Source organism: Fusarium falciforme, chromosome 9 (assembly GCF_026873545.1).
Source record: "Fusarium falciforme chromosome 9, complete sequence".
In the NCBI taxonomy this organism is placed as follows: domain Eukaryota; kingdom Fungi; phylum Ascomycota; class Sordariomycetes; order Hypocreales; family Nectriaceae; genus Fusarium; species Fusarium falciforme.
In genome coordinates this window covers 47746-189192 of record NC_070552.1, presented here as the reverse complement: position 1 = coordinate 189192, position 141447 = coordinate 47746, and the positions used below count along the sequence as shown (strand labels likewise).

General features: G+C 38.3%; 30 protein-coding genes across 30 annotated transcripts; 16 read left to right on the top strand and 14 right to left on the bottom strand.

Annotated features, from left to right (window-relative positions):
- Window positions 1–8594: 8594 nt before the first annotated feature.
- On the bottom strand, window positions 8595–10715 carry NCS54_01097700 (HET domain-containing protein; the record flags this gene model as incomplete). The annotated part of the gene is made up of 1 exon (XM_053156265.1): window positions 8595–10715. The coding sequence occupies one exon, from the start codon at window positions 10713–10715 to the stop codon at window positions 8595–8597; it is 2121 nt and encodes a 706-aa protein (XP_053012240.1).
- Window positions 10716–14024: 3309 nt separating this feature from the next.
- Window positions 14025–16100, bottom strand: NCS54_01097600 (HET domain-containing protein; the record flags this gene model as incomplete). The annotated part of the gene is made up of 1 exon (XM_053156264.1): window positions 14025–16100. One exon carries the CDS (start codon window positions 16098–16100, stop codon window positions 14025–14027), a length of 2076 nt encoding a protein of 691 aa, XP_053012239.1.
- A 23148-nt stretch (window positions 16101–39248) lies between these two features.
- On the bottom strand, window positions 39249–40193 carry NCS54_01097500 (Hypothetical protein; the record flags this gene model as incomplete). The annotated part of the gene is made up of 2 exons (XM_053156263.1): window positions 39249–39528; window positions 39580–40193. The coding sequence occupies 2 exons, from the start codon at window positions 40191–40193 to the stop codon at window positions 39249–39251; spliced, it is 894 nt and encodes a 297-aa protein (XP_053012238.1).
- A 438-nt stretch (window positions 40194–40631) lies between these two features.
- NCS54_01097400 (Hypothetical protein) lies at window positions 40632–41804 on the top strand (the record flags this gene model as incomplete). Its single annotated transcript, XM_053156262.1, has 4 exons — window positions 40632–40858; window positions 40920–41012; window positions 41074–41260; window positions 41331–41804. The coding sequence occupies 4 exons, from the start codon at window positions 40632–40634 to the stop codon at window positions 41802–41804; spliced, it is 981 nt and encodes a 326-aa protein (XP_053012237.1).
- A 7081-nt stretch (window positions 41805–48885) lies between these two features.
- NCS54_01097300 (PKS-ER domain-containing protein) lies at window positions 48886–49699 on the top strand (the record flags this gene model as incomplete). The annotated part of the gene is made up of 2 exons (XM_053156261.1): window positions 48886–49189; window positions 49266–49699. The coding sequence occupies 2 exons, from the start codon at window positions 48886–48888 to the stop codon at window positions 49697–49699; spliced, it is 738 nt and encodes a 245-aa protein (XP_053012236.1).
- Window positions 49700–53070: 3371 nt separating this feature from the next.
- Window positions 53071–53993, top strand: NCS54_01097200 (Hypothetical protein; the record flags this gene model as incomplete). Its single annotated transcript, XM_053156260.1, has 2 exons — window positions 53071–53607; window positions 53679–53993. The coding sequence occupies 2 exons, from the start codon at window positions 53071–53073 to the stop codon at window positions 53991–53993; spliced, it is 852 nt and encodes a 283-aa protein (XP_053012235.1).
- Window positions 53994–54772: 779 nt separating this feature from the next.
- NCS54_01097100 (Zn(2)-C6 fungal-type domain-containing protein) lies at window positions 54773–56704 on the top strand (the record flags this gene model as incomplete). Its single annotated transcript, XM_053156259.1, has 5 exons — window positions 54773–54797; window positions 54876–55940; window positions 56044–56315; window positions 56373–56583; window positions 56640–56704. The coding sequence occupies 5 exons, from the start codon at window positions 54773–54775 to the stop codon at window positions 56702–56704; spliced, it is 1638 nt and encodes a 545-aa protein (XP_053012234.1).
- Window positions 56705–57436: 732 nt separating this feature from the next.
- Window positions 57437–59487, bottom strand: NCS54_01097000 (Choline transport protein; the record flags this gene model as incomplete). The annotated part of the gene is made up of 9 exons (XM_053156258.1): window positions 57437–57655; window positions 57712–57845; window positions 57901–57971; window positions 58032–58115; window positions 58176–58346; window positions 58398–58628; window positions 58697–58841; window positions 58929–59218; window positions 59279–59487. 9 exons carry the CDS (start codon window positions 59485–59487, stop codon window positions 57437–57439), a joined length of 1554 nt encoding a protein of 517 aa, XP_053012233.1.
- A 510-nt stretch (window positions 59488–59997) lies between these two features.
- NCS54_01096900 (Hypothetical protein) lies at window positions 59998–60594 on the top strand (the record flags this gene model as incomplete). The annotated part of the gene is made up of 1 exon (XM_053156257.1): window positions 59998–60594. One exon carries the CDS (start codon window positions 59998–60000, stop codon window positions 60592–60594), a length of 597 nt encoding a protein of 198 aa, XP_053012232.1.
- A 3175-nt stretch (window positions 60595–63769) lies between these two features.
- NCS54_01096800 (ZZ-type domain-containing protein) lies at window positions 63770–64862 on the bottom strand (the record flags this gene model as incomplete). The annotated part of the gene is made up of 2 exons (XM_053156256.1): window positions 63770–63842; window positions 63889–64862. 2 exons carry the CDS (start codon window positions 64860–64862, stop codon window positions 63770–63772), a joined length of 1047 nt encoding a protein of 348 aa, XP_053012231.1.
- A 645-nt stretch (window positions 64863–65507) lies between these two features.
- NCS54_01096700 (Zn(2)-C6 fungal-type domain-containing protein) lies at window positions 65508–67596 on the top strand (the record flags this gene model as incomplete). The annotated part of the gene is made up of 4 exons (XM_053156255.1): window positions 65508–66430; window positions 66477–66563; window positions 66610–67338; window positions 67392–67596. The coding sequence occupies 4 exons, from the start codon at window positions 65508–65510 to the stop codon at window positions 67594–67596; spliced, it is 1944 nt and encodes a 647-aa protein (XP_053012230.1).
- A 243-nt stretch (window positions 67597–67839) lies between these two features.
- NCS54_01096600 (MFS domain-containing protein) lies at window positions 67840–69807 on the bottom strand (the record flags this gene model as incomplete). The annotated part of the gene is made up of 6 exons (XM_053156254.1): window positions 67840–68061; window positions 68115–68518; window positions 68564–68683; window positions 68732–69012; window positions 69059–69424; window positions 69590–69807. 6 exons carry the CDS (start codon window positions 69805–69807, stop codon window positions 67840–67842), a joined length of 1611 nt encoding a protein of 536 aa, XP_053012229.1.
- Window positions 69808–70783: 976 nt separating this feature from the next.
- On the top strand, window positions 70784–72540 carry NCS54_01096500 (Cellulase domain-containing protein; the record flags this gene model as incomplete). Its single annotated transcript, XM_053156253.1, has 5 exons — window positions 70784–70858; window positions 70904–71191; window positions 71242–71746; window positions 71791–71907; window positions 71954–72540. 5 exons carry the CDS (start codon window positions 70784–70786, stop codon window positions 72538–72540), a joined length of 1572 nt encoding a protein of 523 aa, XP_053012228.1.
- A 666-nt stretch (window positions 72541–73206) lies between these two features.
- On the top strand, window positions 73207–73715 carry NCS54_01096400 (Hypothetical protein; the record flags this gene model as incomplete). Its single annotated transcript, XM_053156252.1, has 2 exons — window positions 73207–73570; window positions 73618–73715. 2 exons carry the CDS (start codon window positions 73207–73209, stop codon window positions 73713–73715), a joined length of 462 nt encoding a protein of 153 aa, XP_053012227.1.
- A 484-nt stretch (window positions 73716–74199) lies between these two features.
- On the top strand, window positions 74200–76233 carry NCS54_01096300 (Lysophospholipase; the record flags this gene model as incomplete). The annotated part of the gene is made up of 4 exons (XM_053156251.1): window positions 74200–74254; window positions 74306–74845; window positions 74900–75049; window positions 75095–76233. The coding sequence occupies 4 exons, from the start codon at window positions 74200–74202 to the stop codon at window positions 76231–76233; spliced, it is 1884 nt and encodes a 627-aa protein (XP_053012226.1).
- Window positions 76234–77201: 968 nt separating this feature from the next.
- NCS54_01096200 (Hypothetical protein) lies at window positions 77202–78283 on the bottom strand (the record flags this gene model as incomplete). The annotated part of the gene is made up of 3 exons (XM_053156250.1): window positions 77202–77609; window positions 77687–77994; window positions 78052–78283. 3 exons carry the CDS (start codon window positions 78281–78283, stop codon window positions 77202–77204), a joined length of 948 nt encoding a protein of 315 aa, XP_053012225.1.
- A 1151-nt stretch (window positions 78284–79434) lies between these two features.
- NCS54_01096100 (Hypothetical protein) lies at window positions 79435–80517 on the bottom strand (the record flags this gene model as incomplete). Its single annotated transcript, XM_053156249.1, has 3 exons — window positions 79435–79881; window positions 79941–80164; window positions 80223–80517. The coding sequence occupies 3 exons, from the start codon at window positions 80515–80517 to the stop codon at window positions 79435–79437; spliced, it is 966 nt and encodes a 321-aa protein (XP_053012224.1).
- Window positions 80518–82164: 1647 nt separating this feature from the next.
- On the bottom strand, window positions 82165–84052 carry NCS54_01096000 (Hypothetical protein; the record flags this gene model as incomplete). The annotated part of the gene is made up of 6 exons (XM_053156248.1): window positions 83946–84052; window positions 83827–83892; window positions 83614–83760; window positions 83235–83551; window positions 82288–83180; window positions 82165–82239 (listed from the first exon to the last, which is right to left on the bottom strand). Exons 1-6 carry the CDS (start codon window positions 83978–83980, stop codon window positions 82165–82167), a joined length of 1533 nt encoding a protein of 510 aa, XP_053012223.1. The 5' UTR covers window positions 83981–84052.
- A 482-nt stretch (window positions 84053–84534) lies between these two features.
- On the top strand, window positions 84535–86000 carry NCS54_01095900 (Hypothetical protein; the record flags this gene model as incomplete). The annotated part of the gene is made up of 6 exons (XM_053156247.1): window positions 84535–84616; window positions 84667–84721; window positions 84778–84924; window positions 84976–85537; window positions 85591–85760; window positions 85892–86000. 6 exons carry the CDS (start codon window positions 84535–84537, stop codon window positions 85998–86000), a joined length of 1125 nt encoding a protein of 374 aa, XP_053012222.1.
- A 574-nt stretch (window positions 86001–86574) lies between these two features.
- NCS54_01095800 (EHN domain-containing protein) lies at window positions 86575–87895 on the bottom strand (the record flags this gene model as incomplete). Its single annotated transcript, XM_053156246.1, has 3 exons — window positions 86575–87263; window positions 87315–87387; window positions 87440–87895. The coding sequence occupies 3 exons, from the start codon at window positions 87893–87895 to the stop codon at window positions 86575–86577; spliced, it is 1218 nt and encodes a 405-aa protein (XP_053012221.1).
- Window positions 87896–89731: 1836 nt separating this feature from the next.
- Window positions 89732–91216, bottom strand: NCS54_01095700 (Actin, gamma; the record flags this gene model as incomplete). Its single annotated transcript, XM_053156245.1, has 6 exons — window positions 89732–89962; window positions 90023–90794; window positions 90915–90945; window positions 91003–91058; window positions 91119–91157; window positions 91206–91216. 6 exons carry the CDS (start codon window positions 91214–91216, stop codon window positions 89732–89734), a joined length of 1140 nt encoding a protein of 379 aa, XP_053012220.1.
- Window positions 91217–91777: 561 nt separating this feature from the next.
- On the bottom strand, window positions 91778–94189 carry NCS54_01095600 (Zn(2)-C6 fungal-type domain-containing protein; the record flags this gene model as incomplete). The annotated part of the gene is made up of 8 exons (XM_053156244.1): window positions 91778–92183; window positions 92237–92481; window positions 92543–92977; window positions 93034–93329; window positions 93426–93838; window positions 93889–94001; window positions 94056–94079; window positions 94130–94189. 8 exons carry the CDS (start codon window positions 94187–94189, stop codon window positions 91778–91780), a joined length of 1992 nt encoding a protein of 663 aa, XP_053012219.1.
- A 636-nt stretch (window positions 94190–94825) lies between these two features.
- On the top strand, window positions 94826–95488 carry NCS54_01095500 (Cofilin; the record flags this gene model as incomplete). Its single annotated transcript, XM_053156243.1, has 4 exons — window positions 94826–94831; window positions 94901–95208; window positions 95254–95302; window positions 95354–95488. The coding sequence occupies 4 exons, from the start codon at window positions 94826–94828 to the stop codon at window positions 95486–95488; spliced, it is 498 nt and encodes a 165-aa protein (XP_053012218.1).
- Window positions 95489–97565: 2077 nt separating this feature from the next.
- On the top strand, window positions 97566–99008 carry NCS54_01095400 (FMN hydroxy acid dehydrogenase domain-containing protein; the record flags this gene model as incomplete). The annotated part of the gene is made up of 6 exons (XM_053156242.1): window positions 97566–97651; window positions 97711–97953; window positions 98009–98138; window positions 98192–98243; window positions 98318–98922; window positions 98976–99008. The coding sequence occupies 6 exons, from the start codon at window positions 97566–97568 to the stop codon at window positions 99006–99008; spliced, it is 1149 nt and encodes a 382-aa protein (XP_053012217.1).
- Window positions 99009–99333: 325 nt separating this feature from the next.
- On the bottom strand, window positions 99334–100065 carry NCS54_01095300 (PKS-ER domain-containing protein; the record flags this gene model as incomplete). Its single annotated transcript, XM_053156241.1, has 1 exon — window positions 99334–100065. One exon carries the CDS (start codon window positions 100063–100065, stop codon window positions 99334–99336), a length of 732 nt encoding a protein of 243 aa, XP_053012216.1.
- A 1394-nt stretch (window positions 100066–101459) lies between these two features.
- NCS54_01095200 (Hypothetical protein) lies at window positions 101460–102994 on the top strand (the record flags this gene model as incomplete). The annotated part of the gene is made up of 6 exons (XM_053156240.1): window positions 101460–101647; window positions 101735–101748; window positions 101805–102054; window positions 102105–102173; window positions 102225–102526; window positions 102624–102994. The coding sequence occupies 6 exons, from the start codon at window positions 101460–101462 to the stop codon at window positions 102992–102994; spliced, it is 1194 nt and encodes a 397-aa protein (XP_053012215.1).
- A 3589-nt stretch (window positions 102995–106583) lies between these two features.
- On the top strand, window positions 106584–107258 carry NCS54_01095100 (N-acetyltransferase domain-containing protein; the record flags this gene model as incomplete). Its single annotated transcript, XM_053156239.1, has 1 exon — window positions 106584–107258. The coding sequence occupies one exon, from the start codon at window positions 106584–106586 to the stop codon at window positions 107256–107258; it is 675 nt and encodes a 224-aa protein (XP_053012214.1).
- Window positions 107259–108117: 859 nt separating this feature from the next.
- Window positions 108118–109276, top strand: NCS54_01095000 (Beta-lactamase domain-containing protein; the record flags this gene model as incomplete). Its single annotated transcript, XM_053156238.1, has 3 exons — window positions 108118–108204; window positions 108259–108606; window positions 108704–109276. The coding sequence occupies 3 exons, from the start codon at window positions 108118–108120 to the stop codon at window positions 109274–109276; spliced, it is 1008 nt and encodes a 335-aa protein (XP_053012213.1).
- A 674-nt stretch (window positions 109277–109950) lies between these two features.
- On the bottom strand, window positions 109951–112666 carry NCS54_01094900 (Hypothetical protein; the record flags this gene model as incomplete). The annotated part of the gene is made up of 8 exons (XM_053156237.1): window positions 109951–110026; window positions 110077–110415; window positions 110463–110912; window positions 110972–111026; window positions 111084–111109; window positions 111166–111228; window positions 111742–112389; window positions 112446–112666. 8 exons carry the CDS (start codon window positions 112664–112666, stop codon window positions 109951–109953), a joined length of 1878 nt encoding a protein of 625 aa, XP_053012212.1.
- A 970-nt stretch (window positions 112667–113636) lies between these two features.
- On the top strand, window positions 113637–114922 carry NCS54_01094800 (Hypothetical protein; the record flags this gene model as incomplete). The annotated part of the gene is made up of 2 exons (XM_053156236.1): window positions 113637–113939; window positions 114002–114922. The coding sequence occupies 2 exons, from the start codon at window positions 113637–113639 to the stop codon at window positions 114920–114922; spliced, it is 1224 nt and encodes a 407-aa protein (XP_053012211.1).
- Window positions 114923–141447: the final 26525 nt, after the last annotated feature.

Genomic DNA, 141447 nt, shown 5'->3' with positions numbered 1-141447 from the left:
TCTATATTTATTTATCTATTACCTTATACTAAATAGGGTATCTAGTTTTTTAATATTATATAGTTATAATAATTAAATTTATACTTACTATCTATATAGGCTTTATAGTTATAATTATTTACTTAGCTATTAATTTATTTTAAATAACTTTATTTTATAGCCTTACTATTATTATAAGTATAATCTAATTATTAAGTTTCTAAGTAGACCTTATTAAGGTCTCTATATTAGATATAATTAGTAAATTCTTATAAGACCTTATTTATAGGTCTATAATCTTTTCTAAGGTATAATTAAATACCTTTATACTATTCCTTATTAATAGTATTTTCTTAATATATTAGGAAATTAAATCCTTTCTTTACTATATATTCTATTTATTTATAAGTAACTAAGACTTATTATTTATATTATAGGTATATTTCTTTATAATATAATATAGCTTCTATATTAAGGTAGCTTTTATTAAGTAATTCCTCTTACCTCATTATAGCTTACTATATCGCAATAATAATCTATTATTTTAAGCTAATAGTTCCCTCCTTAGTAAGATAAAACTATAATATAATAATATTAAGTCCTTTATATTATTTCTTTACCTTATATTAAAAGGTCTTATAGGCTAAGTAAGGCTTAATATTAAGTTAAGATAATTAGATTAGAAAATAGTTATTTAATTATTTATCTATAATATATATATTATAATAATAATCCCTATATAATACCTAAGAGACTTCCTTATATTATAAGTATATAGATATTATATATAGGTTATCCCATAGGTCATAATAAAGTTTAGGCTATCTTAGGTTTATAGCCTCTTCCTTATAGTATACTTATATATAAATATCCTCTATATTATCTATATTCTACTATTCCCTAGCTAATTAGATATATCAGGTAGCTATACTAAGCTAATAATATTTACTAATCCCCTCGCGGATTAATATCTTATAGTTATCTTCCTAGAGTACTATATATTAGCTATGTTATTATTAATAAATTTATATAGCGTCTTATTCCCGCTGCGCCTATGCTCCCGCGGAGTATTAGCTATAATAAATAAGCTTATAATATCTATTTAGCCAAATAATAGTAATTATTTATTATTTATTAATATAGTTTTCCCTTCTATTATTTAGTTCTAGTAGAGGTTTTTATATATCTAGGTTAATAAGGTATAACTAGTAGACCTTTAGGGGTTTAATTAGTTTATAGAGTTATTCCTTGATAATATTATTAATTATATAGTTACTAGTAGCCTATTTCTCTATTAGGTAGGCAGCTTAGTAGGGCATAATAATTTCTCCTCGCTATGCGCTAGTATTATTATATCTTATTTATATTATTCCTAGTATCTTAGCGGTATAGATAATTATCTAGGGGTTATTATCTTAGTTAATTATATTTAGGTATTTTTTACCTTCTAGGAGGTTTTATTATAACTTAGGTTAATAATACCCTTCCTTAATATCTTATTATTTCTTTTAATATTTATTAGCCTTATAGCCTTTCTTATAATAATAATAATATTTAATATCCTTATTATCTTTTTAGGCTACTCTAAGTTTTATAAATCTTATATAGGTTTTATAAGATATATTACTCTTAGTTTATTTCCTTTTCTAGGACTAATTAGTATTATTCTTATTGCCCTAAATTTATTCTTTATTAGATTTCTTTATATATTATTTAAACTATTAATTATTAATTTTAATAGCTATATTAATATAATCTTAGAGGTTATTAAGTTTTTTTATTTTATAGAGTTTATTTTTAATCTTATCCTTAAGTCTTTTATAAAATATAATTTAAAAGGCGCTTATTTCTTAATTAAGAAATAAAGTAATTTATATAAACTTAGCTATATAGGTTAAGGTAGCTTTTATTTATGATAAGTTCTTAAGTTTCTATATAGCTTATTATTTTTTATTAATAATTCTAAAGTTCTATTTAATTACTTCTTTAAAATTTTTATGTTTTATAAAAAAGAATTAGGTTTCCTTAATAGGCTTATTTCTAAGAAAATCATATAGCTTAGGCTTAAACTAAGTAAGTATACTACCTATAAGATACCTACTAATATATAAGACCTTACTTTTAGTATTAGCTATTTAGGTAAGAAAGTATTATTAATATGCCCTAAGAGATATAAGAAATATTCTAATATAAATAGCTTATTTATTAAATAGCTCTAAGTCCTTAGGCTTAATAATCTTACTAATATCTTTATAGGTTATATTAGCGGTATTATACTTAAATATTAAGTTACTAAGGTTATAGACTTATTATTATGCTAGATTATTTTATTTTACTTAGAGTATAATAAGTTAATTAATTTAGTCTTATTATTTATTAATAGTTTACTAATATTATTATTACTATTATTTTATAACTTAATAGAAATATTTTTATATATTATTTATAAATACTTCTATACTTATAAGTTATTCCTAAGTAATCTTAGTATTATTTTATATATTATCTAAGAGATTATTATACTAAGTAATTAAGTAATTATATTTATTCCTAAGTTTATAGATTTTATCCTTATATAAGGCTAGGATAATATATTCCTTATTATTATTATCTATATCTATTAGGATATTAGGTTCTTCTAGCTTAGTCGCAGGTTATTTTTATTAAGAGGTAATAAGCAGCTTATTATAAGAGGTAAAGGGTAATCTAATATTAGGTGCTATAATAATAATATTACTTAGAGTATATAATATATTACTAAATAAAAGCTATTAATATATAATAATTATATATTTCCTAAGGGATAAACTAATTATACTAAGTATATATTAATAAAAAGTACTAGGCATAGTCTAAGTAATATAAGGTATAAATTATATCTAGTAATATACTTAAAGGTATTAAGTATAACTAAGTTATATTAATAGCTAAGGTAGCTACTATATAAGAAAATATAATAAGTATATCTTATAACATACTTAATAAGCAAGCGCTATAGTCAAGCAAGTGCCGTATTTTTTTTAACCCCCTTTAGAGTTATCGCGATAAAAATACTATAAACTATTTAATTAGTTAAAACTACTTACTATACTCTTCCTTAGACGTCTTAATTACTACCTAATATATCCTTGCATTATAGCTAGGCTTACCGCAGATACCATAACGCTAAATACCTAGTCGCGCCGACCTTCATTGACTACTACTCCTCGACGATTTACCTATTACCTATATATCTATATCCATTTAATTAATTGCTTACCTTCCTTCTTTTACTATTATTACCCCTTTTTTCTATAGTCTAGTCCTTTTTGCCCTTTGGCGCCAGCTTAATATCTTATTTGCCTCTTAAAGGTCTCTAACCTTAGCTATTAATAAGATAACCTAATACATAATAGCCTTTATCCCCTTTATAAGAGACTATAGAGCCTCTAAGATTAACTCTGGCGAGCTACTTTAATGCCTTTTAATCCGCCTTTTAAGGTATTTAGACTAAAATCTAGCCTTAATTACGGTCTTTGGGGTCCTTAAAGCCCAAGGGGTCGACGGTTTAGTTACCTCCTTAACCGGCGTTGGCGTCTATAGCTAAATATTAAGCTTTGAGACCATAGTTTCTAGGTTAAGAGGAATAAGGCTAGCTCCTTTAAAAGCCCCCTTGATATTTCTTTCTATCATAGTGGCCTCGTATGCGGCGTAGAAGGCTAGAAAGAACTCGGTCTTTGAAACGTGGGTTATAGAGTATCTAATTAGACGCTCTATTTCTTAACTATAAGCCTTCTTTAGCACGCTAAAGCACCTAACATTAAGGGGCTAGAGCAAATAGGAGGAATAAGGCGGTATATAAAGCTAGATAATCTTCTTTTCCTCGCAATATCTCTTAAATTTAATAAAGTAGTGACTTTTATGGCTATTAAGGATTAAGAGATAATAGCGATTATTTAATCGCTTGGCTATATACCGGTTAAAGTGCTTTAGCCACTCTAGACTAGTCTTATTATTAGTCTAGCCATTTTAGGTTATTATAATAACCTAATTGCCCGGGAGGTTGCTTTCTTGGTACTAGTTAGCGAGGTGATATTGGCCCGCGCCAATAATAAATAGCTAGATCGCCTAGCCTTCCGCATTAATCGCTTAAATAACTATAATTTATTCCTGGTTTCCAGGCTATACTAATTTTAGCTTTAAATGCCTTTCTAAACCTATAATAATTATTTTACTTATAATTATACCTATAAGAAAGCTAGTCTCGTTAAAGTTATAGAGATTATCTAATTAGATACTATATTTTGCGATTATATTCCCTATGAGCCTAAACTAATTATAGATAATTATTAGGTCTTTATATTTAGCTCTCTAGTAATTATATTTATAAAATGTAAAAGTCCTTATTATAAAGGTCTTTTATAAATATAATTCTAGAAAAATAGGCTTATAAGATATAAGCCTAGCATTCTATTACCCTATAGTATAGCTTTTGCGCTATCTTACAGCTTGCTTACCTAAGCTTTATATGCTTAGATAAGCAAGATATTAAGGAGTTACAATAATGCCCCTTTTAGGCAATATTACCCTTTTAGGAAGGGTCACGTGACTTCGGACTTAGGGCTCTTATAGAGCCCGATAAAGCCGGTAAAACCGTGCTTCTCTATAGGGTATTTCCTATCTGGTTTTAAATCTCTTAGTTTAAAACCTTTAAGGGTTTCAGCTTCTTCTAACTATAGCTCGGCTTCTAGTTATCCGTTTCTAGCAAAACTAATAGGGTTTTAAAGCCCGGAATTAGAGCTATCCGACGGTATAACTTTTATCCGAATCGGGCTAATAGATTCCGATCAATTAGCTATATAAGCTATAAACCCTCTCTTAGAAATAGCTTCTTTAATCTTTAACCAATTCAACCAATGAGACTACCTATAAGAAGCTGGCCTTCTCCTTTATAACCTTATCTATTATTTTCCCCACTCTTATTACTCTATGATACCTTATCTAGCCAATCAGCTATTTATAAGGACTGATTCCACTGCCTATTCTCCTCCTATTTTAGTTACCTACCCTATACTATTTTCAGACTTTATAGTCTCTATTTTTCAGTCTTTTACATAAAAGAAATACGTCTTAAGGTCTAGGTGCCGCTTAATGAAGTTATAAGCCTAATGCGTGCTAATTAGTAATGCGTCGTAGTCGGCAAGTAATTAATTAGCTATTTCTTTTATATTATAAAGCCTAGGGGGGAATCCTTGCGAATCTAGATTAAGAATAAAATAAATAAGGATCTCTTTCTCTAGATTAAATAGCTTATGTGATTTCTAGATAATATCGCGTTAAGATTAGATGCCTTGCTAGCGGCGACATAGTTGTTACTTATCGACTATATAGGTGCTTATAGCGCGTTGGATGCTTAGTTTTAGGTTATTTTAAAGGGCCTAAAGGGCAAGAAGGGTTCTAGCTTTAATAGTAGTAGCTAACATATTGGGTTATTAAGAATTAATTGATTAAATAAAAGGTTAGGTATAAGGTAGAAAAGTGCGGCGCTTGCTTGACTGCGGCGCTTGCTTATTAAGTACGTTATACTTTATATAATAAGATAGATTATAATAGATTATAACTTATAGGGCCTAAGCTATTATAATCCTATTTGCCAGATTAGAGGGGATTATAGCCTATAAGATATAATCTATCTTAATCTATTTCTAATTAGTATGATAATATAAGCCCTTTTGGTTACGTGGTTTAGAGGTTTCTTAGGCTATAATATATATACTTAGTTATAAGTTATTATACAAGCTTAAAATAACTAAGATTAATTTCTTAAGTTTTTAAAAAGCTTTTTTTAAGCTTAATATAATATTAAATAATTTTATTTCTTTTTTTAATTATTACTTATAATATTAAAAGCCTAGAAATAAAAATAAAAAAAAATATAAAGAGCTTAAAGATAAGCTAGGAGTTATTAGAAGATATATTAAGTATAATAAAAAAATATTATAATATTATTAAATTTATTATTCTTAATTAAATAATCTAAGATTAAAATAATATTAAGGGCTTTTTTTTGATTTTTTTTATAAAGCTTTATAATATTATAATTAAATAAATAACTTTTAATTAAAAACAAAGCCTTCTTTAAGTTATTAAAACTATTATATAAAGCCTTATAGCGAATTAATTATTATAAATTTACTTAAAGAAATAGCCTTTAAATAAGCTCTAAGGTAAGGTAATAAAAGGTATAAATTAAAAGCTATTTTATTATTATAATATTATAATCTTAGATAGCTTTTTTAGATTTATAATTAAAAAGCATTTTTATTAATTATAAGATATTTTACTAATTAATTTAAAAGAAAATATTTAAAAAGAATCTTTATTAAAAATTATAAGACTTATAGCTTTTTAAATAAGGTTCTTAAAGCTTATATAAAAAAAATCAATTTAAAGGTTTTTTTTTATAACTTTTTAATTAAAATATAATTAAAAGAAAATACTTATTTTAAAAAATATTTTCTTTATTTAAATTATATATATATTTTATTAATCTTAGCCTTTAAAGCTAAGAGTAAAAAATAATAAAATTACTTAGTTATTTTATAATTTTAGCCTTTTTATTCTTAATAATTAAGACTTAAGTCTTAAAAATAATTTTAATTCTTTTTAAAAAAAAACATTTTAAAGTTATTATATTTTTATATAACCTTAGAAGATTTATTATAAGCCTTTTATTTAAAAAGTTTTTAAGAAGTTATATTAATTTATAAATATCTTTTTATAATTATATAAGGTTATAAAATTATTATCTTAAAAGGCTAGACTTTTTTAAATTTTTAATTAAAGCTTATATAAGACTTATAAATACTTTTTTTTTTAATATAACTAAGAGCTAATATAAAAATAATTAAGCTTAAAAATATACTAAAAGCCTTATTATATAAGCTCTCTAAGTTAGAAAATAAAGAGTCTTAAAAAAATAAACTTAGGTAGTCTAATAAGGTCTTTTTTGTTTTAAAGAAAATTAAGCATAATAGCTTACTCTAAAATGAGTTTAATTTCTTTAAGAGAAGATTAATAAGACTATTAATAGAAATATAATTAAATTTAATTATAAAAAATTATTATTTTATATATCTTATAAAAATAAAAATAACATATATCTTAGTAATTTAATTAAGTTATTTCTTATATTTATTTAGTATATTTATTATTATTATATTTTAAAACTTTATTTAAAATTAAGGTAACAAATATTATATTAAATATTTATTTATAACCTTATCTTATTTAATAAAAAACTTATAAATTAAGCTTCTTACTTATTAACTTTTTATCTAATCCTAATTTATGAAATAAATAAGCTTTTATAATTATATTTCTTATTATTATAAAGTAATAAAAAATATTAATTCTTTATTATCTAAAAAGGATTTATTTTTAATATACCTATTAAGATTATCTAAAAGTTATTTTTAATAATTAATAAAATCATATTTATTAAATATAAATATAACTAAAAGCCTAAGTAAGTAATACTTAAAAAATATCAAATTACTTTTTTAAAAGTCTAATAATAGCTATAAGGCTATAAGGAGCTTTTTTAGCTTTAGTAATCTTATAAGGCTAATTTACTTAAAGTAATCTAAGTTAGCTTTAAGTTTTTACCTTAATATGGTTAATATATTAAGGAGGGAAAGTAATATTATTTTATATTAATTTATTTCTAGGCTTAAATGATTTAATAAGAAAATATACCTAGTAATTTATATCAGAGTTATTATTTTATATTATATTATTCCTAGTAATAGTAATTATTTATTATTAAAGTTAAAAGTAAGTTATTTTTACTAGTATTAACTAATAATATATTTTTAATAAAATAAGGTTTATTAAGATAAAGTATTAAGTATAATAGTATTTATAATATATATTTAATATTATGTTTTATATTAAAAGGTATTAAATATAATAGCTTAATTATATCTAAAACTATATTTCTTTTACTAGGTTATCTTAATTTACCTTAGCTATACTATATGGTTAAATTACTCTAATAAAAATAAAACATAAATATATATAAAATAATCTTTAATTATAAGGCTTATAAGTAATTAAGGTATAAATAAACTTAAAAATTAAAAATAAATAACTAAGAAGAGTGATAATTTTTATAAAAAAGTAACAAAATAAAAGTCAAAGCTTAGTAGCTAAGAAATTATTTTAGTTATAGCTAATATAATAATTATTATAACTAGGTAGCTAAGTTATAGTAGTAATTAGGAAGTTTTAGTAGTATCTTAGTTATATTAATAACTTTATTAAAATAAAATTTATTCTTAAATAATTCTAGGAAAATTAAGAATCAAGATATAAAAAATAAAACTTAATTTTTAAAATCTTTATAGCTTAAAAATATATATATCTTCTTTATAGGTCTTTAATATTATTAAAACCTTATTTTTTAAAAAAAAATATTAGCTAATTAAGAAAAAAACCATTAGCTACCCTATGGTTTATTAATATAAAAAATTTCCCCTATAGTAAAAAAACATTAATAGCTTAGCCGATGTTTTTCATAGGTAATAGGGACTTACCGGCGCAAGCCATAACAATCAGGGTGACCTAAGTTCATACTACATAATCTTAAAATCTTGCTTGACAACATGTTTGGAATATAGATCCCACAGTGGACCCTCTCGCTCACTCAATTTTTCGAGCATCTCCCACAGCAAGCCATCCACAAGTCCATGTATATAGGCGTCCCCAACCAGTTGCCACCCTTCCCTCGAAGGACGAAGTATTAAGGGTAGTTTTCCACCTCGACAGAGAGCAATAATATCACCTGGCTCAGTCTGTGCAGGCGCAAGACCGATCAGTCCCGGATCTGTGCGAATCACTCGCCTACGTGGCATGAGCGTCGCTAGCTTAGGAAAGGCTTGCAGCGCAGGAAACAGGCGATCCATGAGCTGTCCCAGGAACGGAACGAACCAGAAGACCGGTTGCATGAACCAAGTACTGGCAGCCACGCAGTAAAAAATGGTCTTCAAGACCCATACTTTGTTGAGCCGGAGACAATGAAGGATCTGGAATGGGACCAATGACGTCCTCCACAACCCGAACATGGCTGCCACGTTATTGTCTTCATCCTCAAAGAAACAGCCGCCAAGGAGGGTCGCTTTGTACGCAGCCCAACGAGGTTCACCAGTCACGTACGCTTGGGAGATGTGCAATCCGGCCACAACCTCCCAGGACATGTAGGTCTCTTGGGTATTTAGGATATCTGACAACCGTGCGGCGATGTCGTCGATGACCGCGTGATCATATCGAGGATTCATTACCGGACCGGTACACAGCACTTCATCCACCTTCCAGCCTTCGACCTTGAGAATGCGATCGCCATCCCTCCTGAATTCATCGTAACGAGAAGTTCCGGATGCTCGATAGTGCGCACGCTGCTCCTGCGGAAATTCAGGATGGATGTTCCGCCAGATGAAGGCTTCGCACGTGTCGCCTTCACTCCAGTCTGGAACCCAAGAAGGTAGCGGCCGGGAGTCTGGTGGTGGGATGTTCATACCAATACGGTGTACGCTGAGGATGTCCAAGGTTTGATAGTGCTTCAACATTTTGTTCGCCGTCCGAACATAGACCACGTCGTAATCCACTGGATATTTCGGCAATGTGAGGTTGAATTCAAAGCTCTCTGCATTGTGGTAGAAGCCATGGAAGGCGAATATATGGTCTTCGGCTTGTTTCGCATGTGCTCTTCGGTTCTGCACCAGCAGCTGGAGCGGGTCGATCGTCTGGCCCTTCTGGTAGCACCGTCTCAGATGGTCCAAGTTGTGTAGCTGGTTAAATGCTTGCAACCCGAGAGTACATCCGAGTTGAGCATCAGCGAGGTACTGGATTGCCTGAACAATATCGGACCAAGACAATTCCATGTCACCACAAAGAACGGTCGCGTGAGGAGAAACGGATACTTCCTGCACGATCCAAGCACGGTAGAACCAGTCCCTCTTGAGGACCGCGAAGAGATCATACCAGACCTGGGAATACGGAGCTGGCAATCCCCTCCTTTCCCCGCCCGTGGCAAGAAGGTCTGTCTGGACGCCTTCTCGCTCATCTCTTTCGCGTGCTCGCAACAGCTTTGGGATCAGACTAAGTGCCTCAGCACTGTTATCAGCGGCCGGACCTAACCAGATCACCGTCCTTGAAGCCTTCTGATAAATGTCACGCATCAGCATGACCTGGCTCATCTTTTCGTCACCATCTTTCTGGTTGATGCATATCTGGTCTGCCCAGATCACAACCTCTTCAGTCTCAGACCTAAGCTGCTTGAGAGCACGGAAGAGATTCTCACTGATGGACAGCTTGCGGCCATACATCGGTTCTTCGCAGTTAGACTCATGAAAGATCTCGATTGGATACTTGGGATCTTCCGGACCCCAGCAGTATGATAAGGCCTTAAAGCTGGGTAGTCGATTGTCCTGCGCATGAAGGTGGACATAAGTGAGCCGGCAGCGTAGCCAGCGGTTCTCTCCGTCCGGCAGGAGGGTAAAAAGCCGAATCTCGCCATTTCCCAGTCTTTTATACTGATAGTCTTCCACGCCTTGATTCAAGAGAGCGTCCATTCGACGTCCCATCTCAGTCAGAACCTGGTTGACAACAAGCTGAGACTGAGCGCTGTTCAACCTGTTCAATCGTGCGGCCAATTCAGCTGTGTCTTTGCTAGAACGAGCAAGCTTCGTAGTAGGCATTTTTAGATCGAAACAGTATTTCAAAAGCTGCGAAAGTGTTGGAGGAAGAATAGGACATGCAAGGAAGAGCCTGGAAGTCATCTATACAGCAGTCGATACTTATGGTCCGTGGCTGTTCAGCTGAGCGCCACAGCATATAATCCTGGAAGACATGACCAACGCCTATGCACAATACCGTATTATCTCTGCAAATTGGTAATCCGTCGGCAAAGAGGGGTAAGATGAGATTTCATGCACGTACTATGCCTAATACAATCAAATCGTCCGAGCTTCTGACCACCATTGACGCCGGCTGCAGCCGCACATCTCAACACATCCTTGAGGCAGTGGAAAATAATGGCGTCAGGTAGTCCGATAGCGGAGAAACCTATACCAAATATGGAAACAGGGACGGGTCCCCGTCCGCCTATTGACCGCCTAAGATTAAATGAATGGTGCACGGGCCACGGAAAATGGGATTGGGAACCTGTCTAACGCTGCAGCTGTGACTCGGAACTTCTTCCCGGAAACCCAGACCCACAGCTCTCTTCGTCAGCGCTTAAGCAAACCCACCCACACAACCGCTTTTTAGACAAGCGAGGCTAAGTTTCAAACGGAAAAGACTTAAAAAGAGAAGTGGGATTTTCTTTTGTGTAGAACGGATCAATGCGGAGAATCGTAAATGGCTTAGCGTATCTACTGGCCCTATGAGATTTATTCTTCCGGGCATAATACATTCTATCTATCTATGGACGAAGGGCCAGAAAGTTCTCACCAACCAGAACGTAGACGATATCACTAAGCAAGTAGCAGTACTGAGGGATACTAGAGGGGGGATACTCTTTTAGAGATAGATAAGTGCTAAGAGATAAGGATTAATAGCTATAATGCCTAGCGCTTTAGTAGTATTAGGGGGTATACATAGAGGATTTAGTATTCTAGCTAGAGGAATCTAGTACTGGTATATACCTCATGTGATGACTTATTAATTCGCTACCTTAAGTTGGGACAGAACTTTCTGGCCCTACCTCCGTACCAGGTGATTGTATGAGGGAGATGCACGGGCTATATAAACTGGTAATGGATGTCATTACCAGTGGTAATTAGTACAGTAGGGGCAGAATTTAGACATAACACAACATGAATACACGAATCTGTATCAATGGACCGAATACACGTAATGTCTGACACCATCACGGGGTATAGAATGACACTGGAGGGGTGTAACTGGCGCCAGGTCGCACATGCCTGCAATGCAGGGCGAAAGCTATTGGCATCTGTGGCTGCGGTGGCTTACTAGGCAGACACGACAAGGCTTACTACTACTGTACGAAGGACTGCGTGTAAGTTACTAAATTAGATAGTTTTTGTCCGTGCGCTAGCCCCCTGTCTCTATTATTGTTATAAAACTATATCCTTTTTATTTATGCATATTAGTTAGGGTTATGATAGGGTTAGCATTAACTATCTAAGCTATTTTACCTAAGTGCTTTCCTCTAACTAAAGATATAGCTTATAAAGAGATAATAATACTAATAAAAAGAGATTTTTTATAAGTATTCCCTTATAGATCCCTTTATATAGTCTGAGATAGACTAATTATTAAATAGTATTAAAAGAAAGTATATAAAAGTAACTTAAAAGGCTAATAAATATTATTATTAAAGATAATAGTTACTACCTATTGTTATAGGCTTAGTAAGCAACTTCTAGTTAATTCTGTATAGTATAGAAAAAAAAGATATATAAAGCTTGCTTTAAACCTTAGGTAGAAAGCAGGATATTATAGCATGTAATAATTATATATATTCCTAAGGGATAAACTAATTCTACTAGGTTTATATTAGTAAATAGATTAATCGCGCTATGCTTAAATAATAAGGGTTATTATATCTAATACTATACTTAAAGGTATTAAATATAACCAAGTTATATTAATAGCTAAGGTAATTACTATATAAGAAAGTATAATAAATATATTTTATATATTTAGGCTTTTCTAGGTAAAGCTAATTATAAGGAGGCGCGATATTATTCTAGGACCTATGCGGTCTAGGAATAATATTAGTCTTTAGTAATATTAGTCTTATTATAATTAATAGCTAAGAGCTAGGGTTTAATAGGGAATATATAATATAACCATAAGGGTTATAATATAATTAATATTAAAAAATAAAAAAGACTTAATAATAAAAAAAAAGAATTATAATATTAAAAAATAAAAAATAATTAATTAATTAAATAAATATTAATATATAAATAATAATTAAATTATTAAGATATAATAATTAAGAGAAATTAATATAATTAAGTATTTAATATTATAATACTTATAATAAGCCTAGTTATAATATAAGGATTTATTAAGTAATAATTAAGATATCTAAAAAAAAATAATTAATACTTTTAATTAATTAATTAATTTATTATACTTTTATTATTATATTAATATACAAGGTTAAGATTTCTATTATACTTAGTTAATTATTATATTTATTATATATATATATATTATATTAATATCTTAGAAATAAAATAAGCTATAAATATAAGGTAAGCTAGAATTAATTAATTATATACTATGTTATTTTATAAAAATTTTTTTTAAAAGGCTAAGAACTTAGTTTTTTTTAAAAATATATCTTAGGTAAGAAAAAAAATATATCTTTAGGGGTTAGCTATAAGCGCCGCTCTAAACGCCTATATAAAATAAATATAGCTTTACTAAGGCATATTTATAATGTATGGTAGGCTTTCTTAGGGCCACTTTCGACATTTTGGAAAGCTCATTCTGCGTAACCTTTGCATATTTCAGTCTTCCAGCGGCTGTGGGCGCCTTGTTCCGAGGCATGCGTGACGTGCGGTGGACGCTGAAGCTCCCCTTCGTCCTCGTGATTATGCCCCTCTGGTTTTGGATGGTTGCCGCGCCTGTCAGTCATGTAAATCAGCTTTCCATCGAGAATGCCTACGGCCCCACGTTGTTCTTTGAGCCCTATACTGTCATGTACTATATCGTGGATATGAGATTTTCATATTTCCTCATTTCAATCTGGTTTCTCGTGCTCCTCGTCGCTATGGCATTGGCATATTTCTTTACCTTCTTTTCCAGCAGCAAGTCGGCAATCCTTGACCGCAAGAGAGTCTCAGCAGGCAACATTGTATTCACCGTTGTCATACTTGTCGTATTTGTAAGGACTTATGACGAGACCATCATCAGTAAGCCTTGGTGGACAGAAATACTAGGCTAGTTTTGCATATAATCGATAGGAAGACAGTCAATTTCGATCCAAACCCCAGTCATGGTCATAGCAGAGGTTTGTTGACCCGAGACTATTGTATGTATACCTCTTTAGCTCCTTGCCACTGCGTCTCCTTTGTGAGTCGATCAACATAGCAGTGTCCAACAAGCTTGTAGCAGGCCTGCTCCCCTTTCCCATCGACTATTTGCGTCCCCACCGACCTCAGAATGAATGCGGTCTCGACGCCCTCGAAGGAGAAGACCTCATCCCCTACCTGTGCGTCCTTGGGCGCTATGCCAAGCATCTGGTCTCCCGCCCTGAATAGCCTCTTGTCGGTAAAGTTGACTAGCTCTAGCGTCTCGCTCATCTTGTCTAGCATCACGCTGTGTACCCGCGTCAAAAAGCGATCCGGGTCCCCAATCAAGGTGTAGAAGGTGACCAGCATCCTGAGGATGCAGAGGGCCTCTTGGTGGTATTGGGGCTGCCGCAGGTGCAGCGGGAAGGTGTCACAGACCAGTGTGCGGTAGAAGACCTCCTCGTCCGGCTCCATGCGCCGCAGGGCGCGACGGTGGTGCGCGACGAAAGCGAAGAGCTCTTGCACGTCGGGCATAAAGTCGTAGTCATCTGCGCACCGCTCCATGTCCTGCATGAGGCGCGCGTAGCTTCCGCTGTCCCCTGCTGCCTCGGTCTCGTCTGGCTGCTCGTCCTCGCGGGCGTGCCGGCGCAGAATACCCAGGAGAGACATCTCATTTTTCATGCCGGCGAACTCGCTCCAGCTGCTGAGCATGCCGGTGAATCTCTTGAAGTTCTCAATCGATATTGCTTGGCCGTAGCTCTTGTGAAGCGGAACTCCTGTGGTTGTCACCTCGGTGATCGTTCCTCTGGACAGGCCGCGCCCCAAGACCAGTGTGGAGCCAAGAATGGACGCGAGCTGACCACCTGGAGTCGGAGGCTGTTGCGTCTCGAGATACCAGAGGTAAGCATCGTATCCGCTACCCTTCTGTGACCAGTCAGGCACCCAGCTAGGCAAGCGTGCCATGACGCCAAGCTCGGATCGAATCCCTTGAGAAAGCAGCAGTGTCTTGGGGCCAGATTCACCCAGAACCATTCTCTTGGCGAAGTTACCGAACAGATTCTCCATGTCATTCGAATAGTCGGCCTGGATAGGGGACCAGCTCCCCCAGTCCTGGACCAGAGATAGGATGCCGAAGATCTTGTCTCGCGGGTCGGTACAGTCCCGATCTCTGACAGCAAGCATGACGTCGATGACGCCATTGGGCTTTGCATCTGCCAGCGCATCCGAGACAACCGGACTACTGCTAATGACAGCCTCGGGGGGGCGACGGTCCACCTGTAGCAGCCGGAAAACGCGGTCCCTCATCTCCAGCAGGTGTGCCCAAATGAAGGTGTTCTTCATGCTATCCATACAGTGACAGAGGTCGTCGGTGACGTGGGTGCCGAGGGTCCAGACGGAGCCGAGGTCGTGCTCGTCAACGAACTCGGCGGCCTTGGTCAGGGCGGAGAAGTCCATTTCGAGGGTGCCACAGATGACGGTGGACCGGGGCGCGAGCACCACCTCCTGGACGACCCAGATCCTCCTCCACCATCCCGCGTCGTTGAACTGCATGAGAGGAATCCGCGTGAAGCCGAGCATGAGGCCGATGGGCGGCGCGTCGGGCTGGTCACGGTGGTGCTTGGTCGCTAGGGCCGCGAGCAGCTGCGGCAGGTCCCCCCCGAACCGGTCGTCCGGGTTGTCAAACTCTCGGCTCGTCGAGCCGAGCCAGATCAGACACATGGTGCACTTACGGTAGATATCGGCCATGAGGGCGACCTGCGCGTTGCGCTCCGCGACATCGGATTGGTTGATGCATATCGCGTCCGCCCAGAGAATTCGTTCGCGATCGGCGAGTCGCAGCCTCTTTAGCGCGTGCTCAAGGCTCAGTGGGATAGTGACCTTGTGCCCATCTACAGACACATCAGTCGGAGCTCTGCCCCACTGGTAGGAGAGCGCTTCATATGCAGGGTCGGACTCCAGGGAGGCGACACTAAGATCGCACTCGATTGCATCGTCGCCAGTGCCAGGCTGCAGGTGCAACAGGCGAATCTCTTGGCCTTGAGACGACAGTGACGGATAGAATGGTCGAGGAGTAAACACAAAGTTCGCCATTGTTGTTGCATAAACCTTGTGGTGTTGCTGGCACGGAAATATGCAATGGGAGCGAACGGTAGAGCGCTGCCAAGCTTTGGCTTGGAAGAAGAGCGAAGAAGAGCGAAGAACTTTTGGAGAGTGCCTGGTTGAGGCGTCACGAGGACTTTTGAGCTGCTCATTGTGCTGCGATCTGGGCTTCCTCCAGCTCGGCTTGCTCAGCCTCTGCAAGTGCCGTAGGCTGCTTCAGCCGCACAAGACGAGGCAGAAAGTTATGTACTAAGCCCCACCACCTAGAAACCACCTATACCTAGAAACCGCCTATCATTACGAACATCACTTATTTAAAGCATTATAAATAATATTAATTTTATTAATATAATAATATTATAAGAGTATTAAATTTACTATTCCTATAATCTCTAATTACTACTTATAAAATAAATTTCTTTTTTATTTTTTAGCTTTAATCTTCTTAGTACCTAAGTTAGGTTATTAGCTAATAATATCTATTTTATTATTTTTTATTTCTTTAATATGAATAATAATATAATTAAATTCTAAGAGATATTTAATATATTTTTATTATTATTTACTAAGTTTTTAGGTTTTCATAAAGTAAATAATACTCTTATAATTTATATATACCTTAATTTAATAAGTACTTCTAAGGAGGTAATATTAAAATTCCTTAAAAGTATTAATACTTATAAGGAATTCTTTATTATAAACAAAGTAATTAAGGTTTGCTCTATATAGCTTATAGGAGTAAAATATAATTAAGTATAATAATCTTTTATTATCTTATTATCTAATTTAGATGCTTAATATACAGTCTAAGGTATTAGTTTTAAGCTTAATTAATTAAGATAAATTAAATATCTTAAATATAGGTTTATTAAAAATAAGTTCTTTAATATTATTAAAGGCTTTTTATGCCTTATTCCTAAATATAAATAGTTTATCTTTCTTTATAAGGTCTATTAATAATACTATAATATTTCTAAATTTCTTAAAAAACCTATAGTAATAATTAATAAATCTAAGAAAGGCTTATATTTTCTTAATATTAGTAAATTCTTTTTAATCCTTAATTACTAAGATCTTCTTAAGGTCTATATATATTTTATTATAAGAGATAATATATCTAAGAAATTCTACTTCTAAGATATAAAGCTTATTTTTTATAAGTTCTACTAGTAGGTTAATATCCTATAGTACTTATGATATCTTATAGATATATTTTAAATAATATATTTTACTTTAAAGTATTAATAATTATCTCTATATTTCTTAATATTTTCTTTTATTAATATTAGGCTTAATTACTTAGTTAAGGCTTTTATTAATAATAAGTATATAATAGAGATTATTAAATAAATAATAAGGTTATTTATTATATTAAATTAATAACCTAATTAGCTAATCTTTTTTATAATATAATAGGGCTTAATTTAATACTTTTTAGCTTAGGTTTCTTATTATGTAAAATATTATATTTCTTTTTTATTTAAAAAATACCGAATGAATTAGTTTAAAATATATAAAATAATATTTCATATTATAGTTTCTCTTTATTATAGCTTAAATAAAGATAATAATTAGCTATATATTATCTTAGAAGGTAATCTAATTAAATTAATTTATAACCTTGCCTAGGTATTTAAGGCTATTATTTATCTTCTAGCTTATAATAAGCTTACTTAATATTATTTAATTACTTTTATATATATATTATTTATAATAAATTACAATAATATTATTAATACTATTTATAGTATTATTAAGTTATTATTAATTTTATAATAAAAAGTAATCTTAATAAATTAGTTTGAATATTTAATTATATTATTTATTTAGAAATATTAAATTATAAATATTTAGAGCTTATTTCTTATAGTTATTTAGAGGGCTTATTAGAAATTACTAAGAAACTTTAAGTCTTAATTAAATATAATAGTTTAAGAAATACCTTAGTTATATTATAATAATTTATTTATTAAGAAGAGGGCTTATTATTTAGCTATAAACCTTAAGTACCTTAATATAATAAGAAATATCTAGCTAAATTTATAGGTAATTATTAAAAAGGCATTAAAAGTATAAAATCTATAGTTTAGCTATAATTAGCCCTTACTAAGGATATTTGTATTTTAATAATAAAGCTTATAGCTATTATATAGAAAGGGATTACTAAGGACTAAATAAGTATAAATTCCCTAGGCGGCTTTTATTTATTAATCTTACTTTTTTATAAGTATTATATTATTTCTTTATTTTTTTAATCCTTTATTTAAGGTAATTAATTATAAAAAGATTTCCTAAATTTTCCCTTAGAATATTCATTCTAAAATAAAACTTTTATTAATATACATCCTTAATAAGCTATATTATAACTTAATTTAATATATAAAAATAGCGCTATTTATTATACTTAATTAAGTAAACTAGGTTATATTAATAAATAAATCAAAGCATATTTTATTTATTTTAATCTTCTAATTACTTTAATATATCTTTTTATTATAATTCTTAGCTATATTATTTACTAATAGCTTCTTAAATAATAAGGCTTATTAAGGCTTTAATATAATAATATACTAAGTTATAATATTTTCTTATATTTATACTTTAATTCCTCTTTACCCTTAGTTAATAAGGGCTTAGCTCTTAATAGATATAACAAGGTATCTCTAATTAAGTTAATAATTCTAGGGATATATTAAATAATAATTAGGTATTAGCTAAGATACTAAGAGGCCTAGATAAGCTAATTATTAGCTTATAGGCTTAAAGAAAATACTATAAATTAGTTTATAATATTATAAATAACTATATAATTAATATAAATATAGATTTTCTTAAATTAATTAAAAACTAATATTATTTTAAGCTTTTAATATATTTAAATAAAATAAATTATTTTTAGCTTAATTAGCTATTATTACATTTCTATACTTTTAAGGGTATAACTTAAATATAATATTAGCCTAATTATTATTCTTTAGATATATTTCTTATTATTTTAAATATACAAAGGGTTTATATAAAATATTATTACTCTTATTTTATATTTAGATATATTAAATATAATAAATAATTCTTAATTAAAGTTAACATATTATAAGGCTTTAATAGATATTAATACTTTAATTATATTATTAAATACCTTTTTTTTTCTTAGATCTTTCTTAACTAATTAAATACATATAATTTCTATATTCTTAATTTAATTTTCAATTATATATTTTTTATTTTTTTTAATAATAGCTTTATTTTATATCTCTATAAAGGTTTAGTTTATTATAGGAATCTAAGAACTAAGCTATATAGCTACATTATTATATTAATCTAGCTCTTAAGGTCTATAAGGTTACTATAAAAGCTAATATTATACAGAGCTCAGACTCTTTTATTTATCTTAAATAACCTAAGGCTATTAACCTTAAACCTTAATAATTATATAAATAGGTAGGCTAAGAAGGATTTATTTATTAATATGGTAGTATTATAGTTTTAAAAAAGTATAAAAAGGGTTTAAAGGTATTATAAATAAACTTTTAATGTATTTAAAAAAAATAATATTATTATTAATAAATATAGCTATATAATTATAATATAGTCTAAGTATATTATTAATAAATCTTTATATATAAGCTAAGAAATTTTTAAATCTTAATAAAATCACTTTAAAGTATTTTAACTCTAAATAGCTAATAATACTAAAGTAATTTTAATACTTAATATAAATAAGAAATTAATAAAAAAAAGATTAAGTATTTATTATCTTAATATATTATTTTTCCTTAAGTTTAATAATTATATTATTTTATAAGGGCATTAAGTATATATTAATAATAATTATATAATTAAGGACTTAGAGGTTTGTTTTAATTTTTTATTTATTTATTATTTTTTAAACTATAAAAATTCAGCTAATATATAATAAAAGTTTTTATTAGAATTTAATATAATTTTAATTATTATTATATTACTTTATGCTACCTAAAATAGGGATTAAAGTATCTTAATTAATATCTTAATAGTTTTAATAATAAAGGCTCTATACCTAAAGCTAGAGGTCTTAATAGGCTTAAATTAATATGGTTTATCTATGTAATTATTAATAGCTTTAATAACGCGCTAAAGTTAGCTCTATTTATAATAAATAGCTTATATCTTAACTAACTAAAAAGGTTAAAATCCCCTTTATATAGTAGCTCTCCCTTTTAATATTAACCTTCTAATTATAATTCTTAACTACTTAAAGAGATTAAAATCGCTTCTATTATTCTCATAAGAGGAGGTTTAACTATAACTAATAATAACTACTATAACTAATTAGGTAACTAATTAATAACTAGTTAACTAATTAATAATATATTAAGGAGATTATAATAGCTTTTCATAGAGACTTTTAACTAAATAATTAAAGTAGCGCGGCTAATGCCTATTAATATGCCTTTTAATATAACTAAGATAACCTTACCGAGGAGGTCTATAAGCTTTATAAGGGCATAAAAAGTATATATAATAAGCTATAAGTAATAATATTAGATATTAGCCTTAAGAGTATTAAGATAAGTATATAATATAATAAATTAATACTAATTAAACTTATAATCTTTAGTTATAATATCTTTTTTTTACTTAGCCTTTTTTTACCTAATTATAATATTAATAAAAGGTTTGATTTTATTAGAAAAGAGCTTTTTTTATTAGGGGCTCTTAAAAAGAAGCTAGAGGAAGGGGAAGATCTTATCGGCGAAGATACTAAATTCCTTAAGGACTTATAAGATAATAAGCGGCATAGGGTATAGGTTATAACGCTCGTAATAACTATAAAGACCTTCTATACCGCTAAATAAGAGGATCAAAGAAGTCTTATAGCTAGCTAGGATCTGGCTATATAGCTGTAGGCGTAACTATATTGGGAAATAGGGGTTATCGGCGTCATAGGTTTTAGAGGGATTGGTTCCTAGAGTCGGCGTCGGAGTTTAAACCTAAAAAGAGTTAGCGCTAGGGCTTGGCGCTAGACTCAGCGGTAGATAAAAGTCTATAGGTTTAATTAATTAAATCTATCTCGTTAAATATATAATATGTATATCTTGGCTTATATAAATATGTAAATAATAGTAATTTTAATAGTAATTTTAATAATTAATAATTTTAATTATAAAGGGCTTTAAATATCTTATTTAAGAACTTCTTTATTTTAAGACTAAGAAAATAAAGATATAATCTTAGCTTTTATTAATATTAATCCTTAATTAATAAGTTATTTATATATTAATCTTTATTAATAATAATAAAAGTAATATTTTCTTATAAGCTTAAGAAGTTTATTATAAAATCTTAGATTTTATAATTAATTAGGCTTTCTTAGTTATAGATTTAAACTCTTAGGTTAATAATAATCTTAGATAGGTTTTATAATTAAGAGATTTTTAGTTTAAGTCTTAGATTTAGCTTTATATATTAAAGTTATTTATTTAAGATATTATTTTTTTAAGTGTATTAATTAATTATAAATAGGGGCTAATTTTATTATTTTTTATATTAAGTTATTATTACTTATATAGTTAGTTTTACTTATTTATATATATAGGTTTAATTTATTAAAAGCTTACCTTATTAATATACTTTTCCTATAAGTAATAAATAAGCATACTTATTAGTTTTTCTCTAGGGATTCTTTAGGGTCTATTAGGCATAAAATATTAAGTTTTTAGTCTTAGTAAATAATATATATATTAAAAGAGCTATTATAAAGAAGATTTCTTTAATAATCTAAGTTATAGCTAATATACCTTTAAATATAATTATTTTAAAAAAGAAATCTCTTTTCTTACTTACTTTATATATTAAGATATACGCGCTACTATAAGCTTAAATATAGGTTTTAGCCTAGGCTTTTACTTACTAAGTATTAATATTTATTAAGTATTTTAATATTATTAGTATTAATAGTTTTTTATTTAATTTAATTTACTTTTATTTTTTATTACTTAAGATATTTACTCTATATAGAATATTAAACTTTTACTTAAAAACAATATTAATATTTAGCTTATTTATAACCTAGGCACTAATATTTATTTTATTTATAATTAACTTTTTATTTTTTAATTCTAAAGAAATATATTATAAAATCTGTTTATATTATTATTTATAAATATCTTATATTATATAAGGTAATAATCTTAATAAGATCTAATTATATATTTAATAAAAATAATAAAAATAATAAAAATTCCTAAGGAATAATTAATTAATTAATATTAATATGAATAACAATTTGTTTTTATATTATTTTATTTAAATTATTTATTATTTTTATCTTAGTAAGTATATATATAGTAGGTTAATTAGGCCTAGGTATAATATACTTTAGGATATATTTTATTATAAGGATAATATAAGGTTCTAAGTAGATGTCTATAAATAAGTCTATCTTTTATTTAATAAGAATAAAATTAATAATTTCTAAGATATTAATGATTAAAAGAGCCTTTAAAGCTAAATAAATTATTTCTTTTTTAGGTTTATTTATAATATTATAATTAGATTTATCTTAGGCTAAGGTAATTAAGTAAATTAGCTTTTTTTCTTTTTTATTATAATATATAAAAAAGTTTATTATTTCTTATTAAAATATACTTCTTTTAAATATTCTCTTAATTAGCCTTAATAATAATAAATACTTATATTATTAATATTAATACTTAAACTAATTTATATTAATTATTACTTAAATTTATTATAATAATTTAAGTAATTCTATTATAAAATTAATATTAAGTAAGCTAGGCTAATTATCTAGAGAACTTAGAGGTATTAATTCTTAGATATAACTTTAATTCTTAGCCTTAGCTAAAACCTTTATTAATAATTATTATATTAAGAAATTAGAGAGTCTATATTAATTCTTAGGGTTTCTAATTAAGCTTATTTCTTTATTTACTTTAATCTCTTATTATTATATAGATATATATATTAAGGATTTCTTGTTTATAATCCTTAATCTAATAATTAAAAAAGTGTATTATTTAAGGCTAAAAAAAGCTTTTCTTAAGGTAATTATTAAATAAAATAGATACTAAGATTATTAATTATATTTCTAGGTATTTAGCTTTATTATTTATCCTTTTTAAAGAAATTACTTAGCTTTAAAAATCTTACTTATTTTAAATATCTTTATATAAAATATTTACTTAAAAATACTTAAAGAACAGCTTTAAATTAAGGCCTAAATTATTTTTATATATCCTTTTTTTATTTTAAAAAGCTTTATAAGTCTTAGAGCTTATACCTTTTTATAGTATTAATATTATTAATATATTACTATAAGGTAGCTCTTTATAGGAATATTAAGATAGTTAATATTAATATTTTATATATTTTAACCTCTATAAGTAATAATTATTTAATATATTAATAAATTATTTAATAGTTTAAAATATAATATAAATACCTTAAATTATAGCTTTATTATAGGTTTAATTATATCTATTAGTTAGCTTAAATTTCTTTATATCTTTTATATAAAAGTATACTTAAAGATAGTATAATTTTTAAATTATATGAAAAAAGTCCCTAAGTTAATTAAGTTTAATTAATATACATTATAAGCGAGTAGGCTATATAAGCGAGTGGGCTAAAAATCTTAACCTTTAAGATAGGATTCTAGATATAAATATAATAAAGCATTTAATTAACTAAAATTAATTACTATCCTCTTTCCTAGATATATAAATAATAATCTAATATGTTCTTTTATTATGACTGGCCTTGCCGTATATTCCATAGCGGCCTTCTTTTAGTCGCGATGACCCGCCTCGATTATTACTTCTCGATGATTTAGCCTATACCTATATATTAATATCTATTTAATTAATTGCTTCCCTTGCCTTATTTATAGTTATCTTCCCTCTATCTTATAGGCAGGTTCTTTTTGCTCTATGCCGCTTACTAAGGGCCTTATTTAACCGTCGAAGGTTCTAGACCTTAGACTTTATTAAGGTTATTTTATATATTATTGCCTTTATTCCCTTAGTTAATAACTTAAGAGCCTTAAGAATAGATTCCAGAGAGCTACTTTAATGCCTTTTGATTTATCTTTTAAGGTATTTAGACTAAGAGCTAGCCTTAAGGATTATCCTTAGGGTCTTTAAGACCTAAGGGTTAGGCTAGCTAGTTTCCTCCTTATAGGGCATTAGGGTCTATAACTGCATATTAAGCTTTAATATAATGCTTTTAGGGTCTAAAGGAATAAGCCTGGCTCCTTTAAAACCCCTTTTGATATTACTTATTGTTATAATAGCCTAGTAGGTAGCATAAAAGGCTAGGAAGAACTTAGCCTTTAAAATATAGGTGATAAAGTATCTAATTAAATGCTTAATCTCTTAACTATATGCCTTTTTAAGAGGCCTAAAGCACCTAATGTTAAGGGGCTAAAGTAGGTAAGATAAATAAGGCGGTATATAAAGCGTGATAATTTTATTATCCTTATAATATTTCTTAAAATTAACTAAATAGTGACTTTTATAGCTATTAAGGATTAGAAGATAATAATAACTATTTAATTAGTTAGTTATATGCTGATTAAAATGCTTTAGCTATTTAAGACCTATCTTATTATTAGTCTAGCTATTATGAGTCGTAGTGATAGCTAAATCGCCTAGGAGGTTACTTTCCTAGTACTAATTAGCGAGGTAATATTAGCTTATAACTATGATAAATGGCTAGATCGCCTAGCCTTCTATATTAATTGCCTAAATAACTATAACCCATTCCTGGTTTCTAGGCTAGATTAATTTTAGTCTTTTATGCCTTTCTATACCTATAATAACTATTCTGCTTATAATTATGCCCATTATAAAGCTAGTCTTATTAAAGTTATAGATATTAGCGAGGGTAATACTATATTTCGCGATTATATTTACTATAAGCGCAAACCAATTATAAATAATAATTAGGTCTTCGCATTTAGCCCTTTAATAGTTATACTTACGAAAGAAATACATCTTAAGATCTTAATGCTACTTAATGAAGTTAAAAGCTTAGTTCTTACTAATAGGTAGCGCGTCGTGGTCAGCGAGTAATTAGTTAGCTATTTCTTTAATACCACATAGTCGCGGGGGAAATCCTCGTAAATCTAGGTTAAGAATAAACTAAATAATAATCTATTCCTCTAGATTAGATAGCTTATGTAATTTAGGGATTATATTGCGTTAAGAAAGAGTGCCTTTTTGCCGGCGATATAAGGTATTATAATATATATTATAGCTCTATGCGGCGCTCTAGATACTTAATTTTAGGTTATTTTAAAGGGCTTAAAGAGTAAGAAGGATATTTGCTTTTTTATTTAATCGAGATATCTTTGGTGGTTGAGAATTAATTAATTAATTAAAAAGAAGAGAGATTAAGGGATTTTTAGCCCACTTGCTTATATAGCCTACTTGCTTATGATATATATTATATATAATATTAAGATAAGTTACTAAGAGGTATAAGTTTTATTATTTAAAATAAATTCTTATTTTGTTAAGGCTATTTAAGTAATATAAATTTTATATACTTATAACTATTTAGCTTATTAAGTTGGGGGAAATAGGTACTAAGCTATTTTAGGTTATTAGGTAATTTCTTATATATAGAAAAGGAGTTAAAGGCCTTTGACCTCTTATTATTATTATTTTTATAGGGGGTTAAAGAGAAAAAAAATAACTTTTAGGCTTTTTCTTAAATTAAATCTTTATTACTATTAATTAATTATTTACCCTTATTATTTTATATTATATTTACCTTACTAAGAAGTATATAAAGTCTCTTTTTAAAAGTCTTTAAGAAAGGTTATAACTCTTATAATCTAGCTATAATTAATATATTTTATTTCTCTAATAAATCCAATACCCCTATATAAGAATCTTTAATATTTTTACTTTTCTAATAATTAATATATATTATAATTAATTAAACTAATTAATTAAATAAAAAAGTATACTTTTATGCTATTAATTAATAAACTATAAATATAATTACCTTTATAAGATTAAGGAATATAAGATATTAAAAAATTATTATAAAAAAAATAAAATAAGTAATTAAGAAGACCTTAAAAATCGCCTAATTATTATTAAAATTAGCTATAGCTTAATTCTATTTTTACTTTAATTACTAAAAGATTAGAATTATTTAATTAAATTACCTTAGATAATTAAGGTTAATATAAACCTTTTCTATGCCCTATATAAAATAAATATTAGTTATAAAAAAACTTACTTTTTATAAATATAAAAAAAAAAGATATTATAAACCTATAACTAATATAAAAAAAACCCTTTTTTATTAAAACTAATAAGCTATTTTTACTTAAATTATTTATAAAGGTATTAATAATATAATAATAAAAGGTCCTAATTATTAGAATATTTATCTAATAGCTTATAAGAAGCGAAATTATTATTACTTTTATCCTAATCCTAATAGTATTTAAGGAAACCCCTATAATAAGATTTCTTTATTACCTTAAAGGTATAAATTAAAATAAAAGGTATTATAATAACTTATAATTATCTAATTAAATAATAATAGCTATAAATATTATATTAATAACTTAGAATAATAAAGGCCTTAACCCTATACTAAAGAATAATATTAGCTAAGGCATAAAAGCTAAGAATAATACTAAGGTAATAATTAATAAGGCCCTCCTTAACTTATTCTAAGAACTTATAACTAAAGGATTAAATAGTTTTTTATTTATAATACCGCTTTATTTATTTTTTACTTTTAAAGGGAAAAATATAATTAAGTATTTATAGAACTTTAATTAATAAGTAAAACTTATAAATATTTCTAAGGAAAAAAAGCTAGGGCTTTTTAAATTATATATTAACCTTAAGATTAAGAGAGAAGTCTAATAAGTTATAAAAGGATTTAATTAAAAGAAGGCCTAAGAAAAGCTAAAAGAATTGTTTATAAATACAGCTTTAATTAAATAGAGATAATTAAAAAGAAACTTAAAATACTTAATAAGGTTTAACTAAAGATTAATTTTTATATTATTATTAAATAATTAAATAAATATTAATATCTCTTTAAGTAAATTAATAAAAATTAAATAAACTCTTATATATAATCCTAAGCTATTTATAAAGTATTACTTAAGAAGGTTATTAATAAGATCTATAAAAGGTATAATAAAGCTATTAAGGAGCTTATTATTATAGGTTATTATAACCTTATAAATATAATTAAATAGTATTATAAGAATAAAATTAAAATTAAAAAGACCTATTATTTTAAAAGTAAAAATAATACATATAAGATTACTTAGGCCTTAACCCCTCTAAGGAGCTCTAATCTCTCTATAAAAAATAATAAAATACTTAGGATTCTAAGAAAAAAGCCTAATAAAATAATTAACTTAAAGATTAATAACTTTATTATATAATTAACTTAGCTCTTAATAAATCTAGCGAAAGAGTAAGAAATATAGCAATAGCTCACATAGATTATCTAAAGGGAAAATAATAAATAGGCTATTATAAGAATAAGCTAGCCCTTTAAAATAAATACTATATTATTTAATTAAACCTAGAACTATAAGAATTTCTATATATATATAGCCTATAAATTAAGGCGAGGTAGTTATTAAAATAATATAATATATTAGTATTATATAAGAAGAAATTACTTCCCTAATACTTATACTAACTTAGCCTATAATAAGAGTATTAATATTATAAGCTATAACCCTTAAGGTAAAGCTATCTTTTTTAGAAGGGGTAATATAATATTATTACTAAACCTTATATATTAATTTAAGAAATTTAAAATTTATAAGCTTATTTATAATTAATTAATAAAGTTCTTAGAATTAAATATATATCTATTAATAAAGTAGCTTAAATAATATAATAAAGCTAGGCTTAGACTTATATTAACTTAGCCTAAGAATAATATTATTAATAATTTTATTTATAAGAACCTTAAGGCCTTAGATCTCTATTAATTAAAATATAAATCCCTAGAAGGATTTAATTAATTACTTAAGGAGGTTATATATAGGAACTAAGATATCTTAAATAATTAAAACCTATTGCCTAAGACCTCTATTAATATAATCTTAATTAATAAAGACCTTATATTAATTAATTAAGTAAAGGCGCCTTAGATACTTATTATTATAATTATTATTATTAATATAAATATAAGAAAAAAAATATATATTAAAGATATCTTAAAGAAATAAAAGACTACTTAGCTAATTAGAAAATTATTTTTAATTAAGAAGCTAGTTATTATAAATAAGAAAAAGACCTAGAGATTTTAGACTTTTAAGGAAAAATAAGCTTTAATCTTATAAAAGCTAAGAAATAAATATTAAATTAAGAAGATTTTAATTCTAGCTAATAAGCTATTTATATTATTACCTTAGTTAAGTAAAAAAATAAGAGAAGATTATTAAGATATTATTAATAATATAAAATAAATTATATATATTAAACCTATGTCTTATAATATAAGAGAGAGATATAGATTATCTAATTAAAAGGCTTATAATATTAATGCAATTTAAGTTAGTAAATAAAACTAAGGGGAAGCCTATTAGGCTAAAGTCTATAAAAGAGTAGGTATAAATATAATTTTTATTAATAAAAGAAATTAAGCTAATTAAATAAATACTAATATAAAAAACCTTTTACTTAGAGATTATATTATTATAATTAATATAAGTACTATAAATAAAGAAATAATAATAATTAAAGTTTATTAAGAGAAAGTAAATAGCTTAGGAGGAATTATACCTAAAATTAAAGAAAAAGGATTAATTAATTAGAAGGTTAATAATATTAAGTTAATAATTAAGGACTAAGATAAATAAATTACTTAATCTTAAGAATTACCTTATATCCTTATAAGACTTAATAACCTAGAAGGTAAGGTAATTAAAGCTATAATTAATATAGGCTCTAAAGGAAATATTATTTTATAAGAGCTTATAAAAGCCTATAGTATTAAGGTTACCTTTGCCTATGCCTTAATAATATTCTTTTCCTAAAATTATATTATAATATTAGGCTAAACTACTATTTAGCTATATCTTAGTAATATATAAATCTAATAGAGGATATATATAGCGCCCTTTAATAGAATGTTAATTTCTTATATTTTTAATATATTATTTATTTACTTAGTAAGGGTATTATTTAATTATTTAATAAGGGATAATTCTATATTCCACTAATATTAACTAGGTAATACCTATATTATTACCTTAGCTATAAGATCTATTAAGTAAAAAGCCTTAACTTATAATATAAATAATAATATACTATTAAAATAAATATTAACCTTCTTTTTAAACCTAAGGTTAATTAAGAAAATAATTTAAAATTAGATAATATCTTAATATTATTATAATAAATAAGCTAAGAGTTAAGGGAAAAAATAATAAGAATTATTAAAATAAAAATAATTAAGTAATATTATATAGCCTTAAAAGATATAAATTAATTAATTAAAAAATAAATAATAAAAAAATATAAAATATAAAAAGATAAAAACTTATTTAACTATAATAAGTTAGAAAAGATATTAATTAATACTTTGTATAAAAAAAAAAGTTTTAAGATCTATTTATAGGATAATATCTTATTAAATAGGTTTACCTTAAAAAATAACCTTAAGTAAAAAATAAAAAAATAAAAGAAAATAAAAGAGAAATTATAAGAAGATTTAAAGTATTATAATTAGATTACCTTAAAATTTTTAAAAATTAGGTAAAGAACCTAAATTTATAAAAAATAACTCTAAGGACTAATTAATTAAATATATAATATTTTTACTTAAAAAAAACTTAATATATTTCTTAAGATTATATATAATAAAAAGGTAATATTAATATAAGAATTTTTAAAATATAAAAAACTTAACTTATTAGTAATACCTTTATAAGTTATTAAAGTAATTAAATATAAGGCTTAATAAGTAAAAAGTATATTTATTCCTAAAAGATATAAAAAAGAAATTATTAAATTCCTAAGAACCTAGATAAAAAGAGAGATCTTAGAAAAGGGTTATAGCTTTTATAGAAATTTATTTTTCTTTATTTAAAAAAAGAATACTTAGTTTTAATTAATTAATTTAATTATATTAGTAAATAAGCATATAATAAGAGATAATTTAATCCTATTAAGTTATAATAAGTTCTTTATAGACTTTATAATATATATATATTATTATTTTTAAATTTTTTCTTAAGATATAATTAAATAAAACTTATAGAAATTAATAGAGATTTAATAAGCTTTATAATATTAATTAAGTTACTAAGGATATATATATTACTATAAGGAGCTATAAATTCTATTACTTAGTTTACTTAGAATATCCTTTAAATCCTAAGAGACTTAATCTTAGATATATATTAATTATTTCTAGATAATATTTATATTAAAGGACCTATAATAGACTATAAAGGGGAAAAAATAGCTCTAGGGATATACTATTATATCTTAAAGTACTTAATTAACCTTAATAAAGTATTAATACATATTAAGCTATTAGGATATATAGTTATAGGCTAGAAGTCTTAATTTTATAGAAAGATAATAATAATAATTAAATACCTCTATAAGACTTATAAAAAGAAATTAAAAGGGAAAAAGGTTATAAAGATCTTAGAGTAAAAAGTCTACCTTAATATAAGGGAGGTAAAGTCTTTCCTTAGTATTATAAGATATTATTATTAATAAATTAAATAATTTATATAGATTATAAAGGCCTTAATAAACCTATTAAAAAAGATACTAAGTTTACCTAGGGGCTAGATTAAAAGGAGGCTATAGAGATATTAAAGAAGAAAGTTATAGCTCTATTAATTCTTATTATTTTTAATTACTTAGAAGAGGCTAAGAAGGTAATTCTAATAGTTAATATAAGCCTCTTAGACTAAGAATATATCTTAATATAAATAATTAATAAGAAATAAAAACTAATTTAGTTTAAATCTAAATTATAAAAGCTAATTAAAATTATATATAATATAATAAAAAGAGAATATAAGGTAATCCTCTATGCCTTTTACTACCTTAGAGGTATAATCTATAATATTCCCTTTATTTTTAAGATTAATTTATAAGTATTAATTTATTAAATTAATAATAAAATAAAAAATATACTTAGATCTCTTATCTTAAGGTAAATTAATTACTTTTTGTTTTTTAATTTTATTATTAAATATATACCTAAAAAGAAAAACTATTAAATAAATAAATTATTATAAAAGTATATAGAATTATCTAATTAATTAAATATATAAATTAAGGGAAATATTAGACTTTATAAATCTCTACCTTAATATAATTTATATTAATAATAAACCTAATATCCTTAATAAGGTTTATTTTTAAAAGTATAAAAGTATTATTAAATATATATATACCTTTTAAAAGCCTAAAGGATTAACTTATTTATAATAATAATAATATAAAAAAAAATTTTTTTTTTTTTTATTTAAGGGTAATATTTCTAAAAGTAACTAAAAAGAGACTATAATATACCCTTATTTATAATAAATAACCCTAAGATATAAAAAAAGCTAATTAAGTTATATTACTTTAATAGTAATTATAAAGGCAAGGAAATTACTTATAACCTTATAAAGAGGAGATATTTTTAAAATAATATATAAAACTAGATCTCTAAAGCTATATAGTATTACCTTACTTATTAAGCTTATACTCCCTAAAGACTATTAAAGCGCGTTTAATATATTATATTATTTAATTTAATAATTAAGGTCTATTTTAATTATTAATATATAATAACTAACTAAGGGTTTAAGTACCTTATAGAGGTAAGATATAATATAATAAAATAAGTAAAAATAATTCCTCTAAAGAAAATTATAATTAAAGCACTAAAGTATTTTATAATTAACCTTATTTATAGATTTAAGATAATTTTTATTATTATTATAAATAATAGACCTAAATTTAAGAAGGAATTCTTATTTAAAGATTTAAGGGTTTTATATATTATTATATCCTTATATAACCCTAAAGCTAATAATATTAATAAAAGAGGATATTACTTAATTTCTATAATACTAAGAAAAAAAAAAAAAAAAAGATAAGGTAATATAATAACTTAAAAAGAGTATTATTTACTAATAAGATAACTATAAAAGCGCTATATAGATACTCTTCTTTTTATTTTATTTATAGGTAAGAATTAGTATACCCTTTAGAAGTTAATTTTCTTACTTAATAATTAATTAATTAAGATAAAGTATTAATAGCTAAAGACTTAATCCTTATAAGGGTTAAGATCCTTAAAAAGAAAAGTAAAAATATAAAAATAATATAATAAAAAATTAATATATTTAAGGCAAAAATTATAAAATAATAAAATAAAAAGAATATCTATAAGTTAAAAAAAACCTTTCTAAAAGTTAAGGATTTAATATTAAAATTTAATATTTTTTAATAAAATAATATATTAATAAAAATAAAAATAATATATAAGTAATATAGCTTATTTTATATCTTTAAGTATTATAATAAGGCAAATTATTATAAACTTAAGATACTTAATAGCTATAAGATTATTAAATCTATTTATAGGGATTACTTAAAGAAATTTATAAAAAATAATTAATAAAAAAAAGAATTAAATAAAAAAAAAGTCCTTAAAAAGCTTAAAAAGGAAAAAAAAAAACTAAAAGGTAATAAAGATAAAAAAAGCATATAAGTAATAAAAAGTAAGAAATTAATAGCTAATTAAATAATTAATTAAGAAAATAATAATAAAAGTAATAAGATAAATAATAAGAAAAAGGATCTTAGTAAAAAAAATAAGGTATTATACCTAAAGAGAAATACTTTAATATATATAAAAATATAACTCCTTAGCCTTATTACTAAGTAAGCTACTTAATATAAGAGCCTTTAAAATAAAATAAAAAGGAAAAAAAGTAATATTAAAAACCTATAAAGACCCTTAGGTTTTTAATAAAAAAAGAAAAAATAAAAGAAAAAGTTTTAATATTATAAGATAATTATTAGAATTTTTAATAAATTTAAGTATTTATTTTATAAGGGATATATAGATTATTTAATTAGATATTAGAGATAGCGCCTAAGATAGTAAAGATATTATCTAAGATAAATAAAATATATTAAAAGATAATAATAATACTATTTATAATAATTTAGATATAATACTTAAATTCCTTATTTTATAAAAAATAAATTTAATATATAGCTTATATAAGATAATTAGAGCTAAATAATAAGACTAATAAGAAAATTAATAAGAAATAAGAAATAAATAATTAATTAAAAGTAATTATAAATATAAAATTAAACCTTATTATTAATTAAATAAAAATAATAATACCTTATTATATTTAAAATTTATCCCTTAATAAAAAAACTACTAAGACTTAAAATCTACCCCTTTTTAAAACCTAAAAGAATTAGCCTTCTTATTAAGAGCTAATTAATATATTCCCTAGAGAAACTAATAATTCTATTTTTAATTTTTATCCTTAAAAGGGTATAAATAAGAAATATAAAGATAAAATACCTAGTTTAATATATTAATTCTAACCTTATTAAGTAAATCCTTTAAAGTATTCTTTTCTTATAAAGGCTAATTTAAAAAACTTTTAATAATAGATTTTAGCTAATACTTAGGTAAAAACTCTTACTTATAAGGCTTCTAATATTAAATATAATTAATATATTTCTTACTTATAAAACCCTTAATTAAAATATAAAATAAAAAAAAATAAAAAATATATTTTATATTTTAATAAATATTTATTAAGTAAAATTAGTAATAATATTAATAAAAAATAAAATTATAAAACCTAAGGAGGGTAATCTTAAGAGCTTTTTAATACTCTAAGTAAATAATTAATTACTTAAAGAATTATTTATAAAAATAAATAAAATTAATAGGGATAAAAATAATTTAAAAGGAATAATTTAATATTAATAAAATAAGCTCTCTTATAATTATATTAGGAGCGCTATAATACTTAAAAAAACATTTTATAATAACCTTTAGGTTCTTATTACCTATATTATTAAAGGCGAGCTTAATATATAAAGGGAAATTATCTTAGTTAAGGGTAAAATAAGAATAGATTTAAACCTTAAGGTACTTATAGACTTATTTAATTATTTAGTTAGAAAGGCTATTAAAAATAGAGAGGATATAAGAATTAGCCCTAAGGAGGTTAGTTATTTAGGCCTTTATAAGAGTTACCTTAAACCTATTATAATTACTTTATTAAAAGGAAATACGTCTCTAGAAGTTAATATAAGAAAGCTAAGATTAAGTAAGAGTCTAAATATTAAGAAAGATATTTTATTATTTATTAGCGAGGATCTTATAGGGAGTCTATATAAATATAATAAATTAATTAATTAAAAGTATAAATAAGAGTAATAAAATTAAAAAGAAAGAAAATAAGAAAATAAAAAATATATAGAAGTTATATATATATATAGTTAAAATATATAAGAAAAGAAAAATAATATATTTAAGTAAGCTCTATATAGGGAGTTATAATTTATAGCTCCTTTTTATATATATTAAAAAAGCTAGATATTCTCTTAAGAGAAAAATAATATATTAATTTTTTTTTATACCTTATATATAAATTAGCCTATTATTTATTTCTTTAAGGTATAAAAATATAAACCCCTCTTTATTTATAATTACTTATATTAATTATTTAATTAAAATATAAAGCTTTTTTTTACTTATTTAAAAATATATATTTATCCCCTTTAATAAAATAAGATTTTTAATTTAATAATAATAAGATTAATAAGATTAATAATTAACCTTAAGATTAGCTCTTTTATATTTTAAAATTAATAAGTTTAAAAAACTAAGTAATCTTTTTTTATTTAATTATATAAAATATAATTATATAATAATTATATATTATATATATTATATATAAATAAATAAAAAGATTTTTTAAAAATAATAATTTTATATCCCTAAATATACTTTAAACCTTTAAGATACCTCTACTTATATAATTTATTATTTTCTTTGCCCTTATTAACTACTTATAGTTTATAAAAAAAAACAATAGCTTACTTAGTAACTTAAGTTAAATACTCTAAAGAAATAAAAAGCTTTTTTAAGAAAAATAAAATTAGCCTTAATATAATTAAAAAGCTATATAACTCTAAGTAGCTATTTTTTTTTTAGCTATAATAAAAATAAAACTATTAAGACCTTTTTATTTTTAAATACCTTAGTATATTAAATAATTATTAATTAATTAAATTAAAGCTTAGAAAAAATAAATTCTAATAATATTATTATAATAATCTTACTTATAATATATTATAAAAAGAGTATATATTAGCTTTATAGCGCTTATATTAGGACTTAAAGAAGAATAAAGAGATATTTCTTAATAATTTAATCTTATTAGTATTATAAATACTTAAAAATAGCCTTAAGAAGGTTATTATAATTATATAATATAAAATTAATATCTAAGAAAAAAAGCTAAAATATAACTCTAATTAAAAAGAGCCTTTACCTTTCTTTCTTAATAATTATAAGAGAGACTTAATAAATTATAATATAGGTTTTAAAGGGATTTAGAGGTAATATAAGGCCTATAAAGAAAAATGATTTTTTATAAGATTTTTTAGGTTTAAGTATAATAAATACTTTATTATATTTATATAAGATAGAATTAAAAGTAATTTTTATTACTTTAATATAATATTAATTAATTAAAAGCTCTATATAAAGCTTATTTTTATTACTTAGTAAAAATACCTTATAAGCGCTAATTAATTATATTACTTTAAGTTTTATTTAATTTTTTTAATTATATAATAAAAAGAATAAAAATATAATCTCTTTAATATATTTTATCTCTTTTAAACCCTTAAAGGACTTATAGGAATAACTTTAAATAAATTAATTATAATTTACCTTATTATAGCCTTAAATATTAATAAAAATAAAAAAATACCTTTATAATTATTTAATTTATTAGTTTACAATTAATTATTAAACTTATAAATTAAAGAAAAAAAGCCTAGAGATATCCTATATAATAATAACTTAGAAGGAATTTAAGATATCTATTAGATTATAATCTTTAATAAGCTAGGAATTAAAGATAATTACTTTTAATATAAGAATACCTATAATAAGATTATAATAAAATAATAGTCTTACTATATAGATTTAATTAATTATAATCTAATTAGATGTACTTAAAAGATATCCTAAGACTAGCTTTATATTAACTAAGGAGGATATATATTAATAAATATAAGGGATATTAGTTATATTAATACTTAATAATTTTATTACTTAATCTTAATTCCCTAAGGTAATCTAAGTAATATAATAAAGCTTCCTTAAAAACTAAGGCTATTTATAATTCTTAACTCTAGAGTTATATTTCTTAACTTCCCCGCGTAATTAATTAAATAATATATTAATTAAGGTATAAAAATTATAAATAATTTCTTTATTTACTAAAAAAAAATACTTACCTTAGCTAATAATAATAAGCCTAATCTAAAAGTAAAGAAATTAATAATAAAATTAGCTAGCTTAAGGCCTAAAGCTTAAAAATATAATAATAAATCCTTAATTCTTATACCTTTTAATTAAAAAGATTAGCCTTAGACCCTAAGTAAGCCTTTTAAGAATCTATTCTTAGGGACGCTAAAGCGGCTATAACCTTTATTATATAATAACTCTAAGTATTAATAAAATAAAAGCCCTTTCTTATCTAAGGGTATAAATAATATAACTATAAGGTAAAAGCTATTAGGTTTATCTAATTAAATAATAATAAATTATAAATAAGGTTAAATTAGAGATAAATATTCTTATATTATTAAAAAAGACCTTATATTTATAATATTAAAGATTTTATTTACTTAGATTATAAGATTAATAAGAGATTTATATTAATATAAAAAGTAATTAAAATAGAAATAAAGATTATATTAATTAACCTAGGGGAAAAGAATTAACTTAATATAATATATAGCTAGCCTATATAGCGATTACTAATTAGTAATTATATTATTTATTTTTCTAATAAAATAATAAGACCTTTATAGTAAAATATGCTTTTAGCTATTATTACTTAGCCTTAAATACCTATTATAATATTAAAAAAAAAATTAAAATAAAAAAATAAAAAAATAATAAAAAAGTAAAAATACTTAATTAATTAATTTATAATAGCTATAAGCTTAATATAATACTAAGTAAGGCATAATAGAAATAATATATAAAAAAGGGAAATAGATTTAATAAGGCTTTTTAAGAACTATAAGGATAAGTATTAAAGCCTTATAGGGAGCTATAAATTAGAGGAAATAAGTATTAAGCCATTTTAGGCTATTAGGTAATTTCTTATATATAGAAAAAAAATTAGAGGCCTTTAATCTCTTATTATTATTATTTTTATAGTAATTAAGGAGAAAAAAAGTGATTTTTAGGCTCTTTTTTTAATTAAATCTTTATTATTATTAATTAATTATTTACCCTTATTATTTTATATTATATTTACCTTACTAAGAAGTATATAAGATCTCTCTTTAAAAGTCTTTAGGAAAGGTTATAACTCTTATAATCTAGCTATGGTTAGTATGTTTTATTTCTCTAACAAAGTAAAGGGGTTAGATTTTAACCTCTTTAGTTAGTTAAGATATAAGCTATTTAGTATAAATAGAGCTAGCTTTAATGTGTTATTAAAGCTATTAATAATTACATAGATAAATGTTATTAATTTAAGCTTATTGAGACCTCTAGCTTTAGGTATAGAGCCTTTACTATTAAAACTACTAAGATATTAATTAAGATACTTTAATCCCTATTTTAGGTAGCATAAAGTAATATAATAATAATAATCTAGGTTAAGAATAAATTAAATAATAATCTATTCCTCTAGATTAAATAACTTATATAATTTAGGAATAGTATTATATTAAGACTATATGCCTTTTTATTAGTGACCTAGGGTATTATAATATATATTATAAATCTCTATAGCTTTCTAGATACTGAATTTTAGGTTATTTTAAAGGGCTTAAAGAATAAGAAAGATATTTATCTCTTTATTTAATTAAGATATCTTAGGTAATTCAGAATGAATTAATTAATTAAAAAGAAGAGATATTAAGAGATTTTTAGCCTACTCGCTTATCTAGCCCACTTACTTGTTATATATATTATAGTAATAGAAACATATTTTTATTAATATAAATTATTTATAAATAATACTTAAGTATTAAAATTAATCTTAAAAATATTATTAATAAAAAGAGACCTTATAATATAGCTATAGTATAAATTAAGTAAAGAAGCCTAGTAAAATAATATAATTAACCTAGAAACTAAAAAGATTAAACCTTATTTTTATTAATTTAAAACTAAGTTTTAAAAATATTAATTTTACCTTAGATTAAGGTTAAAAAATATTAATCTTAGAGATTTTCCTAGGTATATAAAACTTATTTAGTAATATTTTCTTATATATTAATTACCTTAGTTCTTCATATAACTTAGTTATATTTAATACCTTAAGTATATTACTAAATACAATTTACCCCTTATTACTTAAACTATGCCTAGTACTTCTTGCTAGCATATACCTAATATAACCGGTTTTACCCTTAGGAAATATATAATTGTCATATATCTGATGCAAGAGATAACTTAGCTAAATAAGATAACTCTTGTAGCTGAAAAGCTTACCTTTCCTCTTCTTAGGAGAGAGTAAAAACGGCTTTCTTTCTCCTTAGATCCTTACTCTCTCACTTTGGTTTAGTACTCTTGGCATTGGACTCTCCATCACTCTGCCTTTGTAACAAGTAGTCCTCCCTAGCTACTACGACAATGTATGGGACAATGAGGCCAGAGCACCTGTGCCCAGTCTTTGTTGGTAATACACCAAGACGGTATTCACAAATAGACTGATTCTGCAATACCCCGAAGCCATGAGAGCATCAAACCCTTGTATTGTGGATGCCAATCAAAGCGCGATAATGGCAGTAGGAAAAAGTGAGACAAGATTTCTTCACCAACGAGGCTAATGCTTCTCATAGTCCTTCAAAGCCAGGTGACTGGCTTGTCATCTCAGATCAAGTCTCCAGGGATAAACTTGGTGTAGTCCCCCTTAGTCTTGAGCCAATCAATAGGATCCATCTGCTCCACGAAGCCACCGTAAGGGCGACTGACATAGTACCCGAGTACTCTGGCCACGTCCTCGGGGTAGCTTTCAATGACTTGGCGAGGAATAGCTAGGTATTGATTCTCGTCCTGTCGACACCATCCGGGAGTCATGAAAGCCGCCAGGAGAAGCCGGTGTTCGTCGGTGGTGGAGTTTTGCCCAGCCCCATGATACGTCGAACCCAGCCTGTTTGAACAATTAGATCATGACATGCCTGAGGAACAAAGTCATACTTACCACATCAAGGCATCGCCTACCTCGAGCTCGGCGGGAGTAGCCTCATCCAAGCTCGGCTTTCTCTCATCATCCCACTTGTGAGAGAATGGGACGACATTGGTGGCACCATTCGCTTTGCGAGATTTGGTGCATGCAAACATGACGCCCAACTCGGTCTCGTATTTGGCTGGGTGCCGCGTATGATGACACTGATCATCGCGGTGTAGCCCTTGGGCCTTGGCCCCGGGACCCAACCAAAATGCCATGGCATTGGTGAGCTGCGGAAGGCTCGTCGACGTAGTCTCTTCGGAGCCCCAGTATGTCGTGGACTTTCTAGTCAGCAAGAGATGGGCCACCTTCTGGTAAAGAGGTGTCATCAGTAGGTCGCAAGCAAAGGTCCTGCTTTTTCCTGCTAAGCCTGTGATACGGCGGCTATTTTCAGAAAAGGTGACGCCCACGTGCTTTTGGGCATGGAACTCGGGTTGGATTTCCTCCCACACCTTATCTAGCTTCGCTGGGTCAGCCAGCTTCTCGATAATGACGCCGCCGTCCTCGCGAATGATCTGCAAAACCTCTTCAGCAGAGGTGCTGGCAGGGACACGCCTCAAAGCGGGTGGGGTTGTCAGGGATGGCATGAATGGGAGGGAGGACAGAGATTGAAGTCTTGGAAAGGGCTGAATATTCAAATTGATGACCGATAATTTTGTGAGAAACACTGTGTTATGACCACATTACGATCCCCAGAGACATATTTATGACATCTATTGGCTACAGAGATAGTATGGGCATAGCAAACAATGGAACCTGGAGATACGTCTGACTTCCTTTTTGGGCCAAGGGTAACGCTTACCCAAATCGGGTAACTGTTTCCTTCACACAGCTATGAGCACTGATCTGAGGCCTCAGATTTCTTTTTACCCTATCAAACAATGACTTGGGTGATGTACGATGAGAAAATATAACTTGGGTGTTATTTCCCAGGGATCAAATCCTCCAAGATCAAGCTCCTGCGAGTCATTTACTGTCTTACTGTCTCGAGCATTTTGTTCATACTTGTACCTTGACAACCAACCATGCCCAACCCTCCTCATCAAAAGCAAAACCCAGAGGTGGTGGAGCTGGCCGTCACTGCTCCCGTCGACGAGGTAGTCAAGGTGATTCGTCGCGATGGTGGAGTCATCATCAAGAACTTCATTACGCCTGAGACGGTCGACCAGATCAACAAGGAGGTCGAGCCCTTTTGGCAGCAGAAGGGAGTCTACAAAGGCTCGCTCTTCAATGCGGATGATCCACCAATGAGGTAAACAAACTACGCTTGGCAGACTTGTCCAGCATTGAGCCCGGGCTAACAGAGGACACAGCGGTCTCGCAGGCAAGTCACGCACCGTCGCTCACAAGATTCTTAACCACCCTCTGTATCGCGACGCCGCCAAAGAGATCCTGCGCGATATCACGTAAGTCACACTTGTCCGTATCTGACCAGGACAGCAAAGGTAGCTAACCAACTCTTGTTAGCTACCCGTGGTGGGGCGACTCGAGAAGCATTTGTGTATCCGATCCCGTTCTCGCCGTCTCTCAGGCATTCACCCGCGGCCCGCATACAAAGGGCCAGCCGCTTCACCGAGACGACACGCCCCAGCATTTTGAGCACGTCGAGGGCAGCGGGGATAGCTCGCTGCTTGGGATTCTCGTTGCCGGTAGTGTAAGTTCCCCGGCCCCCATGACGCTCGCTCGGCTGCCACCTTGCATGGTCGTTTGCTAACACAGACTAGCGATGCACATTTGAGAATGGTGCCACTCAGCTGATCGTGGGTTCCCACCTCTGGGGCGACGAGCGTGGTCCGGCTGATCCCAGCCTTTGCTCCACGGGCGAGATGGAAGTTGGCGATGCCCTCATCATCATCGGAAGCATCTGGCACGGAGCTGGCCATAATATTTTCGACGGGCGACGCAATATTTTCTCCATGCATATGGTCAGGGGAACCTACCGGCAAGACGAGAACCAGTTTCTGGCCATCCCACGTGAGGTCGTCAAGACCTACGACCCTGAGGTTCAGGCGCTTATAGGGTACTCGGTCAGTCAGCCATACCTTGGCTACGTCGACTTTGATGACCCCATCAAGCTGTTATCCGATACTCCGCAGCTCGCGCAGCACGACCTGCAAGGCGTTATCTTTGAGGGTCCCGGTTCTGAAACCTGTACCGGTCCGAAGCCAACGATTCCCAAAGAGGTTGTGACAGTGTAGATACCAATCACCATTCCGAATAGGCAACAAGTGGTCGAATATATACCTCATGGTAGTTAGTAGCTTATCATATTTTTGCATATATGTATTTGGCCTGCGAGGTGCTACACGACGCCCCTGCGTGTGTGGGGAAAAGCAGTTGAACCGGCGTGTTAGTTTAAAGACAATGCATAAACAAGCGCTCGCCAAGTCTACAAGAGGCTTTTGCACCTGAGCAAGTTGAAATATATGCAAACTCGTCAGCGTACCGTAGTTATAATCATGATCAGGTGACTGGCTAACCTACCCGTTAATAAGCCTTGACGTGAATTATGCTATTTGCTTTAGGCGTAATGACCCACCATGATTTGTGCTACTGTGGTTTCCTCTTAATTCGGCTGCCCCTTTCCAACTTTGGGTGTTGTATACAGAGACACGAACCACATAACGACCCAGGAGAGATCCAGCTCATCATGCTAAAGGCTTGAACAAATAGAATGCCATGTTCTGTGGAACAAATCAACCCTTGGATAAAGCGAGTCCATCATATCTACCCAGCATGACGTGTCTCAAATACCCCAGAAGTTACCATCAAATGATTTCCACAGCCAGCTCTTCAGTTCCTGCAACTGTTCCCTCGACTGTCTTAGGGAAGCGCCAGGTTGCTTACTGGTGCCTGGTCGCGCTTGACTCTGGATGCTATGGTTCCCCCTTTGTTCTCTGTCGCCTAAAGATAGCAGAAGGTAGTCTTTCTCGCCCTCTGTTACCGCTAGGTACTCTAGTAGCTTTGCCCTCCAATTGTCGCCCTTATTTTCGAGAAGTTTAATGAGGGTGTCTTGTTTGGAGTGTTGCTTTTCTGGAGCCATAGACTCGGGTGCTTTGTCACCTTCTACATCTTTTTCGGTTGCTTGAAGATGAAGAGATCTCGTTTGGAAGGGTTCGAGATTCCACAGAGGCGTGTGAACAACGGCGACCTTGTGGTCGGAAGATGCGGATGGGTTCATGTCTACTCCAACTAAGTGTGGGATCGGAAACAGCACCAGGTACTGACTGTATGAATGCTTTAATTCCTGTCTTTGGAAAGCGTGGAGGTCACTCAGGTGGTACGGATGCTCGGCGGTTGTTTGAATGAGTATGGCCCTGACGCAACCTTGACACGGGAAACGTTTCCCTGAATTGTATTAACCACTTTTCGTGCTGGTCCATTTGCCACAGGACTGGCAACTGTCTCACTAGAATTTGTCAAGCCTTTCCCCTTTAGTGAATTTGAAACCAAACAAATGCGCATATATTTACCCTTTAGGGTAGCCAGTTGGTGATCTTCCTGTCATGCCCTGTGCTAGGTCTCGTAGATGCTTCTTTGGGGGCTAGATACATAACGTACATGATAAGCGAGTGCCGCAGACAAGTGAGTGCCGCACTTAAATTTCTACCTTAAAAAGCGAATTTAAATAAATCTCTATAAATTCAAACTTAGCCCAAATTAGCTAAAATTCTAATATAAGATCTATTATATAATCAATCTCTGTCATAATTTTTCTTAGATCTTTTAAAAAATAGTCCTTAGGGTAGTATTTAAAAAAGCTTATTCACACTGTATAGTTAGCTATATCTATATAAAGGAATCTTTTTAAAAGTCTAAAAAAATATTATATAGTTTTATTTATAATTAAATTATTAAGCAACTCTTTTTTAGACTTTTAATTATCTAAAAGCGGGTTTTAGAAATTTAAGACTTAGCTATTTTCTACTATACAGTATAGTGCGGCACTCACTTATCTGCGGCACTCGCTTATCATGTACCCGGGGGGCTGACTAAGTGGCCTTAGGCCGCAACCCTCTCTTCATCAGAGGGGGTAACACAACCTGTAATTCCGTCGGACCTGTAATAACCTAATTGGCCTTCCGCATGCCATATCTTCATGAAATAGAGGCTAATTTTAATAAAAAAACGATTAGTGAATAGCGATTGACTTGATCAATTGATATTACTAATCTAAAGCTATTTAAAGCTATTTTCGTAATGTTATGTATAAGTGAATGTGGTCCCTAGTCCCGGGCCCGCGACTATGGCATAGGAATTGGCATCCCGCCCACTACGATCACCGGTTGCACCTCTTCGTCATCTGAATAGCTATTGCGCACCTGATTATGGCCAAATCTGCCCTAATTTTCACGCTGTGATAGATCTTCTTCTTCTTCGCTATTTTGATATAAATTATTGTCATTTTCAGCCGCTAAGGCTATGTGTGTGCTACTCTCGATCTGCGTGCTTATAATGATCTCAATTTTATTATTATCTGAGTTATTGTTGCCGGGCAAAAGAGGCGTTAGGCCACCTAATGATACCGAGATCATATCCTTGGGCATATTATCGTGATATTTATCGCAAGCTGCCGGCTTATGAAGAGCTGCTAAGAAAGCCGCGGCTTCGGGAATAGCTTCTAAGGTGCCATGAGGCTAAATTTGATAGTAGAAGTCGCGTTCTTTCTTATTAGCCTCTTTCTAAGTGCGTCGGCGATGCTCATAGACCTTAATTTCCTCTTTAGCTAGTAATTTAAGCTGGTTAGCCTCTTATAAAGCTATCGCGGCCGCTTCTATAGCTACCCTTTCTTTCTTAGCCTTTATAGCCGCGCCTCCTTGAAGGCGTGGCCTATTGTTATCTCGGAGCTTGCGAAAGTTAGCTTCTTACTAATGGCATAGCCTTTTTAGTTCCTTCTTGTATTCCTCTTCCTCTCGTGCCTCTACCTTATGCTTTAATTTACTAATAGTAAAGGCCCTATTGCTAATGCCCTTAATCCGGCGATGACTTTGTGTGTGATGGGCTTTGAGCCTTATTCTCTCCTTTTGTAAGGTGATAATCTCTTTATGTGAATGCTACGTGACAATAGTAAGGTTAAGGTATGCCTTAGCATGCCGAATGGCCTTCTGGACCGGGCTTATAAGGGTATCTATATCCTTTTATAAAGTAATAAGTTGTCTTTTTGCCTTCCTTAGCATTATAATTATTTGCTTTAGGACCTTTAGGAATAGGGGCTTTTCTAAGCTTTTTATATAACACTAAAGAAGGCCTAAGATAGCTTCTAGGTTAAAAGGGAATATACCTAACTTCTCGAAGCTAATATATATATAATAAGCTTTAAAAGCTGCGATATATATATAATTCTAAAGGTTAAGGAAGTTAAATTAAGATATCTAAATACCCCCGGCTATTATAAAGTCCCTAAGGGCCCCCCTTTGCTTATTTTTTAGGTATTAATAGATATTAATATCGAGAGGCTATGTTATATGGCTTATATGACTAGGAAGGCAGAAAGGAATAATATTAAATATTCTATAATATTAGATAAATTTAGGGTTCTTATAAGCCTTAAAAGAGTTTATTAGAAGAAGCCTAGGGGTTCTTAGTGCTTTCTTTATTTAAAATCGCGGTTAGAAGGTATACTTCTTGTTAAAATTCCTTCTTTATAATAGTTAAGGGATAATTAAATTATTCTTTAATAGAGGAGCTAGCGAAGCTCTTATTAATAAAAAAAAAGTAATAATTAAAGTGCTATAGTTACTATATAGCTCGTTAGGCATTATTAAAGCTTATATTTGTAAAGGTAAGGACTATATAATTATTTATATTAGTATATATATATTCCTCTAGGAGGACCTTTACTAAAAGGATTAGGAAGAACGGAATAACCTAGCTAGCAGCGTTAATAGCATTAATAGATATAAGAGACTCCTTATTGCCTAGCTAAAAGATAGTTAGTCTTATGTTTTGTTTTATCTAGGTAGAAAATAGCTTTAGGCTACTTCTTATTTACTTAATTTATAAGGGGGTCTTATTAAAATTCTAAAAGTTATATAGCTTAATATTAAGGTTGCGGATTAGGCTATTTAATTTGTGATATTAGCCTTTAATATATTATATTTCTATCTTAGTGCTTGCATGGGTAACTTCTTTGACCTTTGGCGATGAATATTAAAGCTCTAGATGATGCTTTTTAAACCTCTTTACCTAAGCCTTTGATATGGGGTCCTAAGGGCCTTTAAATTGGTGTTGCTAGATAAAGCTGGCATAATTATAAATAGAGGCTTCTATGATGGCGAAGGCGCTCTTTTCTATAGACCGAAGGAATATAAATAAGGCCTTTTCTTCTAGCCTAGTAAGGGCCATAGGAGCCCCCCTAATAGAGTTAGAAGGAAGAGGCTTTCTAGCTTTAATAAGATATATATATTTCCTTATTAGAGCTAGCTTTGCGCGGTATAGCTTGGCTGTTTCTATGAGGCTATATTGAGCTGGCGGGGTGGGGTTCGCCTGGGTTATCGGTGGGCCGAAATAGCTGGCTATGTAGGCGTGCGCCGTATGCCTCGTAGCCGCGCTTTCTTTAGCTAAAAATCGAGGTATAGTGAATTTCAATTGAGATAAGGTTATATTTTAATTTATGGCGCCATTATGGCCTTACTTGGCCGAGAAATGGCGTGCGGAAGGTCAATTAGGTTGTTACAGGTCCGACGGAATTATAGGTTATGTTACCCCCTCTCTGATGAAGAGAGGGTTGCGGCCTAAGGCCACTTAGTCAGCCCCCCGGGTACGTTATGTTTAGTTACACTATTACATAAGACGCACTTTTTTCCCCAATTCGCTGGAATGTTGTATCTGTAGATTTTCCAGCGTCATTGTTGCACATGCCAGCCTCTAGGATGACCCTCCCGACATCGTTTCCTATGAGAGTAGCCAACAGCAAGTTTGTCCAAATACCTTCTGTTGGCTTCGGAACATTCGCAGCAGGTAATCAAGAATCCCCATCAACCCTACGGCGAACGTCTTACAGTAGCTCGACTGACACCATCCCACCTGGCAGAAAACCCAAATTGGTGCGCCGACGCTGTTGCCAGTGCCTTGAAGGCGGGATACAGACACTTGGATACCGCTTGGGAATATGGGGTAAGCCAACGCTGCCAGGCTCGCTGCGTTCTACATAGTTATTCATTTTACCGCAGGTTGATCACCAGATCGCTCAGGGAATTCGTCAATCTGGAATTCCTAGATCCGAAATCTTCATCACCACCAAGTTCGGCCGCATTTTGCCACGCCTGAGGATGTGGGCAAAAGTCTAGATCTGACCTTGAGGTCCCTGGAACTGGACTATGTTGATCTGTTTTTGGCACATTTTCCAGCATCCATCAAGTCAGCTGGCGATCTCACCAAAGCCAGCAACTTCCTCGGTGCCACTGCCGAAGACCAGAAAGCTGCAACCGATGACGAGGGCAACTATATACCAAACACAGAGCACTGTCCTAGAGCCGTCGCCGAGCTGAACGGAGGCCGGGGTAGTTTCGTCCCTACTTGGCTTGCCATGAAGGCGCTGGTCAAGACTGGCAGATGCAAGGCAATCGGTGTGTCCAACTTCGAAAAGGAACACCTTGAGGAGATACTACCCTACGCGTCTCACGATGAAGTACCCATTTCCTGCAATCAAGTCGAAGCTCATCCATGGCACCCTAACACAGCGCTATTGGACTTTATGCAAGCGCAAGGAATTCTGGCTACTATCTACAGCCCCTTGGCCCCCAAGACTTATGTAGTAGGCGGCCTCGTCACTGGCGAGCCATTTAAGCCTCATGGGGTCCTTCTCATAGAAGAGCCAAACGTGAAGGAAGTTTCCCGTCGAAACAACATGGATGTTGGCCAATTTTTGCAGAGCTGGGCGGTGCAAAGGGGGACCATTCCTTTGGCCAAGAGTCAGAGTCCCAAAAGAATTCGGAGCAATTTAAGGCTTCAAAGGCTATCAGATGGGGACTTGAGGTTACTTGAATCTATCTCTCTTCCCGGACTGACGGGGAAATGTGTAGATATCAACATGTTATTTCCTGGGCTCAAGTTTAGAAGTTGAGTAGTGGGTTAGATAATGATGCAACTCGCATTTAAAGCTGAAGTTGAATGTTTCCCACTACATGTGCTGGACACCTATGATTAGGTACAAGAGACAAATAGGCATGTAAAATCCTCACAGGCCTGTAACAGGATAGCCCTCTACCGCAAGACTGGCCCATCGCCACGGCCAAAAATGGCCGGACGACCAACGAGAGAGGACTAGAATGGGTCCGGCCTTTCGATAAGCACACCAAACCACGTACAGTACAACCGCATGCAGGAGGGTTTATGAAGACGATCAAGGGCAGGGACAAAGTCATCCCGGCATAATAAGATGCAACAGGTTTTAAACAGCCCAGATTCGCGTCGCTTTACAACCAACATGCTCGGGATGTGGGCGGGTTCTCGGCAAGAGAACACCGGCAGGTTTGTGTCAAGAAGAAGATTGGCATCTTGAAATGACGCCTTCTTTCCGAGTTATTCAAATTCCCTTGAGTCTACTCACCGGAATCTAAACTTTCTTGACTTGTGCATTGATCTTCAACTGAATTCTTAAGCCCATATCAAGTAGTTTCGCTGTTGTCATGCCTTGAAATTTCTAGCGGGCCACATTATATAAAAATAAATTTGAGACTAAAGCATAATAGGAAAACTTTAGAGCTCTTACCCACTACTGCATTATGCTATGCTTCTTACCACTTTTTTATATCTTAGGATAACTTGTCATTTTTAGGTGATTAGATCTGAAATGTCTGGGATGTCTATAAATCGTTAACCCTAACACAAGTTATACCAGACTTTGATAACGTAGAGGATACCTTGACGCTACACACCTAAAACCCGCAGGCGTTATACCTACCCTTGGCATATTCTTTCCCCATCTTCTTGACTTAAAAGTTGTTTACGTCATCGTCATGGCCCGTAGGCCCGAGCAGAGTCGTGTCTGGGTGGTCAAAATCAAGCCTACAGGACTGCCTGAGCTCTCTGGAGATCACCCAACGTTTGCGCTCGAGCAGGCAAATCTGCCACCGTTGCGAAAGGATCAAACTCTTGTCCAAGCGTTGTACTACAGCAATGACCCGGCACAGAGAAGTTGGATAGATCCCAGCATTCCCAAAGAAAGACTCTATGGCCCACCGGTCGATGCGTGTGAGCCCATGCGCGCTCGCGGCCTTGGCCAAGTGGTGGAGAGCACCTCTGCCAACGTAGCCGTGGGTTCAATTGTCCGGGGCAATGTCAACTGGCGTGAATACACCATTCTGGATGCCGGCTCTCTTTGTGATCGAGCCTCCGCCCGGTCTCAGTCCAACGCACTATCTGGGAACCTTGGGCAACACTGGCCTCACAGCTTATTATGGCTTGGTTATTGTCGGTGAAGCTCGCAAGAGTGATAGAATTGTCGTGTCTGGAGCTGCAGGCGCAACTGGAAGCATGGTGGTACAGATTGCAAAGAAGATTGTTGGTGCCACCCATGTGATTAGCATTGCTGGGAGTGATGAAAAATGCCGCTGGGTTGAAGAATTGGGTGCTGATAAGTGTTGGTTCTCCTCCTCTTCTTTCCTCTTTCCTGGTTTTTATGACCTATGTTAACCGCCTCGCTAATGTCGGTAAAGGCCTCAACTACAAGTCGCCCCATTTCGAACGCGACCTCTACGAGGCAACCAGTGCCGGGGTTGATCTCTTTTACGATAACGTAGGTGGGAGCATTTTGGACATGATGCTTGCTCGCATGTCGAGGCATGGCCGCATTGCTGCTTGTGGAGCAATCTCGGAGTACAATACTAGCAATCCCTGTGTTCTCAAGCACTACTTTCACATAATATCCATGAGGCTACAGATCAGAGGGTTCATCCTATTCGACTATCCTCCTGCCGAAGCCCTGGAGGTGCAGAATCTTCTTCAGCAAGCCATTGTGGATGGTAAGCTCAGTGTCTCGGATGGAAATGAGACCATCGTCTCGACGACGTTCGAAGACGTGCCAAGGACATGGCTGAGACTGTTCGATGGGAATAATACGGGAAAGCTAGTCACGAGACTAGTGGAATGAGGTCGAGTTGGTGAGAATTTTCCCGAGGAGGGAACTGGAGAAAATATGTTGCCAAGGGAAGTCTGTTCTCATTCTGCCGAGGATGCGCACTAAAGAAAGGATATCCGCGTATTATACTTTTATGCATCTAGAGTACAATAATTGCTCAACTTGCTAGAGGTAATAGTTTACCCTGTTTCAGTCGTTAATAGAAACTAAAGTGTCTCTGTTATGCAAAGAGTACAATTTTAAAGGCAAGATATTAAAATTAAATAAAAGGTATTTTAAAAAGTAATTTAACTATATAAGATGCTAAAAGGTAAATTAAGATAACTAAGTTAAAGATGTATAAATTTATTTATACTTAAGTTATAATATTTAACATTATTTAATATAAAAATAAAAGTTTTATAAGATTAATAAAGACTTTTATACTTAATATCTTATATTAATAAACTATAATATATTATAATAGTAAAAATAATTTATTTTTAATTTAAAATAAATACAAATAATAGTAACTAAATAAAATTAGTATAAATAAAAAAGTTTTTTTATTAAATAATATAAATATCTTAATACTATAATATTATAATTTAATATAATATTTTTAAAATATATAAATTTTATTAAGATTAATTTCATATAAAATATAATAATACTTTAAAAGATATTAGCTTAATAAGCCTATAAGACTTAAAAAGGCTTTTAATAATTTTTAAGTTTTTATTAAGTCTTTAAAGAATTTATTTAAATATTTTTTATTATTTTATACTTATTTAAAAATAAGCCTTTAAGATTCATAATAAGAGGTATTTTATTATAATATAAAAGAAAGCTTAAATAGTTAATAAGTAAATTAAAGAATAGAAATAAAATAAAATTAAAATTTAATAACAAAATTATTAATATAATTATAAGTAGAATTTAAAGATATAAAAATAATATAAAGAATATATAAATATAATAAGTAACCTAATTAACTCACTGGGATAAATAAAAGAAATATCTAATAAATAAGATAATCAATCTCATCCTATGTGAATACGCTGGCCTATGTATAATGGAAAACTTCTAGGCAGTAACACACTCATGATACGCGGATACAACATAGCGAACAGGGGGTTCCTATCCGACCTTTCCCGCTTCAAGTCTTCATTCACCGTATGTTCCCACTACCTTGCCAATCCACATCTCTGGCTGAACGTCAGTGTAATTAGAGATATCAGCAAGCGTCTCTTCCGAGCCTTTGGCAAAAGCTTCTCGTAACCCCTCCACACTATCGAAAAAAAGAGTCGCCTGGACCACATATCGTGGTGCCTTTCCGTCAAAAGTATCTTTGTTATCAAAAACCACCACATTCCAGCTCTTCATTCCGAATGGAGACCAACATTTATTTATCAGTGGCATATGGGTGTTAATGTAGCTGAAGGCAGTTAGACGTGGACATGCGGAGCAAAGTGTATTGGAGTTGCCCGGGCGGGCATGACATACTAATCAACGTCAAAGCGTGCCAGCTCCCCAAGCGGAGTAATCGAAGGGTATCCAACAACGAATTTAATTGGTGAGCTCATAACGTGGTAGTTACTGGAACGGGGAATGAGAAATGTGGTAGACAAACTGGGTCTTGGACTCTAGCGAAATCGTTATCTCAATGGTGAAGATAGGCAAATAGATAAGAACAGATAGATACGAATATAATGTATGTTTAAAGATGCCACTGAAGCTTCCGTGTAGTGTATTAAGGGGAGGAAACTTTATCTAAATTCGGTATAGGGCACATGAATTCTTCAAACATTTCCTGAAGCAGTCATCAACCCGGTTGATCTATTGGGATTCCTGTCCCAAGCGGGGTACTCGGCTCGTCGGAAGAGAGCTGTAAATAACGTCGTTTTCGAAAGCGACCCTTTGTTTCTTGACGAAAAGCAAGGGGTCAAGTCCACTTAATCACGCTAGATACCACATGACACATGTAAGTGAGATTGTCAATGTCGGTCACCGGATACCGCTAATTCAGAACAGCAGCTATCGATAGAGATAATTCTGCGAGCCCTATTCAACACACTACCATTACACTCAAGCATGACTCCGACATACACAACGACTGCACATCTATCCAAAGCCGTCTCAATCAGTTGGAAAGAAATGCGGGAGAGCAAGGCCAAAAGGACCCCTCCAGGTAAACAAGCCAAGCCAGGCACTGAGAATCGTCATTCTCCATGTGTTGTGGAGGAGTCGGCAAATAAAAGCTCATGGAAGTAGTCTTAACGAGTTTGGCCGAGGCGAGAGTTACCATCGGCCGAAGAGGAGAGAGTAGGAGAGTACGTGTAGGGTCAGATCTAGGGTAGGGACTAGACCAGGCACTTCAATAGTCAATTGGATGATGATGAGTCAAGCCCATGTTAAGTGAGCGTATTAGCATCGAAAGAGACAAAACATCAGATCGTAGAATACTTCCAGCACAATATTAGAATGACAGACTGCCCGTCTGAGCTTTAGATGTATGCGTATTGCACTTGCTGTCAATTTGTGCGTACGTTCCCGTGGGCTACATGAACACCAAGCTCAAGCACCTAGTTACTCTTGCGCTCCTAGCTCATACACTCTGCATCGTTTGAACCTGGTCCCCTCCGTCTCATAGAAGAATACACAGTGTGTTTCGAGGCTCTCTGATGCCTTTAACGGTAGGTATCCGTCCAGTAGCCCCGCCTTCTCGAACTCCGCCCTGTCAACATCCCTCTCAGCGTGCCAGCCGTACATTGTCTCCACCACGAAAGAGTTCTCTCCTTGGTAATACCCGAGGACGTTGATCGTCTCGCGCATGAAGAGATGTTGAAAGTCCTTTGTGCGCATGAAGGACTCGAGGTCGGTGTATTCGTGATTGTTCTTGAAAATGGTAAAACTGGGAGCGAAGAACTGATCTGCAGCTTTGCGAATTTCGCCGGCTTCGACCAGCTCGACGTATTGAAGGTATAGTGACGGGTCCATGGCGTGACAATTGATGATGGTGGTTTGGCGCGTTACTTGTCGAGGACGCTTATACCTCTCAAGTACAAAACACCAAAGGAGAAGGTAGAGTAGTAACAAGTTGCCAGGGCAATCTTCTTTTACAATGCGGTTATTATTGTTCTCCATCGGTCAGATCTGATAATCCATCCACATAGGGGGATGGAACTCCTCGGGATAAATTAGCCTAAAACAGACAACAGTGCAGATATTTACCAATTATGGAAGCATGTTTATCCCCCGGATTACGTGCGACCGACGGCCTCTCGATATTCAAAAGCTTCCGAGATGCACTAGTTAGTTGGAGCTTCAAATCATCCGGAGTTAAAGTCTATCGGCCGGCCTTGTCCATTCCCTTCAGCTTGTCAAGTGTTGCAGTCTGAAATATGTCGAGTGGCGCCAACGACACCTCAAGCTCCCGCAGCTGCCAAGGCATGCTGGAAAAGTTCTTTTCTCTGTCTGGTTGCACCGTCATCCTGACAGGCGGTGCACGTGGAATTGGTCTTCAGCTCTTGAAAACCCTCCTCACGGCTGGCGCCGACGTCGCTTGTCTCGATATCCTCGCTGGGCCAGCACCGGACAGATTACATGACCTCAAGCTGCATGCAGGCGCAGAGGACTCTTGGGTCTGTTTCTACAAGTGTGACGTCACAGACGAGGCAGCGGTCGAGCAGACCTTGGCTGATGTTGACCAGAAGGCGACTCAGCGATGCCGGCCGATAACGGGCCTGGTGAACTGTGCCGGAATCCAGATGGCTGGGGACGCTCTAGAGCTTGCGGCAGAAGACTTTCGCCAGGTCATCGATGTAAATGTGACTGGGAGCTTCTTAGTTGCGAGGCAGACCGCAAAGGTGATGCGACGGAACGGCACCGGCGGAAGCCTGCTCCTCATAGCGTCAATGGCGGCCCATGCTGCGAACCGGGTGAGTGAGCCGAGACACGTCTCTTGTTGTTTTTCGAGACTAACGCATGGTGCGAACGAACGAACGAACAGGGGATCAACAACTGCAACTACAACGCGTCAAAAGCCGGGGTGCTCCAACTCGGCCGATCTCTGGCACAGGAGTGGGGTAAAAACAAGATCCGAGTCAACACGTTATCGCCGGGCTACCTGCGGACTGACATGACCCAGGAGCTGTTGGATGCGGATCCGGCACTGAAGAAGCTATGGCTGGCGGGGGCAATGCTAGGGAGGCTCGGGGAGGTGGCGGATCTCGAGGCTGCGGTTCTGTTTCTCCTGGGTGATGGGTCTCGATTCATGACGGGGGCTGATCTGAGAGTCGACGGAGGCAACACGGCTGCCGTTTAGATGCTGTAGATAGGGAAGCTTTCCGCTAAACTTGAAAGAGCTTATCTAGGATATCTAAGCTCGCTACTGATTCACTGTGGGCTATCCAAGACAGTTCGGGTTAGTCCTGTCCCCGCATTCAGTACCTAATCTGCGTCACCACGACAGCCGAGGCTCGGTCGAGACGGCAGGGGAAAGGCGCAGGGGGACGGCCTTTGCCCAATGGCTCTACGGCTGATAGTGAGTGAACCATCCCACGGAATTGCAACGTGTCAAAACACAGCCGACGGGATGCTGGAAACGAGTAGCCCTGCCCATATTTCTCACCTCGAGAGAAGTGTGATGAGATAGATGGACAATAGATAAGCGATGGCCGGTTACAAAAATTCAACCTTGATATCTGCTCTTGGTTGCTTATACCTCCCTGCCTGTGGTCGAGTAGCCATTACTGTTGGCGCAGTCAAAAGTGGGGGGCAGGACATGCTGCTTGTGAATGTAAATGCGCTGAATGGCTGCGATGTTACCTACCTCCCGTATCAGCCAGCGTCCCCCTCCGGCCTTTCCTCTTGGGTCCGTCCCATATCCGGGGTACTGATACCCAGGCCTCCCGTCCGTTCATCCCCGCAATCTTTGCGGGGTATTGTATTGTTATCGACGCTACTTTAGCGCGAAGACGTTGAGGCAAAGACCCTCGTGGTCCGCTATTTCAGCTTGGTCGCACTTCTCTACCCCCGCCGCCTTGCATCCTTTCGAGGGGATTGGCATCACTCGACGTCTCTTTCAACCCACAGCTCGCCACGATGCCAGGAATCCGTTCTCGTGGTGGTAAGAACAAAGACTCGGACCCAAACAAGCCATCCTCCTTGGTGTTTGTGCCCAGGCTAACTTGCAGCTGTCTGTCAGGCTGCTGGAGCTGTCGCCAGAAACGGCGGAAATGCGACGAAGCGAAACCCTCCTGCGAGACTTGCAAGACAAGAGGTATCGTCTGCGGCGGCTACGAAATGCGTTTTACGGAATTCCGAGCTCAAGGAAACTACAGTGGTCAACTGGTTTGCAAGCTCGCAAGGGGCTCTGCTCCCGAGAATGGGCCTCCCAAGTCGACCAGACGAAGAGGACCGGCAGCCACCAGGCGGACATCTACAACCAGACAGCTATCACCGCCGCCGCCGCCGCCGAAACCACCCCCTCAGCCATCGGTTCCTGCTCCAGACAACGCCAGCACCCAGTCCGCCCCAGCAAACCAGTCGCAAGACAGCGTCTGCTCTTTGCCTGCCGGAACTGCGGATGAGGTGCTCCCCGATCGACCCCCTGCCGTTTTCGGCCCAACGCCTCCGCCCTTGCAAGGCACGGAAACAGGCCCTGAAGAGCCTCAAGGTTGCCAGAACTGTCGTCGTCTGAGCAGTACCGCCGCATCTCAAACTAACGTTAGCCCCGCCCGGTCCATCCTTGCCGCTTCGTACTCGCCCGCTACATCGCAGAACGACATGGCTACCCACCGGCCTTCGGGGAGTGATAGTGACCGCCAAGATCAGGATTGGGGAATTCTTGAGCCCGCTGATGCCTTGGGACTGGACTCGCACCTTGGCTTCGGGACTCAAGACGACGGAATATGGCACTTGATGCAGTCAGATTTGGATGCTCCAATCGGCTTTTGGACTCCTACCAGCCCACGACAGGATGTGGGACTCTTGGAACTAGCCGAAATCTCCAACAATGACCATCAGCACATAGAACAAGGAGTGGGTCAAGACATGCACGAATTTTCGACAGATTCAATGGAAGGTCTGGATGACCTGCCCAGACCCCAAGTTGACCCTGGCCCCGAAACTGCTGGCCTCTTGAGCCGCGAGGCCATGGTGTTGCTGGACATCGACTCTTCGGCAGCATCAACCTTTGGGAGCCATGATGGGCTTGGATTGTCCTCCTTCTCAACCTCTATTCAGGATATCACCAGCTATTCAGACTTCAGTAGTCCCTTCGACACCTACCTTTTCAGCCACTCTACGTCAACGCCTTTGTCGCCTTCCCTTTCATCGTGACGGGAGTTGAGGATAGTCCTGACGTCGTGTAGTCTTTAGCGTGTTGGCTCCGGGCTTCTACCCCGTGGCCCCGCATCACCATCCATTCAAGCTTGTGTACGGCAAGCTGGCATCAATTTGTCCGCCACTGAGAGCAACTATCCTGGGAGCCTCGGCATTGCACTTGGGCGGCATGAGCCAGCTGCCCCCGGGCGTCGTGTCTCTTTATCGTGACGCGTCCAGGGTGTCGTTCAGCAGCGCCGTCAAGTCCCGAAGGCGAACTGAGGCCCTAGCCGCAACGATACTTCTGTCCATCATCGCAGATGTACGCTTCCAGTTGTTCTCCCTGAATACGTTGACCGCAGCTTACCAAAACCGTCAGTCTATCGGAAGCGGCACGGCCTGTTGGACGTCAAAGCTGGGCCTAGTGCGCTCTCTGCTACAAGACAAGGCCGTGACGCCACCGAGCCCAGACTCGGCTATCGTCATGTCATTTCTCCACCTGCACTTTAGCTGGATGACGGCGATCGCTAGGACGGTCAAATGGCATGACAGCTCGTTGGCAGATGCTGATACTCTTGAATTTATAGAAGGTAGTTTCATCCGTCCCATTTCTTCTTATTTCGCTGACTGGGTCGGTTGGCTACAGACCCTCTTCACGAGAGCCTATTCTCAAGGGACCACGCTAAGTGGTTCTGCAACTTGCCTGATTAGAGATTCTTTTGCCTCCTGAAAGAAGCTACACGGCTTCATCGAATGGTCCTGGACCCATTTTCAGACAATGAGGGTATTCGAAGCCTCATACCAGACGTAGCAGACCTTCTATACCGGGTCAAGGAGTGGCAGCCGGGGCCTTCGACCGCCACCGCGCCGTACAGCGCGTTTGTGGCCGAGGTCAATGAAATTTGGCGACAAGGATTATTGAGTTGCATCTATGATGATATATGTAGCTTACCGCCTTCGGATCGACGCATGCGAGCATGCGTTGGCCAAGGCATGACGGCATTGCGAAGTCTGTCTTGGCTGCAATCCATCATTTGGCCCCTGTTCATGATTGGAGTACATGCGATTGACGCAAATGACCGTCAGTTCCTACAAACAGCATGCAACACTATGAGCATTAGCATCAACTTTGGGTCGCCTCTAACCATGATCAATATCTTTCGACAGGTTTGGGCGGATATGGATTTAGAGGGGACCGATAAATGTCGGTGGCGGACCGTCATGATGCAGACAGGCATTGAGATTAATCTTGTTATCTAGAAATAAGACCACGCAAGTAGCAGCAAGGTTGATTAGACCAGGGCGGGATAGCTAACATTCAGCTCAGGTAGCAGCAGTAAGCCACAACTATCACCTGTCAAATGCAGCCCTGCCTTTGTAACATCTGACAAGTACGGAAGCTCGCTCGAAACTTGCCCTCTAAATACTCTTGGCGATTAAATCCTACTCTACACCATGCTTGTGGTGCGAGTTGTCACCCTCTACAAACACCCCTCTGTCCTCAGGCGGAGCCACGTTAACCACAAATTGCTCAAATGTCGGGGGCTTGTACGATTTTCTGGCATCCAGCACCCACATTATGAGACACAAGATAGCAAAACTACCGGCGAAGAGGATTGTGTAGTTCATGTTGGACGCTGTGACCGGGTGCACCTGGGGGATCTATTGAGGACAGTCAACATGCAAACAAGACTCGGAGGACAGGTGGAGTTGCTCACCATGACAAGAACAGTTACTATTGCCGTGTAGACAACCGCCACACCTGCGTAAAAGTATCCGAGCCGATGGAGACTGAACTTGGTCGTTTTCAGCTGTGCTCGACCGAAGATGAGCATCATCAAGGACGGGGGCGCTATTTCTATCAGTTAACCAAGATTCACGCGTCGAGCCAGGTGTAGGAAACAAACCGTAGCTCAAAAGCATAAAGAGTGCCTCAGCTCCCAACAAAGCGTTGAATGCTTGTGTTGAGAAGAGATATCTACATCAGCTTTTAGTGGTCCGCGCCCTCGCCATGAAGCCAGGCTCTTCTGTTACTTACACAATGCCGATTAGTATCGAAAGTCCGAAACAAAGATTGAGCGACTGTAGTGGGACCATGAACCTGGGCTGAATCTTGGTGAGCCTAGCGGGTAGTTAACTAGTCAGTCAGAATGCCCATTCATTTTCAAGGCCTGCCACTCACGCTTGCTTGAAGAATAGGCCACCATCCCGGGCGAGAGCGTATCCTTGGCGGCTGGAGGCAAGCATAGCTCCAGTTGTGGATGCCATAAAATTGATCAGCAAGACGACGTTGAAGACTATGGCAGCAGCGTCGCTCTTGAGACCTTGTCGCACAACCTCAATGATTGGGACGCTACAATTCATCAGCGATGATGAAGAATGAATAGTTCCGACACTTATTTACCCAGTTGGTGTTTTGATAATGACGTTGATATCTGTAATGGAGAAGCCAATTGTGAAGATGTAGATTACTCCGACCGTGAATTGAGTGGCCATAGTAATGTACAAGACCCTCGGAATTTGAACAGCAGGATGCGGAAGCTCTTCGGCCATGTGACAAGCTGCGTCCAGGCAGATGAAAGCAACCATGCTATTGTACAGACCCAGGACAACTGCCATTGCAGCAGTCGAGTAACTAGGTAGGCAAATGGCACCCGTCAGAATAAAGATAGCATGGTGACAAGAGCTTACAAAAGCACTCACCCCGTCTCATTGACGATATCTTTAAAAGCAAACGCAGTATCTGCCTTTGGACTGCGAGCGAGGAGAGCAATGACAAATCCCACAAACCCAACCATGCTGGCTGCACCTAGAGAGAGAGAGATGGTCAGATGATTGAGCCCAACGGCTAAGTGAGTAGTTAGCTTACAGCCAAAATTTTCCAAGTAACCCACCCCGGGCAACATGAGTGCATTGATCGCCCATGCCATGGTACACCAGGCGATATAAACTAGGAACAGCTGCCACCGGGTGGTCACTGAGACCTCGGGCTTGCATAGGTTGACCAGAGAAAAGGTCAACCATGTGGCGATGGCTGAGCAGGAGGCGATGGTGAAGACCCAGCCAAGGTAGTTGAGCCAGCCAAGCGGATAGCTGATATATCTTCGGTACTTCTCGGGAGCGAGAAAGGTGGCAAAATGATAAGCGCCGCCTGCCGTGGGAAACATGGAAGCGCACTCAGCTAGAGTTGCCATGATACAGAGAACGCAGAACGAAGAGCCTATGCTGTGGCCAAGGTTAGCTTGCGTGTCAAGAGCAGCTGGTAGAATGGAAAGTATGCTATACAAGCCGTAAAAGATGGAAGGGATGCCTCCAGCCGAGAATCCCACCACAAAAATGTAGGACATGCCGCCAAAGATGTTGACCATGTTCCATGCGATGGACAGGATGCCCCATGTGCCAAAGTCGCGCTTCAGCCTCACATCTTCTACCGTTCCGACGTGGTTTGAGATTGTCTGCTGGATAGGCGTGCTGGGTTTGACTTTGTCTGACATTGTGATGGACCTGTCACGCACTCGATTGCGATGAAGTTGAAGAGAGGAAAGAAATCAATCTTGGTAGCGGGGGATGAGGAGCGTTGGAGAAGAGATGAAAAGGGGTGACATATTCCCTAGTTGCCTACGAAGCCATGGGTCGGTAAGGTCAAGTCAACAAGATAACTAACAATGGTATAAGTTACCTATTTGGGAATACTTAGGCCCAGGCTTATCATGACAAATTATCCTCGTCTGGTTGGGTGATGTGGAAGCGGGATATGAACGAACTAACCCTAAATTGAACAAAATAAGAGGTGTTTTGCCTAGCCACCCTCGAGGACGGATTGGAAGTTATCTGACGACTTACTGCATGCATCAAGAGGTTGGGCAGATAGCTACCTATCCCAGCATAACCCCCTCCCATATGAACAGGTCTTGTACTTCCTTGCCCTCCTCTCTGTTGCGCCACTCTTTTACTCGGTGTAAAACTTACCTTACTTGGTTGATCATTCGGTCAAAGGACGAAAAATGTCAGACTCGAAGCCCATGGTTACCCCGCCTACCGACTGGATGGATGATCCGACTCCGCTGAGCACTGGCCGTCTTCTTGGTAAGGTGGCAGTGGTAACGGGTGCTTCATCGGGTTTTGGCAGAGCCATTGCGTTCCGATTCTCAAAAGAAGGTGCCAAAGTCGTGTGCGCAGATATCAAGGAGGACCCTGGCACGGGGGGTTCCCGGGACGCTGATAAAGGTTTTCGGACAGACAAATATATCACCAGCAAAGGCGGACAGGCAATTTTCGTCAAGGTTGATGTCAGCGACTCGGCACAAATGGACCAGATGATTGCCAGGGCAGTCGCTGAATACGGCCAACTGCATATCATGGTCAACAATGCGGGCATATGTCCCGAGGCGCAAGCACCCAATGCCGGCAAACTCCTGTACGACCTCGACGATGAGGTCTTTGACAAGACTATGAGGGTAAATAGTCGATCGGTATTCCTGGGATGCAAATATGTGATTCGTCAGTTTCTTAAACAGGATGTGTTATCTTCGGGTGACAGAGGGTGGATCGTCAACATCGGCTCTACGGCGTCGTTGACGGCCGATGTTGGCATTGGTTAGATGAGATGCCATCCATATCTCTGCAGACATGCTTGCTTACAATTATTTTTCCATTTCTAGCTGCCTATAATACAAGCAAGGGCGCTGTTCTCCTGACTACCAAGTCCGTGGCGGTCGAGATGGCACCACACAAAATCCACTGCCACATTGTTTGTCCTGGAGGTGGGTGTCGCCAGCATCTTTTTGCCTCTGATCTTGGATGCGACTAATCTGCCGTAGACGTTATTACATCATGCTTTGAGCCGCATTTGTACGACGAGAGCGCAGTAGCCAACTCCTTGGCCAAGTATCCTTGGGGCAGATTTGGTTCTGTTAGCGAGATTGCCGCAGCCGCGTGTTTTCTTGCTTCGCCTGACGCGGGTTGTATCACTGGGGCTGTCCTTTCTGTTGATGGAGGATTTGTTGCTCAATAAAATCTCTTTAAGCCGGGAGAAAGGACGGATCTTGGCCATCGAAACCACGACCTTTTCTTCTCAAGCCATTGTGATGAAAGCCCGGGCGCAGGAACAGGGAAAGGAGAGTGGTTTTCCAGCGCGTCACAACAAGTATAAGAGAGCTGTGTATGACTGGCGTCTAGTGGTACTATCGAATCAAATGAATGCGAGACGGTGGTAAGAGATTGAACCGGCCATGTGATGTCTCTCTCGCCAAACGTGGTGAGCTCCAGCTCTTCACCTGTGACGATCTGTGAAACGCAGTTCTGGTTCAGAGAGCGAGACCTATGACCCGGAGATGTGATATCCGCGAGGCGAATGACCAGAACGACCCCATTTCGGGGGGGGCAAGCAAATAGGATCAAGGATCCAGTCCCGTACACAAGCCTACGACGGTGTCTACTGCCATGACCGTTCCCCACGAGAAGAGGATCAAGGTCCCGATGGATGAGATACGTCGCACAATAGATGATCTATATGACTAGCATGCTGCCAGCATAGCACAAAGAGAATAACATCGGTCTCGAGTGCTGGGCGTTCCGTCACCCGTCACTACAACTGCCCCTGATAACGGCATGCCACGTGTTCCATTAGATGAGGTCCACCGTACAATGGAAGATATGCAAGGCCAACGTGCTGATGCGCAAGCCCGTCAAAACCAGGAATCGCTTCCAGAGATCCCCCTCAACGCCCGGGTCGATCAGAGTGCCCCGAGACTCGGAAGGGAGGTGGCCCAAGTCTCATCTGACCAAGCCTTAGGCACCCGCACAACGAGGTAGATAACAGGCTGAGGATGGATCTTTTTTCATCCGAAATTGCTGCCGATCTAGAGCCACCTGCGGGAATGCCTGTTTTCACCGAAAAGAAGAAGCGTCGCGTATGCTATCCTGGTGCAGAGAGACCCCTCTCCTTCTCTAGGTAGAAACTCCGATGCCTTTTTACTAAGCCTTCATAGACGAGAGGACCACGCCGATCTCATGTTACCTATTTTGCTATGGGATGGTTCTCGCCTGTAAACTTAATACCATTTAATAGAAGGCGCACCGGATACTATTACTACTAGCTGTATACTATAAGGATAATTTAGCACTACTATAGGTGCCTCCTATAATAAGAAGAATCCCATGTCGCTGTTTCTCTGGCTGCTATGCCTCTTTCGTAAAGGAGAAACTACCCAAGGCCTGTTCGGTGAATAACATGGCCATCGGATGCGACCACTAGCACCCCGAGGAGCTAGATGATCTCACCCCAGTGGAAGAAAAGTTGATCGCTCTCCACTGTATTGGGCAATCTTCCGGTGCTAGCCCAGAGACTGACACAGAGGAGGCCCTCGAGGCGGTGACTCTTAGGGAGCAGGGCCGTACTCTGTTCTACTTCGAGGCATATCGATGTAGGGGCGCACTCCTCGCGCATCTATGCCTCTACGACTATCTTTCTATAATTCACTTAGTGCCCCGAAAGGATCGTGGCGACGATGAATTTCACATATTACTAGACGGACTTTCCCTAGACGTCCGTAACTGGATATAGAAGCTACGGCGGCGTCATAAATATGCTGTCCTAATCTCCTAATGCTTCATTACCGATGATTATAAGGATGATGATCTAGACTACTTCAAACGGTGCGCCCTAGCCTGAGAGTCTCTGCTGACACTTTTGATAGTAATTCTATCCTTTACCTCGGCTTATTCGTGCCCTGGGAATCATTCCTTAGCCACATCACATACGGCTTCTCAAGGGCTCACCTCGTCCCGAAAAGCCATTGGCGGACCCCGTAGGGGACCGGTCTCCTGTCATCGTCACGCTGTAAACAGGATGTTCGGCGATGGAATTATTGTATCAGCCAGCTCCCGGTGAACCTTCATTTCCGGTCATGACCTGTATCTCCACAGTCAAATCACTCAAAATTCGTTTAATAGCAAGCTCAAAGTTTGAACTATTCTTTTCATAAACAAGTGGCCATTTCATAAGCGTTAAATACTTCGAGTTCGCTGCGAATTCTTATGCGCCGAATGTCCAAAACCAGGAACACCCCCGCCCGGTCTGTCTCGAGAGGAAGCTTCTCTAGGATGCTCAATTGACTGAAAATCATGAGAACCGTGGGTCACATCTGCTCTCAGGGTGCATTGAGAGCAGTAGTCGAAATCAGAACAGACCAGACAATTGAAACGGGTTCCATAGATATCCTGTTGCCGATGAGCAGGTTGTCCGGGAAGGAAAAAGAGAAAGGCAGTGACTTACGAGACCACAGCCATCACATACAGCATCATGTCTCAGAGAGTGATCAAGAGTCAAAATATCCAGAACCCACAATCTCCGATTGCCGATCATCTCGTTAGTTATCGATATTCGGTAGGAATACTCGTCTTTGCAGTATCCCAACAGTCTATCACCACGATGGAGATACTGACTTCGTGGAAGTGTCATCCATGAAGGGTCCATCTGGGCAGCAACGGATTGTGGTTCAATAGGGGGCTTGACAGGACTGAATAAATGGCCTCCAAACTGACAAACAGGGTTGAAATCTGGATCAAATCCTAGTTTCAGTGCCCGAGATCCAGATTCCGAACTCAACCATATTGATCCAGCAGTGCCACTTGATCCTGTTGGTATTTCGAGAACTCGGTCCTTATCAGACCACTTATTCAATGAGTTGACCTCCGAGACCCTGTCGTTTCCCCTTGACGGAACGGTGGTAATTTTTGTTGGCGGCGTTCGAATCCAGAACCCGTACAAACGATTCATCGGACGCTCTCTATAATCTCTTTGTCGAATGTAGACTTGCTTGAATTGGGCTTTCGATGCCAATCTTGCCTCGAAGGTCAGGGTGTCCGTTCCTTCTAGTAGCACTCTGACATACTGATCTCTTTCTGGGAGAAGTTGCAGGTAGATTCCGACGCGACTGTTGGGAATGTTTTCCAGCTCACAATCAAGCGCAGCAAGATATGTCTCCATGGCCCAGGGTACCATGGGTAGCTCTATCGACAACCCCTTAGTTGTAAGGGAGTATGGAATTCGATTCCATTTGGACTTGGACGGGATGATGTTGAAGCAGTCGATAAAATCCATGGGAGATTTCGCTAGCAACCCGCGATAGTTGCTGCTGTTGCTCTTCCAAGCAAAGAGAGACTGGTCATCCGAGATCTTCATAATCTCTTCTTGAAGCCGGATAAATGCCCGTTCGCCTTCACCATACAACATGGGCATGTTGACTTTGAAGAACCCTAGGAGGCTATAAGCCCTGTCTTCCGATCTGGTCGTTGTCCGCTTCGCCGCCCAAGACATCCTCTTCGCTATGCTGAAGACATCGGGATCCGCACCTTCAAGCATGGCCGCATCGATGTTTGTAATGCTCGAGATGATATCCTTGAGACTTTCTTTTGTCCCGATTTTCTGCCAGGCGCAATTGAAGAACTCAACGGTCGCAGGCGCTATGAGCTCCTGCAGTGTCCAACCTCGGGTGAACCACACGCTCTCTCCGAAGCTCGCATCCTCCGACGGATCAGTCGTCTCGACATCAGCCAAGTACGCGTAGCATACTGCTGCATTTTGATACCACCGATACATTGAATTGATGGACTCGGTCAGCTCCGCACTACTGGTCTTGTCGATGCAGCAGGTATCAACCCACGCGAACCCAAGCCCGTCTTTGAGGGCCTGGTCGCAGCATCGCTTAATTTTGTGGTAGCCTGCCTTGGTGGTGGCTGTGCCATCCTGCATGTCTTTAAGAGACACCTCGCCATTTAGCCACCTGTGCGAGAGAATTGCGTATGTTGGAGTGTCATCGCTGAAGAACTCTTCGATCTCCAAAGTTGCCGAGTTGAGAAGGCGCATGGTGGTGGGGTTTCTTGAGTTAGAGACAATTTGTGTGCGTGCGTTTGTTAAGAATTGTGTTGAATTCATGAAGAGGAAAAAGAAAGAGAGGAAAGAAAGAAAACCACGCAAAGCGGTAAGCGCGGATGGATTATTCCTCCGTCACGACCCTGCACGGGCATGATGCCCCTATGATAGAGGGATCGCCAGTGCTGGTCATAAATCCTTATGGGGGCCTCTAATCCGGCGTTTCCACCATGGTTTCTAACCGCTTTCACAGGCAAAGGAACATATTCCGAGGAGCATCAAGGATGAACCGAATGCCCGATGTCAGGGAACTGTGAGTGTGGGGACCGCAAAATTTGTCTTCGGGTTTGGATTCCTTTTGGCAATCATCAGAATAAATGCCGAGTCAATCGACTTGGTTCATCGAGAGTGTATGTGAATAGGCCAGCCTCCAGCACGCCCCACGATTGGCGCTCAAATAGCCTCAGTCCTATTCAAGGCTATGTCTCAGGAAAGACAAAATTATTTTAAACTCCCTCTTACCTAGGTAGGTACCCGGGGTTTTCCCGCTCGGCGATGATATACACGTGACCACCCTTAGACCAATGTGCAGGGTCCAATCCGACAACTTCATCCTTTTAACCTCAGATCCGAAATGCCATGAGCTCAACATCATTCCCAACCTCTCAGTACTTCCCCCCCCGCCGCCGCGTCTGGCAGGCCTGCACAAACTGCCGCGCCCGGAAGACGCGATGCGACGCCGCCAAGCCAAAGTGCAGCCTGTGCGTGACGCAGAACGTAGCCTGCGTGTACAGGGACTCGCAGCAGCCAAAGATCGAGGCCAACACGCTGATCCTCCTCGAGAGGATACAGCTGCTTGAGGATCGCATCTTTGCGGCGCCAGGGTTTGGCGGCGGGCAAGATGATAATGTGACACATCAGCCACCTGGAGCAGGGTGGCAGGGTGGTGGTGAGAATGATGCGCCAGAGATGGAGCCGCAGGATTTTCAGATCTTGATCCCGCTGTCGCACACGGCTTGTGCGAATCACGTGTTTAATTGGCCTATTGTGCGGCAGCTGCTCTCGGATATCGCCCCGACGAGGACCTCTCACGGGAATGTTCTTTCGACTGAAGCGACCGACATCTTCTTCCAGCGGAGGCCTGACCAGGAACCGAAGCCGTTTCCTCCGGATTCGTGGAGAATATCTGGGTTTGGAGATTCCTTCGAGAGGTATCGACGCATGTTGGACTCGTACTTTGCAGAGGTCAATGTGTTCTTCCCGCTCTTGTCGCATGATGAAATGCTGGACGTGCTGCATCGGGTCTCTGGCTCTGAAGTACGTGATGAAGAAGGTGGTCATTCCGTGTCGCCTGCTCGTTACTGTCTTTTGCTGCTTGTGCTTTGCTTGGGTGATTTGGCTCCTCGGAAACGACCGTTCCGATCACCTGAAAGTGGGGAGGAAAGCCAGGACTCTCCGGCAGAATTTCCATATGTTCAGCTGTGGCAGAAGGCACAGCTGTTAATGGGGCACATCTCCTCGGATCTGACGCTCGAGGCGACGCAGTGTGCCATGCTTGCTAGGTGAGAGGCCATTCATCTAGATATCAAGAGGTGCTGACATGAGTAGTATATACATGGGAGCAAGAGGTCAAGTGTCGGACTCGTTTCACTGGGCGCATGCTACGGCTGTGAAATGTGAGGCTTTGGCGAAGAGGTACGCTCGAACCTGGTCATCTTGATGATGTTACTCACCCCGCTAGGACTCTTATCGGTCCAAATGAAAACGACGTCTTTTCCGAAGCATTCCGTCGGCTGTACTGGGTAGCCTTCATCTTCGAGGGTGACTTTGTCTCCGAAATATCCATCACTCTGCCCTCAGGCATTGCCCGCTACGAGGACCTCGTCCCGTACCCCATCCAAGGCGCTCCACGTGGTAAATCTGCCGAGACTACTACCCCCAGACCGGAGCCCGCGTCGCTAGATCCCGCGGAGGAGCTGGTCGCCTTTCAGATCAGCACTAACGCCGCCATCCGGCGGTTCCTCAACCACGTCAACAGCGTCGTCTATGACAGCAAGGACCACTTCCGCATGACGCGGACAAACTACGCCAACTGGCTCCTTCGCACGACCGACGACCTCTGGTCTTACCACAGCACCATATACCGCAACCTCCCAGACGTTCTGCTTAGTCGGGCGGAGGAGCAGCAGCAGCCGGGGGAGGAGGCATCCCCGGGGACGTCGAGGCGCCTGGGAAACCACGCGTGGAATATTGTCCGGCTTCAGGGGCGGTACTACGCCGGGCAGTACATTGTCCACAGGCCGTTTATCGAATACGTCCTGCTCAATGTGGGTCACTTCCACACGCACCCGTGCAAGGAGGCCATACTGGAGAGGTGCAGGATGTGCCTTGAGGGGTGCAAGGGCTTTATCGGCGTGTTTGATGCGAATCCTGTTAATAGGATAACGTGTCTATTTGCAAGCGGCATGGTGTAAGTTGACTCTCCCCTTGATGAAGTAGTTGTTGTTCTGATGGTTGTGTTAGTACCTTTACGATGGTTATGATATTACGAATTGCGACGTTTTGCGATGTGTTGAGGGAGATTTTGCCGGGGGATATCGAGGAGACGATTCTGGTGGGGAAGAGGAATCTCAGAAAGTTTGGGGTTAGCGTTGGGGAGTTTGGCTGGCATTTGGAGGTGCTGGAAAAGTTGGATGCAGCGTGCAGGGAGAGGATGGCTGCTCGATAGTGGGAAGATCCCCGCTGAGAAGGATGCATTCCAAGTTGCACTGTTGGGACCGAGGTAACTGCTATTGACTTGCTGGCGATGCTACGATGATGTTGAGCAACATTCATGGGACATCAATAACCTCAGACACATACAAAGACGGCTTCACTATCTCTGCTCACAAACCTCAACTATAGAATTGCTTGAGTCCATACTATCATATCTCTCGATTTCTTGCATGAGGCTGCATCACCTGCATTACCACTAGACCTTGCGCTCGACATTCTCATCCTGCTCCACGACACCATCATTCTTTAGGTCAGTTACCCGAACATCCGCAACCTCACCATCAAAGATAACGGCAATTTCCTCAAGAGCCTTGCCCTTTGTCTCGAGGAACCACCCATAGGCGATGAAACTCTCCACGGCGAGGATGGCAACATAGACAAGGTAGTACTTCCAGCCAATGTCGTCAAGGCCAATCGGCTACAAAAGTCAACTCAACCCAACAATTAAAGATGCAAGACGATGAGACTCACGTTGACGTATTGGTTCACAAAGACAGCGCACTTTGTAGAAAACACATATGTAGCCATCCCCTTGGCGCGGATCGAATACGGCAGAACCTCAACTGAGTAGGCGACCGGCAGCGGCGAAAAGGCAATGCAGTAGAACATCTGGAAGACAAAGATGAGAGCCATTACTGCTATGCCCGCCGCTTTTGCGCCCGTCTTGTCAAACTCGGCGGATGCGATCGTCCAGGCCGTAAAGACTGTGAGCATGCCGAGGGTTGACGCTCGGAAGAGGGGGCGGCGGCCGACACGCTCGACGAAGAAGGCAGTTGTAAGAGCGAGGGCAAAGTTCCAGACGTTGATGAGGCCGTTGACGAGAGCCTGAATGTTTTTGTTTGTGATGCCGACCGTATCCATGACGCGGGAGAGGTCTGATGCCATTAGACGGTGTTTGAGGCGAGATACGCGGCACTTACAGTAGGCGATGAGGCCGTTGCCTGACCATTGGCTCATGAAGCCCATGCAGAGGACGAGGAACATGCGGTATCGGTTGCCGCTGGTGCTGACCATGGACTTCCAGGTTGTTGCACCGGAGACTAGGACAGTGTTAGTAGACAGCTATCCACGGTGCTTGGACAACTCACGCTTCTCGTTGTCAATTGCAGCGCGGATCTCTTCGTATTCACATCGGACAAGCTCGGTTTCGTTACCGTCTCCATGGTATTGCTTCAGGGCGGCGAGGGCCTCGTCATCGCGGTCCCTGGACATGAGCCATCGAGGGGATTCAGGCAGGAACCAGATGGTGGACAGCTGGATCAAGCTAGGTGCCATCTGGAGGAGTGAAGGAAGTCTCCAAGACCAGGTGCTGGGGATTCGACGCGTGCCAAATGTGATCCAAGCTGCTGCGATGCTGCCGAGGAACCAACTGTAGGGGTTAGCAATGTTACTTCCACAAATTGAGTGAGTTCTACCAAGTATTGCAGATGGCCGTTACAGTGACGCGATCCTTGGGGTGCGAAAGCTCAGAGACGAGACTGGGTGCAGAAGTAGTCGCAAAGGACAGCCCGAAACCCAAGATGAACCTGCTCACAACAAACATGGCAAAGTTGACACTCTCGCACTGGAGGACCGCCCCGATGATCATGATGATGCTGCCGACGGTGATTCCCCAGCGGCGGCCAAACCTGTCGGCGACGTAGGGGGCGATGGGAGTGGAGCAGATGGATCCGAGGGACATGATGGAGCTCATGAGGCCGAGCTGGGCGCCTCGTGGGTTGTCGAAGAAGTCATCCCAGTAGGAGACCGTCTGGAGAGAATTCATCATGCTACCATCGTATCTAATTGAAGTGGAATATTAGCAATCATGATGATGATGATGATGATGATGAGGTGATGTGTGCATATTGTGTTTGTTTTTTTTGTTTTTGTTTTTGATATCGTTGGAGCCCGGCCCTTGATGGGATATCTGAGCCACAAGACCGATGATAATGAGGAGAACGTACCCGCTGGTTGCGTAGGAGACGACTGCTGCTGGAAAGAGGAGAAAGTAGAGCCGTCGACGGGCTGCGGAGTGATACCATGGTGGTGCATCCCCTGCGAGCTGGGCCATGCGAGAGGGCTCGTACGAGTCCTTGGCTGGGGCATCGCCGCCTTGGTTGCGTGCTTTGCGGGCTGCTTGGTCCTGCCGGGGGGCTGGGAGGCGTTGACGGAGGGCATTCATGATGGAGAGAGAAGGGGTGATGTTGAGTGCTTGAGGGATGCTGGTTCAAGTGGCATCTACAGCTTCTTTATATCAGGGCATCAAAGGACCCGACGCCACTAGACTCGCGCGGCTAATGTAATTGAGTTTCTTCTGCCCAGAAAAAAAGGATCAGAGACCACGAGATGGAGACGGCATTTAGGCGAGTTGGTGTTGAGGGACCGGGGTGATTTCCCCCACAGGCATCAACAAGAACGGAGAAGTCTTAGAGGGCTCCCCATGGGGATATGGCAAGGTTTTTCGTGTCAGGGTACCTGGTTGAGTCAGTGGTCATGACTAGTAAAGCCGGTGGCGTGGGTTGGAGTGGTAGTTTGACGTGGAGATCCCCCTCACAGGAGGGATCCTTGAGTCAGGCCAATGGCGTTGCTTCGGGGGAGCTAAATCGCAAGCCCGAAGGGTCTCCACTTTTTGACCCTCCATTAGCTCTGCGGTAGCGTCGGGGATGGTTTTCTAGTTTCGGTGGGCAATGGCATCACTTGGACCACTGGACGACGCGGCGGATGATGAGCAGGCCGAGGATGAGTTGAGTGGCGCTGGTCAGACGAGGTGTTTTTCTGCCGATGACGAGGATAGGTGAGAGAACAGGTGGTTTCTTAGCGGGACTAATATGCAGGGGTGTTTGTAAGTTGGTCAGGAGATGTTATGTTATGCCAACGTACAGCCAAGATCCCAACATTTACACGTCCATCATGTCTCAAACTCCCCATTCAGCGGGGCCGCTAGAGAATGAACCATTTAGCCTATTATCGCGTGGAGCATGTCATGGCAGCATAGGATGATCGACTGAATGTTCTCCAAACAGGGTCGGAGAATGCGCGATTCACATGGAGACGACCAAGATAACAGGTGGGTATTTAGGGGCTCTGCTCTCCCTGGGCACTCCTCTCTGGTCAAAACACTTTTTCGTAATTTCTCTTTATTATCTGTTGGAGTCAAAATGGCTATCGGAATGCTGAGAACGTCAGGCACCAGCATCGTCGATGCAGATGGCAAGCCCGTCCTCCTCCGAGGCGTAAGTCCTACAGCACCATACATCAGCTCAAACTGACATTTTAAGACCACTCTCGGCGGCTGGATGATGATGGAGAATTTCATCAACGGCTTCCCCGGCCGCGAGTGCCAGATCCGCGCAGCCCTCCTCAAGGTACTCGGCCGCGAAAAGTACGACTTCTTCTTCGACAAGTTCCTCGAGTACTTCTTCACAGAAAAGGACGGCGAGTTCCTCTCGTCGCTGGGCTTCAACTGCCTCCGCCTATCGTTCAACTACCACCACTTTGAGAATGACATGGATCCCTTTGTCATCAAGGAGGAGGGCTTCAAGCATCTTGACAGGGCGATTGAGATTGTAAGTTTCCAAGGGTGTTTATGGACTGAGCTAACCCCTGCGACTTCTAGTGCACAAAGTACAAGATCTATGCCATCTTAGACCTCCACTCAGCGCCCGGCGGCCAGAACCAGGACTGGCACTCTGACAACCCCACTGGCTACGCGGCATTCTGGGACCACAAACACTTCCAGGATAGGGTCGTCCACCTGTGGGAGGTTATTGCCAATCGGTACAAGGGCAATCCCTGGATCGCGGGATACAACCTGTTGAACGAGCCGGCTGACGAGCAGTGGACGCGGCTGCTCTCGTTTTATGATAGGATAGTACCTGCTGTGAGGGCAGTTGACCCTGATCACATCCTGTTTTTGGAGGGAAACACTTTCAGCATGGACTTTTCGGGTTTCACAGACGTGTTTCCGAATTCCGTGTACGCGATCCACGATTACTGTGGTTTCGGGTTCCCCAACAGGATCGGTAGGTATCAGGGCCTGAAGGAGCAGGATGAGTACATCCGGAAGATGTACGATAGAAAGGCGGCCTTTATGAAGGAGCATGGAGTCCCAGTATGGAACGGTAAGATAGCGTTCCTGATTATGAGACTGTTGCTGATCAAGCAGGCGAGTTTGGCCCCATCTACGAGCGGGAGGAGTACAATCCCGACTACAAAGTCCAGAACGACGAGCGGTTCAACATGCTAGACAAGCAGATGGCCATATACACGGCCGAAAGCATCGGTAAGCCTCCACCAACTCCGATTCCACCAATTACTTACACATTTAGCATGGAGCATCTGGTGCTACAAGGACATCAACGTCATGGGCCTTGCATACGTCTCCCCCTCGTCCCCGTGGCTCAAGCTCCTCTCCCCCATCATCCGCAAGAAGCGCGACCTCGCCGTCGATTCGTGGGCCTACGACGACGCGCACCTCCAAGAAGGCCTCTTCAGCCCCCTTCACAAGTGGTTCGAGGACAACGTCCCCGCGAAGCACAGCAAGAAGTATCCCTGGCAGTGGCGCATGCACATGCACGTCTTCCGCGGGATACGCGGCATCACCATGGCCGAGTACATGATCCCGGAATGGGCAGAGTACTTTAGGGGCAAGACGTTTGACGAGCTGGATGAGCTGGCAGCCAGTTGGAAGATTGAGAACTGCGTGCAGAGGGAGAGGCTGAATGAGCTACTGAGCCTGTATGCGCCGATGGAGGCGGGGGATCCTCGCCTGGAGGGAAAGGTCATACAACTCAAGGAGGTCAAGGAGGAGGCTGTCAAGGCGAAAGAGAGTGTTTCGGGGGTTGGAGTGTTTGAGCTGGCGCCGGGGGAGAAGAGGCCTGCGGTTACGGTGCAGATGGTGAAGCAGGCTGCTTGAGGGAATACATTATGAGTAGTGATTCAATTGATGGGAACGAGAGTGGATAAGAAGTGGATAAAGGAAATGCGAGGAATAGGTTGTGTTTTTATCTCCCCTGGTATTAGAGTAATCGTACCTGACGGTATTGTGTTTTGATACCTTCATGTATTAATGACTGTCTCTTGCTGTTGTGGCTGATGGCTTCTTGTCACCATTGCAGGTAATAAGTAATATTACTTTGACCAGGTCCCGCATGACGGAAAAGCTGGAAAGTAAGTTTCACTCTTGTGCTGAAAACCTTTGTTTCCGTTTCTGCATGTTGTGAATGAGGGGTTGAGAGAATCTTGTTTGCAAATACGCCTCCCAACTTAAATAAATGCGCTCGGGTTAGTCCACGCGACCGGTTCCCACCCTCCGGATATTTAGTTTCCCCTGTCATCTTGTCGTTAAACGCACTGCATACCTGAATGATGAAAGGCGTGCATCATCGGGCAGCAAGTTGAAGCTATCGGTGTCGGCCCAGATCGATTCCGGCAGGATTCATGGCATTATATCAGCACGTTGTTCCTCCCATGTGGCCAGAGAGATCACACCAAGTATTCCTCACTGCCAAGTAGTTCCCAACTCGCATTTGACCTATCAGCCCAAACAGTGAAGCGATTTGCGCCCCGAGCCAGTGAGAATATGACCAGCAGGGAGCTCTTGGTGGTGATTCTGAACCACACCAACGAGGAGCTCGATCTCGAACCAGACTCCCCAAGTCTCCAACACGGTCATTGGATGGACACACCGGATTCACGACCGCCAGCACAAATCTTAGCCGGCGAGAGTGGTATGTTGCGCTGCAAGTCGAGCCACGTGGGCGCCGGAGTCAGCGGCTCAGTCACCTACCGAGTCATCGGCTACGAAGAGAGCTACAAGGTGACGCTTCTATGGAACGTGCCATATGTTGGACAGAACAAGTTTGACTCCCTCTGCGCGGCCGAGGGCTTCGCGGTTAGGATGCTGGGCGGGCGGGGGAACCAGGCTGTTGCGGTCTTTGTGTTTGGTAAGTTTACCGTCAGGCCGGAAACGTGATCTAACAGCCTCTACTAGAACCAGCCCAGAGCCAGATATCGGATGATAATGTGAGTGCCGCTGTCATCAAGGGTCCTGTCGAGTGTGCCGAGGCACCACTGGGTAGTTTCCATTAGGTCAATATCACAAGGTTCTCAGGGAAATACTGTAATCTCCAGAGCAAAGCAAGTGTCAGTGATGAACGATCCTACATTACTGGGTCACAGTCGCAGCCAATTCTCCAAGCGCCAACCTTAAAAACACTTCCCTGCCTCCCGTTTTGTCCTGTTCCTTGAGGGTGCGCGAACCCACAAGAGCCACAAAAACTATAAAGGGAACAGGCCTATTGGGATGAGAAAGATGGTCCCTAGGTCAACCAGATTGAGAGCAAGCCGTTGTGGCTCAAGCCACCGCTTTGGAACTAGAAACCTTAACCCCAAGCGCGCGCAAGCCGACGATGTCACCATGACCCAAGACAAAGTGCGATGCAGTAAAGACCTCGAGCTGACCTTCGTGTTATTGATACTTAAATCTGTCAAGTCTCCCACTGTCGACGGCTTGAATTGAATAAAACGAAAAGCGCTGAATAAGACTGCATCGGACCTTGATCAACAACCCATAATGCTTGTGTACGGTGGGTCAATCGTCCTGGCGAGTCTGCTGGTCTGGTTTCCGGGTAGGTGAATGATCCAGAACAAACCGAGCCCCGGCTGAAGCTTTGGGACAGTGACACATGCCTACTTGCCATTTATTGAGCCAAGAGCTGTTCCAGACGCCCCGGACGGCTACGCACCTAGCCAAGTCTCATGCCCTTCGAGACGGCCAGTCATCCGCAATGCTACAGCACTGTCGGCCAACGAAACAGCATGGCTACAGCTCCGTGATAACAACACTATTTCGGCGCTGAAAGATGTCCTTAATCGAGCCGAAATCGGTGGCATCGACATTGACTCCTATATAAACGGCCTCGTGGATGATGGCGATGTCTTGCCGCGAATCGGCATCGCCATCTCCGGCGGCGGTTATCGGGCCATGATGAACGGGGCCGGTGCCATCGCCGCGTTCGACAACCGGTCCACAAGCTCCACGGACAAGGGACAGCTCGGTGGCATTCTCCAAGCTGCCACCTACCTTAGTGGACTATCCGGAGGTAGTTGGGTTGTTGGAAGTCTCTTTGTGCAGAACTTCACCACGGTCGAGTCCATCATCTTTGCACAGAGCGGTTTTCTTGACAGCCTTTGGCAGCTTGATGAGTCCATCATTGAAGGTTTGTTGTACACAAGTCAGCCTAGGTGGTGTTTACTCACATCAACAAATCTAGGGCCAGCAGGCATACCCGTAACGCGGTACTATCGCGAGCTGTATGATGATGTAAAGAGCAAGGAGGATGCAGGGTACAACAAGACCATAACCGATTACTGGGGAAGGGCTTTGTCGTATCAACTTGTCAATGCCACTGATGGAGGGCCTGGTATGGTTGCCAGTCACTATCAGAACAGCAGCTGACAATGTCTAGCATACACTTTCTCGTCGATTGCAAATGACACCGAATTTACCGAGGCGAGAGCGCCTATGCCTCTCATTGTTGCAGTGGAGCGGACGTCAGGCCAGCTTCAAATAGCTGACAACTCTACCGTCGTGGAGTTCAACCCATGGGAAATGGGGTCCTACGATCCATCACTTGGTGCTTTTGCCCCTCTCAAGTACATCGGATCTGACTTTGAGAACGGCACAATCAGACGTAATGGAGATTGTGTTGCTGGGGTGGATAACGCCGGGTTCGTCATGGGTACCTCCTCGTCACTGTTTAACCAGGCATTTCTGCAGATCGCCAAGGTCGAGAATGCCCCAGACTTCTTGATCAGGGCTCTCAACAATACGTTGGCAGATGTTGGTGAAGACAACCGGGATATTGCCAGCTGGCCCAACCCGTTCTACAAGTACAATCCCAGAAACAACTCCAACGCCGATAGCACCGTCCTCACCCTCGTCGACGGTGGCGAGGACCTCCAAAACATTCCCTTGCATCCATTGCTCTTATCGGAGCGCCAAGTTGATGTCATATTCGCCGTCGATGGCTCAGCCGACACAACGACTCACTGGCCAAACGGCACGGCACTCGTGGCCACGTACCAGAGGTCATCAGGCGGCATTTCGACTCAGAATAACGAGTTCCCCAAAGTCCCAGATCAGAACACGTTTGTCAACCTCGGCTTGAACAAGCGCCCGACATTTTTCGGTTGCGATACAGGCACAGACTCATCGCCAGGGCCACTGATTGTCTATTTACCCAATGCGCCGTACACTTACCAGTCCAACTTCTCTACCTTCGATCTCGAATACAGTAACAAGGAGCGGAACGAGATTATACGGAACGGATATAACGTCGCGACCATGGGGAATAGTACAGTCGACTCGAACTGGCCCGCCTGCGTAGGCTGCGCGATATTGGCTCGTAGCCTGGCGCGCACCAAGACCGATCTGCCCTCTGAGTGCGTCGATTGCTTTTCGCGGTATTGTTGGAACGGCACGACAAATTCGACCAGGCCGAGCACGTACGAGCCGGAGCAAATTGTCGAAAGCGGAGCGCGCCGCCTGGAGCCGTACTTGGTCATGATGGGAACTGCGGCCTTGATAATGTTTATGGCGTTTTGATTTGACCTGATTGAATGGTATATCAACGAAACAAGCACTGGCAACTAGCACAGCCGTTGCTTTATTGATAAAGACCGAACTGAATCATATTGGACTATTCTGTTGGAAATCTCGTACCGATAGCTAATCTACAAGCTCTTCTTGCTCTTCCTTCTACGCTTAGTCCCTTGACTTACCCCATGATTTGCTACTGAAGCGTGACGGATGGTTTCAAGGAGTGTGCCAGCCATGTCTTGTCTGCTCAGACCAAGAGACACGTTTTGTGGCATCTGAGCAGATGTAGTTCTCTCCAATGTTGGGGTTGAGGCACCTATGTGACTTTCAGTAACATCTCAGGGATAGGATGAGAACTTCTATCTACAAAACGTGAGCCAAGATTCTGAGTCACTACTACGTTTTATCCAGGTTCGAGACCATTATCTCAGCTTCTACCTAGGGCAATCTCACTAGAATTGTGCTCGAGGAAACCACCACCTATGATGGGAGCTTCGCTCGATGACAAGTCTTCCCACCGGCCCAATCCGCCCGGCTCTCAGCTCCGTTACTTCACAATCCCACTCAGAAAAACAGCTATCGCCATGCTGCACAAAAAACCCAGCTCTGCTCAAGCTAGGATTCCACAGACACTTATCAAGGGTGGCTGAACAAACTTGGGCGTAACTAGTGAAAATGAGTGTCCAACGATGATCCATATTGGATGTCTGGATGGGTAAGGTCGCACGGCTCTGCTCTTGGAGCTAGCAGAAAAAATGACTCAAGGACCGACTTGGCGGGTGGGCAAGCAGGGAATGCCAAAAAAAACAAAGGAAACCCCGTCAAGACATTTTAGCTCTCACTCTCTTCGCCTTAGCCACTACCTTTGCAGCTCACCTCAAGTCACTGTGTATTGGAAATTTTCTACATAAAGCGAGTTTTAGATGTCATTAATTTTTTTAGTTTCTTTTGTATAATTTCTTTTACTCTCAGAGCTACTCATAGGTTAGGTCGCTCATCTCTTGCTCACCCGCAAAGACCCCTTCACGGATGTCTTTATCTGGAAGGAGAAACACTGGGTCGAGAAAATTAAAGATTCCAACAGCGATAATCATAAGACAAGCATCCAAGCCGATAAAATAACCTTCATGGGTAATCAGATATCCCTCCCAACCCTGCGCGAGCTCAACTGTACGGTAAATGCTTCTGATGAAAATCATGCCCAGGGAAACACAGACTGCCACCAGCAGCCAGGCATATGTCACTGGCAGGCTGTTAGGTGGTTCTCGTCCAGCCTTACCATATGAAAGGTAGGTTTTCTTTATAAACACCCTTCTCATGAAGTCTAGAACCAAGCCGGTAAAGACAACCATGGCTGCCATCTGGAACACAATGCCGGCAACCTATTGAACAACAGATATGTTAGCTTTGTAGCTCAACACCAGTCGAGCTAGATCTCGTAGTGATAAAAACCACTCACCATTATGTTAGTTCCAGTTTCCGTGTCCCCGTTGATCTTGTCAGCTTCGGTAGAAGCCAACGCTCCACCAATAGCCTGGATAACAAGCGCGACGATGTCAGCTGTCAGAAAGACAACGGCATACATTTTCGGCCCCAGAAGCGAAGAGCTGCGGCCCAGTCTGTTTATAAGAGTGCCAAGGATGACATAGAGCCCTGCTGTGAAGAAGGTTGGCGCGATAATGAGCGTAGTAATCTGCATGAGAAATGCATCGCCGTTATATGGGCATTTGCTCGACCAAGTACGGCCAGCCCAGCCTATCAACTCAGCTGCAAGAGGTCGGTCAGCAAACGAACAGGTTAAGAATAACGTTGCGTTCTTCGTACTCATAGCCCCAAGAGCGAAAGTCAGTGAGGTCCATCTTCGCACCCTTGCAAACTGAAAAACATGGGCGGAAGTGCTGAGCAGGAAGAGGACGCAGAATGCGATTCCGGCGCCAAAGGTGGGAACATAGCCGTAAGACGTGTCGTATCCCGCAATCAGATCATGGCAGCCTTTTTTGAGGACGTCCGCTTGTTGCTGGGTGAGCTGCATGGATCTTTCTGTTGTGGTGGTCATGTTTCAGAGGTGAGATTCAAGCTCTAAGCTCAGCGCGTGTGATCAAAGCAGAGGAACAAGCTCAAAGCTGAAGCAGGCGTTTGACAAGATATATGGAGCACATCTGTCAGGCGTTTAACAACTAGTCCGAATTTCCGGGCGAAGTTGTCCATGCCCGTGGGCCGCAGTGGAGCTAAAGTTGGAGTTGAGGCTCATGGCGGCTGACGATTGGAGGAAGCAACCGAAAAGTTAGTGCGGCCGGCTGGTTGTGACAACATTGTCGGAGTTGTTTTCACTTCCGAAAACGCCGCCTTGAGTCTTGACCTCACAGGCTGACGTGTTCAAGTAAACGCATCATCCGGACATCCCGGTTCACGCCTCAACTTTTGATGCCCTGGCAAACCAGGGCACGCAAACCATTTAGTAAACATTGAGGGAAAGCATTGCTGTGATAAGGCATCGAGTAGTGAGCCGCTAAAGTAATACCATTGATTACATCATATCTCGTAAATCTGACATGTGAGAAGCAAAGCGGCATTTCCAAGATAGCGACATGATAATGCTTCTGGGTGATAAGATGCATTCACGACAAGATCAGGATCATGCGTACTTCTCGGGCATTTCTAAATTTAGGCATAGCCTTGTATGGCTGCTGCCCTGGTTTCCGGCTGTTTCGCATGAGTGCTTACATAGTAGCGGTGGATCTTGGTGGATCGCGAAGGTTGTTGGGTCTTGGCGATCTTAGATTACGGTTCAGGCGTGATCCCTCCGTGATTGGGGGGAACTTGATCGGTGCGAGATTTCGTGATGAGACCGTGGTCAAAAGGCACAACTCATCTCCCGCTTACTCAGGGACCGGGGTCCCGCGGACTACGGAACAGACGTCCGCGGACTGCCGAACCAAGACTCATATAAAAAGGTTTCAAATTTTCGACAATCTGGTATAGAGGCTGATCTTACTAATTGGGAGTATAAAAGGTCATCTTGTTCAATTAATGTTGCATTTCCTAGGTCAGCTCAGTAATAAAAAAGTGACATTCTAGCAGTGATTATGTAGACATGAGGTTGGCAATGATTATTAAACGCTTTATTTTAGCTAATAGGAATCTAAAATCTAGAACTTGAATCTATTCAGGGTTTAATAAAAGGAAGAGGGCGGGCCAACGTAGTAATCAAACAGACGAAGAAGCGCTTGAGTCAGGCTCCCCCTGCATTGGGATCAAGGGGGACTGTGACGTGCGCTGGCGGCGTCGAAAGCGGACCAGCCTCCAAAGCCGGGTTGTTTCGCCCTCAGCCCTCCGAACCAAGAACCACTGAGCAGTCATCATAACCACAGCGCTATTCCAGATGAAGACGACCGTCATGCCCAGTGAGAATGACCATTCCATCGATAGCTGAATGGCGCAAAGGCCCATGAAGGCGAGATCGTCAAACCCATCAGATAAAGCAAATCCCGAAATGATGAGGATTATTTGACAGATAGTCATGTCGAAGTAATGGATGTTCTGACGCCACCAAGTTCCGCGTGCAGTCCGGCTCATCTGTGAGTTGAAGTAGAGTTGGATGTAATGTATGATGATGATGAAGGATGCCAGCACGCTGGTAACAATGCCAATGATCTGTTTCGCGACGAGTTAGCTATTGGCCTTTGATTGGACAAGGGAAACAAGAAACACACGCCATGTTCAGTCCTAAAATGATCAGATGTGCCCATGGCTAATATTCCGGTGGTAAGGCCAGCAATCAGGAGCGGGCAAAAGCCAAATCCTTGCAGTATTGTTTCCCATCTCTTGACTTTATGCTTCGCGACTGGATTGTTGATGAGATCGCATAGAACGGTTACAGACTGGAGCAACAGGATAATTGGATACACTAGGAAAAAACCAGCGGCCATCGTAAAAACTGCCATACTTGTTAACTCTGGACAACTCAACTATTATTCCTTCTTTTCAAGACTCACCGTGCGCAAAAGTGAGCCACATGTACGTCGACTTATGTATTCCATTAACGATGAAGTGCCGTGTTAAAAGCTCGATGGAGTAATCATTGCCGAAGCTGGATACGTTGTAAAGACCACTTTCAATCGCCGGGTTCCATCCCAGGGACTCTGAGATGTTGGCTCGAAGCATCTCGTACAAACCCTTGGTCCCAGCCTGGTGCCAGCAAGTTTCCCGATGGTGGAGGGCATCGATTTCATGCTTAAGAATGCCTTCCACGTAATCCCTACTGAGGACATTACCCATATCCTGCAGCATTGACTCCCATGATGAGTTCATTGATTGACTCATATCCAGGCGCGTTGGTAAAAGCTTTTTCGTGTATGTTGACACAGATGCTTGCTTCAGCGGAACTCGATGGATGAAGTGTAGGTGGCAAGATACAGGCTCTGCTTTCGGCTGTGATCCAAGGCGTCTGTGGCGCCAGGGGTCAGTGTATGGCGATATTGGTGGCGAGCAATGGTCTGCGAGATGCTACAAGAGAAAAAAAAAGTGATGTCAACGAACTAACGAAAACGCATGATCTAGGTACAAAGAGGATTTAAGGAGCTCTTTGGTTTTTGCACAGCCCTAAGATCTCTCGAATCTTTACCTTTACAGTGCGTCACACAGCTGAAACCGCCGAGACCCCGACCTGCAAAAGTTCCTCTAAGTTCACTGTCGACAGGGGTGGGCGCAAGGCAGCCCCTGGTTGTTTGAAGCCACAGAGTCGGCGTTTAAGCGTTTGCAACTGCCGAACTCACAAAACCACATTACGTACATCAGCGGCGGCGAAGCAGGATATCGGGCGTTCGCAGGAGGTAATCTCATCCTGGCTGACGGACGCCATCGCGTAGAGCATGCTCACCATGCTGTATCAGCTACCAATTAAAAGTCGCGTTCCAGGGACTTCTTGGACGTGTTCCTGGTGTATCTCATAGCTGTTCAAGCTTCTCATCTCTCTTCTTCTCCTTACCAGTCGAAGCACTAGCGACGAACTCATCCGGAGCAGCCTTCACCATGACAAGCGAATTCAGGCCAATCCCGCAGCCTCCCCGGCTCCCCTTGCTGGGAAATCTTAGCATTATTAGCTGGGTTAAAGACCCCAATCTAGCCCTGAAGGATCTGAGGTTAACCACAGTGAAAGACTCCGGAGGCCTTCCTAGCGACCACCAGGCTTTTGGCCTAGGGTTAGTCAGTCTTATATAGTATCAAGTCTCATTTCTTATCAGTACCGGGCTGTCTGACCACTAGCATCAAAGATGCGGAAGAATGTGACCCAGAAGGTCTCCGCTAAGGGACTGACCAGAATGAACTCCCGCGACTTTATTCTTTTCCAACCAATCCTTGAAAACCATAGTTGGCCCCCTGGAAATAGGTAGCCCCTCGAGATTGTGGTAGCGTCGACGGCAAAATCGCTAGGATAAAAACATCGCTGGCACAACTTCGTGACAATGACATTTAAGTGGCAGCCATGTCCCTCGTCTTCTAAATGTTGGCTATCATATAAAACTCCTTTGTTAACAAGTTCAATGATCTCTATACCAAAATAATAATACTCGCTTAGTCTTAGACGCACTATGAGCCGATCGAGAATGGAATATTGCTATACAATATTGTAATCAAACGGGAAAACACTACTATTTACATAAACCCCTTGGAGATCGTCTTGGCTTAATGTAAGTACATCTTCAGAGCTGCCTACGTCACTATCCATCAGACTCTTTTGGAGATTGTCATCGGCCAAGGGATGGAGAAAATGAGTGGTAACATGTATGCTTGCCTCCGAGAGTGCTGGAGGCTGAGAGCTAGATAGGGTAGCAGCACAGATACTAGGATCAAGGAGTTCCCAAAGCATGCCCGATGGAACCGTTATCTTGGTTGCCTTGCCTGGCACGTCTTGTTGTTTGTCTGCGATAAACAATTTCAGCTTTCTGAGGCCATCGAGCTATGATCACCATCAGCACCAGTCTTGAATAGCAGTTTGGTCATGAGCCCCATCTGACACTGTCGATGAGACGAAAACGAGCCGTCCTCTTCAGAACATACCTTTCGAGAAATATGTGGCCATGTAAATGATAACCGCTGGAGGAACATCTCGCATTTGTCCAAGTCCTCAACCGCTTTGCGAGAAACCTTGTTATCCTTGGCAAACTGATACAGCCACGGTATTGTGGCGATAGCTGCAACTATCGACCCGAGTAGGGGGTTGTAGATCTCAAAAGACGCATCTTTAAACATATCCACAAGCCAAACGACCCATCCTGTGTGTAGTAACGCTTGGTCGATCACCTGCTGAAGAAATAGCCGGGATTGGTAAACACCTTTCTTGCGCCGCAAGGCAACTAGGTGGATGAAAGGGTGATTCATTAGTGCAAGTGAGGCATGTAGGGTCATATGCATTGTTAACCATGGATGCCAATACTCAAGATAGCTGCATATCTCGTCTGATGATCTCTTGGACGGGAAGAGGTTTCTTAGCAAATGCTTGTGATGCAGTTGGGCCTCGTACTCGTATAGTAAGACGTTCAGTCTTGAGAATGTTGAGCCCGGCAGCCAGGGAGTTTCAACTTCACCCAGCCGCGTTCTGTGCAACAGAGAGGCGACTTTTCCCCATACACTAATCATCTCGACACAGTACCTGTTGATGCCCAAATCTTCGGTCGTTCCATCTGAAATATCGAGGTCCGGTGCATCGACTTGGTTGTTGTCGTATGGGATCGGCGGCGGCGGCTCGACACTTAGTGGGTGTTGGCTAGACTTGTCCATTTCCGGGGCATTCGGTACATGTGGAAAGAATATCGTCTCAAGCATGTAAACGCTCCAAAAACATCGGACATCAAGTTCGTTCGCCAACGAAGAACCGTGCCGCTGAGGTCTGCGGAGACTATCGAGTCTGGCGGCGGCACCAGTGGTCATGCAAGCTCGTGAAGTGTCACCAGCTAAGTTTTGAAGCGTGAATGACAGATCAAAAACGGCGAATTAAATCCACATACCTGCAATGTTCCTCAAAGTCAATAGACATAATGCCTGGATCACCTCCAGTCTCGGGACCCCGTCAAATGCGAGACGCATGGTAGCATCTGCTGCCAACCGATTATAAAAGCTAGCAGCCTCTACCTCCTCGCCGTGGTAGAACTCGTGGCTGGAGAACTTCAGCATAAGCGCCAAGAAACTGTGAAGGAGGAACTGAGGGAGAATGGCCATTCTTTCCCAAAGGTCGTCGGGGTGGAATAGTGGCAAAGGTTGAAGGTGGAGAGTAGTTTTGTAAATTTGCACGAAATGATTTAGTGCGTCTGGTGGGGGATCATAGCTAAGAGAATTATTACCATTGTCATTTTAATAAATACCGTGTTGTTTCTTGAATGGCTTTACCTGGTTTTAGTAAACTTGTTACAAGTCCTAATGGCATCCGGAACTTGGGCTACTGCCTCTGGCGAGTCAGCGACGAGAGCAAGTTGGGAATTGCCAGCAGCGAGTGCCTGGTCAGGTTCTCCGGGTGTATTGTTGTCAGGCAATGGGCTAGCATAGATGTTAGTCTTCCTTTAATGTAAAAGGCGACCCTGTTTCGAAATAGCTGCAACATACCGCAACAGACCGGAGAGATCAATGAGCTTCGATTCCAGCATTTGGATACGATCTTTAGTAGAAAGCCTAGAAGTTCTATTAGCTCACAATTTGAATAGCTTGTTCATAGACCAACTGACTTTTTTGTAACTCCGTTAGAAGTCCCTCGTCGCATCGATCGCGCTCTCGAGAGATAGACACATGAAAGGCCAAGTCGTTGACAAAATGAGCAAGTTGGCTTTTCCCCCGTGCATTTCGACTTTTTGCGGCTACATAGACAGATAGCATACATATACATCTCTTTGCGTTGAACCGAGGAGCGCGTGATGACTTACCGACATGGCTCACAGGCTTCTCGAGTTCGTGTCGTTCCGTGATCCATTGAACGTGTGCAAGCAGGGATTCCGGGGAGAAACACTGAAAAAAAGCTCCGCTTCCGAGTCGAACAAACGAAGAAATCGTAGTGACCAAGTCAGGTGATCGGAGATTATCACGAAAAATAGATTCACCCGTTCACGTGATCTTCTAGAGAAGCATCGGGAACAAGGCGGGAATTGAGAAAGCTCCATGAGACGGATTCTACGGCGTAAACTTGCTGCTTCCGAGCCGACATGATGGTGCTTAAATATGACTTGGGCACTCTCACCAGCCCAAACCGAATGCCATGAGTCAAGCTAATTTTCTTTGAAACCTCCATCTACCCCGTAAAAACCTCTCGATATTCAGGTCATGTCACCAACGGATACCATGAAGGCTGTTATCTTCGACGGTGTGCTCCAGGTCTCCGTCCAAGATCGACCTATCCCCAAGAGTATGCTGCTCATCGAGATGTCTTTCCCTGTTCGTCTAACCCAAACACAGTACAAAACGACGACGATGTTATTATCAAGGTTCACATGACCGCCTTGTGTGGATCGTAAAACCCGCCTTCTTGGCCGCTTAACCTGGACACTCTTGCTAACCGTAACGCAGGGAGTTGCACGTTTACCGTGGCATAGAGCCGTCCACGACTGGCTACATCATGGGCCACGAGTTCACGGGTACTGTTGTTGCAGCCGGCCATGGCGTTAAATCTGTTCAGATCGGAGACAAGGTGGTCTCGCCATTCACTACCTCATGGTATCTCTCCGCTTTGTGGTTTGGGTCTCAACCGCTGACTCTCTTTGACAGCGGCACATGCTTCTTCTGCGTCAATTCCGGCACCGCTAGGTGTGTCAACAGCCAGCCATTGGGCTCCGAACGTCTTGATGGTGCACAGGCTGAGTACGTGCGGGTTCCTCAAGCGGACGGGACCATCATCAAAGCCCCAGCAACTATCCCGGACCAGGCCCTTATCCTCATGGCTGATATCTTCCCTACTGGGTACTTCGGGGTCAAGAGTGCCCTGGAAATGATGCCTCGCTTACGGACGCAGGATGCCACCATCGTTGTAGTTGGCTGCGGTCCCGTCGGTCTTTGCGCCATTGCTAGCGCCGCTGCTCTCCATCCTCGACATCTTTTTGCCGTGGACAGTGTCAGCAATCGACTCGACCAAGCCAGGAATCTCGGAGCAGAACCACTCAACTTTGTAGCAAACAAGACCGGGTTGAAAGACCGCATCGCACAGGTGACTGGCGGCCGCGGTGCCGATATTGTCGTCGAAGTCGTTGGACTTTCACCGGCACTGAGAACAGCTTTTGATCTAGTCCGTCCTTTTGGAGCTATTAGCAGTATTGGCGTTCATAATGCCGAGGTGTGTTGAAATCCTCCGGTGATCGTGTGTCGGTTGACACTGACCTTTGATAGATTCCATGGTCGGGTGCTGAGGCTTACAAGTACGTGTATCCAATTTTGTTCATAACGCAGTACTCTGATATCAGTAGCAAAAACATCCGTCTACAAATGGGGAGATGCCCAGTTCGAAGTGTCTTCTCTGAGGCGATGGATCTGTTGGTGGAGATACACCACTCTCTTGGGTAGGTCAAGTCCCTGTTTCTTGAATCCGTTTTTGCTTGCAATTTCACTGTCGTTTTCATGAACAGAGTTGTTCTATATTCCTTTACATAAAGTCTCATATGTTCTTGGACTGGACTAATGTGCTATTAAGATTCTTATTTGAAACCGTCATTCCTTTATCTAATGCCGCCGAAGGCTACGAGCTCTTCAACCAGTCAAAGGTACCGAAGGTTATCTTCCATACTGAGTCCATCTCATAACCTCTTGGGAGTATGTATCTACTACGAGATAGTTGAGAAAATCAGGTCTTACTCCACATAACAATATCAACTTCGGGGAGGGCTGGTTTACTTAGCTCTTTTATCGTAGGGCCTGGCCGGAACGACCACCAGCTGGAGGTCGTATGGAAGCCCAAACTAGAAGCTTCGTTCACCTAGAAACATTTCAGAGGCCCTGTATCCAGCCAAGGATGTTTTCTAATACACTTGGGAGCCGAGCTCACAAGGTTCGTGACCGAGATGAACTAGTTCAGGGCTTTGGATATAGAAGGAACTCTCTCAGTCTTTACCATGGTAGGAATAAAAGGGTTACCCTGCTTGGGTGCGAGAAAGGGTTGAGTTTTAAAATTAGACAGGAAGCATAACATTTCATTGTGACGGCCTTCGATCACTTCCAAGCGTAACATGTCTCCGATGTTTCCTACTACCAGGTGTCATACTCTGCTGCACCGCCAAGTCGAGTGATACCACATTGAACTACGACTTCCACAAAATTTCCATACAAAAAGGACCACCAAAAGATGGGGATTAGCCCACCCTATTCAGACTACCAACTTTATCCCTGAGTTCTCTCTGTAGCTTCATAACCATGTTTAAACAACTGGAACATGGCGCGCAAGTCTTGAATAATTGCATCCGGTCGCTCCCAGGCAGCAAAGTGGCCACCCTTTACATGTTCGACTTCGTACACTATTGGGCCAAGAGTCTGATTCCACAACTTGGGCAACAGCACCAGATCGTTTGAAAACCGAGAAATGCCCAGTGGTACATCTACGTACTCTGCGGCTGCGGCAAACGCTGGTGGTTTGCTATGTTCCATGGCGTAGTACACGTTGCTCGTTGCCTCTGGGCCTGGCGTTGAGAAGTAATAAATGCCAACCCAGGTAAGAATCTCTTCATCGCTCCATGGGTATTCGTCGCTCCACTCGCGAATCTTTTCATAGATCCATGCCAGGAGACCAACAGGACTGTCTCTCAGCGAGTAGCCGATGGTGAAAGGTTTTGTGGATTGCAGTTTATAGTATCCACTGCCCTCACTATAGAAGTCTCCAGTACGCTGTAGGCCTTTTTTCTCAGTCTCTGTGAGCTGAGTTGCCGAGGTATCTGCATGCAGCTCCGGATGGGTGTCTTTTGTCGGCTCTCTGGGTACGGGTGTGTTTGTATGACAAGCCATGCATCGTGAAGGACCGTACAGTTTGGCCATGTATCTCATAACCAAACATCCAACATCTCCAGCTTGGATCACTAACGTAACGTTAACATAACGTTATTGGTGTGTTTACCAAGCAGACGTACCGTAACGATCGTACCCGAGCTTTTGCATAAGTCTGTCATAAACTTCTGCATGATGTTCAAACTCAAAACCCTTCTGCAGATGCACCTTGTCAGTCCTATTCGACAGTCAAGACTCAGGCACGTACCTTGCTTGGTGAGGAAAACCCAAAGTCAATCAGACTTGGTGCAACAACATGAAATGCCTGACCCTCATTTGATTCGCCCTGCACCAGAGGATCGATGATCTTTGACACCTCGTAAAAGCTGCCGGGCCAGCCATGCAGGAGGAGGAGCGGGATGGCACGCGCCTGGATACTCTCCTTGTGCACAAAGTGAACGTCAAACGTCCCAAAGCCAGCTGTTTCGATCGGGGCGGTAAACTGAGGCAATTGGTTTATACGTGCTTCAACTTGGCGCCAGTCGAAGTCTGACTGCCACACCCTTGCCAGTCGCTCAATCTCGTTGACCGGGGGTCCAAGCTTCCACGAGGTAGATGTTGGATCATAGTTCTGACTGGGAAAGTCTGTCAAAGCAAGTTTCTGGTTGAGCCGATCAATCCTGAAGTCGGGCACATGAATCTTGTAAGGCTTGATGTCTGACATGGTGGGTGACGGTGTATCAAAGTGAAGATAAGTGAAGATAGGTACCAAGATGATGTGTGGGCAAGTTGAAGATGAACGTAAGAGTAGACTGAACAAGAAGAAAGGGTAGTCTCAGCTTTATATATTCATCCGAGACCCTCACATTACAGGTTTTCTTCGGCATTGCCCTGTGAACGTCAATATCACTTTGATGCCATGGCGATAACATGGTCAAAGTCCATCCAATCAACAACATGGACGCCAACACTCTGCTAGCCCAGATTCGGCATAGGATACGCTAGGGCCAATCATCTCGTCCGATTCGGGACCCACCCTGAGACCTCTCCTCCGTCAGCATCAACTTGGAGCCAGGGGGATTTTGATCATGCATGCCCTGCATCTTCCTACAATTTCTCAACGCGAATCAACCAGCTTGAGGGACTTTTGGGCTTGATTGAGAAACAGGTCCTTTGACCAAAACCCCGCTTCTACGGATCAACCGAGGCAGACTGACGTGCCCATGCAAGGGATGGTCATACATCCCAAGAGGCGGCAAGGCGCGCGAGGGGTCCCCAAAGTCAGGACTGGATGCAAGACGTGCAAGTATGTTCATCATAGGCATATTTCAGACCAATAAAAGAACAGGCGTTGACCATTTCACAGAATCAGGCATAAAAAGTGTGATGAAGCAAGGCCGGCTTGTTCCCCGTGCGTAAGCACTGGTCGGCGTTGCGACTTTTCCACGTCGTCACATCGGCATCCTTCTCAACCAGCGCGCTTGGTCTTTGTATTCGAATCAATGACTACTCCGTCTCCTTTGATTTCACCTGTGTACGGAAACCCCATAAGAGAAGAGTTACCCTCGGCGCAGCTCGGCGTGCTTGCTCATCTAAGGCACCTTGACGGAAACGAGGCAATCATATTTGACTACTTTCGCTCTATCTGCGCCCAAGAGTTCTCACTATACTTCCAGTCACCCATCTGGGAGAGATTCGTCCTTTACGCAGCCCATGCAGAACCATGGGCATTTCACGCTGCCCTAGCTATAAGCGTACTGAGCAGACGGAGTTACACCCCATGGCACAACGACACTACTTTACAACCCGATTTTCCTACTCTTCACTACAACCAGGCTATACGGGCACTGAACCAGCGCTTGGATACAACAGTCGAAAGTGCCGAACTTGCCGTCTTGGGGAGTGTTTTGTTTATCAACCTAGAGTTCTTACGAGCTCATACCCTAGAGTATGAACCAAGTAGGGTAAGCGGGCCGAGTCTAGTAGGCGTTCACCTCCATGGAGGACTTGCAGTCTTGAGGAATCTTGGAGACATGCGGGGAGGCCACCTGTCTCTAAACGCGCAGCATCTAAAAGTCGCGCTTGAGGAATTGCACTATCAAGTCGAACAGTTCAAGGTCTATCAACAACAATAACGAAGAACTCGTTTTATTATCAATAATTGAAATCATTTCATGGCGCGCATTTTACTTTTGACTGAGGGGTATTTATCTCAGTCTACCTGGCTGTCATCATGTAGGACTTGGAACTGGCTCGCACCTCTCAGAAACTCCATTGCCGATTGTTGAACAACAGTCCTTCTTAGCCTCTGTCGTTGGTAAAGAGACAGATAAGGTGCGTTGTTCAATCGACGAAGGATAACAATGAAGAAGAAGAAGAAATCACTTAGTTCTATTATATACCTCCCCTCTTACTCTAAAGCTACTTCTTAATAACAAGGCAGCGAATTCCTACCCAATCTCATGGTCACACTTAAACCCTTGTTGACCTTGATCATAGTATCACCATGAAAGATCACCAGCGGTGATCTTATCTAATAAAGCTAGATTCTTGAGTGTCCCTAGAAGCATTTGCGGTGAACAATAGACGGGCCAGCTTCGTCGTATTCTTGCTTGGTAATCCACATCTGCTGAAAGGTTGAAAGAGAAGCAAGAATAGAGCCTCCAATCCACACTGAGTACTTCCGTTCAGGAGGAGCAACAATCTTGACTTTCATCGACGAAGGGGCAAAGCCGACGATCTCCTTACTCATCCGGTCGGCAATACCTGGGTACATGGTTGTACCTCCAGACTAAATGGTCGCACATGAAGTCAGTAAGCTGTCGCCGTAGGGGGAATACTGGGATCAAACCATGATAATGTTCCCATAGAGGTCTTTCCGTATATCAACGTCGCTCTTCATGATGGCGTTGAAAACCGTCACATGGATGCCACCTGTTTCTAATCCAATAACGCCAGGCTGGAAGAGGGCTTCGGGAGCACGGAAGCGCTCATTTCCGATTGTGAGTGCCTGTCCATCTGGCAGCTCATAAGTCTTTTCTAGGGCCGAGCTTTTCGACGCCGCCTCGAGCTCCTGGTCAAAGTCCAGGGCCACATAACAAAGCTTCTCCTTAATATCGCGAACAATCTCACGCTCGGCGGTGGTGGAAAACGAGTAGCCCCTCTCTGTCAGAAGCTTCATGAGATAGTCGGTCAAGTCGCGTCCCGCCATATCGATACGAGAGATAGCATGCGGGATTGCAAACCCTTCGTAAATTGGTACAACGTGACTAACGCCGTCGCCGGAATCAAGAACAATGCCAGTTGTGCGACCAGAGGCATATAGAGATAAGACAGCCTGAATAGAAACATAAAATGCTGGCGAATTGAATGTTTCGAAGAAGATTTGTGTCATCTTCTCTCTGTTCGACTTGGGGTTGATTGGGGCTTCAGTTAGGAGGGCAGGATGCTCCTCGGGAGCTACGCGAAGCTCATTGTAAAAGGTATGATGCCAAACCTTTTCCATATCGTCCCAATTGGTAACGATGCCGTGTTCAATTGGGTACTTGAGCGTGAGGATGCCTCGTTTTGACTCTGCTTCGTCGCCGACGTAGGAGTCTTTCTGACCCATCCCGATCATGATTCTAAACAAAGTTAGTCATGTTAACTCAAGGAACAAGACGCAGCAATCTTCAAAGATCTGGTCATCTCGGTACGGGTCCACAGTCTCTGATCATGTGTCAGTGGGGCAGACTCGTCCTTACCCGTGGTGACGTGGGCGACCAACGATGGATGCTAGACGAAAGTTAACAATATCTTTCAAGAAGGGAGTAGCTCAAGGATTCGACTTACGGAAAACAGCGCGAGGTGCATCATCACCCGCGAAACCTGCTTTGCACATGCCTGACCTAAGACTCGATGTTTAGTTCCTGAGATTCAAGCCGCCCAGCGGCAACCCGCCAACGTACCCATTGTCGAGAACGAGAGCGGCGAGGTCTTCTGGAAGTCTGGTAAGTAAGGTTTATAGGAGGATAAACATAGCACAAGGCTATCACTTGCCATCCATGGCGAAAAAGCTCCGATGCAACCCAAGTTGGGGGGGTTGTGTGAGGCAAGGCGTTGTGGACAAGAAATTTGGGATTTGGAGTGGACTGGACTGGGTAATGAGAAAATATCCTACAAGCATGCTACTCTTATGATACAGTCATTCTTTCCCACCCCCTTTCTTTGCCGTATCACAGGAGGAAGGGATATGGGAAGCGAATGAATCCTCTCCACATCTCGGTACAACGGAGGCCGCGGGTCCGTGGCACCACCCAAGCGCTGCAGACTAGGAGCCTATGGACGCGCGTTGTTGGCACTATCGGCACTTGATTGTTGGTAATGTGTGGTCATAACGCATGCAAACGCAGCAATACTAGTATAGATGAATCCATTTCCGAGACTAGCGTGCTCGTCAGAGCAAGTCGTGCCGGTGATTTGTCTCTAGAGTTGTAAGGTCACAGGTGTTTGCAGGTTCAATTCAAGACCACATCGTGTTTTCTACGCCAGGCCCAGTTGGAGATTGGTCGTTCTCGATTTCAATGCTGGAGTTGTTGAATGGCTGTATTAAATGGTGGCTCAAACACTACTTCTGCGCTTCATCCACAACTCCCATCTCATCGTTGGTCCAGTTACCCAGGAGAGCTGAGAAGTTGTAAGACTCATAGTTTGAAAGTTGTTCCAGCATGCCCTCTCCGAAAATCCCCTCAAAAGTCTCCAGCCCGGATTGAGTGCCTGAGTCGAGATCATTGGAGAGTTGTAGCCCTCCTTCTGGGTTTTCCAACCTTGTATCATTCATTACCAAGGCCCGGCCGAGGCGAGCGAACGTGGAACAGGCCTTGAACAGGTCTTGGCAGCTGTGTGAGACGATAGAAACCTTTTCCAAAGCCGCCACGACCTCGTCTAGCAGGGTGAGATCCTCCAAGCTATCGGCCGCAATGGCGTGGAGGAAAACTGCAATGAACGGGTTTAACGATGACTGATGAAGAACCCTAACGAGCGTGTCAGAAAAGAAAAGCTGAGAAGAAAAGGCAAGGGAACCAACCAGCTTGCATATTCACCCTCTGATACCAGTCCAGGGCTGTCGGCTGTTTGATAACTAGAGAAGCATGCAAGGTGGCATCGCAAACCAGCTCGGGCTGCCTGAAGGCACGCTTGACTAACGCCAGCTTCTTCCTCTGTAGTCGGTGCTGTAATCAGGATCAAGGTCATTGTGGAATAGTACATGATGTCCCAGCTCTTTTGTGAAAGCTCAAACACTTGAGGTTGTTTCATCTGAGTTGAGTCAATCTGCATCAGGTCAGCATGGCTTTACCACACCTGTTATGACTAGACATAGTTTGCGGCTCACCTCGCAGAGCTCTGCATACCAGGATTGCAACTCGGCCGAAAACAGCTTGATCGTTTCAGCTTGCTGACCCGGCTGAGCATTTCGTGCTACGGCCGAGTAAAGCTGGTCATAAACTCGGCCCTGGAGCTTGGCAAATTTGATGGCCATGATCAAGAGCTGATCCCAAGGCCTGACATCAGGCTCTGGAGAGCTTCTAGGATTCCAAGCATCCACTTCGGAATCTTGGAGATACGAGGGGCGGCCCTGGAGGAGGGAAATATTTTTGTCGACAGTGTATATATACCAGAACACACGGCGCATTTGATCGGCTCTACAAGATTGGTACTTCCCGTATGTTGTTTCCTGGCAGTAGCCGAGCATTCGGCAATGGCTCGCTGCGGCTGCCAGGAGCGTACAGCATAGAAATGGTTTTCCTTCTTCTTGAGCTTTGGCAATCTAAGTGAAGTTTGGCGTGAGAACTTGACTAGGATGATCTGATGCTCACTACTCACCCCTAAGGCCAAGCTGAGTACATTTTCAAAGCAAGGGATAGCTAGAATTTGATATGTTTGAATCCCTTGGTTGAAATTCTTCTCGCAGGTGGACACATGTGCTTTCAGGTCGTACTCTTGGCCTAGAGGATTTTCAAGGAAAATGAATTCTTTGAGCAAACAATACAAGATCCCGTACATTGCCGTAGCTTGACCGAGTGAAAGAGGCGCTGTAGTGTAATATGCTTGTCGACAGAGAGTCTCGATTAAGGATGGATCACTTATGATGAATGAGCAAAGAAAAATTGGTCGGTTGACTGCAGGTGTTAGTAAAGCACCTGTTCTTATGAACCACGCATGATTCCCCATGTCTTATTGGCCCAGTATGAAAACAGAGATAGTGTGCGTCTTACCCTGTATTTGTCGAAGAATGGAGACGACCAGCCCTGATGGAAGAAGATCCATTGCTGGTTGGTTGTTAGATGTGGCCCTTGCAGAAAATTGATAATCCTCTGCGGAGGCACGCAAGTCTGAGGGCTGCAAAAGATTGCTTAATTGCCTAGTTAGGCAATCCATGTTGTGTTGAGTGTGGACGCCACTAGCAACAACCTTGGACTGAGAGATATCGCTAGCCTGGACAGCTTGATTGCGAAAGGATGAGCTGCCCTCGTACACATGAGTGTCGTCGACCACAAATGGTCCGTGTTGGTCGTTTCTAGTGGGTGTGTTGGAAGAGGGATTCCGCAAGTCAGGCGTGGTGTTGGTATTGTTCAGCTGGGTTTGAGCTGAAAAGAGACGATCATGCAGGTACTTGACGCGCTCCTCCCTAGTGATCTGTCAGTCAGTAGATTCATCCAGGTGATTAGTACGTCATACAGTTGGGCTATTCTGTCCCGTTTAGGACCGCTGTCTGTTCTAGAATTGACAACTTGGCATGCAAGACCAGCGGTGCGGCAGTTTGAACAAGGGTTTGAACGATCACAACGAATCTAAACCAGGTTCAGTCAAGGCCGCGTTTGATGACGGGTACTATCATACTATACCTTGCGCATCCTACATGCTTCGCACTGGGAGTCATTAGCTCTAATCCTTTCTTGGCACGTGGATAAGTTCCTACCGCTCGGGAAACCTGTGCGAGCCGCCTTCGGCGCTGCTGGAGCGTTTCTTCGGCATCCATCGTCAACTGCTGGGAGACTCTCGCCGATCTCGTTCGATGCCGGTTGCAAGAATCGCAAATGTCTGAGGGGTTGCCAACAAACAGACGCGTTCGGAATTTAGATGACGCGGAGCCGCGGGCCCGCGGGCCCGAGGGTCCGCGCCCCCGGAAAAGCCGGTCTCTTGGCACGGATCAGTCTCGCACGCGTCACGTCAAACGCCCGGGTCTGGTCCACTTTTCGGTGACACAAGGACCCGCGGCAACGCGGAAGAGACGTGCGCTTGATGAGCGAAGAAACCCATCAGGTTAGAGGGGGTCTCCTGGTCGGCTCGCATGGAGCCGTGGAAACTTTGAAAAGGCTGGCAAAGAGTGGCATGGATTCAAAGAGATTGTACCACATGAAGTGCTAAGCTATGCCACAAACTATTTATACGGTATCACCAATCGTCCCGTCGATATTCATCCTTTAATGTTTTTCTGTGGGCGACAACATTGAAAGTTCTCATGCGCTATAGCTTCTATCTGAATTATTCTAGAGCGGTTCTGGCTTCAGTACCTCAGCTCGATCAAGCTCGCTAAGGTCATTGATAGTCCCGAATCGAGCACAGAACTTCTTAAATAACAACTATTATTTTCATTTGTTTCCAAACTAAAATCATGTCTGTAAGTACTACATTACTCCATTTCCAGCAGCGTTCCCTCTGACACGTAGATGGCAACAGATCCCTTCAGGGTAACTCTTCCTTGTTTGACCCACTCTTCTCCCCCACTCTTTTTGACAACCCCAGTGTAAAAATCCAGGACGAGTGTATCGCTGCGGTTAACGAACTCCGGTCCCGAAGAGACGCAGACAAGCCTCGCTTCGTCATCTTCAAAATTTCAGATGATGAACGCGATGTTGTCGTGGAGGAAGTCTCACCAGAGGTGGACTATGAGATTTTTCTGACGAGACTATCATCTGCCGCGGATCGCAAGGGGAAGCCCGCCCCGCGTTACGCTGCCTACGATGTCGAATACGACCTTGGTGACGAAGGCAAAAGGTGAGGAAAATGTGCCTATACGCATCCATCATGCTAATATTTCAGAGTCTCAACTGTTTTCATCGCCTGGGTTCCTGCTGGCACATCGATCAAGGTTGGTTCTCAACTTGGTATATTTACCACTCGCCACTAATAGAACGTCAAGTCTCGCATGCTCTACGCAAGTACTAAGGAACAACTGCACAAAGCTCTCAACATCGGAGTATCAGTCCACGCTGACGATCTGGATGATATTGAATGGCATAGTGTCGTCAAGCGAGTTAGCCGAGGCAGGGCATAGCGTTCGAAGCTTCATTTCCCATCATAATACCAATGCTTGTATTACTTCTATACTTACCATGTCTTCGATTTGCTTTTGGCGGAGGAAGTAGAAAGTCCTATATTGTGACAGGCTCATTCGCGATCTTCTATACATAGTTGATTTATCGTTTGAATCAGGCTTTCTGAAGTTTGTAGCGTGCTCATGACAGCCAACTACCACATCACGCCTTATTCTTTACAATGGAATACTTTGCTACCGGACCTCATGGCCCTGACATTGCCTTTTAGCTGCTTCATATTAAACTTGAAAAATAATATCAAAAAATCTTAATATTCAATATTAAGGACTAGACCTTCGGGTCGGGCACGAAGAAAGAGAAAATTAGGCAGTTGTGAATCAAGCTAGGGCACCCCAGCGCCTCTTCATCTCTTAGCTGCCCTGCAAATAAACAAGTCTTTCCCCTTTGACAAATACGCGACTCTGTTGTCACAGATTCCGCAATATTGTTCGACATTAAAACACCATTTTGCAGCGTAGGGAACGGCAACCCCGGGGCCGGTAGCAACGAGTAGGAAGGCGGCCTGGATGCTAACTGTGTTAGTTAGCCAGTCGACTAAACGCCGGTTGAACTAACTTACTGTGTTAGGTTCGAGGGCTTCTTTTTTACTGTGGTCCTTGCTCGTCTTTCACAAAAGGGGCAATCAATCCAGTCAGGTTGATCCCCAAGTAGATGCAACGGCGTCACGGCCCTGGTGGATGGTTCTAGTGATGTTGAAACCTCAAGGCCAGTATATGTTGTAATGGCCTGCTTTGGTAGCTCATACGTGTATGTGCACGCCAGTTTCGGTAGGTTGCATCCAGCGACCGCATTCTCCAATACCGCCGGCTCTGGGTCATTCGAGGGGACTACTTCAGGAAAGCACTCGTAATCGATCTTTCGCTCCCCCGGTTGATGAAAAGGAGTCTCCGGTCGTGATAATGGGGTGTTGGTCGGCGTAGAAACCGCGGTCGCCGATGCGGACATGGTGAGGCCCGACGAGTCTGTCAATGGCGAAATAGCGTCGTCATGCCCAGACATTGACATGCAAGAGCTACAATGTTAATGCAGTGTCAGTTGCCTCGAGGCAGGTACGCAGTTGCATGACCGGGATGTATTTCCAAACGTACCTAGTGTCCATCTCGGACTGCCCTTTCTTAGGTTGAGATGAGCGAAGATCACCAAGAGCACTTGAAGACACTCAATTCTTGGGGTGGCTGAGCCGCATTGACAATGTCCTCGTTCCCGTATTTATCAAGGCCAAGGACGAGCTATCAATCTCGAACCACGCTATTTGCCAAGTAAGCTCGGCCTCCAGGTAATTAGTCTAGTCCGTTCGAGGCCGTTGCCTCACTGAGGCGTGGCTCGTCATTGGGCGAAATCTCCCGAACCGAAAACGAGAACGAGAACGAGGCAGGGAGTGCTTGGTCCTTGCGTGCCCCTCAACGCTCTGAGAAAGGCAGAACCCCAAGGCCCTGTCTGCACTCTGGCCCAAGGCATTCAACATTGCCGTCTTCTCACTCTTCTCTTCTTCCCACAGATTTACGTTTGAATCTTTGTACCAAAGGCTTGGGGCATTTGGTTCCTGGCTCCGGCAGCAGTACAAATGTGACTTCCGTGAATCATACCAACGCTGTGGCCTGTCGTTCTAGTTCAGATATAGCAGTTAGTTGGAAAACCAAGTGTCCCGAAATAGTATTGAAAATTAGAGGAGTAAATTTGGGACTAGGGGCCATGGGGAACGAGAACGACTGCGAGAACGAGAATCAGGGAAACTGGGGCTTGGTTTCGCTCCTGTGCTCTACCACAAATCGTTCCGTCGAAATCTTTACTCAGGATGAATCTGAGAACGAATAGCTGTGGATAATTTTGAGGCTATGTACTGAGCCGCCCTGAGCCACGCAAGCCCAGCCCATAATGTGGTCGTGAATGCTAGGGGAACTGGACAAAGCAGAGAGACTGCGCTGTACCAGCTTTTGGTTTATAAGCTCCTGGGACCCTCATTGCAAGTTATTCAATTCCTCGTCCAGTACCAGTCTCTCACTTCCATCGAGAAAAATGCGTCAAACGTCTCTCCTTTGCGTTCTCTCTCTTGCTTCGGCGGCTTTAGCGGCCAGACCTGTCCTCAATGAACCCGTCACGATGTACGTTGACGGGATATTTCTTCGTGTACGCCTACCGGATTTCGAGCTAACAAGGGCAGGATTGACAAGTCTTTCGAGACCTTCCCCATCGCGAACGGAAACCTACCAGACCTCTCCCGAATTCTTGGCCTTCCGGACTTTGACTGGGCCGCGAGACAGTCGATGAACAACTCTGCATACACTCGATACAGTCACGGCTCTGGCGGCGAATGGTCTTACAGGAACAACCTGGAGGTGTTTGAGCGTTACCGATTCCGGCCTCGAGTCATGGTTGATTTGACTGACATCGAGTCTTCTATGGAGTTTGTCTTCTCTGTCCTAAAACAAGCCAAGTAAAGGATGCTAAATGCAGCTCAGGACTACTATCCTTGGTCATAAGTTTTCTGCACCCTACTTTATCAGCCCATGCGCCACTGCAGGTCTCGCTCATGCTGAGGGCGAAATCGGACTGCTTAAGGCAGCAGCGGAGCAGGATATCTTCTACATCGTGAGTTTCTGATGGCCTACATCAATACAGGAGGGGACACTGACCGAAAACAGCCTTCCTTCGCTTCCAGCGTACCTTTGGAGAAGATTGCGGCTGCCAGGCCCCGTGGAGACCAGGTTCTTTTTCAACAGGCATGCAACCCCAACCCTTCTCTAAAATCACTATGCTAATAACCCAAGATATCTACATATCGAATAACAAAACCGCAAATAGTCTTCTTTTCCGACGCATCGAGAAAATGGGAGCGAAGGCCATGGTTCTGACGGTGGACTCGACTGGGGATCGCAGACGGCATCGTGCCCTTCGCTTTGAGAACACGAACCAGACTCGCTCCGCAAGTTACATCCCAATGACTTGGGCCATTTACAGAGACCTGCAGAAACTTACAAATCTTCCCATTGTTCCCAAAGGTATCCAGACCGTTGAAGACGCGGTACAGGCCGTTGAGGATGGTGCCCCAGCCATTTTCCTGTCTAACCATGGAGGTCGTGCTCTTGATGGCTCCCCCTCTGCTTTCGAGGTGGCTTTAGAGATACATAAGAAAGCGCCCCAAGTTTTCAAGAATATCGAGGTTTATGCCGATGGCGGTGTTCGCTACGGGACCGATGTTCCTAAGCTTCTTGCACTTGGTATTCGGGCTATTGGCCTCTGTCGGTCATTTATGTACGCCAATCTTTATGGCGTAGAAGGAGTTTCTCGTGCAGCAATGGTCTTGAAAAGGGAGATCACGGCTTCTGCTGCTTTTCTTGGAGTTGCAGACTTGAAGAAGATTAACTCGAGCTTTGTGAGTTGCGGCTCATGGGCCATAATGATTTCGATTTGCTAACAGGATTGAAGTTAGAACTGTCGCCAATCGGATGGTACAGCTAGGTCGCCTACGAGAGGGATGACCTTAGGAGGGAAGCGGGGAGTGGTCATGCCTTTTGTTGGCCTCTCTTGAATCTGGGCCGGACTACGGGACTTTCCTTTTGTGTTCTCTCTTGGGTCTTTTTGTTTCTCTACTATTTTTCTTTCATCACCATGTGCCTTCTGCACGGAGCACAATCATAGATTATAGTACCTTTTCAAGATATCAATCAATAAACCCATCATCCCACAAGTCGGCATAATCAATACATTATGGTATCACTCTCTCAACTGGCACCAATATCTCATACTTGGAACCACGGTTCTGCCTGCACAAGCTTCTTTCCATCTAGACCAGTACCACAATTTTACCCAAGGCCTTATTCTCCTCCAAAAACTGATGTGCATCTACAATATCATCCAAACTGAAAGTCTTGCCAATTCGCAACTCCAGCTTTCCATCTTTGATCTTCCGCGCCAGAACATCCAAAGGTGTCTCCATGAACTCCTTTGGCCCACCACTGTAAGCAGTGAGATAGACTCCCGAGGGAATAGATTCCATCGGATTCCAGTTATTCAACGCCCACTCGTTGCCCACTATGCCAGACATGCAGACAATGCCACCTTCTTTTGCGCACTGCATCGAGTCGTCCAAGGTCAAAGTTCCAACTAGCTCCAACACCTTATCAGCCCCTCCAGGCCAAATGTTTAACACCTCTTGTGCAATTCTTCCTGTGTCGACCACCACCTCTCCTACACCATGCCGTTTCATGAGATCATCGACGCCCTTGTTGGACCTTCGCGTCGTAGCCATGACCGTTGCCCCGTGTTCAGCAGCAAGTGAAGCAGCGGCGAGACCGACGCTTGTTGTTCCTCCACGGATAAGGAGCTTATCGCCTTTGCCCAGCTTCAGTGCTTTAAATAGCGATCCCCACGCGGTTTGTAACATCTCTGGCATTGCACCGAGGGTGATCCAGCCGAGCCCGTCAGCTACGTCCCGCGGGATGGCCTGCACGTTATCCACTGACACACAGGTATACTCTGAGTATCCGCCATCAAAAGTGCGGCCTAGACCTCCCATTGCGGTTGCAACAACCTCGCCCTCCAGAAACTCTCCACCTGGTGCTGCCGCGACCGTCCCGACAGCCTCGATGCCAAGGACACGGGGAAACTGTACACTAGGAGAGTGGCCCTGGCGGGTAAAGAGCTCGGAGCGGTTGAGTCCAAAGGCCCGGACTCGGATCAGGACCTGGCCCGGATTTGCTACCGGGGTTGGATGTCTTCTAGCCGGAGGACTTCGGGGCCGCCGGGGGCGTGAATGACGGCTGCTTTCATGATAGATGGAAAATAAAGGGGCGCTGCAGCTCGATTTGGCAGTCTCGTATTCTCAATACTTCTTTGACATGGGCTGTTGCTGAAGAGTTACAGCAGCTCCTGGCAGGAGGTTGATGTGATGACGACCAAAACCCTTAGACGGGGATCTTGTGAAGTTTATTTGTCATCAATCCTCTTCGTGTGTAGTCGCTTACAAGCGTATAGATAATCATTGGTAATCAGATGCCTCACACATGTCACTATACCTGAGTCCAGTATTGGATTTTAATGCCGTCATGGATGGATAATTATGTCTTTTGCTGTTGTGGCCGATGACTTCTTTTAGAATCATCGTTGATAATAATAATAAAGTACCTACCTAAGTAATATAGCTTACCTACCTACCTACTATGGTAGTGACAATCTGGGGAACGCGGTAATATCTCGCTTGATATGCATGGTTTAACTGAGCCAGCCTTCAAAGGGAGTGGGGCTATTCTGATAGAGGGTGAAACCCCTTCCCTTGAACCAACAACTTCTCACATTATGGCCTGGATGGGGGACGAATTGGAGTATCTACACGAGTTATACACGCGTAACTCCAGTTACCCAGTTTGCCATTCCAAGGCCATGCTGGGATTAAACTAAGCGCGAACTGTGCCGACGATATGTTGAGGAGCAAAGCCAAGCTTTCTGCGTTTCACATTGACAAGGCAGTTGCAGGCCGAACCCGCTTTATTCGTAAGTTGGCCTGTCAAACCCTGAACTGCCGGCTGCGGGAAACTTGTCGATCTCTGAAACCCTTGTCAGTTGTTCAGCAAGAGCAGGGGTGTATCTCATTCGGAGTACCATATCCGGAGGAGAATGTTACAAGCGCAACACACCATTACGGCGCTGGCAAATCCTTCTAACCAAAGGAGGAAAGCCAACAGACGAGGGAGCAACCGGATGGCCATCTGGCCAAACTGTCAGCGTGTAGAAACAATCCGGGTCCGGATCCGATGCGGCCGCCGGATGGACCAACATGCATATTTGTGTCATTTTGATGTTGAAAAGGGGCATCTGTCGCAGACAAACACTTATGGATGTCGCTAAGGTTTTCTTGGTGCATCAGTTCAATCCTTCCGGCTTTATTCTGCCACAATTCGGCAACAAGCAACAATGACGATCACCCCAGAGCCCCTGCTTAAGCAGCCTGCGTTCACTCCGACGCGCAAGATGCGCGTCGTGTGCATTGGTGCAGGCTTTGGCGGTCTGATGGTAGCTCACAAGGTCCAACACGAACTAAAGCTCGAGGACGAGATCGACTTGGCCATTTATGACAGGAACGCGGATATTGGCGGAAACTAGTCCGAAAATACGTATCCTAGTGCAGCATGGTAAGTAGTGCCTGTCTTAATAGCCGAAAGAGCTGCACTAACGATGAACGTTGGCAGCGACGTTCCTTCTCGTAAGAGATTGACAGAGCGACCATTGACAAACCGAGCGCGGGCTGATTCGTTTCAGATTCCTCCATCTTTTCCTTTGAAGGCAACCCAGACCGGTCCAAGTTCTACGTGGACCAGAAGGGGATTCAAGCCTACATAAAGCGTATTGCAGGGAAGTACAACCTTAGCAAGCATGTCCAATCAAACACAACTATCCAGGAGTCTGTATGGGATGAGGGATCTGCCAAATGGAGGATCAAGCTCGAGCAGGCCGGAGAGCTGAAAGTGGATGAGGCCGATTTCCTTATCAACGCCTCAGGCTTTCTCAGGTACACACGGCCTCTGCATATGTCCAGAATCTGCTAACTGGGGTCAATAGCAAGTGGAAGTGGCCGGAAATCGAGGGGCTTCATGACTTCAAAGGAAAGCTTTTACACATCGCGCGATGGTATGTTGAGGGCCCCAGTCTGAAGGAGACTTGACTCACTCACTACCTCAGGGACAAGTCTTACCAATGGGAAGGGAAGAAGGTGGCAGTGATAGGGAATGGAGCCTCCGGAATCCAGCTCGTCGCGACCATGCAACCCAAAGTCGAGAAGCTAGTCAACTACATGCGACAACCAGCCTGGATCTCGGTCAACTTCCTTGGAGACAAGACCCCAGAAGGCGTCAACTTTACATACTCGGAGGAACAGAAGGGAACTTGGCGAGAAGACCCAAACGCCCATTACCTCTACAGGAAGGATCTGGAGCAATCGTATGTGTCTCGACTCCATGCGTACAGCACGACGCTGACAAGACGTTATGCTGAATGACTTCTTTTTCGCCATCTGTCTCGATCACCCCGCGCAGGTCATCTTTCAGGGCTACTGCAAAGACCGTATGCACGCGTCATTAGTCAATGCACCAGACATTGAGAAGCGAATTCTCCCAAACTTCAAAGCGGGATGTCGCCGCATCACTCCAGGCGACGGTTACCTCGAAGCCCTTCAAGAGCCAAACTGCCGCGACTGCTGGGATCCCATTGAATGCATCACAGAGAAGGGTATCAAGACATCTGCTGGTAAGGGTTACAACCAGTACGCACGAGAATTCCTTAAGCTCACCGTGTGGTCGGGAGAGTGCCGCACATTATACAAGAATGGCCGCAGCGTGGGAATGGTGACGGGTCTGTATCCGGGTTCACTGGTGCACTACCCGAGAGCCCTTGCGGAAATCGGCGGAGAGCACTTTGATATCACTTGGCGGTCCAGGAACCGTTTCCGATGACTTGGTAACGGGACAGCTGAGACTGATGAGAATGGTGTTGGGGATTTGGCACCGTATTTCAACAAGTACTCGCCAGTCTCGAAGTAGGATGTTAGTAGCGGGTTCACTTGGGAGACGTAACTTGAGATTATCTACCGCCTCTTCAAAGAGTTACAAGTCCAACATCCATTCAGTAGCACAGACTCCTTATCCCAGCTAAACACGCTTGCCAATCCCAATCATCGCTTCACTACCTACAACACTACCCGTCGCAGACTAGCAAATCCTTGCCTATAAGCAGCCTAGGGCGCTGAGCTACTCAAAGAAGCCACATTCCTTCTTAAACTCCGAGAGCCAATTTGGATTATCAGCTGGAGTTTGATTCCACATGTCGTCGCTGTTGCTGGGATGTTAACAAGTGTCAAAATCGGTCCGAGTAGTATTGTCGGTTCACATACCTATCGTACATAATCCAGCGCGCTTGGAACTGAAGCTCTTCATCCGTTGGAATATGCTGATTCGGATTCAGCGGAGACATGACGCTTGCGACAAAACGTGACAGATCCCTTGTCAAACCTCTATACATATTTCCGTCGTTGAGCGACATCACCCTTTGTTCTTGCACTCTCACATTGGCCCTATCCGGAAGTTGGGTAGTCCTCATTGGGTTTGTGGTGACATCATTCGTCTGGGTGTCTTTTTCCGTGTTCAAGACTCGAATATCCATAAGCCCAAAATCAATGCCGAGATCATTACTGATGTTATTGGGACATAGGCTAGCTTCAACCGTAGGCAGCCCCATGCGAAGGCGAAATGGAGTCAACCAAGTCGTTGAGCGAAAGACCAACCCCATCAATAAGTTGGCGAACATGGGTGAAGTATTGGGTATGTGATTGATGATGGAACACGCCTCTCGCTGAAGCTCATCATCACTTATGTCCAGATTCAACATCTGTAGCATAGCGACGTATTGCTGTAGGGAAGCCTCAAGCGTGCAGTCCTCGAAGATATTACTTTTGCCATGAATCCTCAGGTCAGTGAATCGAGACCTAGCAGCACTTTTCATTGGCCTCATCTGTGCCTCCCTGGCGATGTCTTCGGTTCCCATCAAAAGATCGCGTAACCAGGATGAGACATTGGGTTTACAATGCGTATGCAGCATTTCGGCCCCGAAGATGATAGAGCAGGCTTCCAAGTGTAGAAGCCTTTCGGGGGGTACGCATTGATTGGTGTCGACATGGTTTGAGAAGAAATAATCCAGCTCCAGCTGGAGTAGATCAAACGCGTTGGTGGAACTGTATGGTGCTCCCTGCTGTGTTGTGAATGGTAGTGGTGAGTTTCGCTCGTATTCTATGAGATCTTGCGTCTGCGTTAGCAACAGCAGTCTCGGACATGAGTTAAAGGAAGAATATGACACACATGGAGGCATCGAGTTCTCCACCATCTCAAGGGTGGCCGAGTCAAATCCCCAATTCCCCCTCCAATCAGCCATGGTCTTGCCTTCTCGAAAGTGTTCCGCTAAGTGGTCCACTCGTTCAGTCCACGTCGTCATGCTCATGTCGCAGAATCCGCATCGTGATTTTACATCATCGCACTCTAGCTTCCACCCTTCCATGGGCCAGTTCATGAACTGAGAGTCGTGGACGAGCCGGAGGTGCTGCCTCAAGTGATCCTTTCGGTAGAAAACCCGCTCTTCTCTAGCTCTCTCACGGCAGAAATCATAGTTGTGAGCCTCAGAATGAACACTGCCTGGGTTGGGAAGACCGCAGAATACGCATGTGGGTTCTGGTTGTTGATTGAGAGTGGATGGTCCAGATGGTGAACACTCCCATTGTTCGAGGGATAAGTGCAATGACTTCTCATGTCGTTGCCAGGTATGTTTCGTTTTGAACGTTTCCGTACAAAATGTGCATTGGAAACGATGACAGACTTGGGACAGATTTCTCCCGCCATTGCCCTTTGTAGCTCGCCTTCGTTTCTTGGTGAATCGCCTGATTGGCCCAGAACGCCGGATTGATCCATCCGATGTTTGAGAATAGGTAGATGCATGGGAGCTTTGACTGGATCCTGAAGTCTCTCCGCTATTGACAGAGGCAGCGATTGAGTATGACGCATGTCTAGACCTGAATGGAGAAACAATCGATGCATCGGATATTGCGCGTGCGATATCGGCAAAGGTAGAAGGCTCCTCTTCAGGTGGCGAGTTCTTCCATCTCTCGAGGGGGGTTTGTTGCTCAACAAAAGGGGTAGATGGACGGCGAGGAGGTATATCTCGAGGACCAGTGCCCGAAGATTCTGACGCAAGATTCGATGTGGCTGCCCGGCCGAGCTTCTTCCTGCGACGGGCATTGGAAAACCAGGTCAAGATCTGTTGCTTACTCAACCCAGACTCTCTCTCGAGCATTTCGACATCCCTGACCGTGGGATAGGGGTGGTGAGTGTGGGCGGCTAGCCACTTGTTTAAAATTCGCCCTTGTGTCAGCGAAAACCGTTTTCCAGCCTGACAAGTCGTTGGTTCATTGTGCTGCTGTTGCTGCCTTTGAGGCTTGGCGACTGTTCCCATGCCGTACTGTTCCTGTGTGGTAACCTCTACAGAACAGCTGCCCTCGTCCATATTCTGGTCAGGAGTGTATGGAGAGATGCGACTGAAGTTTGCTGCCCCGTCAAGCCATGTCGCAGAAAGCATTGCTAAGGGGTCAACAGTGGCGCTTTGGAAATGTTGCGATAACCAGAAGTCGGGTTCGACTTGACATGGAGGCGACAGGGATTGAGAGCATGGTTCAGTTGCTGGTTGGCTGAGCTGTCGGTCGACATCTGAACGCGTTGGGTGAAGGTGGTGACTATTTTCGTCCGAAATATAAGCCTCGGCGCTGTCAAGCGACGACATGTCGGGTTCTTGCCAACGATGTTCCTGGATGGTTGCGTCGATGGAGAGAAAGAGGAGGTGGACGACGGCCTCTTGAGAGTTTAGAACTTGATTCATAAATGCGCAACGCCCCACTTTTTTCTTGTCCAGTTCAGCCCTTCACAGGAGCTAGTCTAGTCCAACCACCAATTAGATAGCCTCATCCCATGCTCCGTAATCTGGTGCATGTTAGTCCGGTGAATTGGCAATAAGTTGTGGTTCACTTTGTTGGTCCAACATATCAATTCATTTCTGACTTGCTCTTCTTTCCCCTCATTGCTTATTCCGTGTGAAGTGAATCCAGTTGACATTCTTGGATGGCAGCTTCGTAGACGTCGCTCGGGCTCAGGACTTGACGAGGCTGGCTTTCGCCAACTGGCGCTCGTAGCGTCGCGTCGGTCATGCTGGGAATGGGAAATCCTGGATGGCGGAAGAGATGAAAGGAAAAATGTTCAGTATCACTGTTCGTGTGCTAGATCCTCACGCTAATGTTATCCTGTGGAAGATAGTAGTCCTCGCGATGAAGCTGGTGTAGGTGGGTCTTGTCACTTGTAGGGTTCTCGTCATTTGTAGGGTGCGAGTTCAGGTCCACTTCGCATGTTGCCCTGAGATGGTACTCGACTTCTTGTGAATTTAAAAGGGTTAAATCTCTCCTAGGTCATTCCTGATGAGCTCAATATCTCGACATTCATCGAATAGCCCGTCATGTCATATCACTTCATTCACGTGGACCGCTCTGCTACAGATCTTTCTTCCGTTGCCGACAAGTACAGGGCCTTGCGACTTGAAGCACTCCAACAATCACCAGCATCCTTCTCTTCAACTTGGGACATTGAATCACGCTTCTCCAATGATACTTGGGTTTCCCGGCTTCGGAACTCAGACAAGGAAACCTTTGCATGTGTTTATCAAGAGGGACAGACCTCAGTATGGGTCGCTCAAGTCAACCTACGCGGGCCACTTTCAGCCGAGTATTTCGCACTCTCACCTCAGTCTGGCCAATTACCGCCCTTAGATGACATGGAAGACGAGAAGTGGCAGATGCTCAGCCTTTACACCTCAATCAACCACAGGGGGAAAGGCCTCGGTGCTAAGCTCTGCCAAGAAGCTTTCCATTTCATTCAACACCAACTTGGAAACGAGGCGAGGAGTGCTACAGTACGCATCATGGTCAAGCCTGAGAATACTGTCACTATTGGCTTGTATCAGCGACTGGGATTTGCCAAGATGGGATTGTGCACTTTGGAGGAGGCCTTGAGGGCGAACGGAGATGCGGACTTGATCCCGACAGGAAAGTTGGAGGAAAAGTACACCACAAGATCAGGTATCATCATGGCTTTATGGCTGAGGAAAAACCATGCCATTGAGTCCGAGTTTTAGGTCTCTCCTAATCTATCACATCGAGGGTGTCGTCAGAAAGGACTAAATCGCCCCCAATGATGATAGACACGGTATCCTCGTGAACAAGAGCCCCGCCAGTCCCAGTTTAGACAGAAGTGGGTATAGCAAGGCAGTGTCGAGGCTGAACGGCTTTAGTACTTTGTTGCAAGAGGCACAATGGCCATCCGCGGGGAGGATCTGTTTTTATTTTGGAGAGATCATGTCGGCGAATTCCTATCAACAGAATAAGTACTACATTCATAAACTTTGTCTAGGCACTTGAGGCATCTCCACCCTCGTCGGAAACTGGGTATGTGTGTTCAGGAATGGGACAGGACACACCTGAGACACGCCCAGCCAACAGCCTTCAACCGCGTGACAAAATCTGACTGAGTAAGATTAGCATAACGCATCTGCCGCAGGCTAGGACCGGCATCAGGACAAGGATCGATTCGGAGCACCCGGGATTCACTGACAAATCCCCTCTCGCCGGAGAACCGGAATCGAGCAAGGCATGGGGATGGACGAGGTCGGACCAATGTGGACTAAGAACGGCCAATCAAAACAAGATCCGATAACGAGGTTCGTCCATGAAGGATATAACGACAGTGATGTGGTGCGTCAGTCTCGAGGGCGATTGGATCCGGGGCCTGCTCGGAACAAGGATCGACTTAATCGGCTCGTGTGAATCAAAGCTGGTCACTTTAATGACCAAGGTATATAAATGGCACGAATGGATCGGCTCAAGCCACGAGTACCGAGCCACATCGTGCCCAGATCAACTCAGTACCTTTATGCCCTCAAATCCCAATATACCACTGTCCTATTCAGTTCTCCAACACTCTTCCCTTGAAACAACATGGGTCACATTGTTAAAGGTACTTCTGAAGCGTCCTTCAGCGGCCTTCGCGACTTACTGGGCACACACATTTCCAAGGGGGATGAGGTTGGTGCCTCCATCGCCGTCAATATCGACGGTCAGAATGTAGTCGACATCTAGGGTGGCTACATTGACGAAAGTGGTACTCGCGGCTGGGATAAAGACACCATTGTCAATGTCTTCTCTACCACCAAGACCATCACCAGCCTGGCAGCGCTCATTCTCATTGATAGAGGACCCATCAGCCCCTACGAGAAGGTGGCCACCTATTGGCCTGAGTTTGCTGTGAATGGGAAGCAAGATATTGAGATCAGGCATATCATCTCTCACACGTCAGGCGTTCCGGGATGGGAGCAGCCAGTCACGCTGGATGACGGCTGCAATTTCGACAAAGCAGTCCCTGCTGGTCTCCCAGCCGCCCTGATGGACTCCGGGAACTGCTTCTGGCTATCATTCTTTCACCCATGGGTTCTTGATCGGTTAGGTAATTCGCAAGGTGACAGGACGAACCCTGAAAGATTTCATTCTAAATGAAATTTCCAAACCACTTGGTGCGGATTTCCAGCTTGGGGTTGTCGACTCCGACTTGCATCGCGTCTCCGACCTCATTCCCTGGGCCGCAGCTCCGGACAGCGACTCCAATATTGATGCCGACTCCATCGCCGCCAGGGTTATGAGCAATCCCAAATTTACACCGAACATGGCTAATACCACCATGTGGCGACAAGCTGAGCTAGGGACGTCAAATGGCCATGGCAATGCTCGATCTATTGCAAAGATCCTCTCTACAATTTCTCTCGGAGGTTCTGTCGACGGAAAACGCCTTCTGAAGCCGGCAACAATCGACTTGATCTTTCAAGAGATGTCGAACGGAATAGACCTGGTGACTAGCATGCCGGTGCGGTTTGGAGTCGGGTACGGGATAACCGGCGAAGGAGTTGTCCCTACTTGGCTACCTAATGGAAGGATATGCTTCTGGAGCGGGCTTGGGGGTTCAGTCGCCATCATGGATTTGGACAGGAGGATGACTATTGTCATTGTCATGAATAAGTTGTATCCAGTCGGGCTGGGATCTGACCTGACGATTGAGTACGTGAAAGAGATCTACAGGGCGGTTGAGGTGTCCGGACTTGAGTAGAGCAAAGAGTACTGTTAAAGAATGAAAATGCTTTTCGAGGTGACTATCAACCAAGGATAGCTTGGAGGTGGAAGGCCCGTGTAGGTAGCATTAGAAATCATCTTGTTCATGTTGAAGTGAACTTAAGTAAAAAGGCTAAAAAGGAAGTCACTGTTTTAGCGTTGGGATATGAAGCTATGATGTGTTAATATTGTGTTTTTCGTACATTTGAAACCCGGCCTTTGATGGGATAACCCTAGCATCGGCTAGATTCATACTCACTAGGTCGCTACCGCCATGCTCCCCGCTCAGTATTTTTCGAACTAGTGTCCCAACCCATTCTATCCATAACCGACCTTAGGTGGCTCAAATAGTCAGCTTGAGGTTTCCGGTGCGAGTGCTGTCAGAGGTCTGCCGCCGCTCGGCGACGTATACAGCTCCTCAGCGACATTGTATCATACCTGTCTAGGTCAATAGAAGAGAGACCTTGATTTGTCCATCCGATCTGATAGCCCTCAATACTTCACTCGGCAGGCTTTCCAGTTCCCTATTTCATTCAATCAGTCCTTCAAGCCGCACATCTACCCTCGCAGCTTGTATGCTTTACCAGCACGAATGCGAGCTAGGGGAGACAGTGGTAGAAAGACAGTACCTCGTACTATGAAGCACCATATCAGGTCAACCCAAGTGGACAATCAAAAGGTCCGCCCGACGATGAGTGTCTCGTATACCAAGCCCTCGAAGACAGACTGCTTCACAACAGCACCAAACCTAACAACTCGTCAACGTTGCCTGATCCCAGATTCTGTAAACCCACTTACCCATGACATTTGACAGCCTTCTTCAACCTTTCAGCAAGTATCCCCAAGCTTCGCGCATCAAGTCCGCCAAAGTTTGGCCGACACCGGATATTGTTCCATGCCTGAATTGGTGTCATCTCACCCTCATCAGACAGGTCTGGCGCGAGGGTTAACAGCCGTTCTAGCATGGTCGTCGGTGTATTTCCAAAATTCGGAGACAAGGGCGGAGTGCATCTATTTGTAGGCGATGGGTAGTCACAGGCTGCCATGAGCTGGGCAGAGGCCGTCAGAGCATGGTTTCCAGGTTCGTGGGGCTTCTTGGCGTCGCCATGGAGATGGCCCAGACAGGGTTCCTCGATCCTTTTCCGAGCATTAGTACCACTCGTCCCACAAAATGTCAGACTTACTTTAGTACAAACTCCATGCCCACGATGATCTGGTCCATTTCACTCACGCGAGAGTTGTTTGCAAGTCCTCCAATATTAAACAGGATTGGGCCCTGTTGGCCTTCAGTTGGGCTGTAGAAGTCGCCGAATGACTCCGGGGAGATAAGTTGCGGAGACGGAATGATATCCACCGCTTGGCTGCCACAATCTCCCAGATAAATCGGAGAGACACTCGTTGACAATCCCGTCGCTGTGGGTGGGCTTGCGTATTCGTTGGGGGCATTCCCGCTAGCCTTAGATTTGATCTCGGCAGGGAGATTGACGCCCAGTTGAGATAGTTGATGAAGGGCATTTTGGAGATTCTCCCGCAGCTGTTCGCACTCGCGCATCAGTTCCACCTCTTTCGACCGAGAGTTGGCAAGTTCCTCCTCGAGTGTTCTTGTGTACTTGTCCTTGCGGCTACGGTAGGATCTGGGGGTCGGGTCACTACAGACGGTCTTCAACGGTCCATTGAAATGGAATGATCTTACTGTTGGGCCCGCCGCAGCTGGGCCCTTCTTTTCTCCACAGGGTTTTCCTTTGGCTCTGCTCTCGTCAGCGGTTAACTGCACGAACGTGACTAGCAGGGGGGCCAAGACTAACCCCCAGGATTGAACATGCGGAAGATGCTGTTACTCATCGTGACCTAACGCAGATGCACGGACAAAGGGGAAGATGGCTGCACAAGAGCAAGAAAAGATGGCCGATGAAGGTCAAAAAGTGCGAGTCTGGCTGCTTGACGGTTCGCCTGTTGACCATGATTAGTCAAGGTGTCATCGCAGGTTCAAATACGCGCGCAACAGCCAATGAAACAAAGATCCCCTGATTTCCCCACGCGACCTGACACGCCCTGGTTGAAACGGTGGTAATCAAAATTTCCTTTTTGGGATGGCGCGTGTTTTGGTTCAGGCGCTATAGGGTAGATAGCAATTCCACCTTTCTAAGCTGGACGATGTCGGTCACAGGGCAATACTACAGCTGGGACTCTGTCAAGGGTTTATGCAAAGGTCCTGGATCAGTAAATGGCTGGTCATTATTGTATTGGGTTGAGAATCAGGCCTGAAGGCGCAAAACCGCTAAGCTTGCTTTACATGTAGGAATTTGCGAGTTCCACTTGCTCCGGATGCATTGCCCCTCCTCCTAGTAGGCAAGCCAGAACATCTTGGCTTATTATGAGCTCTACAACTTCAGCGACTATCCTCGTTGCCCTCGCTGACCTGGCCTTCTAAACCCTTTCCCACGTTCTCTTCCTTTCCCAAACCTCACTGGCTTAGAAGCTGTCGCCGGGGCCTGGCTCGTTGGAGAGCCATTCTGCTGACCCTCAGAGGCAGATGCACCACCACCGCCACCGCCACCGCCCTGACCATCTACAACCTCAAATTTGGTACAATCATCCTGAGCGCCTCGCTGAGCAACTGGCATCGTCACGGGCTGGTGGTTCTGCGCTGCAATCATGGTGCACACGCGATACACACCTGCGGGCAGCCCACCTTCGACTACAGCCTGGAGCAGTCCCTGTCCATTTCCATCATCGTCGATACCCTTGAAGAAGACGAAACGACTTGGGTCGGGGGGCACAGTCGACTTGAGAGAGCCAATATCCTGAATAGTGACGTGACAGTGACCGATGATGTCTCCATTCTGGTCGAGATCTTGCGGAGCAGTATAATAATTCGTAGTGGGGTTGACAAAGTTACCCGCACGCAAATGTGATGTCTGCACTTGGACGTTGAACGTGGTGCCGGATGTAAGTGCCTCACCGGGCTGGGGGCTGGTGATCATGGCCGAGATCATGTTGGATGTTGCAGGGATCCGGCCCATGGGAATGGGGTTGCATGAGCCGGACTTTACCTGCACGCCATTGGTGATTTGTTGGCCTTTACAGAAGTTGATAAAGTTGTTTGCATCTCTAGGTTCAGAGGGTTAGAACTTTGTTCAAAAGATATCTCACAGTCGATGACTCACGTTGCGGAAGGCGCCTGGCCTGGCTTGATACCCTCAGTCCCCGGCTCTTGTCCTGTCTTGGCGCTGGCGGACTGGATCAGATTAGGGTCTAAACAGCTTTGTTGTCCCTGCCTGACGTAAAGCCTCGAGGCCTGCTCGAGTGTATTGTGGTAGCTAGCATGTGCCGTGGCGGCAGCCTGCGAACTCAAGTAGAGAATGGCGAAGACAAAATGGCAAAACATTGTGGACGATTGGCCAAAGAATGATAAGAAGAGAAAATTTACCCCAGGTCAACTCGGGCAATGATGGTCCAAGAATGAAATTTTCCTATGATGCACTATCGCGAAGTTCGACAGGCTTTATACTGACATGACCTCTGAACTCAAGTCAACACAATTTCCTTTTTGGCACTTCATTTCCTCAGGTCGGTCTCGGCGTCTCATAAATCGCTAGCTGTCCCGAATGACAAGTACGCCATCTGCCTTGGTGATCCCAAAAGGATAGCTTGGCTGCCGCAGATGTGCCCCAAGACGAAAGTGAAACGAACTTGTCTGCCGGTTTCCGGACGAGACGAGGTTCTTATATCCAGGGCTCTTGGGGGGGGGGGGTTTCGCTGCGTCACAGGATCTGCGACTGGCATGGCCCCTGTCTAGGGGAACGTTAGGCATTGGCAGGTTGGGGCTTGCCGGATTGGGGAATTCTGATATTCTCATCGCTTTGGGGGCTGAAAATGGGAGGGGGTAGAGGGCTGATCTTCGAAACACCCCTGAAACTTGGCCTCAGCTAGCGCCGGCTGGGGCACCAAATAGGTATTCCAGTTGGCTCAGCGTGTCAGATGACCTTGTCCTCTTTGCCCTGGGAGACTGGATGAACGGCACGCTCGGGTTCGTTCAGGTTAGAGGGAGGGTCGCATTCCCATCGCCTGGCACGTTGGCAGCGTCTTTCTCTCTTCCGAAAGAGGTAATTTGGATTACCTCAACCTAAGGATTTGGATCTTTGGTTGATGCGCCAAGCCAGTGACTCTGGATGCAGTCTTCTTCATTCAGCAAATGGTATATAGGATGAGGGCACTCAACGTCTTGAGAGATAATCTGCAATACAGCCACCGAGTATTTCACAAACTTTCATTCTTCGCAGCAGGCCTGCGCTCGTTCAGAACGGCCTTTTTCTCGTCTACTTTCTCTCTGGATATCTTCAAACTCATCACACAAAATGGTTCCATCAATTCGACTTTATTCCCTGCTTTCAGCATTCCTTTGGTTGGCACAAACCAGTAGCCATCCAACCTGCAGCCCCGGCATGGACCGTGCTGCCGCGATGGGCAAGGCCATATACTTGCTCACCAACGATGAGGCCAACGGGGTCGTTGCGCTCCCCATCGGGAATGATGGTACTCTTTCCAAGGGTAGAGTTACCATGACAGGAGGAGCCGGCTCCGTGGCTGTTGACGCTGACGGCAAGCCCGCAACTCCCGATGCGCTGATTAGCCAGTCGGCCCTAACCATTGCTGGCAATGTAAGCCCGGGGGAACCCTCCAAAATGCATGCGTGTGATCCTTGCTGACTTTGCTGCTGTAGTACATATTCGCTGTCAACGCTGGCTCGAATACACTCACCATGCTGGCTATCTCGCATTCCGATCCAACAAAACTTTCAGTAGTCGGTGAACCAGTCAAGGTCCCTGGCGAGTTCCCCAACACCGTTGCCGCTTCAGCCAAGAACAACATAGTGTGTGTGGGCTCAACTGGTGCCAAGGCTGGCGTTTCCTGCAGCAACTTCTCGAGGAAGGGCTTGATTGCCATGGACGAGCTACGACCGTTCGACCTTGGACAGACGACACCACCTGTTGGGCCTACAAACACGGTCTCCCAAGTTCTCTTCTCTGAAGACGAGTCCATGTTATTCACCATGGTCAAGGGTGACCCAGCTGTGAACAAGACGGGTTTCGTATCCGTATTTACCGTCCAGGAGTGCGATGGAGCCGCAGCAGTGGTCTCTAAAGACGAAACCCGCAGCTCACCCCAAGGAACAGCCGTACTGTTTGGCTCGCAGGCAATCCCAGGCACATCCAATGTGTTTGCCACAGACGCGGCGTTCGGGGCGGCGATCTTGAGTGTCGATCCTGCCAGCTGCAAAGCAACGACCGTAGCTACTGGAGAGGTTGAAGGCCAGAAGGCGACTTGCTGGGTAGCCATCTCGCCTGCGACAAAGACAGCGTTTGTGACAGATGTCGGTCGCAACCGGCTTGTTGAGATGAGCCTCGAGGACGCAAGTATCTTGTCTTCACTGGATTTGTCCTGCAACGGTGACCCGGGACTCATTGACCTAGCGGCTGCCGGTAACTTTGTCTACGCTTTGTCACCCGGGAATGGCACCACCAAGGCAGCAGTTAGTGTGGTTGATGTGTTAAACGGTTCGGGTTCAGCAAAGATGGTCCAGCACTTTGAGCTGGCAGAGATGGCGGGTAAGACTGCAATGGGAATGAAGGTCCTATCGTGATTAACAACCCTCCGGAATGGCCACCCGTCCGAGTTGGACACCGAATATGACCGGTGGAACGGCGCAGGGTCATGGCCCTAGTCTATGGATGGGGGTTTTGGGGTTGCAAACTTAGCAAATACGGTAAACTTTCAATATTAATCACATACTGCTTTGCTGCCAGCGACTCGGTGAAGAAGCACCCTCGCCTATAGCCTTGTAATCTGCTATTCTCTACAACGCCACGACTCTGTAGATTAACTAAGAAGCTTAATACTAAATACTATATTTATCTAGCTTTAATAGTCTCTAAGGTTAAGGCATTCTCTAAGATTATAATTTTTATAGGTTTCTATCTAGTGGTAAAGAGATAATAGTTTAGTATTTCTTCTACTAAGTAGTTTTACTCCAAATATCTCTACTATTCTAGCGATAGTATGTGATTACAAGGGGTAATCTAGCCTAGGCAAGCTGATATTAATGTCTCGGAGGCTCTCGATAGGCGTAGATATACTAAAACGTGTTTAGTGCCTGAAGAACTGGGTTAGATACGGTGGGATAAAGCCGGGTAGTTAGGTAGGTAACTGACCTTTGGGACATATGGGGGATGGCTTCGTGTAGGGGTCTCTACCCACGGAATTGGCATAGGGCATCAATCAAATCAACCAAATCAACTTCGAACCCAAAGTTGATTTGATTGACATATGATGAGCGCTGCTACTTACTGGCAGTAGCTAGGCAACGAGTTCTATGGTTGCTTGGCTGAGAGGAAATGGATGCTCGCATGCCATGAGTCATTTGATACAACCGAACCACGGCGATCAGGCTCCTCCTGACTATCTTTGCCTTGCAGCCTTCTTTGAGAAACATTAACTACAGGGCGAGATGTTGTCAAAATTCATGAGCTCTAAATGATGGTTTCATCAACTTTCAACTTTATATACCTAGTCAACATTGAAGTCCTTGAATGTCACCTTCGGGCCACTCGATTCAGCTGTTGCGAAAATCCCAATGACTGGCCCTACAAAATCTCGGTTCGTCAAGTCCAGAGTATCGACCACTGCAAGACAAATCCAATCACCGTCAGTGGGATGTCCAGCTTTGTAGAGTAGAAAATACTCTTTCTCAGTATACTTGATACCCAGACTCAATCCTTCTCTAGTAAAACCTAGACTCCGGCGCTCTGTTTTTGCAATCTTTTTAGCTTTGTTGATCACCTCAAATACGATCACCGACTCAGACGCATCGTGAAAGATCCTAAGGTAGCGATGTTCTTCCTTATAACATGCAATGCCGAATCTAAGCTTGGCACCGCCCTCGGCTTCCACAAGAGAGCCAATGGTAACCGTGCTTCTGCCATCGAGTTTGTGCTACCTCTTCCCGATGAAAGTAGGCGACATCTCTGGGTGCGAGAGATCAACTGGTGATGATGTCAAGGTGAGCGATAATCCATCTCCGACGTCATAGTTTCTAAGGTTCGCGTCTCAAACATAGAGATAGTCCATTCCAGGGACTGATGACAGAGTTGAGGAAGTAACTTTCGAAATGTCATGGCTCTTATCGGCCTTGACCATCTTAAACGAGACCTAGTCGTTATCCCATTTGCCCCGTGTGATGAATGTTTCTCTTCCCACCATGTATCTTCCTTCTTCATCTCTGCGGAACCCGAGACATATCCCCCACCACTGACCGGCGTCGTCCTGAAAGGCTTCACAATGGCCGACATGTTGAACATATTCTTTGGTGCCACGAGCCGTCAAGATTGGGTTGTTCGGGCAGGCTTCATACGGGCCCCAGATGTCTCTGGATCGGACCATGGTGGCCATGTGGCCCTCCCAGGTACCACCCTCTGAAATCATGAGGTAGTACCAGCCATTTCGCTTGTAGATGTGCGGGCCTTCAGGAAAGATGCCACCTGTCCCTGTCCATATCGTTCGCTCTTCAGAAAGCTGCTTGCCAGTCTGAAGACCAATCTCGAAGAGGCTGGTCTTGTTGAAAGGACAGGGCTTGCAGATCCTTGCAAGTATGCTTTGGCGTGGTCGAAGACCTCTATTCCAAGCACGATATCAAGCGGTACCGGGTAAAGGCGTCTCACAGTTTACCCACCCAATAGGCGCCAACCGACTTCCCGCTGAGAAGGATTGACCTTCGAAGAAACAGATTCTGGGAAACTGGCTGAACCCATTAAGAAACGGCTAAATGCTTATGCGAGCTTTGGATTTATCCGCGTAGGTGGCCCGCCGCGCCATACCCTTCGGAACAGAAAAAGTTCGTAATAGCATCTTGAGATTACGGGGAGCTCGTAAGTTTATGTGCGGATGGCAATTTGGCAGAGTAAACTTGCACCGATTGGAGACAGCAAGCTCCTCTGACCGTGCGTTTGCCCGGGCCTTTACTGGAGACCCCATGGAGTGAGAATGATCGATCGACTGAGACATATGGCTGAAGACAAACGTCTAACAGCGGTTTTCAGCACTGGTAGCAGAGCCAACCATCATCAGATCTTGCTTTATTCAAAATAAGACTATTGATGATTGTTGCCTTCTCATGCTCGATAATGGACTTGTAAAACTATTAAATCTCTCCGTTTGACACTGTCATTTCAAGGAGAAGAGGTAAATCATGCCACGGTCGCAATAATGTTGCCCCCATAATTTCTTCAGCGCAAACCTTTCTTTGCCAACCTTATTTCCTGGTCCTTGTTCGGACTTGGGGGCTGAGATGGTACTCCCGGGTAAATTCAGGACTCGTCATTCATCTCCCCCGGCCTCGGACGAGTTGCATTAGTGCTGCGGGCCAGAACAAGAAGGGTTAGATTTTCCGTATACATGTGCGAAAAATCCACTTTTGACTCAGCGTTTTGAGGCATCTAAGTTAGTTCCAGAGTGCGGAGTGAGAGGTCATTAGTTATCTATGTCTATCTGTCGGTCAGAGCTCCCCCTCTTAGATGCTATGGATGCTAAGCTAAACCTAGAATACCTATCACCTATGAAAACTATTAGTTGAGCTACTAATAGTTTTTTTATATAAGAGAATTTTTTTTACGCTAGTATATTATAAGGCAGCTAATAGTTTTTTTCCTAAAAAAACATCAAGGTTTTCATTGAAGCAAGCACAAAGAAGTAGCACGCTACTACGACGGACTTCCAGCTTCTGGTCGGCAAGGCGAATTCCTCCTCGGGCGTACCGTGTAGATAACAGTGGCCGCAGAAAGACGGACAGGATGGCTTATCGATAAGAACTCAACTCGGGGATTGGTTGACTATCGGACGTCACAACCACGGAGGTGGCGCCAAATGGTTCGTATCTTTCTGCCAATGGTCACCGACAAGGGTCTTGACAGCGGCCGTGTTCGGTGATGGTTGGACTCATTGTGCCAAGATCTACACCAACGTAGCAACAACCAACTTGCAGGAGGATATGGAAGCTACTTCTTGCGTTACAGCAGCACTCAGTTCCCCAACTTCCCTTTCGTGATCTCAATCATGACCAGGCGGCCAGCTATTATCGATCCCGCTTCGTACCCGGCATCTGGATACATCGGTGCGCCTCAACAGTTGCCAAACTTTGCTACAGATACTGGAACCCGCAAATTCTGTTCAGTAGGGCTTGTGACTACGTTCATCGGATCCGTCGCTGCCTTTACTGCAGCTGGAATCCTATACAGACGGCAGAAGGTGATCTACAATGAGTACACCAACGAGTATGATCAATCCCCGATCGGCTTTGCTTCAACCGCAACAAAAGAAGGAGTCTCTCTACTTCTCAATTCTTACATTACGGCCTGCACGGAAAGTCTCGGATTCGTCCATGCTGCCTCGCTCCGTTGGGCGCTTTACCACGAGGGAAGGCTGAAATACAACTCAAACTTGCGACTCTTCACGAGTGCGAGACAGTCTCATGCGAATAGTTGGGTTGCAAACTTTCTCTGGGCTGCGAGCCTTGCGCTTTCATACGCCTCGGTGTCCCAGTTTATCCTCCCAAACGACCCTCAATCTGCGTTCCCGCACTACATTTTCTGTCCGTCTCCTCTCGTCATTCTTGGTGCCTCGCTGCTTTGCCAAGGTGTGCTGGCGATATGGTGCCTGGTTCCATCGAAAAGAAGAAGGATCCTTTCTTGGAACTCCAGCCCTCTCACCACTACTCTCGCATATCGTCACATGAATGGGATTCGTCACAGTCACTTTAGCGTTGCCTTGCCAAGCCCTCGCCAGCACAGCGCTTTCAAATCTGTTCCACATATGCAACACATACTGATTTTCTTGTGGTCTCTGGTCCCCATCACTGCACTCTGGGGCGTCTTGATATGGTTTCTCGCAGTCAAGGATCTGGGGCAGCGTGACAACTCATTCAGTGCAACCGACGACACGGGAGGCTTCTATCCTGGGACGTACAACCTGGACGAAAACTCCGCGATCGCCGTCAACACCCTCATCGTGGGGTTAATGCAAATCGTCTACACCCTGGGCTTTCACGCAGCAGAGCAAGTTGTGAACGCCTCCCGAGATGAGGAACAATGGCGGAAGGCGGCAAATCTTGACAAAGGAGTGGCCATCGGCGCCAACTCTGTTACAGCAGCGCTCACATCCTGGAAGACCCTCACACTCCTCGTTCTCAAACCCATAGGTCACTGGATCTTTGGCTTCAGCTGCGTAAGCTTCTGGTATTGCTGGCTCGCTTTCCACCCGATTCCAATCTTTTGTCTTTCCGGCATCGCTTTACTGTTGTCGGTTTTCGTGACAGCCATCGTCTTTCATCAGCCCACTGGGCCGCAGCCTTCGACATACGGCAACTTGCAATTTTTGTCGATATTCATTGATAACTGGGGGAAGGAGGATCATGGCAAGCTCTATTGGGGAGATAAAGGCACCGTACTAGATCTCTCGAACCAGATCGTGAGAGCCGCAGGGACGTCGGAGACAGCTGAGAGGCTTCAACCGATCAGGATGCAGGAGCTATATTCAGGACTGCAGATAGGAGCCATGGAATAATTACATACAACAGAAAGGAAAGTCTCATGACCCTTTCTTAAAGACCTTCATCCGTACAACGATCTCAATGATAAACCATACCCTATAGACACTCGCCCATCTAAATAACCGCTAAACAACAAAGTTCCACGACACCTGAGAGCGCTTGTGGGCCGTATCATACTCAATAGGACCAATATCAGCGATTGCTTTTGATGCATGATGCTTAATCCGGGGTTATTGGGGGAGAACTTGGTCTCAATCGTCTCATCATGCTAGAAATGGATGAAATAGCTAACAGCAGCTCGCTTGACACGGTCTGGTTCGTGCCACGGATGCCGAAGCAGTGATAAAACTAGAAACTGCCGAAGTGCTTCACGCAACATGATTAGGAGCATAAAATGGAGCGACCCAACTGGAAGGACTGGTATTTCCGAAACCAAACAGGCATTCAGTGCGAGACTCTACCAGTACAAGATCCATGAAGGCGAGGGTCCTTGAAGTCCACTCAGCCAAGAGGTGCAAGGTAGCTTTACTTGGCACAGACCCGAGCCAACACTGTCAGCTCGACCCATAGTTGGTGGCGCAGGAGGGTACCCAATTTTTGTCTCACCTGCGTTCCCCATTCCTTCCTTCGCGGGCCAACTTAGTGTGCATTTATTTCAGCATTCTCAAGAGTAACCACTAACCCAAGAAACTCAACCTTTCATCATTCAACTAGGGCACAGCACTAGATTATGGTATGGACTCCCACAAAGCAGAGGACATGATCGATCTAATCTGAGTTAAATAATGACTTTATGAAAAAAGGTCGACGTTTTGGAAGGTACAGCGGTCTGTTTTCTATCTGTCGGCTGCTGGTCTCCAACGCCTGTAGCTTTGGGTTCTTGGCTGGGATGCATCCGGAATCAGTCGTCATCGGGGTCATAAAAATAGCACCATACCAATGCATAGATGCACATGATGCAATCACGAGGAACAGTGTATAGCTTGGAAAAAGGGGGAATAGGCATGACGTTGGTGAAACTGATGAATATTAGGCAGGTTGGGGGTTTTCAGCATAGGGTTGCGGACAATAATTCCCAAGCAGGACCCTATTATTTATCATTTCGGGTAACGCTGTTAAAGCTGGCAACCCGCTGTTGCATTCTGCCCCGCGCATCCACATGATGTCATTGCATGGTCTGACAGGATGACAGGACGGTTGCCTAGAACGCCTACAAAGCTGCCTACTAGAATGCCTACCAAAATGCCGAGGCAGAACGCACGATCGTGCGAGGCGTTTTTCATATTTGAGGATGGCTAACGAGAACGAAGGACCCAAGTTTATCTCGAAAAGCCAGCTATCTAACTTAGTTGGCTCCGGAGCTCAACGAGCCAATTCCTGTCCCTACCTTGCCTCACCCTACCTAGGGAACAATACCAACCTAACCGAAAGGCCAGTGGTAGTTTAGGCTAAAATACTATTTGGGGTTACGCGCACGGGCTAATGGCTATGCAAGGGGGGTAGGCGGGGTGGGTCTAAGATATGAATGAGGGGCCTAAAGAAGTAGTATTAAATTACTATTTCATAGTATAGTTAATTAAGATATAGAGAAAGGGACTTTAAGGTTAAAAAATAAAATAAAAAAAAATAATAAAATAAAGTAAAGTATATCTTTAAAAGCTAAATAAACTTTTTATAATTAGGTAAAAAAATATGTTTAATTATAATTATTATTACTATTATTATTATTATTATTAGTATTACTATTATATATATTTATAATATATATCTACTTATAATATATAAGTAATAACATAAGTAATAATAATAAAATACATTTTAATAATAATTATTTATTTAAGAAAGCTGTTTTAATAAAAATAGCTATTTATTATATAACAATAATCTAAGTATATTTAAGAAATTTTACTAATAATAATAGGCTAAATATAACGATTGTATATATCCCTAAGGGATAAACCAGTTATGCTGGGTTTATATTAGCAGAAAGACTAGTCGCGCTATGCTTAAACAAAGGGGGTTATTACGTCTAGTTATATACTTAAAGGTATTAAGTATAACTAAGTTATATTAATAGCTGAGGTAGCTACTATATAAGAAAGTGCAATAAGTGCGTTCTATATACTTTTGCGATGTGGTGGCTTATAATGGATTATGACCTGCAGGGCCTAAGCCGGTATGATCCTTCTTGCTGGCTCAGAGAGGGTCATGGCCTGCGGGGCGTGATCTGTCCTGATCTATGCGCGATTGGCTGGATAATATGGGTCCTTCCTATTATGTGGCCCAGAGGTTTCCTAGGCCGTAATACTAAAGTTTTATTATTATTAAGGAGATATAAGAGAGTTTATTAATTATTATAATATAAAAGGTATAATAATTATATATTTCCTAAGGGATAAACTAATCGCGCTAGGTTTATATTAATAAAGAGTACTAGGCATAGTCTAAATAAAAAGAGTATAAGTTAAGTCTAGTAATATACCTAAAGGTATTAAACATAACTAAGTTATATTAATAGCTAAGGTAGCTACTCTATAGGGAAATATAGTAAATATATTTTATGTACTTAGAGTACTTACTTAAGTAAAACCTATAATACTTACTTATTTATTATCCTAAGGCTATTATAGGTAAGCGCGATATATAAGTACTTACTTATATTATTATAGGTTGTACTTACTTCTATAATATCTTTATTATATAATAGTTTTCTACCTCGCTAGACCGCCTAGTTTAATATTAGGCTATAATATAAGATCTCCCCTCTATTAGTCTTATCCTTAAAGCTATATAAATAGCTATTATTTCCTAACTTAATTAATCTTATATTTTACTTTCTTATCTTTTTACTAATATATACTAATATAATATCTAGCTATATTTCTAAAATATAAAAAAAAATCTAATAATCCTAAGATTACTAATTTTACTTATTATTATGATATTTCCGTAGAGTTTGTTAAGTATATTAGTTTTATTATAATGATATATATCTATTATTAAGCCTATAAGGCTATTTATAAGATAGTTAGTAGTAGTAAGAAATATAATTAATATATTTATTTTAGCTATTATTATAATATAATAAGAATTCTTTTAAATTCCTATAAGTACCTTTTTATAGTTATAGGCTAGGTATTTATAATTAATTTATTTATATTTTTAGTATTAAGAATTATTTCTAAGGTAAAATATATTAATAATAAGAAACTTATAATAAAAGAGCTTCCATAGGCCTATTATATATCCCTAGCATAGGTATAAAAGGAGTTAATAGCTTATTAATTAGAGCTAAAGGAGTCCTTAGCTTATTTATCTTAATTATATACTTAATATTACTTTCTAATTTTAAAAGGGATAAAATTAACTTATTAAAACCTTAAGTTAATAAATACTTTAAATAAACTAAAAGTAATAAAGTCTAAGGCTATTTTAGATATATAATCTTTAGTATATTCTAGTTATATTAATTAAGGTTTGTTAAGTCTTAGGAATTTTTTTTTATTTTCTTTTAAAGTTATTAGTATAATAATTATATATATTCCTAAGGGATAAACTAGTTATGCTAGGTTTATATTAGTAGATAAGATTAGTCGTGCTATACTTAAATATAAGGGGGTTATTATATCTAATAATATACTTAAAGGTATTAAATATAACTAAGTTATATTAGTAGCTAAGGTAGCTATTATATAAGAAATATAATAAGTATATTTTATATACTAAGACTTAATTCTTAGACTAATATTCTCTTACTTTAGTCTAAGGTAAGATTAATATTTCTATTATTTAGTCCTAGGGATTAATATAAGTAATATTTAGTCCCTTTAGTCCCTTACTTAGTTAAAATATTTTTATTCTATTTCTCTGCCTAGCTTATATTATAGCTATAATATAAGGTTCCCTATCTATTAATCTTATTTTTAAGACTAGTTTTAGCGGCTAAGTATTTAGAATAAATAATTCTAATTTATAAAAATCTCTTTTTTATTAATATAATATTAAGCCGAGTTTCTAAGTATATTTCTTTATACAAACTTTCTAAAGTATAAGGTCTTTTTGCCTATATTAAGGCTTTTAGCTCTAAGATTATACCTTATATTTATTACTTTTATTAAGGCTTATTTTATAAAGTAATTTCTAACTATTTTTATTACTATTTTAATTATATTAAAGCAAAGGTTATATATACTAGGGCCGGTATAGCTTTTTTTTATTAGTATATATTAGTACTTCTTATAATTATTAGCTGATCTTTTATAGTTATAAAAAATATTTAAGAATATAAATATCTAGACAATAAGGAGGCTAAAGTAGAGATTACTTTAAAGGAGGTAATAGCTAAACTTACTTATATTTAGAAATAAAAGAGGTTCCTTAAGGTATATAGTAATAAGGCCTTTAAGTATAGCCTATATGCCTTAGAAGTGTTAAGTAAGCTCTATAAGGAGTTATTTATTATTATAAAGATATATTTTTTAGGACTATTAATTTAATAAATTAAAATACTATTAGCCTTAATAAGCCTATACTTAGTATTATTAGTAAAAGCTTTTTAGAAAGTATTATATATTAGTATAGTATTTAAGGGGTTCCTAAGTATTTTCTAACTCTAAGTAGTTTTTATATTTAATAAAATATATTATTTTATTATTAATATTATTTATAATAAGGATAGCTTTTATAATATATTCTTTTAGATTATTAACTTTTGGTTTTAATTTATTATTTATTCTAACTTAGATTATGTTTTTTATTAATTTAAATAAAAAAATAGATAAAATTAAATAAAGCTTAACCTTAGGTAATAAATTTAGTTAATAATTATATTTTAAGGTTTTTTATTTAATTTTATATAATTTAATATATTTATAGTTAAGTTTTTTATTTTACTATTTTATTTAAATATTTTTTATTATATAATAGATTATATTTCTCTCTAAGAAAATTAATTCCTTAATTCTTTTTTTATTAATATAATTTATTCTTTTATCCTTAATAAACTTAAGTTTTATTTTTATTTCTTTATATAAGTTTTTTAGATAAGTATATATAAAGATAGCTTTAAGGTTAATAATAATATATTATATTTCTTAATATATATCTATTATAAATCTAAAATTAATATTATTATCTAACTTTATACTACTTAAAATAGGGATTAAAGTATTATAATTAATATCTTAGTAATTTTAATAATAAAGGCTTTATACCTAAGGCTAGAGGTCTTAATAGGCTTAAATTAATAAGGTTTTTCTATGTAATTATTAATAGCTTTAATAACGCGCTAAAGCTAGCTCTATTTATAATAAATAGCTTATATCTTAACTAACTAAAAAGGTTAAAATCCCCTTTACGTAATAGCTCTCCCCTCTAATGCTAACATTTAAATCGCCCTTATAATTCTTAATTACTTAAAGAGGTTAAAATCTTAAAGGATTATGCTTTTATTATCCTCGTGAGAGGAGGTTTAATTATAACTAATAATAACTATAACTAACTAGTTAATTAACTAGTTAATTAATCCATAACTAATAAACTAATTAATAATATATTAATAATCGTAATAGCTTTTTATAAAGACCTTTAACTAAGTAATTAAAGTAGCATAGCTAATACCTATTAGTATGCCTTCTAATATAACTAAGATAACCTTAGTAAAGAAGTTTATAAGCTTTATAAGGGTATAAAAAGCACTTATAATAAGCTATAAGAAATAATATTAAATAAATACCTTTAGAGTATTATATTAAGTAAAGACCTTAATAATCTAAAGTATATTAAACTCGCGATCTTTAGTTATAATATTTTTTTTCTTTTACTTAGCCTCTTTTTACCTAGTAATAATATTAATAAAAAAAATTAATTTTATTAAAAAAGAGCTTTTTTTATTAAAAACTCTTAAAAAGAGGCTAGAGGAAGGGTAAGTTCTTATTAGCGAGGAAGACTAGTTCCTTAGGGACTTAAAATATAATTAATACGCAGTATAGCTTATAACCCTTATTATAAGTATTATTACCTTTTATTATACTAAATAAGAAGATTAAAGAAGTCTTATAGCTAGCTAGGATTTAGCCATATAGCTATAGGTATAACTATATTGGGAAATCGGGGTTATTAGTATTATAGGTTTTAGAGGGATTAGTTCTTAGTGTTAGTATTAGAGTTTAAACTTAAAAAGAGTTAGCGCTAGGGCTTAGCGCTAGACTTAGAGGTAGATAGACGTCTATAGGTTTAATTAACTAAACCTATTTAGTTAAATATATAATATATATATCTTGGCTTATATAAATATATACATAATAGTAATTTTAATAGTAATTTTAATAATAGCTAAAATTAATATAAATAAATATAATATTTATATTTTTATTTATAGCTATACTATAGGCTAGCTATATAGCTAATAATTTCTTTACTTAATTAGTTTATTTATAATTAATATAATATTAAAGGTATTATTTTAATATCTAGTTTATATATTGAATTTATTTATTTATCTCCTTATAGTATATTATAAAGAGTTTAGAATTAACTTCTAAATATCTTATAAGGCTTTATTAAAATTTTAAAGTAAATAATACTCCTTAACTTATAATAATTTTAAGTAATATATTATATATCTTAGTAATATAAGAATATAAAAAGTAAGTAAATTCTTTAGTTATTATTAATTCTGTATAAAGTATAAAATAAAAGAATTTTATAAGTCTATTTATAATTATAAAAATATTATTATAAAAGTATTTAATAATTAGTTTTTTTATTAAGGGTAATTTAATAATAAAATCTATAATAATTAAGTCTTATAATTATTTTATAATTAGGAGTAATTATAGCATTTTATAAGGTTTATATTATTATATCTTAGTTTTTATATAAAGGTTATATTAATTAATACTTATTAAAATAATTTTCTTTATATTAAGAAAAGTATATATTATTTTAACTTATTTTAGGGTTTTATTAATTCCTTAATATGTATATAGTAAGTAGCTATATATTCTATATATAAGTTTATAATATAGTTTATCTAAGACTTATTATTTCTAGTTTTCTTATTATCTAAGTGTTATTTATTATATTATTAAGATTATCTTAAAAATAAATTACCTTATTTTATTATATACATAGCTATATTAATTTAATAAGGTATTTATATAATTTTATAAGTTAGTAGTTTTTATCTTAATAGCTAGATTTCTTTATAGTATTTTTTATATTAATATATCTTCACTTATATTTTACTTCTAAGGTTATAATTATTATAATATTATTATATAGCTTAAGTTATTTATTTTAAATTACTATAGTATATATCTTAGTAATAATAATAATTAAAAATAGTATAAAATGCTTTTTTAGGAATAAATATCTTTTCCTTATAGGTCTAAATTTTATTATTTTATTATTAATATCCTTATATATAATAAATAAAGTCTATAATTAGTTATTTATATTTTTTAATATATATAAGGTACTTTAATAAAGGTAACATACATAATAAGCAAGTATTATAGTTATATTAGTATTATAAAAATCCCTTAACTTATATCTTCTTTATGTAATTAATTATTTCTTAACCACCTAGTATATTACTAGTTTTTATTAAGGCTAAGATATTTCTTGCCCTTTAGGCTATGTAAAATAACCTTAAGTTAAGTATCTAATAAGCTATAATTATCTATAAGGTTTATTATTATACCTAATATTATTAATAGCATAGTATTTAATCTTAATATAATACTATCTAGAAATCATATTAGCTATTTAATCTAGAGGAATAGATTCTTATTGACTTTATTGTTAACCTAGATTTATAAGGATTTCTCCTATAGCTATATAATATAAAAGAAATAGCTAATTAATTACTTATTAACTAAGATACGTTACTAATTAGTATACCTTAGGCTTATAACTTTATTAAGTGGTATTTAGACCTTAAGATATATTTTTTTTATAAATATAATTACTAAAGAGTTAAGTATAAAGATCTAATTATTATTAGTTTTAGCTTATAGTAAATATAATTACAAAGTATAATATCTAATTAAATAATATTTATAACTTTAATAAGATTAGCTTTCTTATAGGTATAATTATAAATAAAATAGTTATTATAAGTATAAAAAGATATTTAAAGTTAAAATTAGTTTAGCCTAGAAACTAGGAATAAATTATAGTTATTTAAGTAATTAATATAAAAAACTAGGCGATCTAATTATTTATTATTAGCGCGGGTTAATATTACCTTATTAATTAGTATTAAGAAAGTAATCTCTTAGGTAATTAAGTTATTATAATAACATAAAATAGCTAGACTAATAATAAGATTAGTCTTAAGTAATTAAAATACTTTAATTAATATATAACTAAGTAATTAAATAATTACTATTATCTCTTAATTCTTAATAGTTATAAAGGTTATTAATATATTAAATTTAAGAGATATTATAAAGAAAAAAAAATTATTTAGCTTTATATATTATTTTATTTCTCTTACTTATTTTAGCCTCTTAATATTAAGTATTTAATATATTAAATAAGGCTTATAATTAAGAAATAAAGTATTTAATTAAATACTTTATAATTTATATTTTAAAGATTAAATTCTTTTTAGCTTTTTATATTATATATAAGGTTATTATAATAAAAAGAAATATTAAAGGGGCTTTTAAAGAAGCTAGGCTTATTTCTTTTAACCTAAAAACTATAATCTTAAAGCTTAATATTTAGCTATAGATATTAATACTAGTTAAGGAGGTAATTAAATTATTAACCCCTTAGGCCTTTAAGACCCTAAAGATTATAATTAAGACTAGATCTTAGTTTAAATACTTTAAAAGGTAGATTAAAAGGCATTAAAGTAGCTCGCTAGAGTTAATCTTAGAGGCTCTATAATCTCTTATAAAGGGGATAAAAGCTATTATATATTAAGTTACCTTATTAATAGCTAAGGTTAGAGACCTTTAAGAGGCAAATAAGATATTAAGCTAGCACTAGAGGGCAAAAAGGATTAAACTATAGAAAAGAGGGATAATAATAATAGAGGAAGGAAGATAAGTAATTAATTAAATAGATATAGATATATAGGTAATAGCTAAATTATTAAGAAGTAGTAATTAAGGAAGGTTAATTAGACCTAGTATTTAGCGCTATAGTATCTATAGTAAGCCTAGGTATAATATAAGGACTTATTAAGTAGTAGTTAAGATATCTAGGGAAGAATATAATAAGTAGTTTTAATTAATTAAATAGTTTATAATATTTTTCTTTTAATCTTTATCTCTAAGGTTAGGATTTTTATAATACTTATATAACTATAATACTTACTTATTATATATATTATTAGTTTTTATATTTATTTAATAAATTTTTATTTAAGATATCTTTCTAGGGTAAGATATAATAATTATTTTCTAGCTTTAATCTTTTTAATATCTAGGTTAGGTTATTAAGTAATAATATTAGCCTAGCTATTTGTTATTTTTTTAATATAAATAATAATATAATTAAATTCTAAGAGGTATTTAATATATTATAATTATTATTTATTAAGTTTTTATATTTTTATAAAATAAGGAATATTTATATAATTTATATATATTATAATCTAGTATTGAATTTTAAGGAGATTATATTAGAATTCTTTAAATATATAAATAATTATATAAAATTCTTTATAATAAATAATATAATTAAATTATATCGCTTATAAGAGTAAAATATAATTAGATATAAAAGTCTTTTATTATCTTATTACCTAATCTAAGCTTTTAGCGCAAAGTCTAAGGTATTTATCTTAAGTTTTATTAATTAAGATAAATTAAATATCTTAAGTATTAACTTACTTAGGATAAATTCTTTTATTATATATAAGGCTTTTTATATTTTATTCCTAAATATAAATATCTTATTATTTTCTTATAAGATTAATTAGTAATATTATAATTTTCTTAAATTATTTAAGGAATCTATAATAGTAATTAATAAAATTAAGAAAGGCTTATATTTCTTTAATATTAATTAGTTTTTTTTAGTCTATAATTACTAAGACCTTCTTAGGGTCTACATATATTTTATTATAAGAAATAATATATCTATAGAATTTTACTGCTAAGGTATAGAATTTATATTTCTTAGGTTTTATTAATAACTTAGTATCTTATAGTATTTATAATACCTTATAGATATATTTTATATATTTTTTTTTCTATCTTAAAGAAAATATAAATATTATCTAGGTAATATATAATAAATATATCTAGATATTCTTATAGTATATTATTAATTATATACTTAAATATAATAGGTATATTTATAAGTCTAAAAGGTATAATAAGGTATTTAAATAATTTATATTTAATATAAAAAGTAGTTTCTTATTTATATTTTTCTATAATTTATATAAGGTTATAGGCTCTTTTAAGGTTAAGTATAATAAAATATTATATATTAAAAAGTTAATTCTTTAACTTATTAATAAGAGGTAATAATATATAATTCTTAATTAAATTAATATTAAGTATTTTAAAATTAATATAAAGTTAGAGTTTTTTATTTTTCTTTAAGATAAATATAATAAGATATTTAATATATAACTTACTTTTTTTAATATATCTTATTTATAATATATCTTTAATATATTCCTTTAATATTAGTATATATATTTTATTAAGTAAGTAGATTTTATTAAAGTTTGGTTATTTTTTATTAATAAATTTAATTTTAAGGTTATAATATATATATTTTAATAAACCTATTTTAAGTTCTTTTATAAAGAGTTTTTTATAGATATAGTATTATAATAAAATATTCTTAAGTTATTTTTCTTTTAATATCTTTTTAGCTTATTTAAGTTTTTTTTTTAGTTTATAAAATTATTATATAATATATATAATTATTTATTAATTTTATTAGTTTATTTATTATAATATTTATATTATATCACTTTAGGTAAAAAAGTATATTATATTTACCTTTACTTAATTTCTTTAATATTTTTATTAAAAATTTAAGATCTTATATTATCTTCTAAGTTATTATTTATTATAAAGAATACCTTATTATTAAAAGAGAATACTTAGTTAATCATTTAGTTAAAATATAAGTTAAATTAATATAACTATAAGTATCTAAGTATTAAGTTATAGCCTTTTATAAATATAATATTAAATATAATTCCTTAGTTCTTTCCTTTAATAAGAACTTTAAGGTAATTAATCTTATTATTAATAACTCTATTATTATAATTAAATTATTTCCCTTTAAGATTAATTATTATATATAGCTTTACCTTATATCTCTATAATAGCTTAAGCCTATTTATCATCCTTAAGTTAAATAGATTTTACTTAGCTTTATTATTTACTAAAGCTCATAGTTATTCTCCCTTAATTTATATTAATATTTTAAGATATCTTAAGTTATTACTTCTTTTTATAATATATAAGGCCTTTTATAGTATTATAAGTTATTCTTCTACTTCTAGCCCTCTTATAAGTAGGTTTCTTAGCTTTTTAATATTATTATAATATAGCTAATATAATTATACTTATATTTACTATTTTTATAAGCTTTATAGTTATATATATTATCCTAGCTATATAGCTAGTCTTAGTATTATTATTTTTATTTCTAACTTAGGTTTTTTTTATCTTTTAACTAGGTTATAGGTTCTTATCTTTCTAGTACTTTTTCTTAGCTAACTTACTTCTATTAGTCTTTAACCTTATAAATAATTTATTTATATTTCTAAATAGCTTAGTATAGGTCTTTATAATATTATATATGCCCCGGCGCTGACTCTTTTTAGGTTTAAACTCCGACGCCGACTCTGGGAACCAATCCCTCTGAAACCTATAACGCTAATAACCCCCATTTCCTAACATAATTACGCCTATAGCTACATAGCTAGATCCTAGCTAGCTATAAGACTTCTTCGATCTTCTTATTTAGCGGTATAGAAGGTCTTCATAGTTATTATAAGCATTATAACCTATGCCCCGTGCTACTTATTATCTTATAAGTCCTTAAGGAATTTAGCGTCTTTGCCGATGGGATCTTCCCCTTCCTCTAGCTTTTTTTTAAGAGCCCTTAATAAAAAAAGCTTTTTTCTAATAAAATTAAATCTTTTATTAATATTATAACTAGGTCGAAAAAGGCTAGGTAGAAGAAAGATATTATAACTAAAGATTATAGGTTTAATTAGTATTAATTTATTATATTATATATTTATCTTAATACTCTTAAGGCTACTATTTAATATTATTACTTATAGCCTATTATATATACTTTTTATGCCCTTATAAAGCTTATAGACCTCCTCAGTAAGGTTATCTTAGTTATATTAAAAGGCATACTAATAGGCATTAGCTATACTACTTTAATTATTTAATTAAAGGTCTCTATAGAAAGTAGCTATTGCGATTATTTATATATTATTAATTAGTTAACTAGTTATAGATTAGTTAATTAGTTAGTTAAGTAGTTAGTTATAGTTAAACCTCCTCTTACGAGAATAATAAAAATATAATCTTTTAAGATTTTAACCTCTTTAGTTAGTTAAGATATAAGCTATTTATTATAAATAGAGCTAGCTTTAGCGCATTATTAAAGCTATTAATAATTATATAGATAAACCTTATAAATTTAAGCCTATTAAGTCTTCTAGCTTTAGGTATAAAGCCTTTATTATTAAAATTACTAAGATATTAAATATAATACTTTAATCCCTATTTTAGGTAGTATAAAGTTAGATAATAATTATTTTATATTATATTTACCTTACTAAGAAGTATATAAGATCCCTCTTTAAAAGTCTTTAAAAAAGATTATAACTCTTATAATCTAGTTATAATTAGTATATTTTATTTCCTTAATAAATCTAATATCTTTATATAAGAATCTTTAATACTTATACTTTTCTAATAATTAATATATCATAATTAATTAAATTAATTAATTAGATAGGAGAGTATACTTTTATATTACTAATTAATAAACTATAAATATAATTACCTCTATAAGATTAAATAATATAAGATATTAAAGAATTATAATAAAAAAAAAAATAAATAATTAAAAAGACCTTAAAATTACCTAGTTATTATTAAAATTAGCTATAGCTTAATTCTACTTTTATTTTAATTATTAAAAGATTAAAATTATTTAATTAGATTACCCTAAATAATTAAGGTTAATATAAACCCTTTTTATGCCTTATATAAAGTAAATACTAGTTATAAAAGGGACTTACTTTCTATAAATATAAAAAAGAAAGATATTATAAATCTATAGCTAATATAAAAAGAACCCTTCTTTATTAGAGCTAGTAGGCTATTTTTACCTAAATTACTTATAAAAGGACTAATAATATAATAATAAAAGGTCTTAATTATTAGAATATTTATTTAGTAGCATATAAGAAGTAAAATTATTATTATTTTTATCTTAATCCTAATAGTATTTAAAGAAACCCCTATAATAAAATCCCTTTATTACCTTAAAGCTATAAATTAAAATAAAAGGCATTATAATAACTTATAATTATTTAATTAAATAATAATAGCTATAGATATTATATTAATAGCTTAAAATAATAAAGGCCTTAATTCTATGCTAAAAAGTAATACTAGCTAAGGCATAGAGGCTAAGAATAATACCAAGGTAATAATTAATAAGGCCTTTCTTAACTTATTTTAAGAACTTATAATTAAAGGATTAAATAATCCTTTATTTATAATATTATTTATTTTTTTTTTACCTTTAAAGGGAAAAATATAATTAAGTACTTATAAAACTTTAATTAATAAGTAAAGCTTATAAATATTTCTAAAGAGAAAAAATTAAGACTTTTTAAATTATATATTAACCCTAAGATTAAAAAAAAGATCTAATAAGCTATAAAAGGATTTAGCTAAAAGGAGGCTTAAGAAAAGCTAAAAAACTTATTTATAAATATAAATTCTAATTAAATAGAAAATAATTAAAAAAAACCTTAAAATACTTAATAAGGTTTAATTAAAGGTTAATTTTTATGCTATTATTAAATAATTAAATAAATATTAATATCTCTTTAAGTAAATTAATAAAAATTAAATAAACTCTTATATATAATCTTAAGCTATTTATAAAATACTACTTAAGGAGGTTATTAATAAGATCTATAAAAGGCATAATAATACTATTAAGGAGCTTATTATTATAGGTTATTATAACCTTATAGATATAATTAAATAATACTATAAAAATAAGATTAAGATTAAAAAGATTTACTACTTTAGAAGTAAAAATAATACCTATAAAATTACTTAGGCCTTAACCCCTCTAAGAAGCTCTAAGCCCTATATAAAAAGTAATAATATACCTAGGATTTTAAGAAAAAAGCCTAATAAAGTAATTAACTTAAAGATTAATAAGCTTACTATATAATTAACTTAGCTCTTAATTAATTTAGCAAAGGGGTAAGAGATATAGCTATAACTTATATAGATTATTTAAAGGGGGAATAATAAGTAGGCTATTATAAGAATAAGCTAGCACTTTAAAATAAATACTATATTATTTAATTAAACCTAAAACTATAAGAATTTTTATATATATATAGCCTATAAATTTAGGTAAGGTAAATATTAAAATAATATTATATATTAATATTATATATGAAAAAACTACTTCCCTAATACCTATATTAACCTAGCCTATAATAAGAGTATTAGTATTATAAGCTATAACCCTTAAGATAAAGCTATCCTCCTTAAAAGAGATAATATAATATTACTATTAAACCTTATATATTAATTTAAGAAGTTTAAAGTCTAAAAGCTTATTTATAATTAATTAACAAGGTTCTTAGAATTAGACTTATACCTATTAGTAAGGTAGCTTAAATAGTATAATAAAGCTAGGCTTAGATTTATATTAACTTAGCCTAAGAATAATATTATTAATAACTTTATCTATAAAAACCCTAAGGCCTTAGATCTCTATTAATTAAAATATAAATCCTTAGAAAGGTTTAATTAATAACCTAAAAAGGTTATATATAAAGATTAAAATATCTTAGATAATTAAAACCCGCTGCCTAGGACTTTTATTAATATAATCTTAATTAATAAAGACCTTATATTAATTAATTAAATAAAGGCGCCTTAGATATTTATTATTATAATTATTATTATTAATATTAATATAAAAAAGAAAATATATATTAAAGATATCTTAAAGGAATAAGAGGCTATTTAATTAATTAGAAGATTATTCTTAGTTAAGAAACTAATTACTATAAATAAAAAAAAAACCTAGAGATTTTAAACTCTTAAGGAAAAATATGCTTTACTCTTATAAGAACTAAGAGATAAATATTAGACTAAGAAGATTTTAATTCTAGCTAATAAGCTATTTATATTATTACCTTAGTTAGGTAAAGAAATAAAAGAAAATTATTAAGATATTACTAATAATATAAAATAGATTATATATATTAAACCTGCGCCTTATACTATAAGAGAGAGGTATAGATTATTTAATTAAAAGGCCTATAATATTAATATAATCTAAGTTAGCAAATAAGACTAAGGGGAGGCTTATTAGGCTAAAATTTATAAAAAAGCAGGTATAAATATATTCCTTATTAATAAAAAAAACTAAGCTAACTAAATAAATAATAATATAAAAGACCTTTTACCTAGAGATTATATTATTATAATTAATATAAGTATTATAAATAAAAAAATAATAATAATTAAAGTTTATTAAGAGAAAATAGAGGGCTTAGGAAGAATTATACCTAAAATTAAAAAAAGAGGATTAATTAATTAAAAGGTTAATAATATTAAGTTAATAATTAAGGACTAAGGTAAATATATTACTTAATCTTAAGAGCTACCTTATATCCTTATAAGACTTAATAACTTAGAAGATAAAGTAATTAAAGCTATAATTAATATAAGCTTTAAAGGAAATCTTATTATATAAAAACTTATAAAAGCTTATAGTATTAAGGTTACCCTTATCTATGCCTTAATAATATCCTTTTCCTAAGACTATATTATAATACTAGGCTAAATTATTATTTAGCTATACCTTAGTAATATATAAATCTAGTAGAGGATATATATAATACCCTTTAATAAAATCTTAATTCTTTTTATTCTTAATATATTATTTATTTACTTAGCGAGGGTATTATTTAATTATTTAATAAAAGATAATTCTATACTCCTTTAATACTAACTAGGTAATACCTATATTATTACCCTAGCTATAAGATCTATTAAGTAAGAAGCCCTAACTTATAATATAAATAATAGCATACTATTAAAATAACTATTAACCTTCTCTCTAAACCTAAGGTTAATTAAAAGAGTAATTTAAAACTAGATAATATTATAATATTATTATAATAATTAAGTTAAGAATTAAGAAAAGAAATAATAAATATTATTAAAGTAGAGATAATTAGGTAATATTATATAGCCCTTAAGGATATAAACTATTTAATTAGAAGATAGGTAAAAAAAAAATATAAAATAAAGAAAAAAAAAAAAACCTACCTAATTAGGGCAAATTAAAAGAAATTTTAATAAATACCCTTTATAAAAGGAAAAATATTAAGATCTACCAAAGAGATAATATATTAGATAAATTTATCTTAGAAGGTAATCTAAAATAAAAGATAAAAAAATAAAAAAAAAATATAAAAAAAGTTATAAAAAGATTTAAAATATTAAGAGTAAATTATATTAAAATTCTTAAATATTAAGTGAAGAGCCTAAATCTATAAAAAGTAACTCTAAGGATTAATTAATTAAATAAATAATACTCTTATATATAAAAAATTAAATATATTTCTTAAGATTATATATAATAAAAAAGTAATACTTATATAAGAATTTTTAGAGTATAAGAAACTAGACCTATTAGTTATATTACTATAAGTTATTAGGGTAATTAAGTATAAAGCCTAGTAAGTAAAAGGTATACTTATTTCTAAAGGGTATAAAACGGAAGTTATTAAGCTATTAAGAACCTAAATAAAGAAAGAGATACTTAAGGAAGGTTATAGCCCCTATAAAAACCTATTCTTCTTTATTTAAAAAAAGAATAATGAATTTTAATTAATTAATTTAGCTATATTAATAAATAAGCATATAAGATAAAATAGCCTTATCCCTCTAGGCTATAATAAGTTCTCTATAGATTTTATTATATATAATATATTATTACTCTTAGATTTCTTCTTAAGATATAATTAAATAAAGCTAATAAAAGTTAATAAAGACTTAACTAATTTTATAATATTAATTAGACTACTAAGAATATATATACTATTATAAAGAGCTATAAACTTAATCGCCTAGTTTACCTAAAATATCCTCTAAATCTTAAAAGATCTAATCCCTAATATTTATTAGTCTTTTTTAAATACTATCTATATTAAAAGACTTATAATAAATTATAATAAAAAAGAGGTAATACTAGGGATATATTATTGTATTCTAGAGTATTTAATTAACCTTAATAAAATAATAATAAATATTAAACTATTAAGCTATATAATTATAGGCTAGAAGTCTTAATTTTATAAAAAAAATAATAATAATTATTAATTACCTCTATAAGACTTATAAGAAGAAGCTAAAAGAGAAGAAAATTATAAAAATTATAAAGTAAAAAGTTTACCTTAATATAAGGGAAATAAGGTCCTTTCTTAGTATTATAAGATATTTCTATTAATTAAATACATAATTTACTTAGATTATAAAGGCCTTAATAGACTTATTAAAGAAAGATACTAAATTTATCTAAGGATTAGACTAAAAAGAAGCTATAAAAATATGAAAAAGGTTATAGCTTTATTAATCCTTATTACTTTTAATTACTCTAAGGAAACTAAGAAAGTAATCCTTATAATTAATATAAGCCTATTAGGCTAAGGGTATATTTTAATATAAGTAATTAAAGAAGAGTAAAAACTTATCTAGTTTAAATTTAGATTATAAAGCCTAGCTAAAACTAAGTACAATATAATAAAAAGAGAATATAAGGTAATCCTCTATGCCTTTTATTGCCTTAGGGGCATAATCTATAGCATTCCTTTTATCCTTAAGACTAATTTATAAGTATTAGTCTACTAAATTAATAGCAAAGTAAATAATATACCTAGTTCCCTTATCTTGAGATAAATTAATTATATTTTTCTTTTTAATTTTATAATTAAATATATACCTAAAAAGAAAAACTATGTAACTAATAGATTATTATAGAAGTATATAAGACTATCTAATTAACTAGATATATAAGTTAAAGGGGATATTAAGGACTTTATTAACCTTTACTTTAATATAATTTATATTAATAAAAAACCTAATATCCTAGATAATATCTACTCCTAAGAGCATAAGAATATAGCTAAATACCTATATACCTTTAAGAAGCCTAAGGGTTTAACATATTTATAATAATAATTATTTAAAAAAAAAATACTTTTTTTTTTATATTTAAAGATAATATTTATAAAAATAGCTAAAATAAAAATATAACTCGCCCTTATTAATAATAAATAACCTAGAGATATAAAAGAGATTAATTAAATTATATTATTTTAATAATAACTATAAAGGCAAGGAAATAACTTATAACCTTATAAAGAAATAATACTTTTAGAATAATATATAAAACTAGGTCTCTAAGGTAATATAATATTACTTTACTTATTAAGCTTATACTCCTTAGAGGTTATTAAAGGCTATTTAGTATATTAAATTATTTAATCCTATAATTAAGGTCTATTTTAATTATTAATATATATCGCTAAACTAAGGGTTTAAATACCTTATAGAGGTAAGATATAACATAATAGGAAAAATAAAAATAATTCCTCTAAAGAAGATTATAATTAAAGGGCTAAGGCATTTTATAGTTAACCTTATTTATTAATTTAATATAATTTCTATAGTAATTATAAATAAGAGACTTAAATTTAAAAAAGAATTTTTATTTTTACTTAAGGAATTAGGAATTTTATATATTATTATATCCCTTTATAACCCTAAAGCTAATAATATTAATAAAAAAAGATATTACTTAATTTCTATAGCCTTAAAGAAATTTAAAAAAAAAAAAAAAAACTAAGATAATATAATAACCTAGAAAAAATATTATTTATTAATAAAATAACTATAAAAGTACTATATAAATACTTTTCTTTTTATTTTATCTATAGGTAAAAGCTAATATACTCTTTAGAAATTAATTTTCTTACTTAGTAATTAATTAATTAAGATAGAGTACTAATAGCTAAAGACCTAATTCTTATAAAGGTTAGGATTTTTAAAAAGAAAAATAAAGATATAAAAGTAATATAATAAAAGATTAATATATTTAAGGTAAAATAAAAAGAATATCTATAAATTAAGAAAAACCTCTCTAAAGATTAGAGATTTAATATTAAGATTTAATATTCCCTAATTGAATAATATATTAATATAAATAAAAATAGTATATAAGTAATATAGCTTATTTTATATCTTTAAGTATTATAATAAGGTAAATTACTATAAATTTAAGATACTTAATAACTATAAGATTACTAAATCTATTTATAGGGATTACTTAAAGAAATTTATAAAAGATAAAAATAATTAATAAGAAGGAAAATTAAATAAAAAAGAAATCCTTAAGAAGCTTAAAAAGAAAAAAAAAAACTAAAAGGTAATAGAAATAAAAAAAAGTATATAAATAATAAGAAGTAAGAAATTAATAGCTAATTAAATAATTAGCTAAGAAAGTAATAATAAAAGTAATAAAATAAATAAAAAAAAAAAAGTCCTAGGAAAAAGAATAAGATATTATACCTAAAGAAAAATACTCTAATATATATAAAAATATAACTCCTTAGCCTTATGATTAAGTAAGTTACTTAATATAAAAGCCTTTAAAATAAAAAAAATAAAAAAAGTAATACTAAAAACTTATAGGGACGCTTAGGTTTTTAATAAGGGAAGAAAAAATAAAAAAAAAGTTTTAATATAATTATTAGAATTTTTAATAAATTTAGGTATTTTTTTATAAGAGATATATAGATTATTTAATTAGATATTAGAGATATTACCTAAGATACTAAAGATATTATCTAAGATAAATAAGATATATTAAAAGATAATAGTAATACTATTTATAATAATTTAGATATAATACTTAAATTCTTTATTTTATAAGAAATAAATTTAATATATAACCTATATAAAATTATTAAAGCTAAATAATAAGATTAATAAAAATATTAATAAAAAATAAAAAATAAATAATTAATAAAAAATAATTATAGATATAAAGCTAGACCTTATTATTAGTTAAATAAAAATAATAACACTATATTATACTTAAAATTTATCTCTTAATAAAAAAAACTTCTAAGATTTAAAATCTACTCTCTTTTAAAACCTAGAAGAATTAACCTTTTTATTAAGAGCTAATTAATATATTCCCTAGAGAAGCTAATAATTCTATTTTTAATTCTTATTCTTAAAAGGGTATAAATAAGAAATATAAAGATAAAATACTTAATTTAATTAATTAATTCTAACCTTATTAGGTAAATCCTTTAAAGTATTTTTCCCCTATAAAGGCTAGCTAATTTAAAAGACCTTTAGTAATAGATTTTAGCTAATACCTAGGTAAAAATTCTTACTTATAAGGCTTTTAGTACTAAATATAATTAATATATTTACTACCTATAAACCCCTTAATTAAGATATAAAATAAAAAAGAATAAAAGATATATTTTATATTTTAATTAATATTAATTAAGTAAGATTAATAATAATATTAATAAAAGATAGGGTTATAAAACTTAAGGAAAATAATCCTAAGAGCTTTTTAATACTCTAAGTAAATAATTAATTACTTAAAAAATTATCTATAAAGATAAATATAATTATTAAGGATATAAATAATCTAAAGGGAATAATTTAATATTAATAAAATAAGCTCTTTAATAATTATATTAGGAGTACTATAATACTTAAAGAAATATTTTATAATAACCTTTAAATTCTTATAACCTATAGTATTAAAAGTAAGCTTAATATATAAAGAGAAATTATCTTAGTTAAGGGCAAAATAAGAATAAATCTAAACCTTAAGGTATTTATAAACCTATTTAATTATTTAGTTAGAAAGGCTATTAAGAGCAAAGAGGATATAAGAACTAGCCCTAGGGAGGTTAATTATCTAGGCCTCTATAAGAATTACCTTAAACCTATTATAGTTATTTTAGTAAGAGAAAATACCCCTTTAGAAATTAATATAAGAAAGCTAAGATTAAGTAAGAGTCTAAATATTAAGGAAAATATTTTATTACTTATTAGCGAGGATCTTATAGGGAGTCTATATAGATATAATAAATTAATTAATTAAAAGTATAAATAAAAGTAATAAAATTAAAAGAAAATAAAATAAAAAAATAAGAAATATATAGAAATTATATATATATAAGATTAAAATATATAAAGAAAGAAAAGTAATATATTTAAATAACCTCTATATAGGGAGCTATAATTTAT